This window comes from Muscardinus avellanarius (assembly GCF_963383645.1).
Source record: "Muscardinus avellanarius genome assembly, chromosome: 1".
Classification (NCBI taxonomy): Eukaryota; Metazoa; Chordata; class Mammalia; order Rodentia; family Gliridae; genus Muscardinus; species Muscardinus avellanarius.
In genome coordinates this window covers 116645126-116789304 of record NC_137786.1, presented here as the reverse complement: position 1 = coordinate 116789304, position 144179 = coordinate 116645126, and the positions used below count along the sequence as shown (strand labels likewise).

General features: G+C 42.1%; 2 protein-coding genes and 1 pseudogene across 3 annotated transcripts in view; 2 read left to right on the top strand and 1 right to left on the bottom strand.

Annotated features, from left to right (window-relative positions):
• Positions 1-7739, top strand: part of MCM4 (minichromosome maintenance complex component 4) — a gene marked incomplete at both ends in the record, with an annotated part of 22860 nt that extends 15121 nt beyond the window's left edge. The window contains 5 exons of the mRNA XM_080703625.1: positions 1-93; positions 4215-4422; positions 5934-6162; positions 6916-7049; positions 7647-7739. The exon at positions 1-93 is cut by the window's left edge and continues 35 nt beyond it. Coding sequence (XP_080559751.1) covers positions 1-93; positions 4215-4422; positions 5934-6162; positions 6916-7049; positions 7647-7739 — 757 coding nt within the window. The remainder of the gene's footprint in view (positions 94-4214; positions 4423-5933; positions 6163-6915; positions 7050-7646) is intronic.
• A 30127-nt stretch (positions 7740-37866) lies between these two features.
• UBE2V2 (ubiquitin conjugating enzyme E2 V2) lies at positions 37867-55813 on the top strand (the record flags this gene model as incomplete). Its single annotated transcript, XM_080701091.1, has 3 exons — positions 37867-37911; positions 43356-43481; positions 55667-55813. The coding sequence occupies 3 exons, from the start codon at positions 37867-37869 to the stop codon at positions 55811-55813; spliced, it is 318 nt and encodes a 105-aa protein (XP_080557217.1).
• Positions 55814-71161: 15348 nt separating this feature from the next.
• LOC308276254 (BCL2/adenovirus E1B 19 kDa protein-interacting protein 3-like) lies at positions 71162-125665 on the bottom strand (annotated as a pseudogene). Its single transcript has 3 exons — positions 125066-125665; positions 77331-77451; positions 71162-71365 (listed from the first exon to the last, which is right to left on the bottom strand). The product of its transcript is annotated as a BCL2/adenovirus E1B 19 kDa protein-interacting protein 3-like (transcript).
• Positions 125666-144179: the final 18514 nt, after the last annotated feature.

Genomic DNA, 144179 nt, shown 5'->3' with positions numbered 1-144179 from the left:
TGTCCTGGCAGCAGCGAACCCCATCGAGTCTCAGTGGAATCCCAAGAAAACCACCATTGAAAATATCCAGCTGCCTCACACATTATTATCAAGGTACTAAAGCTTCTTTATAAAACATGCTTCTTTTTGCTCATTTGTAGGATTTACAGCATGAGAATAAGTGATTCAGCAATGACTGACAAAATCTTGTCAGTAATGAAGAACACTTCAAATGTAGTTGGTTAGGGCTGTTATGGCAACAACTGTATATGTGTTTTTTACCTACATAGGTAATGTCTAATATCCTTTTGTTTTGTGAACCCTTTGGGACACTTCATCTGGACATCATTTTCAGATGACCACTCGGTATTATTTCAGTCTGAAAGCTACTACTTACAAGACTTGCCAGGTGTTGTGGTGCACACTTGTAATCCCAGCATTCGGGAGGCTGAGATAGAAGGATTGTGGTTTGTGGGCACCCTCAGCTACTTACTGAGGCCCTCCACAACTTAGACCCTGTTTCAAAATAAAGAATAAAAACTAGGGCAGGGGGTATAGCTTTGAGGTTGAATGCCCCTGGGTTCCATTCCCAGACCCTCAAAAAAAAAAAAGACTAAAAACATAGCGCTGGAAGTATATCTTGGAGGTTGAATGCCCCTGGGTTCCTTCCCCAGTACTGCAAATAATATAAGAAGAGGAGGAGAAGAAGGAGGAGGAAATGATGAGATTTGGGTTGGTCGATTGGTTTTGGTACTAAAAATTGAACTCAAGCCATTCGAACTCCAAACTATACCCAGCCTCTTTTTTTTTTTTTTTTTTTTTTTTCTTAATAAACAGGGTTTGTTTTTTTGTTTTTTTGTTTTTTTGTTTTTTTGTTTTTTGTTTTTTTTTTTTTTTTTTTTAAACAACCCTAAGTGGCTGCGGCCGGCCTCAAACCTGCAATCCTCCTGTATCAGCCCCCCATGTACTGGGATACTGGGATTATGATATATACCACCAAACCCAGGAGAGACTTGTGAAAGTTCATCAGGTGGTTCATACCATATGATGATGATTGTTTTTTGCAGGTCTGGAGATGGAACCCAGGGGCATTTGACCTCTGAGCTATATCCCCTGCCCTATTTTTTATTTATTTTGAAACCGGGTCTCACTGAGTTGCAGAGGGCCTCACTAAGTAGCTGAGGCTGTCTGCAAACCGTGATCCTCCAGTCTCAGCCTTCTAAATGCTGGGATTACAAGCGTGCACCACCATGCCTGGCCCAGTTCATACTTTTTTTAACTTCACTACCTCAAGTGTTTGTTGATTGGTGTTTTATTGTTTTCTGTTTGTTTGTTTTTTCTTCGCGCCCCCCCCCCCCCAGTACTGGGGGATGGATCTCAGGAGCATTCTACCTTCTGAGCTATACCCTCAGCCATATTTTTTTATTCTTTGTTTTGAAACAAACAAATTCAGTGAGGATCTCACTGAATTCCAAAGAGCTTCTGTCTCAGCCTTCCAAATGCTGAGATTATCAACATGTGCCACCATGCCAAACTTGTTGATTGATTTATAATTGAGATTGTGTGTGTGTGTGTGTGTGTGTGTGTGTGTGTGTGTGTGCGTGCGTGCGTGTGCGTGTCACTAGGGATCGAGCCCAGGGGCATTCTACCTCTGTGCTACACCCCTAGCCCTGTTTTTTTGTTGTTAGGTTTCAGGTGTTTGTTTTTTGAAAACAGGGTCTCATTATGTTGCTGACAGCCTCACTAAATTGCTAAGGCTGGCTTTGAACCCTCAATCCTTGTCTCAGCCTCCCAAGTGCTGGAATTGCAGGTGTGGACCACCACACCCAATTTTTTTTCTTTTTTTTAATAGAATTTTTGGCTTAAACTACCTTTCTGTTTTTTGTTTTGTTTTTTTGTGGTACTGGGGTTTGAACCCAGGGATATTCTGCCTCTGAGCTACACCCCATTCCTGTTTACTTTTTTATTTTGAAACAGGGTTTCACAAAGTTGTGAAAGACCTAAATTGGTGAGACTGACCATGAACTTGTGATTCTCCTATCTCATCCTCCCAAGTACTAGGGCATGCCCCACCATACCTGGCTTTAATTATATGTTTTAAACATCTATTAATAGTTTTTTCTTAAAACAGTTGAAAAAGCATACCTATAATCTTAGTACTTGGGAGGCTGAGGCCAGAGGATCAGAGCTTTAAGGCCAGCCTCCTCAACTTCAAGAGACCATGTTAAAATAAATTTTAAAAAGACCTGGAGGCGCAGGACGTGGTGGCACATGCTTGTAATTCCAGCATTCTGGAGGCAGAGACCTGAGGATCGCAGTTTGCAGACAGCCTCAACTATTTAGTGAGGCCCTTTGCAACTCAGTGAGACCCTGTTTCAAAAGTAAAAAGACTAGCTGGGCATGGTGATGCATCCTTGTAATCCTAGCATTTGGGAGGCTGAGACAGGAGGACCACATTTCGAAGACAGCCTCAGCTACTTAGTGAGACCCTGTTTCAAGATAAAGAATAGCCGGGCATAGTTCCACACACTTGTAATCGCAGCGCTTGGGAGGATGAGACAGGAGGATCACACAGGTTTGAAGCCAGCCTCAGCTACTTAGTGAGGCTCTCAGCAACTTAGTGAGACCCTGTTTCCAAATAAAATATAAAATAGGTCTGGGAATATGGCCCAGAAGTAGAAAGTCCCTGGGTTCCACTCCCAGTACCACACACAAAAAATAAATGAGTAAATCAAAATAAAGAATTTTAAAAAATAGGGCTTGGGGTATAGCTCAGAGGTAGAATGCCCTTGGGTTCCATCCCCGGTACCACAAAAAGAAATAAAATAATTAAACTAAAAACCAGCCTGGGGGTATGACTTGGAGATACAATGTCCCTGGGTTCCATCCCTGGTACCGCCAAAAAATAAAAAGACCTGGGAGAGCTGGTCATGGTGGTGCACACTTATAATCCCAGTACTTGGGAAGCTGAGATAAGAGGATCACAGATTCAAGGACAGCCTCAGCAAGTAGTGAGATGCTGTTTCCAAACACGAGGGGGGGGGGTATAGCTTGAAGGTAGAATGCCTCTGGGTTTTAAAAAAGAGCTGAAGAGGCTAGACATAGTTTATACCTGTAACTCTAGTACTTGGGAATTCTGAGACAGAAGAATCACAGCCAACATCAACAACTTAGTGAGACCCTCTGCAACTTAGACCCTGTTTCAAAATAAATAAAATAGGAGCCCAGTATAGAAGTGCACGCCTATAATCCCAGTACTTGGGAGTCCTAGATACAAGGATTGTGAGTTCAAGGATAAACCTCAGCAAGTAATGAGACTCTTTATCAACCTTGTGAGACCTTGTCTCAAATTAGAAATAAAATAGGGCTGGGGGTGTAGCTTAAAGTAGAATACCTCTGGGTTTGTTTCCCAATACCACTGAGACAAGAAATAGTGCTGGGAATATAGCTCAGAGATAGAATGTCCCTGTGTTCAACTTCCAGGACCAACAACAAAAAAATGATCTGAGGGTGTAGCTTAGAGGTGGAGCTCCACTAGGTTCAATTCCAGTGCACTTGTGGTTCCAGCATTTGAGAGGCTGAAACAGGAGGATCACAGTTCACAGCCAGCTCCTTGGGCCCCTTAAGGTGTCCCTGATGGAAATCTTTTTTTTTTTTTTTTTTTTTTTTTTTTTTTTTTTTTTTTTTTTTTTTTTGGTGTGTGTGTGTGTGGTGGTGGTGGTACTGGGGGTGGAACCCAGAGGCTTTCTACCTCCAGGCTATACTCCCATATCTTTTTTTTATATTTTATTTGGAAACAGGGTCTCACTAGGTTGCTGAGAGCCTCACTAAGTAGCTGAGGCTGGCTTCGAACCTGCGCGATCCTCCTGTCTCATCCTCCCAAGCGCGGGGATTACAAGCGTGCGCCACCAAGCCCAGCTCAATCTTGTTCCTTTGACTCAGCTGTTAAGTTAGAGAACTAAGAAACCTTGGTGAATTGGACTGACCTCAAGGTTCTTTAAGGGATGAGAATCTGTTCTCTGGTGGCCCTTGCAGTCCCAAATTTCACAGCGTGCAGTATAGCATTCAGTCAACCCTTCAGTTCAGTTTGTGGGTTGGCTTGGGTCTCTCCTAGGAAGATGGTGGTCTGGTTTTTATACAGTATTGATATGTTGTAATAAACATCATAGTGAGACTGGAAGAGCTATAAATACACATGCTCACAACACTTGGTGTGTTTCCCTCTTATTCCTCAGATTTGATCTGATCTTCCTCATGCTGGATCCTCAGGATGAAGCATATGACAGGCGTTTGGCTCACCACCTGGTAGCCTTGTACTACCAGAGTGAGGAGCAGGTGGAGGAGGAGTTCCTGGACATGGCCGTGCTCAAGGACTACATCGCCTATGCCCACAGTACTGTCATGCCCCGGCTGAGCGAAGAGGCCAGCCAGGCACTCATCGAGGTAAGCAGGCCTGAAGAAAGGTTTGGCTGAGTCTGTTGTACCAGTCTTCCCCTTTACCTTTTTATTCTTTATTTTGAAACCAGGTCTCAGTAGCTGAGGCTGGCCACCAACCTATGATCCTCCTGTCCCGGCCTCACAAGTATTGGGATTACAAGTGTATACCACCTCACCTGGACTTTTTTTTTTCTTCTTCTTTTCTTTTAAGCAGGGTCCTCCTGGTCTCAGCTCACTTACTGAAATTACAAGACTATGCCACTATTCTTGGCCCTAATCATCCCCTTTAAGCCATTTATTATTTTATTAAGAATAATACACTGCAGAGCTGGGCGTGGTGTTGCAAGCTTGTAATTCTAGCGCTTGAGAGACAGGAGGATTGCACAGGTTCGAAGCCAGCCTCAGCTACTGAGTGAAGCTCTCAGCAACTTAGTGAGACTCTGTTTCCAAATAAAGTATAAAATAGGTCTGGGAGTATAGCCCGGAGGTAGAAAGCCTTGGGGTTCCACCCCTAGTACCACAAAATAATAATAATAATAATAATAATAATAATAATAATAATAATAATGAATAAATAAATAAAAGAACAGCCTTAAGCCAGGCATGGTGGCACACACTTATAATCCCAGCATTTGGGAGGCTGAGACCGGAGGATCATGGTTCGTGGACAGCCTCAGCTACTTACTGAGGCCCTCCACAACTCAGTGAGTTTTTTATTTCAAAGAATATTTTTTATTTCAAAGAATAAAAAATAGGGCAGGGGGTGTAGCTCGGAGGTTAAATGCCTCTGGGTTTCATCCAGACCCGGGAAAAAAAAGAACATCCTTAGCAAGTATTCAAATGAAGGTGAGACAAGGAATTTTCCATCTGTCTTTTCTTTTTTCTTCTTCTTTTTCTTTATTTTGAAACAAGGACTCACTACTGAGCAAGGGGCCTCACTAAGTATCTGAGGATATCCTCGAACTGTGATCCTCTGTCTCAGCTTCCCAAATGTGGGATTATAAGCGTGTGCCACCATGCTCAGCTCCTGTGTCAAATTCTTGAGACTTGTTCACAGAGAAATAAAACTGTTGTTACTTATCTTTCTAATGTTGTCCCAGTATCCTTTATGCACTTCATCAACAGACTTCTAGCCTGGCTATAGGGCACCGAGATTCATCATCCGCCCTAATCATACCTCCTTACCCTAGGATACATGTCTCCTTCTCTGCCACATGATGCCATTCTCTCTGTTCTTCAGCTTCATCAGATAGCATCTGCTTCAAAAAGTCTTCCCAGCATCTCCCACTCCTCATTGACCTTCACTGCACACAGGTGTTGCCCTCCTTCACCAGGCCTCCCGAGTCCTCTGTGTGTGCAGACGCTTGTGTCAGTCTGCTCCACTTGAGATTCCCCCAGGACCTCTGGGAGCAGCCACTCAAGGATTCCGTTTATTGAACTGGATCCTGACCATTCATGGTTCAGCCACAAATCTAAGGTTCTTGTTGCTAAGGGTCTTGTTTTTCTTCCTGTCCTAGGCATATGTAGACATGAGGAAGATAGGGAGTAGCCGAGGAATGGTCTCTGCATACCCTCGACAGCTGGAGTCCCTGATCCGCCTGGCAGAAGCTCATGCCAAAGTGAGGTTCTCCAGCAAAGTTGAAGCGATTGACGTGGAAGAGGCCAAACGTCTTCATCGGGAAGCTCTGAAGCAGTCTGCCACTGACCCCCGGACTGGCATTGTGGACATATCAATTCTGACAACAGGTGTGTTCCTTGGCTATGAAGAAAAAAACTTTCATCTAGTTAGTCGTTATCATACAACTTAATGAGACCATTTCCAAATAAATAAAAAGGGCTGAGGTATAGCTTAGAGGTAGAATGCCCCTAGATTCAATCTCCAGTATCATTTAAAAACTTTTTTACAAAAGATCATGTAAGCCAGGGCATGGTGGTACATGCTTGTAATCCCAGTACTTGGAGGCTGAAACAGGAAGATTCCAGGTTGGTGGCCAGCCCCAGCTACTTAGTGAGGCCTCCACAACTCAGTGAGACCCTGGTATGTGTGTGTGTGTGTGTTTGGTGGGTCTGAGGATGGAACCCAGCAGCATTTGACCTCCGAACTATACCCCCAGCCCTATTTTTTATTCTTTATTTTGAAGCAGGGTCTCACTAAGTTGCAGAGGGCTCACTAAGTAGCTGAGGCTGTCTGCAAACCACGATCCTCCGGTCTCAGCCTCCCAAGTACTGGGATTACAAGGATCATGGTTCATGGACAGCCTCGGCTACTTAGTGAGTCCCTCCACAAGTTTGTGAGACCCTGTTTCAAAACAAAGAATAAAAGTAAGGCTGGGGTTGAAGAAAGAACAGAGGGAGGGAGGAAGAAAATAGGGCTAGGGGTGTTGCTCAGAAGTACAATGCCCCTAAATTCAATCTCCAGTACTGAGGGGGGGGGAAATAAGAGAAATAGGAACATTTCATTTTCTTATAGAAATGTTCTTTGCTTTCTCTTCAAATCAGGAATGAGTGCTACTTCTCGTAAACGGAAAGAAGAATTAGCTGAAGCATTGAAAAAACTTATTTTATCTAAGGGCAAAACACCAGCTCTAAAATACCAGCAGCTTTTTGAAGATATTCGAGGACAATCTGACATAGTAAGTGTTTGTAGTGTTTATATGTATAATATAAAACTCTATAAATAATATGTGTTTTAATAGTTTTTTTCCTTAATACTTCTTTTGGAGTTTCTTTCCTTTTTCTTATTGTTGAGTAATAAATATAGATAAGAATAAAGAGGAAAAATACCAATCATTCATAAGTTTATCATCAAGAAAAATCCCAGTATTTGGAGAGGCTATTTCAAAATGAAAATTAAGCCAGGCATGGTGGTACATGCCTGTATTTCCAGTACTTGGGAGGCTGAGATGAGAGAATCACAGCTTGGAGGCCAGCCTCCTCAAATTAGCAAGATCCTCTGTTTCAAAATTTTAAAAATCAGAAGCCAGGTACACACCTATGATCCCAGTACTTGGGAGGCTGAGACAGGAGCATCACAGGTTTAAAGCTAGCCTCGGAAACTTAGGCTGTCATTAACCTGGTGAGACCCTATTTCTAAATAAAAAATAAAATAGGGCTGAGAGTATAGCTCAGAGGTTGAATGCCTCTAACATCAAAACAAATCAGTGTGACTCTTTAACAGTGAAGGGGAGACTTGGTGTGTGAATTCTTTCTTTTTCTCCTCTTTCCCAAAGGCAATTACCAAAGATATGTTTGAAGAAGCCCTCCGCGCCTTGGCTGATGACGACTTCCTGACTGTGACTGGGAAGACTGTCCGCCTGCTCTAGGCTCGGGGCTTGTTGCTTGCCACAGCTGCTCCTGCACACGTGCCACAGCCGCTGACATCAGCACCAGCACATTAAAAAGCTTTCTTTAGCTACCTAAAAATTTCTTAACTCGGATTCAGTTTTGTTAGTAAATGTGTATTTTCTAATGTTAAAGCAAAACTACTGACATTTTTTAAGCAGGTGCAGTACAGCTTCTCTCCTTGACGTGCCATGTCTAGCAGAGGCTTTTCATCTGTCGGTTCAGCCACTAGTCTCGTTGGAAGGTGACAGTTTGGTTTGGGGGTGTTTGTGCTAAAACTGCTGAGAGCAGTCACTAGGTGCTAAAGGTTTTGTTTTTCTTTTCTTTCTTTCTATTTCGTGCTAGGGGTTGAATCTGGGGCCTCCATGCATCTTCCTGCACTGTGTCCTGAGCTCTCCCCCAACCCCTTGAGGATGTCACCAGGGCGTATTGTTCAGTGTGAGGTGCAGTTAAGTAGAATTCTCATTAGAGACTTTATCTTATGGTTGCTATTATATCAGGAACATGTGGTTAGAAGTGATCAAATTCAAGCCAGATGTGGTTGTGCACATCTGTAATCCCAGTACTTAGTTGGCTGAGACAGGAAGATCATAAGTTCAAGGCCAGCCTTGGCAACATAGTGGAACTCTCAGCAACCTAGCTAGATCCTGTTTCAAAATTAAAAAATAGGTCCGGGGATATAGCTCAGAGGTAGAATGCTCCTGGATTCAATCCCAGTACCACAAAAAAGAAAGAAATTATCAGATTCTAGGTGGGTATCTGCTTTATCCTAATATGTAAACTTTTTTTCTAAATAAATGATAGAATAGAACTTGGTTATCTGGCATTGTTTTACATTAAGAAAAAAACTGAGCTGGGCATGGTGGCGCACAATTGTAATCCCAGCATTTGGGAGGCTGAGACAAGAAGGTCACAGTTTGCAGACAGCCAGGGCTACTTAGTGGGGCCCTTTGCAACTCAGTGAGAGCCTGTTTCAAAATAAAGAACAAAATAGGGCTTGGGGTATAGCTGGGAGGTAGAATGTCCCTGGGTTCCATCCCCAGTACTGCAAAAAAAGAAAACTTTACTAAATGCTACATTCATGGAAGTTCATAATGGTAAGTGTTTCATATAAAAGAAACTAAGATAAAAGCTTTACTTTATTTCAATTTAGTTAAATCCCAGCCATCAATGTTCTCATAAAACTCTTAGCCTGACTGTCATAGTAGTGCATGCCTGTAATCCTAGTACTTGGGAGGCTGAGACAGGAGGATCCTAAGTTTGAGACTAGGACAAGGTAACTTGGGCTGTTTAAAACCAGAAAATAAAGCCAGGCATGGTGGTACATGCTTGTAATCCCAGCATTTGGGAGGCTGAGACCAGAGGATCACAGTTTGCAGACAGCCTCGGCTACTTAGTGGTTCTTGGATAGCCTCAGCTACTTAGTGAGGTCCTTTGCAACTCAGTGATACCCTGTTTCAAAATAAAGAATAAAAAATAGGGCAGGGGTTTAGCTTAGAGGTCAAGTGCCTCTGGGTTCCATCCCCAGACAGGTTAAAAAAAGGAGCTGGGGATGTAGCTCAGAGATAGAATGCCCCTGGGTTCCATCCCCAGTGCTGGCGGGGGGCGGGGGGGGGTGTCCGGATGTAGCTAGGAATGGAATGGTGATACACACTTGTAATCTCAGTACTTGGGAGGCTGAGACTGAAGGACTGCAGATTTGCAGCTAGCCTCAGCAATTTAGTGAGACCTTCCACAACTTAACGAGACCTTGTTTCAGAAAAAGACTGGGGTATACACCATCAGAGGTAGACACCATCCCCCAATTTGATCCACAATACCACACACACAGATACTTGAATAGCATTGAGATGTGCAGTTCTGATATTTTGGAGGTGGCAGTGGTTAGGTCAGGGCATCCCCAAGGGCACAGCTACCTGCCTGGCAGTTTTGCTCCTGTGGTTCTATGAGCTCCTCTGTAGTAGTTGCTTCCACATATCACCCTCAGCTGGTGGAGGAGAAAGAAGTCTCATGTCTTATCAATTCAGCCTGTAGAGCTGAACCTTGCCTGTCCCTGTCAGGCTCTAGCTTGGGTTTTAACTGCCCAGTACTTTTGAGCACTGCTGAGGCTTTCCCGAAGACTGCAGAAAAGGCTCAAGCTGCGCCATTGGACCAAGAAACTGGAATCTGTTCTCACAAGCACACACTTTTCAGGCAAATATTTTTTTCACTGCCCAAGTGTACCAAGTTCTCAGACCATTCCTACTTATTGCTAACAAACTGAAGAGAACACACATGATCATCAGGGATTACACATGACACAGGCTTTCCTGAGCAAGGGCCCTGAAAGTTACAGGTGTGGCCACCATGAAAAGCTCTGGACATTTCCCACACACTGAAAAAGGTGACTGATCAAGCCTGTTGTTGCACACATCTAACTGGTGCTTGGGAGGCTGAAGCAGGCGGACTGCAAATTGAAGGTCAGCATGTGGTAACAAACCCCATTTAAAGATAATAAAAAGGCCTGGGGTATATCTCTGGTAGACTGCCCCTGTGCTCAATACCCAGTACCACAAAAAAGTCACTGAGCTGGGCATGGTGGAACATGTTTGTAATCCCAGTATTTCAGAGACTGAGACAAGAATTGTGGGTTCTCCAACAGCCTCAGCTACTTAGACTCTCAGCAACTTAGTAAAACTTTGTTTCAAAATAAAATAGGGCCAGGAGCTGGTCATGGTGGTGAACGGTTGTAATCCCAGCATTCGGGAGTAGATCAGAGGATAGAATTTCAGGGGCAGCCTCAGTGTGCCACCATGCCTGGCTTACTATCTCCCTTTTTTTTTTTTTTTTGCAGGCCTGGGAATGGAATCCAGGGGCATTCAACGTCCAAGATACACCCCTTAGCCGGGCGTGGTGGCACACGCTTGTAATCCCCGTGCTTGGGAGGCTGAGACAGGAGGATCGTGCAGCTTCGAAGCCAGCCTCATCTGGCTTAAGAGACCCTGTTAACAAATAAAATATAAAATAGGTCTGGGAGTGTAGCCTGGAGGTAGAAGGCCTCTGGGTTCCATCCTCAGTACCACCAAAAAAAAAATTAAATAAATACAAGATACACCCCATGCCTATTTTTTATTCTTTATTTTGAAACCGGGTCTCACTGAGTTGCAAAGGGCCTCACTAAGTAGCTGAGGCTGTCCACAAACCACAATCCTCCGGTCTCAGCCTCCTGAATGCCGGGATTACAAGCGTGGGCCACCACGCCTGGCTCCACTGTCTCCCTTCTTATCAAAATGTCTCACTGCCTTGCTTAAGACTTGCCTGACAAGCCCCTTGCATGGAATCTCCCCTTAGCATGACCCAATAGCTAATCATGGCTACCTTGACCTGCAGAATCTCCCCTTAAATAACCTACATAAACTTCTAGTCTGTACCTCTGAGCTACATGCCCAGCCCTATTTTTTAGTCTTCTTTGTGTGTGTGGTACTAGGGGTGGAACTCAGGGGCTTTCTACCTCCTGGTAGACCCAGACCTTTTTTATATTTTATTGGGAAACAAGGTCTCTTAGGCCAACAAGGCTGACTTCAGAACCTGCGCAATCCTCCTGTCTCTGCCTCCCAATCACGGGGACTACAACTGTGCGCCACCACACCTGGCTAGTCTTATTTTTGAAACAGGTTCTCACTGAGTTGCAAAGGCCCTTACTAAGTAGTTGAGGCTGTCCGCCAACTGGAATCCTCTGGTCCCTGCATCTCAAATGCTGGGATTACAAGCGTGCACCACCACATTCAGCCTTCTCCCTGAACCTCTTAATATGCTGTGGCAAAATCATGTTTTATATGAACATGCCATCCTGGCTCAATACTGTTTTGGTGCTGCAGGGCAACTCCACTGAGTGTGGCCTGGTGTCATTTTGGCTTACCAGGCAAACTGGAAGGAGAGCTCCTTCCCACCCCGATTCCATTCAATTTGGTTCATCTTCTCAGGGACATCAACTTTTTTTTTTTTTTTTTTTTTTTGTATTGTGGATGAAACCCACGAGCATTTTACCTCTGAACTATAACTCCAGCCCTATTTTTTATTTTTTGTTTTGTTTTGTTTTGCAGTATTGTGGATGAAATCCAGTGACATTCTACCTCTGAGCTATCTCCCAGTCCTATTTTTTTATCCTTTATTTGAAAACAGGGTCTCACTGAGTTGCAAAGGCCTCACTAAGTAGCTGCAGCTGTCTACAAAGCCTGATCCTCCTGTCTCAGCCTCCCAAATACTGGAATTACAAATGCACACCACCACACCTGGCTGCCACAAGCTCTTTAAATGTAAAGTAAGCCGGGCATGGTGGCGCATGCTTGTAATCCCAGCATTCAGGAGGCTGAGACCAGAAGATTGCGGTTTGTGGGCAGTCTCAGCTACTTAGTGGAAGCTATTCGCAATTTAGTGAGACCCAGTTTCAAAATAAAGAATGAGCCGGCTGTGGTGGCACACACTTGTAATCCCCGAGCTTGGGAGGCAGAGACAGGAGGATCACACAGGTTCGAAGCCAGCTGTGCTGGCTTAAGAGACCCTGTTTCCAAATAAAATTATAAAAATATGTCTGGGAGTGTAGCCCGGAGGTAGAAGGGTTTCCACGAACGCCAGTACCACTAATAATAATAATAATAATAATAATAATAATAATAATAATAATAAATAGGGTAGGGGGTGTAGCTCGGAGCTCAAATGCCCCTGGATTTCATCTTCAGACCCGCAAAAATAAAATATCTAATGCAAGTTTTTCTCCCTAGATACAAAGTCAATAAAAGTTACTTGCTGTTGTTGTTAGAAATATAAAAGATTCTGGGTGTGGTGGTTTGCACTTGTAATCCCAGTACTTCGGAGGCTGAGCCAGGAGGATCACAGGTTTGTGGCCAGTCTCAGCTACTTAGTGAGGCCCTCTGCAATTTAATGAGACCCTGTTTCAAAATAAAGAATAAAAAAATAGGAATGGGTGTATAGTTCAGAGGTATAATGCTCCTGGACTCAATCCCCAGCACCACACACACACACACACACACACACACACACACACACACACACACACACAAAGAGTACTGTGGTTGCAGTAGAGACTCCAGCTATACCGGTTCCCAGTGTGATGGTGATGCCTATGCCATTGCAGATGAGACTGAAGTGTTTTGGTAACAGAAGAGGATAGAAAGGTAGCCAAGGGAACCGAGATGGATTGGTTGTAGGGGAGCAGAGATATAAAGGATATAAGATGAGTTAGAATGAAGTGCTACAGGAAAAAAAGTCTGGGGGTATTGAGACAATTCAAATTCAATGGATGCTAACCTGGAGAAGGTCTCTTTTGGGGTATCTGCAATGGGCTTTTTATTTTCCCTTACTGAATAATTGCCTGATAGGATGGCTCCTGTAAAGGCTTGAAAGCAGATTTTGGGAGCATGTTTATGTTCCTCTGTGCAGTTGGACAAAGTTAGGTAAAAGTGGGAGACATCAATTCAAAGCCATGGTGGGGGATCATTTGGATTGATGGGAGACAAGTGGAACTCTATAATCTCCAGGTTGGAAACAATGGGTATATTGCTCTCCAGGGGCCCCCAAGATGGAGCTGCCATTATGTACCAGTTTGGAGCCTCTGAAAGGGGGGGTCTGAGAAGTGGAGGAAGTGGGAAAGAAGAAATTCCATTATGTTGGTGTAAGAGTGTAAAGAGGTGGGGTTTTGGGGGATAACGGGGTGAGGTAGGAGTGTGGCTGGATTTAGGGTACGCATTGATGAAAGGAAATTAAAAGGGCTGTTGATGAAAGAAAATTAAAGAGTTGCTGATGAATGGATCTCAAGCAAGCCAGGATAAAACCCAGTAACTTTCAATAACTTTCAGTAGCTGTCCCCCTCTTGGAAGAAGCTAGCTTGCGTTCGTTCTCTCTCTCTCTCTCTCTCTCTCTCTCTCTCTCTCTCTCTCTCCTCTGTATTGATGGCTTCAGCTATATACATTTTTTATTTTTTGAAACAGGGTCTTGCTCCATTGCTGAGGCTGGCCTTGAACCTGTGATCTTCATCTCAGCCTTCCAAATACTGGGATTGCAGGTGTGTACCCCCATGCCTGGCTTATGAAATTATTTTGCTCTTAAGGTCAGTCAGGGCTCTTTAGGATTACTCTTAGGACTTAGTGAGGCTTTCCCTTCACTGGTTTTGCCATCTGTCAGAATGGGGCATGGTGCTGCTGACCATTTGGCTTCCCTTGAAGCACTGGGAATATTCCCCTCTTCAATGACCCTCCCTCTTTTTCACAGAATATGCACTGGTCACCCTTAGTCCCTGGGGTCTTTGTAATCTCCCTGATTAGGAAGTCAGGTGACATATCAGAATTGCAGAGACCTTAAGATTCCTATCATTACCTGGGTTCCTTTTGAACTTGGAGAGCAAGGGCTAAAATATTGGCTGGTTTTCCTTAGTCCTTTATTTCCTGATTATTCTCTTTAAAAAAGGAAAATAATCAGGCCGGGCGTGGTGGCGCACACTTGTAATCCCCGCGCTTGGGAGGCTGAGACAGGAGGATCGCACGGGTTCAAAGCCAGCCTCAGCTACTTAGTAAGGCTTTCAGCAACATAGTGAGACCCTGTTTCCAAATAAAATATAAAAAAGGTTTGGGAGTATAGCCCGAACGTAGAAAGTCTCTGGGTTCCACCTCCAGTACCACCAAAAAAAAAAAAAAAAAAAGAAAAGAAAGGAAATAATCTTTATTTTATACTGAAGTTACAAGATCACATAGAAACTGACTGGTTTGTGTTTCTCCTTTTGTAAAATCTGCCCAATGGAGCTAGGCATGGTGGCACATGCTTGTAATCCCAGTACTTGGGAGGTTGAGACAGAGTATCACAGGTCAGCCAGGTGTGGTGGCGCATGCTTATAATCCCAGCATTTGGGAGGCTGAGACAGGAGGATCTTGGTTCACTGATAGCCTCAGCTACTACTTAGTGAGGCCCTTTCCAACTCAGTGAGACACTGTTTCAAAATAAAAATAGAGCTGGGGCGCAGCTTGGAGGTAGAATATCCCTGGATTCCAACCCCAGTACTGCCAAAAAAAAAAAAAAAAAAAGAGTATCACAGGTTAGAGGACAGCCTCAGCAAGTAGTGAGACTCTCATCAACTTAGTGAGACCTTGTTTCAAAATAAAAAATAAAACAAAAATAAAATAAAATGTGGCTTGGAGTTAGAATGCCCCTGGGTTCCATCCCCAGTGCCAAGAAAAATTAAAAAAAATAATCTGTCCGGGCATGGTGGTGCATGCTTGTAATATCTGGGTTTGGGAGGTGGAGACAGGAGGATCGCGTAGGTTCGAAGCCAGCCTCAGCTGGCTTAAGAGACCCTGTTTCAAAATAAAATACAAAATAGGTCTGGGAGTGTAGCCCGGAGGTAGAAGGGTTTCCAGGAACCCCAGTACCACAAAAAATAAATAAATAAATAAATAAGAAACTGGTGCTAAAGTGGCTCAGTCTTTACTCTCCAAACTAGATCTCTTTCTCAGGTCTGTCTCTCCCAAGTTTCAGAGAAATTTGTAGATCCTAGAGTTAACTGAAAAAAACTATAATTGCCCTGTGCATTGTTAACAAGACAGATATAATAGCTTGAAAAACCTATAATTTAGGACACTCTCCAGCTCATCTGTTAATCAGATAATAAAGACCTAAATCAGCTTGAGGACCCTAAGGTTGACTAGACCATCAGAAACTGCCTTGGGAACACCAGGCTGAAATTATGAGATTATTATTATCTTCTCAAAGACTAACCAAACCAGAAGACCATCATAAACCTCCTTGGGACTACTAGACTGAGGTCATCCTCCTCTACCTCCTCTAGTCCACCCCTCACAAAAAGTTCCCTGTAAGAAAGGAGCCCTGCACTCCTCACTGGTCTCTCTCCATCTTGACAAGGCCCACATTCTTCCTTGAACGTGGATTGATTGATTGATTGATTGATTGATTGTGGTACTGGGGATGGAACCCAAACCCTTCTACTTCTGGGCTACACTGCCAGACCTATTTTGTATTTTATTTGGAAATAGGGTCTCACTAAGTTGCTGAGAAACTAAGTAGCTGAGGCTGGCTTTGAACCTATGCAATCCTCCTGTCTTAGCTTCCCAAGTACTGGGATTATAAGCATGTACCACCACACCCAGCTCTTGAATGTGTATTTCTTACTTTCCTAAACAAACCTGTCTATGTCTCTGGCTGGCATGTCCTGAAATTCTTTGTCATCACATTAGCCAATGATCCCACTGACTCTGAGCTCCTGAGTTGAGGAATGGCCCCATCCCCCCAATAGTGGTGCACGCTTATAATCCAAGTATTTGGGAGGCGGAGACCTCTCAAAGTCTGGGAGTTTCCCAGTGTTAGAAACAGATTTTAGGAAAGTCACTCACACACACACACACACACACACACACACACACACACACACCAAAAACCTCACAAACATTACAGAAACCCAAAGTGTAACAGTGTCAAATGGAGTCCCACCATGTTGGGGCACCAAAACTGCAATGGTGTGAGATGAAGCCGCAGGTTCTTGTTCTTAGATAAGTTTAGAAAAAAACAGCCAGAACTATTTTGCTGTAAGCTTAAGCAATTTTTATTATTACAAAGGTAGAAAAAAGGGGCAGAAATCACTAAAGCACTACATCAGAAGAATGTCGTGGCGTGCCTTGATAATAAAACACTAAAGTTTTTGAATATAGAACAACTATTTTAATTTTTAAATTTTTTTTTTTGCAGTACTGGGGATGGAACCCAGGGGCCTTCTACCTTCATGATACACCTTCAGACCTATTATTTATTTATTTATTTATTTATTTATTTGGTACTAGGGGTGAACCCAGGGACTTTCTACCTCTGGGCTATACTCCCAGATGTATTTTATACTTTATCTGGAAACAGGGTCTCACTAAGTTGCTGAGAGCCTCACTCAGTAGCTGAGGCTGGCTTTGAAGCTGTGCGATCCTCCTGTCTAAGTCTCCTAAGCACTGGGATTACAAGCGTGTGCCACCACGCCTGGCTCCAGACCTATTTTATGTTATTTGGAAACAGCATCTCACTAAGTTGCTGAAAGCCTCACTAAGCTGCTAAGGCTGGCTTTGAACCTGCGATCATCCTGTCTCTGCCTCCCAAGTACTGAGACTACAAATGTGTGCCACCACCACACCTGGTATTCTAGCCCTTTTTTTTATTCTTTATTTTGAAACAGGGTTTCACTGAGTTGCAAAGGGCCTAACTAGCTGAGGCTGTCCTAGAGCCACAATCCTCCAGTCTCAGACTCCCAAATGCTGGGATTACAAGCATGTGCCACCATGCCAGGCTGGGCTACAACTTTTATGTACTTGCTAATCACTTTTGGTGTGTGGGTGGGGGGTAGGGAGAACTCTGCAGGGTAATAGCTGCTTTCCCCTCCCTTCCTGAGTGTCTGCACAGCACACAAGCTCTGACTACTTTTTTTTTTTTTTTTTTTGGTACTGATGCTGAGCTATATCATAGCCCTATTTTTTATTCTTTATTTTTGAAACAGAGTCTCACTGAGTTGCAAAAGGCCTTACTAAATAGCTGAGGCTGGCCATGTACTGTGATCCTCCTGTCTCAGCCTCCCAAATGCTGGGATTACAAGCGTGCACCACCAAGTCCAGCTTTTGACTACTTCTTACATTTGAGATTAATACCAAAGCAATTTATTTGGAAACAGGGTCTCACTAAGTTGTGGAGAGCCTCACTAAGTAGCTGATGCTGGATTTGAACCTGTGTGATCCTCCTGTCTCAGACTCCCAAGTGCAGGGATTACAAGTATGTGCCAACATGCCTGGCTATTTTTTTTTTTAAACAGAGTATTAGTAAATTGCTGAGGCTGCCTGCAAATCTCTAATCCTCCTGTCTATACCTCCCAAGTACTGAGATTACAATTGTATACTGTGCCAGTATTGGGAAACATCTTTGGTACTAATTTCAGAAAGTCTTTGGTACTAATTTCAATATGTATTGACTTCAAATGCTTTGGCATTAATTTTAAAATATAGAAAATAGTCAGAACTTGGATGTTGAGTAGGCACTCAGGCAGAGAAGGAACCCTGCAGAGTTCCTGGAACAGAGGTTGTCCAGAGCCTTTGCATTCTAAAGAAAAAGTTTTTTAATATATTTTTATTGATGCATTGTAGTCAAACTTCTCAATGGAATACAAGACTTGTGAGGATATTCAAGCACACATCATCCAATTAGGCTTTATCCAATCCCCATCCCATTCCCTCCCCCTCCCTTGATCCCATGCTTGATTTTGTGATTGACTTTGATATATTTGTTTAAGTACATCATGTGCTTTAAAGAGATTCCATCTTCCCCCCTCCCATCCCCTCTGATAGGTCACCTTAATTGCTCCTCCATAGGACCCTTTCTTCAACTAGATTTCCTCCTATTACCCATTTCTTCATAGTTTTTGCATATTAAGGAAAGCATCTGATTTTTTATTTTCTGTGATATTTCCCTGTGGATGCCGCATTGTAGGCTCCTATCCCACTCTCGAAGGCCCCAACACCAGCCTCGCTGAACAGCAGGCTTTGATCCCAGCCTGCTCTCGAAGGCCCCAACACCAGCCTCGCTGAACAGCAGGCTTTGATCCCAGCCTGCTGGCTCCAGCACCAGCCTCACCACAGCAGGCTCTGATCCTGGCCTTGGAGGCCCCAGCACTGGCCTTGCCTTACAGCAGACTCCTATCCTATCCTCGCCGGCCCCAGCACCAGCCTTGGCTCATGGCAGGCTCCTATCCCAGCCTCCCTGGCCCCAGCACCAGCATTGCCACATGGCAGGCTCTAATTCCGGCCTCGCTGGCCCCGGCACCAGCCTCACCACTTGACAGGCTACAATCATGGCCTAAAGAAGTTTTACATAATAAGTGGTGGCGCAGGCTTGTAATTCCCGCGCTCGGGAAGCAGAGACAGGAGGATCGCACAGGTTCGAAGTCAGCCGCGCTGGCGTTAAGAGACCCTGTTTCAAAAATATAAAATAGGTCTGGGAGTGTAGCCCAGAGGTAGAAGGGCTTCCAGGAACCCCAGTACCACCAAAAAAACAAACAAACAAATAACTTCTATGACAAGCTAAGATTTCCCAAGGATGTGGGAGGATGTCACAAGCCTTCAAGAGATCCCTGGCTTTGATAATCCATTAACACATTTTGGGGCATAACAAAAGTCTTGGGTCTACAGGGTGAGCCTACAGGAAAAAATCATCACATCAAAAGACTTATCCCAGAAGGATTGATGCCTATGTGAGGTCAGGAAGATGGTTGGTTAAGAGAAGATATGGGATAAAAATCTTTATAAAAACTGTTTGGCAGCCGGGCATGGTGGTGCACGTTTGTAATCCCAGCATTTGGGAGGATGAGACTGGAGGATTATGGATGGCAGACAGACTCAGCTACTTAGTGAGGGCCTCTGCAACTTAATGAGGCCCTGTTTCAAAATAAAGAATACAAAGTAGTGCAAGGGGTATAGCTTGGAGGTTGGATGCCCCTGGGTTCCATTCACAGACACCCCACACATACATACAAAAACAACAAAAAACAAAACAAAAACTGTTTGGTAAAGCCAGGCGTGGTGGCACACGCTTGCAATCTCAGCATTCGGGAGGATGAGACTGGAGGATCACAGTTTGTGGACAGCCTCAGCTACTTAGTGAAGCCCTTTGCAACTCAGTGAGACCCTGTTTCAAAATAAACAATAACAAATAGGGCAGGGGGTGTAGCTTGGAGGTCAAATGCCCCTGGGTTCCATTCTCCAGACTGAACAAAACAAACAAACAAACAAAAAAAACTGTTTGGTATTCAAAACCCCAGTAACTTATTTTCAAGTTACTCCACTACCTTCCAAATGGAGTGCTTTAATTTCTGTCCTATGTTTCTGCCTTTGTAATAATAAAATTGCTTAAGCTTACAGCAGAAGTTATTTTGGAAATTCTTTTTTACTAATAGCTAAAAACAAGAACCCATGGCTACATCTAACACCAGTACAGTTTTGCTGCTCCACTGTAACATGTATCATCATTGATTCAGATAGAAGAAATAAAATTTTAGCTGGGCGTGGTGGTGCACACTTGTAATCCCCGCGCTTGGGAGGCTGAGACAGGAGGATCGCGCAGGTTCAAAGCCAGCCTCAGCTACTTAGTAAGGCTTTCAGCAACATAGTGAGACCCTGTTTCCAAATAAAATATAAAAAAGGTCTGGGAGTATAGCCCGGAGGTAGAAAGCCTCTGGGTTCCACCCCTAGTACCACCAAAAAAAAAAAAATAATAATAATAATAATAAAATAAAATAAAGAATAAAGCCGGTGTGGGTGTGGGGATGGAACCCAGGTGCATTCGACCTCCAAGTTATACCTCCTGACCTATTTTTTATTCTTTATTTTGAAACAGGGTCTCACTTGCGAAGGGCCTAAGTAGCTGAGGCTGTCCGCCAACCAGGATCCTCCAGTCTCAGCCTCCCAAGCGGGTGCCACCATGGGGCTTGCACTGGGGATCAACCTGGTAGCCCTATCTTGTTTTCATTTTGAAACAGGTCTCAGTAGGTTGAGTTTCACTACTTGTTGAGGCTGGCTTCCAACCTGTGATCCTTTTGTCAGTCTCTCAAGTACTGGGATTAAGGGCATGTGACACTATGGCTTATTTATTTTGTTACTGGATATTGAACTCAGGGGCATTCTACCTCTGAACTATACCTCCAACCTATTTTTAAAAATTATTGCCGGTCGTGGTGGAGCAAGCTTGTAATCCCCGCGCTTGGGAGGCAGAGACAGGAGGATTGTGCAGGTTCGAAGCCAGCCGCGCTGGCTTAAGAGACCCTGTTTCCAAATAAAATATAAAATAGGTCTGGGAGTGGGGTCTGGAGGTAGGATTCCATCCCCAGTACCACACCAAAAAATAATAATTAAAAAAATTATTTATTTAGTGTTATTTTTTTGTGGTTCTGGGGGTAGAGCCCAGGGGCTTTACTACCTCCAGGCTATACTCCCAGACTATTTTATATTTTATTTGGAAACAAGGTCTCACTAAGTTGCTGACAGCCTCACTAAGTAGCTGAGGCTGGCTTTGAACATGCACCATCCTCTTGTCTCTGCCTCCCAAGAGCTGGGATTACAAGCGAGCGTCACCACGCCCAGCTTAATTTTAATTTTTAAATAGGGTCTAAGGTGAAGAGGGCTGGCAGGAAACCTCTGACCTCCTGTTTCCTTTCCCAAGCCCTGCAATAGGGACGCTGGCTGCACTCCCGCCCCCTCCTCGCCGGGTGGCCCTGGCCGGCGCGCCCCTCCCTCCCTCCCGAGAGCCCCCCCCCCCCTCATCGAGCGCCGACTGGGCAGCTTCCGCCTCGCGTCACAGGCTCCCTTCCGTGCGCGCTCTCGAACGCCAGCCGCAGTCGCCGGGGCCGCGCACAGTCGCGCATGCGCCGTGGCTTCGCGCACACGCGCCGGGCGCGCTTTCGGAAGACGTACGACGTCTGGCGTGCAGCGTGCGGCGGCGTCGGGCTGCAGGAGAAGATGGCGGTCTCCACAGGTCGGTACCCGTCCGCGGGGCTCTCATTCCACTTAGGCGGCGCGGCGCTCGGGGGTCGGAGAGGAGGCCCGGCGCTGAGGCCGGGCGGGGACGGGGTGGCCCCGGCGCGCGTCTGAGTCGGGGCAGGGGCGCTGGCGCGGTGGGGGCCGCGGCCGAAGGTGCGGCTCCGAGAGACGCGGCGGCTCGGGCTGGGGTCCCCGGGTCGCGGGCCCGAGGACGCCCTGGCCGCAGGGGCGGCGGCGGAGGGCACTGCGGAGGCGACGCGCTCGGGCGGAGGGAGGGAGAGGGCCTTCCTTCCCCGACCCAGTGCTCGCGATCATGTTGTCATTTAAGTGAAAAACTGCAGTGTAAACGAATGCAGGGGCACAGATCTAGAGGGAGCCGAGGAAGAGCGAGGGCTGCTTAGACGAGCCCTTAGGCTCCCTGCCGTCTGTACTGTGCTGGGTTTCCTTAGAGCGTACACTTGAGAATTAAGCATTTAGCGTCCAGGCTTTAGAAATTTGACCAGTTCAAAAAATACATTTTACTACTTAAGAATGGGAGTGTGTATGATCCGTATTTCAAGTGACATTTTTAGTGTTACAACCATAATTATGTATTTGCTATTTATTTAGCTAATTAACTTGCTTTTTGCGGTACTGGGGAATTGAACCCGGGGCATTCTACCTCCAAGATATATCTCCAACCCTATTACTTATTTTTGTGGTATTGGGGATGGAACCCAGGGGCATTCTACTTCCAGATTCCAGATTACACCCCCAGCCCCATTTTTAAATTTCTTATTCTGAAACAAGGTCTGAATAAGTTGCAAAGGGCCTCACTAAGTCGCTGAGGTTGTCTTCGAACGGCGATCCTCCTGTCTCAGCCTCCCAAATACTGGGATTATAAGTGTGTGCCACCACACCCGGCTATTTTTTATTTTGAAACAGGGTCTAACCAAGTTGCAGAGGGCTTAAGATGCTGAGACCTTCAGCCAGCCTGAGAACCTGTCTCAGCCTCCCAAGTACTGGTATTACAAGCATGTGCCACCATGCCTGGGTTCATTTTTACTTTCAAACAGGTTTTCATTAGGTTGATGAGAGTTTTACTACTTGCTGAGGTTGTCCTTGTCAGATAAATTAAGTTTTTACCTCAGGAGCCCCCCCCCCCCCCCCCGCCCCCATAAGTTGTTTCCCGGAAGTAGGCCCTGGGCTGGCCATCCCCCCTCCGATGCACCTGGTCACTTACCTGGGACCTGCCCCTTCTGGTGCCCATTGGCCAATCAGTAAAGGGGATATCCCCCACTGACCTCAGTCCAATTACCTGGCCGCACGACCCCCTCTTATGGGAACCTAGCCAATTAGGTCAAGGGCATTTCCCTAGCCTATTAGCCCCAAATATGTAACCCCCAAGCCCCTATATAACCGGACTCCAGCACGCGCTCTCTCTCTCTTTTCCTTCGCTCCCCTCATCCATACTAGCTCCCTAATAAATCTCTTGCTATAAGGCGGTCTCTGGTGTGGTCAAACTTTGTCCTTTCAGTCCTCTAACCTGTGATCCCTTGTCTCAGCCTCTCCAGTACTAGGATTACAAGAGTGGGCCACCATGCCCGACCAAATAATAGCATTTTAATACATTTTGATACTTTCTGTTTTATGATTGCCTTGTTTATGAAACCATATATATATATATATATATATATTTTTTTTTTTGGTGGTACTGGGGATGGAACCTTTCTACCTCTGGGCTACACTCCCAGACCCATTTTATATTTTTTTAACACTTTATGTATGTGTATGTGTGTGTGTATATATATAATATATATATAAAGTGATATATATATAAAGTGTTTTATATATAGTGTTTTATATATATATTTTTTTTTCGGGTCTGGGGATGGAACTCAGAGGCATTTGACCTCCGAGCTACACCTCCTGCCCAATTTTTATTCTTTATTTTGAAACGGTCTCACTGAGTTGCGAAGGGCCTCACTAAGTAGCTGAGGCTGTCCACGAACCGCGATCCTCCTGTCTCAGCCTCCCAAGTACTGGGATTACAAGCGTGCTCCACCACGCCCGGCTAACACTTTATATTTCTAATACTGTGCATATGCAAGAATGTTATTTGATAAGACCACAGGTTAGATGATGTTAGTGGCCCATACTTTTTATTAACCAGTTTTAGTTGCTTTTGGAACTTATATAAGCTTTATAAGCAAGTTGCTGAAGGACTGTTACTTTTATTGTAAGTTAGAAGCCTGAAATTTTTAGTTTATGGTTCAGCATTACTTGAAGCCTTGGCATAACTAAGAAAATATGTATTAGAACCAGGCATGGTGGCACATGCTTGTAATCTCAGTACTTGGGAGGCTGAGACAGGAGGATCCCGGTTTGTGGCCAGCCTCAGCTACTTACTGAGGCCCTCTGCAACTTAGTGAAATCCTGTTTTAAAATAAAGAAAAAAATAGGGGTGGGGGTATAGCTCAGGTAGATTGCCCCTTGATTCAGTTCTCAGTATATATCTCTCTCTCTCTCTCTCTCTCTCTCTCTCTCTCTCTCTCTCTCTCTCTGCTGTTAGGCTGTTTGGAGTTTTCTGTTTTTGGTGATACTGGGGATTGAACCCAGGGGCAGGGGCATTCTACCTCTGAGCTACACCCCAACCCTATTTTATTCTTTATTTTGAAACAGGGTCTCACTAAGTTGTGGAGGACTTCACTAGTTACTGAGGTTGGCCATTAACTTGTGATCCTCCTATCTTAGCCTTCCAAGTACTGGGTTTACAAGCGTGTGCTTGCCACCATGCCCAGCTTTGAGTTTTCTTAAACCATTGGAATTCAGTTTGAAACTGTTGTTAATGTGGATGTGGCTCAGTGGTAGAGCGTGCTGGAGGTACTTGGGTTCTATCCCCATAAAACCCCAAAATCACCATTGTCAATTTCTTTCTTTCTTTTTCTTTTTCTTTTTCTTTTTTTTTTTTTTTTTTTTTTTTTTTTTGCGGATCTGGGGATGGAACCCAGGGGCCCTCTACTTCTGAGCTACACCCCCTATCCTATTTTTTATTCTTTATTTTGAAACAGGGCCTCACTGAGTTGCAAAGGGTCTCTCTAAGTAGTAACTGAGGCTGTGCATAAACCACGATCCTCCTGTTTTGGCCCCCAAGTGCTGGGATTATGAGTGTGCAACACTACTCCTGGCCCCTATTTTAATTTTGAAACAAGGTCTTACTAGGTTCATGACAGTCACTATGCTGAGGCTATTCTCAAACCTGTAGTCCTCCTGGCTCAGACTCTAAATATTGTGATTACAGGCATGTACCACAGTTCCTGGCTGAAATGAATTACTTTTGATTTTTTTTTTTTTTTTTGGTGGTGGTACTGGGGTTCCTGGAAGCCCTTCTACCTCCGGGCTACACTCCCAGACCTATTTTTGCATTTTTATTTGGAAACAAGGTCTCCTAAGCCAGTGCATGCGGCTGGCTTCGAACCTGCATGATCCTCCTGTCTCTGCCTCCCAAGCGCGGGGATTACAAGCGTGCGCCACCAAGCCCAGCTGAATAATTTTATTAGCTATACTTTTGTATTGTTTGCTTTTGTAGCATGATAGGGAAACATTACTTGTGTAGTTCTGAAATTAATGTCATATACCTTGAAATTTAAAATTAGATGAGTTAAATAGATTTAATTATATTTTAAGACAAAATACTTTTTTGCATTTGGAGGTTACTGGGGATTGAACCCAGGGGCATTCTACTTCTGAGCTATTTACTTCTTAGCCCTATTTTATTTATTTTTATTTTGAAATAGGGTCTCACTAAGTTGTAGAAGGTGCTCAATAAATTGCTTAGGATGGCAGTAAACCTGCAATTCTCTTGTCAGCTTCCCAAGTACTGGGATTAAAGGCATATTTCACCATGTCTAGCTAGGGCAAGATGTCTCTTTTTTTTTTTTGGTATTAGGGATTCAACACAAGAGTGATAAATTGTTGTTTAGTGGCCTAAAAAGACCCCAGATGAAATTTTTTTTTTGTAGTTCTGGGGATTGAATTCAGGGGCATTCTATCTCTGAGCTACACCCCCAGCCCCATTTTTTATTCTTTATTTTGAAGCAGGGTCTCACTGAGTTGCAAAGGGCCTTACTTTAAGTAACTGAAGCTCTCTGCAAACCTTGATCCTCCTATCTCAGCTTTCCAAATGCTGGGATTACAAGTGTACCTCATCACACCTGACTCTATTTTTTCTTTCTTTCTTTATTTTTGTGGTACTGGGGATGGAACCCAGGGGTTTTCTACCTCTGAGCTACATCCCCAACCTTATTTTTTATTCTTTATTTTGAAACAGGGTCTCAGTGAGTTACAAAGGGCCTCACTAAGTACCTGAAGCTGTCTGCAAACTGTGATCCTCCTGTCTCACAGCCTTCCAAATGCTGGGATTACAAGTGTGTGCCACCATGCCTTGCTTTTTTATTCTTTATTTTAAAGTAGGATCTCACTAGTATTGTGAACCTGTGATACTCCTGTCTCTACCTCCCAAGTACTGAGCTTACAAGTGTACACCATCATGCCCGGTTTGTTTTATTCTATTTATTTATTTTTATTATTTTGTAGTACTGGTGTTGGAATATAGGGGCATTCTATCTCCAAACTACACCCCTAGGGATATTTTTTTATTCTTTATTTTATCTTATTTTTGGTGGTACTGGGGGTGGAACCCAGAGGCTTTCTACCTCCAGGCTATACTCCCAGACCTATTTTATATTTTATTTGGAAACAGGGTGTCACTAAGTTGCCGAGAGACTTACTAAGTAGCTGAGGGTGGCTTCAAACCTGTAGATCCTCCTGTCTCAGCCTCCCAAGCATGGGGATTACAAGCCTGCATCACCATGCCTGGCTTTTTATTCTTTATTTTGAAACAGGGTTTCACTTAAGTGTGGAGGACCTCACCAAGTAGCTGAGGCTGGCTGCAAACCTGTGATATTCTGGCTCAGCTTCCCAAATACTGGAATTACAAGCCTGAGCCACCACGCCTGGCTTTATTTAATTAATTAATTTATTTTTTCATGGTACTGAGGGTGGAACCCAGGGACATTCTACCTCCAAGCTATACCCTCATTTCTATTTTTTATTCTTAATTTTGAAACAGGGTCTCACTGAGTTGCAAAGGGCCTCACTAAGTAGCTGAGGCTGTTTGAGAACTGTGATCCTCTTTTCTTGGCCTCCCAAAAGCTTGGAATGCAAGCATGTGCCACCGGCCCGGCCTTCACGAATATTTTCTGATTCAAATTTTTAGGCCCCAGCATTAATCATAATTTGTGTTAGATAAAATATATGTGGAGTAATTAAAAATAATCACTTTATTTCACAAATTTCATTTTATAATAAAGTTGTAAAGATAGTACAATGAGTTTCTATATGCCTTATATTCAATTTCCCCTATTGATACATTACTATGTGGCATGTTTTTCACAGATAATGAACCAATATTGATATATTTATTATTAACTAAAGCCCATGCTGTGTTCAGATTTTCTTTTCTTTTTTTTCTTTCTTCTTCTTCTTTTTTTTTTTTTTTGGTGGTACTACACTCCCAGACCTATTTTTTATATTTTATTTGGAAACAGGGTCTCTTAAGGCAGCGAGGCTGGCCTTGATGAACCTGCGCAATCCTCCTGTCTTGGCTTACCGGTGGGTGGAACTCAGCGGCATTGTACTTCTGAGCTAAATCCCCAGCCCTATTTTTCATCCTTTTTTATGTTTGAAACATGGTCTCACTGAGTTGCAAAGGGCCTTATAGTTGAGGCTGGCCATGTACCCGGATCCTCCTGTCTCAGCCTCTCATGCTGCATGCTGGGATTTCAAGTGTGCACCACACATGCCCAGCTTTATTCTTTTTTTTTTTGGAAAGGGATTTCACTGAGTTGCAAAGGGCCTCTTAGGCTGTCTGGAACCGTGATCCTCCAGTCTCTGCCTCCTGAATGCTGGGATAACAAGTGTGCACCACCATGCCTGGAACCAGCCCTTTTTTTTATTCTTCCCTTTTTTTTTGTTTTTGGTGGTTACGGGGGATGGACAGGGACATTGTACCTCTGCTCTACACCCCCAGCCCTATTTTTTAGTCTTTTTAGTTTTTAAAACTGGGTCTCACTGAGTTGTGAAGGGCTTCGCTGAGTACCTGATGCTTAGGCTGTCCGTAACCAGTCTCGTCTCTGGAATGCTGGAATTACAAGCATGTGCCACCACGCCCGGCCTTTTATTCTTCATTTTTAAATATTTTTGTGGCACTAGGAATAGAACCTAGAGGCATTTTTCCTGAGCTACACTCCCAGCCCTATTTTTATTCTTTATTTTTATTTTTTAATTTTTTTTGCGGTACTAGAGATTGAACCCAGGGGCATTCTGTCCCTGAGGTATACCCCCAGCCCTACTTTTTATTCTTTTTTTTTGGGGGGGGGTTTGGGTTTGGGGATGGAACCCAGGAGCATTTGACCTCTGAGCTATACCCCCTGCCCTATTTTTTTATTCTTTATTTTGAAACAGGGTTTCACTAAGTTGTGGAAGGCCTCACTAAATAGCTGAGGATGTTCGCACATCATGATCCTCCAGACTCAGTCTCCCGAATAGCTGGGATTACCAGTGTGCACCACCAAGCCTGGTTTATATTTTCGAAACAAGGTCTCACTAAGTTGGCAGAAGGCCTCACTAAGTATCTGAGGCTGGCCACAAACCTACAATCACTCTTGTCTCAGCTTCCCCAAGTACTGGCTTGCATCACCACACTCTGTTCCAATGTTGTTTCGGTACTGGGGATGGAACCCAGGGACATTCTACCTCCGAGCTATACCCCCAGCCCTGTTTTTTATTCTTTATTTTGAAACAGGGTCTCACTGAGTTGCAGAAAGACTCAGTAGTAACTGAGGCTGTCCGTGAACTGGGATCCTCCTGTCTCAGGCTCCCAAATGCTGGGATTACAAGCACGTGCCACCACTCCCGGCTTCCAACATTTGTTTTTGAGTATTTTGTAAAATGTTAAATAGATTTACCACTGGTAGATAAGGAGGTGACACAAATTACATTTTTGTGTATGTGAACCAATAGCAGATAAAGGTGTGGTTTGTCATTAACAGACTGAAAAGCTGGATGGCAGTAGATGGCCTGTCATACTAGTACTTGGGAGGTTGAGACAGGAGGGTCACAGGTTGAAGTGCAGTGTCAGTAATCTAGCAAGATCCTTTTTACAGACAAAGAGCTAGAGGTGTAGCTTGGAGGTAGAGTTCTCCTGGGTTCAATCCCCACCACCACAGAAACAAACAGACTGAAGAAAGTGGTGTTGTTGGCTACTGATTCCTGTATGCATCTGTTATTAGTGAGTTGTGGAAAGAGATAGCATTAGTGGATTGTGGTGGAAGAGATGTGATTACTCATAGTGTAGGATGGTTAACTTAAGTTTGAACTGTGTTGGAGTTTGGTGGTTTTTTTTTTTTTTTGTGTGTGTGTGTGTGTGGTACTGGGATTGGAACTCAGAGGGAGTGTAGCCTGGGGGATAAAATATCCCTGGGTTCCATTCCCAGTAGTAACACACACACACACACACACACACACACACACACCCCAAAACAGTAGTTGGGTAGTTGGGGAGATTGGGGATCTCTTAGAATAATGAAATAGGAGAAATAGGAGTTTTCTAAAGTATAGAACTGTGATGGGGATTAATGACTCAGATTCCACCTTTTTTTTTTTTTTTGGTGGTACTGGGGGTGGAACCCAGAGGCTTTCTACCCCTGGGCTATACTCCCAGACTTTTTTTTTTTTTTTTTTTTTGGAAACAGGGTCTCACTAAGTTGCTGAAAAGCCTCACTAAGTAGCTGAGGCTGGCTTTGAACCTGTGTGATTCTCTTGTCTCAGTCTCCCAAGCACGGGGATTACAAGCGTGCACCACCACGCCCGGCAGATTCCACCTTTTACTCACCATGTTCAGATCTGATAGGATGGTAGGCCTCCCCAGGTAGGGATTCCCTGATGGTTCCTGGAAGGGAGCAAGTGTGTGCAGTTGAGAGTAGAAGAGCAAAGAGATGAGACTGAGCCAGGCCGGGTTATACATGCCTGGAGTTCCAGTACTTGGGAGGCTGAGATAGGATTGTAGGTTTGAGACTAGCCTTAGCAACTTGGCGAGGCCCTCAAGAACCTGGTGAGACCCTGTTTCAAAATAAAAAGTAAAATCGGGCCTAGTGGCCATGCTTGTAATCCCAGCATTTAGGAGACTGAGACAGGAGGATCGCAGTTCATGGCCAGTCTCAGGTACTTAGGCCCTTTTCAACTCAGTGAGGCCCTGTCTCAAAGTAAAGAATAAGTTGGGCATGGTGGTGCACGCTTGTAATCCCAGCATTCAGGAGGTTGAGACCAGAGGATTGTGGTTTGGGACAGCCTCAGCTACTTAGTGAGGCTCTCTGCAACTTAGTGAGACCCTGTTTCAAAGTAAAGAATAAAAAATAGGGCAAGAGGTGTAGCTTAGAGATCAAATGCCCCTGGGTTTCATCTCCAGACCCGCAAAAAAGCTGGGGGTGTAGTAGCTAGCTCAGAGGTGGAATTCCCTGGGGGATTCCATCTCCAGTACTGAAGAAAAAAAAAAAAGAAAGGACTGGGGGTGTAATTCAGAGGTGAACACACACACACACACACACACACGAGATAGGGATCATTAACTCTGGGGAAGATTTTGCTTTTAGTGTTTTAAGCTGTTCTAATAACTTCGTAGGGAAAAGGTCATTGAATTTATTTTTATCATTTTATTATGTATAAAGGTATGCACAGGAAGTTAGGGGTACTTGTATGTAGTAAAATGGTTGCTGTAGTAAAACAAATTAACGTATTTTAAGTACTGACATTTTTCCCCTAAAGCAAGAGTAGTTGTAATCTCATTAAGCAAGCATTCAGAACAGTACACTATTAAGTATTGTCCCATCACATTCATTTTTTTTTTTTTTTTTTTTTTTTTTTTTTGGTGGTACTGGGGATGGAACCCTTCTACCTCCAGGCTACACTCCCAGACCTATTTTATATTTTTTATTTGGAAACAGGGTCTCTTAAGCCAGCGCGGCTGGCTTCGAACCTGCATTATCCTCCTGTCTCTGCCTCCCAAGTGCGGGGATTACAAGCGTGCGCCTCCATGCCCAGCTCCATCACATTCAATCTGTAAACTTGTTCATTCTATGTATATGCTGCTTTGTATCCTTTGGACTAAGTCTCCCCATTCCCTCACCTCTTCTGTTTTATTTTTTGCATATTTGACATCTTTTTCTTTTTGTGCTACTGGGTTTGGAACCCAAAGGCTGTCTTCGAACCTGTTCAGTCCTCCTGTCTCAGCCTCCCAAGTACTGGGATTACAGGCGTGCGCCACCATGCTCGGCTGCTCGCGCTCTCTCTCTCACTCTTTCTCTTTCTCTTTTGCATGTGTGGTACTGGGAATTGAACCCAGGGACACTACTTCTGAGCTACACCCCCACTCCTAATTTATTTTATTTTTTGGGGGGGTACTGGGAATTGAACTCGGGCATTCTACCTCTGAGCTATACTCCAGCCTTTATTTTTTATTTGCAAAATAAATTTGCTGAGAGTCTCGATACATTGCTGAGGCTGTACTCAAACCTGTGATCCTCCTCCTGTTTCAGCATCCCAAGTACTAGGATTACAAGCATGAACCACCATGCCCAGTTTTTATTTTTTCTTTTGATACAGGGTCTTGCTAGATTGCAAACACTCTAAGTTGCTGAGGCTGGTTTTTAACCTGTGAACCCAGTACTTGGAAGTTGCAAACCCAGTACTTGAGAGGCTGAGACTGGAGGATCTAAGGTGTAAGCACATTAATTTAGAGAAAACCCCTCTCCACCCCCCCTTTTATTTTTTCAGTACTGGGACTTTAACCCAGGGGCATTCTACCTCCGAGCTATACCTCTAGCTCTATTTTCTATTCTTGATTTTGAAACAGGATGTCATTAAATTGTGGAGTGCCTCACAAGTTGCTGAGGCCAGCCACAAACTTTCAATCCTCCTGTTTGAGCCTCACAAGTACTTGAATTAAAAGCATGTGCCACCAGCCAGGTGTGGTGGCTCACCCTTGTAATCTCCTTGCTTGGGAGGCAGAGACAGGAGGATCGAGGGGGGAAACAATATAAAATAGGTCCAGGAGTGTAAGGAGTGGAGCCTGGAGAAGGGTTTCCAGGAACCCCAGTAACACTCAAAAAAAAAAAAAAAAAAAAAAAAAAGGCATGCACTACCATGCCTAGCTTGTTTTTTCTTTTCCTTCTTCTTCTTTTTTTTTTTTTTAAAGTTTTCTATTTTGTGTGTGGTAATAGGAATTGCGCTCAGCCATTCTACCTCTGAGCTATACACCCAGTCCTATTTTATATTTTTATTTTGATACACAGTCTAGGCAGGGTCTTGCTAAGATGCTGAGGCTGGCCACAAAAACTGAAGTACTGGGTTTACAGGCATGTATCACCACACCCAGCGAGACCCAGTTTCAAAATAAAAAATAGGGCTGGAGTGTGTATCAGTAGTAGAATCAGTTTAGTTCAGTGGGTTCAGTTCTCCAGTACTGCACACACACAAAAATTTGTTCAAGGTTCTATTTGTGCCCCCTTCCCATTTATTTTAAAAAGTTCCTGAACTAAAAATTAAAAATTCTTGTTCCATATGCACAGAGCATGGGGGGAGGCTCCTCAGTATTTTATAGTTATTATGTTTTTTTTTTAACTTGCAGGAGGGGTATTAAAGCAAGGAACAAGGTTAGATATGCTTAAGATGCAAAATTGGAAACATGTTTTAGGTTATTTGCATTTAGAATTTTGTTTCTGAGTATTATAATTTTTGGACCTTAATCTCTCATGAGTAGAGGTTCACTAGGTGACTAGGAGGTGGGAAGTCTGGAGACTTGAATTATCTTTTGGAGGAGGGTACTGCAGGAACCCTGAGGCATTCTATTTTTCAGTTACATCCCCAGCTCTATTTTATTTTTTATTTTTTATTTTTGCGTTACTGGGGATGGAACTCGGGGTGTTCTACCTCTGAGCTACACCCCCATCCCCATTTACTTTTTTATTTTTTATTTTGAAACAGGGTCTTACTGAGTTGCAAAGAACCTCACTAAGTAGCTTGAGGCTGTCTGCAAACTGTGATCCTCCTGTTTTGTAATCCCTCAACTGGGATTACAAGCATGCGCCACCATGCCCGGTTCACTTACTTTTTATTGTGAAACAGGTCTCACTAAATTGCAAGTGCAGGGATAATAGGCATGTGTCACCATGTTCAAACCCCCAACCCCAGTTTTTTTTTTTTTATGGTATTGGGGGTGGAACCCAGGGGCTTTCCCAGACCTATTTTATATTTTATTTTGAAACAGGGTCTCACTAAGTTACTGGGAGCCTCACTAAGTAGCTGAGGTCGTTCACAAACCCGGATCCTTCTGTTTCAGCCTCCCAAATGCTAGGATTACAAGAGTGTGCCACCTCGCCCGGCCCTAGTTTTTATTCTTTATTTTGAAACAGGGTCTGAGTTGCAAAGGGCCTTACTAAGTAGCTGAGCCTGTCCGCAAACCTTGATCCTCCTGTCTCAGCCTCCCAAATGCTGGGTATTCTTTTATTTTAAAAAAAAAAAATTATTCTTTATTTTGAAACAGGGTCTCACTGATTTGCAAAGTGCCTCACTTAAGTAGTAGCTGAGGCTGTCCTCGAACCACGATCCTCCTTTCTCAGCCTCCCAAATGCTGGGATTACAAGCGAGCACCACCATGCCTGGGTATGGGTATTCTTTTATTTTGAAACAGGGTCTCACTAAGTTGCAGAAGTCTTTACTTAAGCAGCTGAGGCTGACTACGAAACTGCGATCCTCCAGTCTCAGCCTCCCAAGTACTGGGATTACAAGTGTGCGCCATCACATCTGGCTCCCCACTTGAATTCTTGATAGTGATCAGTAGTTGTGTAACTTAAATTGTCACCTAACTTGAGGCCCACCGGCAACCCTTGTACAGGTCACTTCTGTAGAGCAATATCTCCATCTAGTGGCTGCTTTTTCTGCACAGGTCTCTGTAAATGAAATTAAAAAATCAAGCTGCCTTCTAGCCCTGACTTTGAAAGCACCACTTAGTGCTTGGTGTTGAGATTCCATACTTTTTTTTTTTTTTTTTTCCTTTTGTGGTACTGGAGGTCGAACCCAGAGAGAGATGTTCTTCTTTTGAACCATACCCCCAGCCATATTTTATTTTTTTATTTACTTAAATTTTTGTGTGTATGGTGTTAGGAATTGAACCCAGGGGCATTCTACTTTTGAGCTACATCTCAGTCCTGTTTTATTATTTATTTATTTATTTATTTATTTATTTTATTATTTTCTGGTACACGCTTGTAATCCCAGCATTTGGGAGGCTGAGACAGGAGGATCGTGGTTCACGGACAACTTCTGCTACTACTTACTGAGGCCTTTTGCAACTCAGTGTGACCCTGTTTCAAGATAAAGAATAAAAATTAGGGCTGGGGCTGTATCTTGGAGATAGAATATCCCTGGGTTCCATCCCTAGCACCACAAAAGATTAATTATGTATGTATATGTATGTATTTTTGTGTTACTGGAGTTTAAACCCAGGGGCATTCTGCCACTGAGCTATATCCCCAGCCCTATTTTTCATTCTTTATATATTTATTTATACATTTATTTTTGTGGTGCTGGGAATTGAGCCAAGGGGCATTCTACCTCCAAGCTACACCCCAGCCTCATTTTTTTATTCTACTACTTAGTGAGGCCCTTTGCAACTCAGTGAGACCCTGTTATTTATTTATTTATTTATTTATTTATTTAATTTTTTTTTTTTTGTGGTACTGGGGTTCCTGAAAACCCTTCTACCTTCGGGCTACACTCCCAGACATATTTTATACTTTTTATTTGGAAACAGGGTCTCTTAAGCCAGCGAGACTGGCTTCAAACCTGCGCGATCCTCCTGTCCCCACCTCCAAAGCATGTGGATTACAAGAGTGCACCACCATGCCCGGGAGACCCTGTTTTAAAATAAAGAATAGCCAGTCGTGGTCGCCCACGCTTGTAATCCCTGTACTTGGGAGGCGGAGACAGGAGGATCGTGCACGTTCTAAGCCAGCTGTGCTGGCTTAAGAGACCCTGTTTCCAAATTTAAAAAAAATATAAAATAGGTCTGGGAGTGTAGCCCGGAGGTAGAAGGGCTTCCAGGAACCCCAGTACCACCAAAAAAAAAAAAAAAAAAAAAGAAAGAAAGAATAAAAAACAGGGCTGGGAAACCAGGTGTGGTGTTGCTCGCTTGTAATCCCAGCATTTGGGAGGCTGAGACAGGAGGATCACTGTTTGTGGACAGCCTCAGCTACTTAGTGAATGAAGCCCTCCAATACTTAGTGAGACACTGTTTCAAAATAAAGATGAAAAAATAAAAATAGGGCTGGGGGTGTAGCTCAGAGGTAGAATGCCCCTGGGTTTCATCCCCAGTACTGCAAAAAAAAAAAAAAAAAAAGTTGGGTGTGGTATGGCATGCTTATAATCCTAGTACTTGGGAAGTGGAGACAGGAGGATCACAGGTTTACAGCCAGCCTCATTTACTTAATGAGGCCCTCGACAGCGTGGTGAGACCCTGTTTCAAAATAAATAATAAAAATAGGGTTGGGTTGTAGCTAAGAGGTAGAATGCCCCTGGGTTCAATCCCCACTATCGCGCCCCCCCCCCGCCCCAAATACTGTTGTCAACAATTACTTTGTTCAAGGTAGATTTTGATCTTATTTCCCACAGTGATGCACTGAACTAGAAACTATTGTTAACTGGCTTTTACAAAACTGGAGGAATGTTTGCCAGTGTCACAAGTTCAAAGTGGGTGGCAGAACTGGAGCAGGCCATGGTTCCTAGATCTGCATGCAGGTGTCACCTTCAGCATTGCTGTGGAGCGTGGTGCTGTGTAGCTCAGTGGTGTAAAGGGCAGCTGTGCTCTAGAAACTGGGTTCTTTGTACTAGATCTGTTACTAGGAGCTTCTTTATAACTCTCAGTTTCAAGTGCTTTTAGGATTAAATGGGATAATTTATTTAGAATAGACTTATTATATGCTAAATAAATGGTTATTAATAATTGTAATTATGACTATTAACATGATTTGTAACAGCTCCATATTTCTGTGACCTCTGATTTTCTTTTTTCTTTTGTGTTGCTGGGGATTGAACCCAGGGGCATTTATTTATTTATTTATTTCTGATGGTGGTACTGGGGGTGGAACCCAGGGACCTTCTACCTCCAGGCTATGCCCCCAGGCCTATTTTAATTTTTATTTGGAAACAAGGTCTTGCAAAATTGCTGAGAGCCTCAGTAATTTGCTGAGGCTGGCCTTAAACCTGTGTGATCCTCCCTTAAACCTGTGTGATCCTCCCGTCTGAGCCTCAAGGAATTACAGGCATGTGCCACCATGCTCAGTGAACCCAGGAGCATTCTACCCCTGAGCTACACCCCCAGGCTCCCTTTTTACTTTTATTTTGAGACAGGGTCTCACTACGTTGCTGAGAGTCTCACCACTTTGCTGAGGCTGTCCTTGAACCTGTGATCCTCCTGTCTCAGTCTCTGAAGAAGAACTGGGATTACAAGCACATGCTACCATGCCTTGCTGGCCTATGATTTTCAATCATTTTTACAAAGCACAGTGTACAGAATGGCTAGTGTTTTCTTATTGTTTTAAAGATATAGTACTTATTGGCTTTTTATTATGTCTAGAAGGATTATTAGGAAACAATAAGTGAAATTTGGTTTCAGGGGAAAGAAGTTACACAAAATGACAGTTGTTGTAAGGTGATAAATCGTTTTTTCTTTACTTGAAACTAGACAGAGAAAAAGAGAGTGCCAGAGACAGAATTCTGAGGCTGTTGACATACTTTTGGGTTTTTTTTTTTTTTTTTTTTGGTGGTACTGGGTTTCCTAGAAGCCCTTCTACCTCCAGGCTACACTCCCAGACCTATTCTTACAGTTTTATTTGGAAACAGGGTCTCCTAAGCCAGTGTGCACTGCTAGCTTCGAACCTGCGCCATCCTCCTGTCCCTGCCTCCCAAGCGCAGGGATTACAAGCGTGCGCCACCACGCCCGGCTCTGTTGACATACTTTGAACAGGACTGTGCTAGAGGGTTGGGGACTTTCATGTTAGATGCCCTTTAGAGCCTGGAGGACTTCTCCTTTGATACAGTCCTGACTAGCAATCCTAGCAGAGTTGTGGAAAATCAGAAGATTTGTGTTTATAATCTAAGGATTAGAGGTCAGAATGGTGGCAAAGACTAGGTTGATCATGAACGAAGTCGTGGAAACTGACCAGATAGGAAATTGTAGGTGGAAAGATTTTGGAATAATGAGGAATAAAGAATAGAAATGAGTGTGACATGGAGGTATAGGGAGAGTGGATAGATGGTGAAGAATTTTTAAGGTTGGGCCAGGAGGTGAAGGGAAACTGTTAGAAACATGAGATTTCTTCTTCAATCACCACCCACATGCTGATTGAGGTAGGCCTCCCGGGTTAGGGATGGAAGGCCCAACTAGTGGAAAGAGGGAGAGAGAGGACAGTTGTGGGCTGCTTCAGCCTTCTTGAAAACTACTTTTTAGTGCATTTTCTAAAATGGGACTATAATTCTCATTAAAAATAATCAGAGCTTATGTGTTTATGAACTTCATATATATATTTTTTGTAGTATTGAGGGTGGAATCTAGGGGCATTGTACCTCTGAGCTACACACCCAACCCTATATTTTATTCTTTATTTTGAAACAGGATCTCACTAAGTAGTTGAGGCTGTCCTCGAACGGTGATCCTCCTGTCTCAGCCGACCAAATGCTGAGATTACAAGCATGTGCCACCACACCGGCTTCATATAAATTTTTTTATTATACCTGTATATTTGATGCAGAGTCATTGGCTAGGAACAGAAACCTCAAGTAGGAAAAATGTTCATTTTATGATGATTTCTGTATGACTGACAAATAAGTATTAAATAGGAATTGATGTGCATGTTCTGTACTGATTTTAATGTTTGGTATAGTGCTTCCTGTAGCATTATTTTGAAGGGATTATTAAACTTAGCATTTTATGGGGCAGAATGCTTTTTAAAAGGAACTTTTTTTTTTCTTGCGGTACTGGGGATGGAACCCAAGGGTATTCTATCTCCGAGCTACACTCTCAGCCCTATTTTTTATTCTTTATTTGGAAACAGGGTCTCACACTGAGTTGCAAAGGGCTTCACTAAGTAGCTGAGGCTGTTCTCGAACTGATATCCTCCTCTCTCAGCCTCCCAGGTACTGAGATTACAAATGTGTGCCACCACGTCCAGCTGGGACCTTTATTTTTCAAGGGAATAATTTGTGAAGATTAATTTGGAAAAAGCCAAACTTAAATTTTATGTGTAGCTCTTATAATTACGAGCTTTGTACATTTACATTGACATTCTTTTGAATAGGAGTTAAAGTTCCTCGTAATTTTCGCTTGTTGGAAGAACTTGAAGAAGGACAAAAAGGAGTAGGTGATGGCACAGTTAGCTGGGGACTTGAAGACGACGAAGATATGACGCTTACAAGGTGGACAGGCATGATTATTGGGCCACCAAGGGTCAGTGCTATAACTTATACATTTTTCTGTTTGATATTATTACCTTAGAGTAAACATTGGATTTTATACTACCAAACAATTATGAAAACTTTAACTGGAATAATTATTCCTTCTGAGTTAATTTTGTGTACGCTGATCTGTGGCTCCTGTGTGGTTATTTGGGGGATGGAGGGGGAGGAAGATTGACATGGTTGTTGCTGTGAAGGGGCTTGTGATTAAGTAGAGGAGGAAAAGTCAGTGCCAGCGACACATCCTAAGTGCGCAGAGCAAGTTCACAGGACTTCAGAATGTCTTTTCTAGCTTGAATAATTGAGGAAGGCTGAACAGTGGAGGAAGTTGCCTTTGGAATGAGCCTTAAAGAACTCACTGATAGGATTTCTGAATGTGATGATGGGGATGGAGAACATTCCAGATAGAGAGGAAAAAAGGTGAGGAAATGGAAGGGATATTAGTTAAGAGCAAACGGTTGCTTTGACATGTTACTAACTCCCTCCTATGTAACTGAGGATTTTGACTGTATTGAGCACAAATTGTTATGTGCCCTCTGATGTTTTACATGCCATGGGAACCCTATAGGACTCAATTTCTTCATTTATAAAAAAAAAAAACATGAAGTATAGGATTCTGCTTGGGGTCTAACTTGATGGCTAAATAAGCGTGAGCTTATTTAGTATGTTCAAGGCCCTTTGTCTAATCCCCAGCACCAACTAGGATTCCTTTTCTTCCCCTCCCCCCTTTTTTTTTTTTTTTTGGTGGTGCTGGGATCTGAACCCAGGGGCATTCTACCTCTGAGCTATACTCCCAGCCTGATTCTTTTTTTTTTTTCTTTGTGGTACTGGGTTGCAACCTAGGGACATTGTACCTCTGAGCTACACCCCCAGCCCTATTTTTTAGTCTTTTAAAAATTTATTTTTTGTGGTACTGGAGATGGAACCCAGGGGCATTCTACCTCCAAGCAACACCCCAGCCCTATTTTTTTTTTTTTTTTTTTTTTTTGTGGTACTGGGGGTGGAAACCAGGGGCTTTCTACCTCCGGGCTACACTCCCAGACCTAGACCTGTTTTATATTTTATTTGGAAGCACGGTCTCAGTAAGTTGCCGAGAGCTTCACTAAGTAGCTGAGGCTGGCTTCAAGCCTGTGTGATCCTCCTGTCTCAGCCTCCCAAGCGCGGGGATTACAAGCATGCACCACCACGCCTGGCTCTGGCCACTACTTCTAATAACAGCATTCAAATTGTTATGGTATTGGGGAGAGTTAGCTTTCTTGATTTTTACAAAAGAAAAATGGATAAGATAATTATCAAATTGGGTTTGCAGACAGCCTCAGATATTCAAGTGAGGCTCTTTGCAACTCAGTGAGACCCTGTTTCAAAATAAAAGAATAAAAAATAGGGACGGGGGTGTCACTTGGAGGTAGAATGTCCCTGGGTTTCATCTCCAATACTGCAAAAAGAAAATTCAGGTATGATTTACATATAGTGAAAAGTATAGATCTTGCTGTGATTTTGACAGGTATAGATTGTTATTGTACACCTATTGAGATATCCAATGTTTAGTTCACCCTAGATCGCCTTTCTCATCCCCAGCCTGTGAGTAAGTTTTGCATGTTCTAAAACTTGATGACTGATAACTTATCAGTGTACACTTATGGTTCTGCCTCTATACTCAGCACAGTGTTAGAGTTACTCATCTATGCTGTCACAGAGAGTAGAAGTGTGCTTTTTGTTTTAGGTGTAGTATTTTATTTTTATTTACCTTTTGCTATTGGAAATTGAACCTAGGGGCATATTACCTCCCAGCAACACCCCCAGCCCTTTTAATTTTTAAATACACACACACACACACACACACACACACACACACACACACACACTGTTTTTTTTGTTTTTTTGCAGTCCTGGGCATGAACTCAGGGGCATCTGTCTCTGAGCTATACCCCCAGCCCTCTTATTCTTTATTTTGAAATAAAGATGTCTCACTGAGTTGCAGAGTCTCACTAAGAACCTGAAGCTGTTCTTGAACCACAATCTTCCTGTCTCAGCCTCCCAAATCCTGGGATTACAAGCATGCGCCACCATGCCCAGCTGATTATTTTATATTTTGAAACAGGTTTTGCTAAGTTGCAAAGGGCCTAAGTTGTTGAGGCTGTGAACCTGATCCCCCTCCCCCGTGTGCCTCAGCATTCCAAGTACTGGAATTGCAGATGTGTGCTACTATGCTCGGCTTTTGTTTTTAAACAGGGTCTCACTACATTATTGAGGGTCTTATTAAGCTGCTGAGTAACTTGTCTTGTTGAATTGCTGAGAGTCTCACTAATTTGCCAAGGCTGGTCTTGAACTTATAAACTTCCTGTTTCAGCATCCCATGTACTGGAATTCCAGGTGTTTGCCACTGTGCCTAGGTGCAGGGTAGTAAAGAAATGGCAGATTATTTCCAAAGTGGTTGTAACTATTCCTCACTCCAGCACATGGTATGCAGATATTGTGTGTGTGTGTGTGTGTGTGTGTGTGTGTGTGTGTGTGTGTGTGTGTGTTATTGGGGATGGAACTCAGTTTTATTTTGAAACACTGAGTTGAGGAGGGCTTGGCTAAATTGCTGAGGTCCTAAGCCATTAGGACCTGTCTCAGCCTCCCAAGTACTGGGACTACAGATGTGTGTCACTATGGCTATTCCAGGTATTATAGTATTATAATATTTTAGTATTATAATATTATAATATTTTCATGGTGGGAAGGTTAGAACTTTTTGTGACTTTGGTACTAAGTATTGAACCCAGGGGAGTTTTGTTGAGCTACACCCTCCTCCACCAGCCCTATTTATTTACACACACACACACACACACACACACACACACACACACACACACATTTAGTTATTTAGTGGTACTGAGGATGAAACCCAGGGGCTTTCTACCTCTGGGTTATACTCCCAGACCTATTTTCTTTATATTTTATTTGGAAACAGGGTCTCACTAAGTTGCTGAGAGCCTCACTAAGTAGCTGAGGCTGTCCACAAACAGCGATCCTCCTTTCTCAGACTCCCAGTTGCTGGGATTACAAGCATGGGCCACCACACCTGTCTTATATTTATGTAATGAGAATTGAACCCAGGTGTGCTCTGCCACGGAACTGTATCCCTAACCCTTATCATTTTAAATTTTGAGATAGGGTCTCACTAAGTTGTTGAGGCTGGTTTCAAACTCGCAATCCTCCTGTTTTGGCCTCCCCAAAACTGGAATTACAAGCATGTCACCATGCCCAGCTAATAAACTTTTTTGTTTTATTTCCTTTTCATGGTTCTGGGGATTGAACTCAGGAGCATTCTATCTCCAAGCCACACCCCCAGACCAATTTTATTTATTTTTTGTGGTACTGGGGTTTGAACCTAAGGACATTCTTACTTATGATTGATCCCAGGGCCATTCTACCTCTGAGCTACACTCCCAGTCCTATTTTATTTTTTATTTTGAAATAGGGTCTCACCAAGTTGTTGAGGCAATGCTCCAACCTGTGATTTTCCTGTTTCAGCCTCCTAAGTACTGGGATTACAGGTGTGTTCCACTGTGGCTGGCTTTAAGAAATCCTTTTTAAAATAATATGTAAATATAAAAGCTTGCAGTTGTGTCTCTAAATTCTGATAATGGGATTTGATAAATCACAAAATTAATGCAGTAATGTAAGTATAAGTAATAAGAGTCATGAAATAACTACATGTTATTGCTGCAAGATGGTATTATGTGTTTTTTGTTAGTTAAAAGTTTTGATTGCCATATAAGTAGGGTGACCATATTTGTTATTCAACAAGGTCCTTTTGAGTATGGAAAAAAGGCACTTTTTTGTGTGTGTGTGTGCGTGTGTGTGTTACTAGAGATTGACCCTGGGAACATTCTAATATTTCTCAGCCACCCGTCCCCAGTATATTTTATTTTTTATTTTGAAACAGGGTCTCACTAAATTGCTGAGGTTGGCCTCGAACCTTCTATCCTCCTCTTTTAGCCTTCCTAGTACTGAGATTACAGGTGTGCTCTACCATGCCCAGCTGAAAAAAAGCACTATTTTATTTTTGCAAAGGGCCTCACTAAGTAGCTGAGGCTGTCTGTGAACCGGGATTCCCTAGTCTCCACCTCCCAAATGCTAGGATTACAAGTGTGCACCACCATGCCCAGCTGAAAAGAAGCACTATTAATAATTAATACCAAGACACCAGAAACAAACAAGATTGCCCTAGAAAATGAGAATCTTCATATATTTGGGACACGTGTCGAGTAGTCCTTCCCCTTAAAATGTATCCTTTTTAGCAGAATTTAAGTCTAAGCGGTTTTCTTTTTCTAATTTGTTGTATGCATTTTTTGTACCACAGAAAGTAAGTAATTCTGATTACACTGGTGTGTGTACGGTGAGGGGGTACTGGGGATGGAGCCCAGGGTGTTCTACCTTTGAGCTACATACTCAGCTGTGTTTTATTTTTCATTTGAAAACAGGGTCTCACAAAGTTACTGAGATGAAAGAGCCTTGCTAAGTTGCCATGGGTGGCTTTGAATCTGTTATCCTCCTGTCACAGCCTCCTGAGTACTGGAATTACAAGCCTGCACTGCAATGCCTGGCTCATATTCATAATACTTTGTAGAATTAGCTTAATTTTATAAAATCTCTAATCGGGTTTTATTTTGGTTGGTGCTAGGGATTGAACTCTAGGGACATTCTTTTCTTTTTATTTCTGTGGTACTGGGGATGGAACCCAGGGGCATTCTACCTCCAAGCTACACCCCTTAGTTCTATTCTTTATTCTTTATTATATTATTATTAGTAGTAGTTATTTGCTGTGCTGGGGATGGAACACAGGTGTATTCTACCTCCAAGCTACACTCCCAGACCTATTTTATATTTTATTTAGAAACAGGGTCTCACTAAGGCTAGCTTCGAACCTGTGCAATCCTCCTGTCTCAACCTCCCAAGTACTGGGATTACAAGCATGTGCCACCATGCCTAGCTTTTTATTCTTTATTTTGAAACATGGTCTCACTGAGTTGCAGAGGGCCTAAGTAGTAGCTGATGCTATCCTTGAACTGCAATCCTCCTGTCTCAGCCTCTCAAATGCTGGGATTACAAGCAATTCTTTTCTGAGCTACATCCCCAGATTAATTTACTTTTGTTTGGAAACAGTGTCTTGCTAAGTTGCTGAGGCTGGCTTTGAACTTGTAATCCTCCTGTTTCAGCCTCTCAAATACTGGTATTACAGTGTGCGGATTTTAAACCTGGCTTAAAGTTTCTACTTTTAAGTATCTTTGCTACATCTTTTCTAACCATATAGATTGGTTAACATTGAATGTGGAAAGGTAAACTTTTAAATTCACTGTCATAGCTTGTACTTTCATATTGTATTTTCCTTCTTAATTATTTTAGGTATTGTAATGGTAACTCTTCTTTTTTTTCTTTGCCTTCCAGACAAATTATGAAAACAGAATATATAGTCTGAAAGTAGAATGTGGATCTAAATATCCAGAAGCTCCTCCATCAGTTAGATTTGTAACAAAAATTAACATGAATGGAATAAATAATTCAAGTGGGATGGTAAGTTAAAATAGTTATTTTATTTTCATATAACATATATAGTCAGGAGAAAGATTTTTTCCCCTGTGTGTGTGGTAGAGAAAATTGAATCCAGAGACATTCTACCTCCATGCTATACCCCCAGCCAACCATTTTTATTTTTTTATTTTGAAACAGGAAAACGGGCGTGGTGGCGCACGCTTGTAATCCCCGCGCTTGGAGGCTGAGGCAGGAGGATCACACAGGTTCGAAGCCAGCCTCAGCTACTTAGGCCCTCAGCAACTTAGTGAGACCCTGTTTCCAAATAAAATATAAAATAGATCTGGAAGTATAGCCCGGAGTAGAAAGCCTTTGGGTTCCACCTCCAGTACCACCACCCCCCCCCAAAAAAAAAAAAAAATATATATATATATATTTTTTTTTTAATGGGATTTAGGTTGTTGAGAGTCTCACTACATTGTTGAGGCTGTCCTCGAATCTGCAATATTCCTGTCTCAGCCTTCCAAGTACTGGAATTACAAACATGAGCCAACACAGTTGGCAAGAGAAAGCTTTAAAAAAAAAAACCTTTTTGTTCTGTTGAAAGACTAAAGATGTTTGTCTTCTGCTGTTTTTCTTCATAAGTCAGCCTGTCCTTAAAAACCTTACTGTACTTTCTTAGATAGATGTGATGATAACAATTTTTTGGTGTGTGGTACTGTGGTACTGAGGGTACCAGTGGCTTTTTTTTTTTTTTTTTTTTTTAACCTCTGAGCTATACTCCAGACCTATTTTATACTTTATATGGAAACAGGGTTGCACTAAGTTGCTGAGAGGCTTACTAAGTAGCTGAGGCTGGCTTCATACCTTTGGGATCTTCCTGTCTCAGCCGCCTAAGCACTGGGATTAGCCTCCTCAGCACTGGGTTTACAAGGGTGATGATAACACTTTTTTAGGGTTTTATAAATTGCATCACTAGCTGGGCATGGTGGCTCACTCTTGAAATCCCAGCGCTTGGGAGGCTGAGACAGGAGGATCACGCAGGTTCGAAGCCAGCTTCAGGTACTGAGTGAGGCTCTCAGCAACTTAGTGAGACCCTGTTACCAAATAAAATATAAAATAGGATAGGTCTGGGAGTACAGCTTGGAGGTAGAAAGCCTCTGGATTCCACCCCTAGTACTACCCAGAAATAAATAAATTGCATCACTTAGTCTTGCTTGAATTCTTTTTTTTTTCTCTTTTTTTTTTTTTTTTTCTCTTTCGGGTCTGGGGATGGAACCCAGGCGCATTATACCTCTGAGCTATACCCCCTGCCCTATTTTTTTTCCTTTATTTTGAAGCAGGGTTTCACTAAGTTGCAGAGGGCCTCACTAAGTAGCTGAGGCTGTCCACGAACCACGATCCTCCAGTCTCAGCCTCCCAAATGCTGGGATTACAAGCGTGCGCCACCATGTCTATCTTGAATTCTTATAATGAAAGATGACCATTTTTCCCCCTTGAATGTTACTTTCCTTTTAGGGTTAATGTGATATTATGAGGTTAATTATTCATGAAGAGTGTTTTTCTTTAAGAAACTAATGTGTCTGTTTGAACAGTTGGGGGTGATTATTTGGTTCTACGAACCCACTGTGTCTGTCTTCAAACTACCCCTCCCACCTTGGTATGCCAACGTCTGTCTTCCCTGAGAATGCTTCTAGCCGTCTGGTAGTTTTTGTGATTTACTGGATTTACTGGGAGTATAGTCTTTCAATGCCTAATATACAACACTGATAAATTCAGGTGTAAAGACTGTTTCTTTCTCTCAATTTTGGGAGGTGGTGGTGATACTAGACATTAAACTCAGATTCTTTCTATCTCTCTCTCTCTCTCTCTCTCTCTCTCTCTCTCTCTCTTTTTTTTTTTTTTTTTCAGTACTGGGGATGGAACCCTGGGGCATTCTACCTCTGAGCTATACTCCAGCCCTATTTTTTAGTCTTTATTTTGAAACAGATTCTCATTAAGTTGCAGAGAGCTTCAATAAGTAGCTGAAGCTGTTTGTGAACTGTGATCCTCAGATCTCAGCCTCCCAAGCATGGGATTACAAGCATGTGGCACCACGCCCACCTCCTTTGTTTTTGTTTTGAAACAGGTTCTTGCTAGTTTGCCGAAGCTGTTTCTGTGATCCTTCTGTTTCAGCCTCCCAAGTACTGGGATTACAGAAGTGTGCCACCATACCTTTCTAAATAGATTACCTTAATTGGTGGTTTTTATTTTCTTACACTTTTCTTTTTTTTGTGTATGTGAAACTAGGGATTGAACCCAGGGGCATTCTACCTCTGAGCCTAATCTCCAACCTTATTTATTTATTTATTTATTTATTTATTTATTTATTTATTTATTTATTTCAGTGTTAGGGATGGAACCCAGGGGCATTCTACCTCTGAGTTATACTCCCAGCCCTATTTTTTATTCTTTAATTTGAAACAGGGTCTCATTAGTTACAAAGGGCCTCACTAAGTAGCTGAGGCTATCTACGAACTGTGATTCTTCTTTCTCAGCCTCTCAAATACTGGGATTACAAGCATGGGCCACCACGCCTGGTCTTGTTATTCTTTTCTTATAGTCACCATATGTTTATTATTCTCTTTGTTGTTGGCCCATGCTTGTAATCCTATTGCTTGGGAAGATGAGACAGGAAGATTGCAGGCTTGTGGCCAGCCTCAGCTACTTAGGCTCTCTGTAACTTAGTGAGACCCTGCTTCAAAATAAAGAAGAAGAACTAGGGTTTGGGGTGTAACTCAGAGGTAGAATTGTGCCCCCGTTAACGCACACACATCCTCTTTGTTTAATTTTTGGTGTTTTGGGGGGGTGGGTCTGTGCTGGGATCACATATTTTTGATGTTTTTAAAAGGAACAAAGGAACAGAGCCAGGCGTGGTGGCACATGTTTGTAATTCCAGAGCTTGGGAGGCTGAGACAGGAGGGTTGCACAGGTTCGAAGCCAGCCTCAGTTACTAAGTGAGGCTCTCAGCAACTTACTGAGACCCTGTTTCCAAATAAAGTATAAAATAGGTCTGGGAGGAGAGCCTGGAGGTAGAAAGTCCCTGGGTTCTACCCCCATTACCACAAAAAAAATTAAAGAAAGAAACAGTTCTAGCTGGGCATTGTGGCACATGCTTATAATCCCAATATTTGGAAGATTGAGAAAGGAGGATAATGGTTTACAGACAGCCTCAGCTATTTAGGTCTTCTGCAACTTAGTGAGACCTTGTTTCAAAATAAAGAATAAAAAAAATAGGGCTGGGTGGGGCGTGGTGGTGTCCCCGCGCTTGGGAGGCAGAGACAGGAGGATCGCACAGATTTGAAGCCAGCCGCCGCGCGCACTGGCTTAGGAGACCCTATTTCCAAATAAAAAAATGTAAAAATAGGTCTGGAAGTGTAGCCCGGAGGTAGAAGGGCTTCCAGGAACCCCAGTACCACCACACACACACACACAAAATAGGGCTGGGAGTATAACTTGGAGGTAGAATGCCCCTGGGTTCCATCCCTAATACCACACACACACACACACACACACACACAAAAGAAAGAAAGAAAAGAAAAGAAAAAACAGTTCAGTTCTAACAGACAGGCCTTAGAGAATTATATAAGCAACATTTATATATCTTATACTTTAGTAAATCTTAACACTTGGCTTCATTGTAATAAATCTTTTCTTTTTTTAATGTAGATCTTTTAATGCAAAAAGCACATAAAGTTAACTCTGTGTGGCTTTCTCCTCTTTCCACAGCAAGAATGGTGTTTATAATTTCTTGTATAATTATTATATGTTCACTGTGCATACATGTGTCTACTTCTGGATCATATCACTTTATTGTGTCTGTGCTACTGGGCATTGATCCCAGGGGCATTCTACCTCTGAGCTACACCCCAGCCCTATTTTTTGTTTTTGTTTCTTGTGGGTCTGGGGATGGAACCCAGGGACATTTGACTTCCAAGGTACACCCTCTGCCCTATTTTTTATTCTTTTTTTTTTTTTTTTTTTTTTTGGTGGTGGTGGTACTGGGGTTCCTGGAAGCCCTTCTACCTCTGGGCTACACTCCCAGACCTATTTTATACTTTTTTTTATTTTTGGAAGCAGGGTCTCTTAAGCCAGCGCGGCTGGCTTTGAACCTGCGCAATCCTCCTGTCTCCGCCTCCCAAGCACGGAGATTACAAGTGTGCACCACCACGCCCGGCCTATTCTTTATTTTTGAAACAGGGTCTCACTAAGTTGTGGAGGGCCTCGCTAAGTAGCTGAAGCTGTCCGTGAACCGTGATCCTCTTGTCTCAGCCTCCCAAGTGCTGGGATTATAAGTGTGCGCCACCACGCCTGGCCACCCCAGGCTTTCACAAGTTACTGTGATCCTCCTGTCTTGGCCTCCCAAGTACTGGACCACATGGGTATTGTATCGTTTTTGGTACATGTTAGTGGTTTTTAAGGTCATCTTTGTTGAACCATGGGAATTATATTCCTTGTTTTTGCTGTTTAATCCTCCATTTTCCACTTGATGGGCACTTCATTTATTTTCATTTTCACTTAAAAGATGTTGCAGAGCTCTGCATGGTGTTGCATGCCTGTACCTTACTTGGGACAGGTTCAAAGCCAACCTCAGCAACTTAGCAAAACCTTGATTTAAAAGGACTACCAAAGCTGGACAAGGTGGCACATGCTGTAATTCTAGCATTTAGGAGGCTGAGACCAGAGGATCACGGTTTGTGTGGACAGCTTTAGCTACTTAGGCCCTCTGCAACTTAGACCCTGTTTCAAAATAAAGAATACAGGCTGGGTTTGGTGGCACACACTTCTAATACCCGCACTTGGGAGGTGGAGATAGGAGGATCACGAAGGTTTGAAGCCAGCCTCTGCTGGCTTAAGAGACCCTGTTTCCAAATAAAAATATAAAAATAGGTCTGGGAGTATAGCCCGGAGGTAGAAGGGTTTTCAGGAACCCCAGTACCAACAAAAAACAAACAAAACAAAACAAAAAACAAAATAAAGAATACAAAATAAGGCAAGGGGTGTAGCTTGGAGCTCAAATATCCCTGGGTTCCATCCCCAACCCCCCCCCAAAAAAAAAAAAAAAGACTACCAGAAATAAAACACACACAAAAAAAAGATAAAAGGGAAAAATTAGCCAGGCGTGGTGGTGCATGCTTGTAATCCCTGCACTTGGGAGGCGGAGACAGGAGGATTGCGCAGGTTCGAAGCCAGCCTCACTGGCTTAAGAGACCCTGTTTCCAAATAAAAAAGTATAAAAATAGGTCTGGAGTGTAGCCTGAAGGTAGAAGGGTTTCCAGGAACCCCATTACCACAAAAAAAAAAAAGGAAAAATTACTGTTGAATTTTCTAAACCCTTTTCCTGAATTTCTCTCTCTCCTGAAGACTCACGACGCTCAGTTCATGAATGTGCTTTGAGTAGCACTTATCTTGGGAGTCTACCTAACTGTAGAATGTGTGTGGAGCTGTGGTGCTTGTTTTCAGCTCCATGAAACACTGCCAGGCTGTTTTGTGCATGGTTGTGTTAAGGTCTATCACACTTTTGGCATAAATGTGTCTTGTGAATGTACAGCCCTTCTGGTTTCACCTGGATGGGGGTTCTGTTTTGTGGTACTGGAAATTGATTCTAGAGTCATTCTACCTCTGAGCTATACCCCCAGACTGATTTTTAAATTTCTTTGTCTCTTTTTGCAATACTGGGGATTGAATGTAGGGGCATTCTATCTCCAAGCTATACCCTCAGCCCTATTTTATTCTTTATCTGGAAACAGGGTCTCATCTCACTAAGTTGTGGAGAGCCTCACTAAGAAGCTAATGCTGTTCACGAATCTGTGATCCTACTGTCTCAGCCTCCCAAGTACTGGGATTATAACATGTACCACCAGGCCTAGCTGGTTTATTTCTTATTTGGAAACGGGGTCTCACTAGGTTGCTGAGAGCTTCACTAATTTGCCGAGGCTATCCTTGAACCTGTAATCTTGTCCCTGCTTTACAAGAACTAGGATTACAAGACTGTGCCACCATGCCTAGCTTTGGATGGGGGCTTTGAAACTAGAAAAATAAGGAGTGTAGGTATATGCTTAAAGGGGTGGGAAGGTAGGATGAATATATTAGATATTCCTTGCTTTGCAAGTAGTAGGATTACAAGAGTGTGCCACCATGCCCAGCTTTGGATGGAGAGTTTGAAAATAGAAAAATAAGGAGTGTAGGTATATGCTTAATGGAGTGGGAAGATAGGGTGAATGTAATATCAGTTTGATAGCTATAAATTTGAATTATCCTTTTTATAACTTAGTAAATAGAATTTACATTGACCACTGGTGATTGTTCTAGGATAGGTTTACACTTTGAGGCTACTGAAGTACCTAATTAATTATTGTTTGTAAGTAGTAATGGTGTGGCTTTGGTAATATGGTTTAATGAACTTGGCCACATTATTGCTTGTGGGTGGTTAGCACTGTAAGGCATAAATCATAGTACTTTATGCTGAGGTTTCATGTTTTGGAGGTTATTGTATATTATAGATTGATAAGATGCAGATTTTGTTCTGACGTGATATTTATTTTCTCATGGTCTTTCTCCCCACTTCATCTTTTTTTTTTTTTCTTCTTCCCTTTTTGCACTTTGCTGGCATTTCTCAGGGTTTGCAATCACTTATGTTTATTTAACTACCATTTACATCCAAGTATTTGTTTCTGCTTTGGAAGTAGCTTGATATTCTCTTCACTGATTTTATAAACTGTTATTCATTTACAGATTGTTTAAAATGAGCGAAAGGGGTGGCTACTTGTTAAAGCATTATATATGTGCATATATAGAGAGAGGGGGGAGGGAGGGAGGGAGGGAGGGGGGGGAGAGAGAGAGAGAGAGAGAGAGAGAGAGAGAGAGAGAGAGAGAGAGAGAGAGAAAGAATATGCGCGTGTGCGCGCAAGTGTGGTGGCAGAGACGGGATTGTGCAGGTTCGAAGCCAGCCGTGCTGGCTTAGGAGACCCTGTTTCCAAATAAAACCTATAAAATAGGTCTGGGAGTGTAGCCCGGAGGTAGAAGGGCTTCCAGGAACCCCAGTACCACCAAAAAAAAAAAAAAAAAAAAAGAGTAGAGCTGGAGGTGTAGCTTGGAGGTAGACTGTCCTGGATTCCATCCCCAGTACTGCAAAAAACAAACAAAAAAACCCAAACCAAAAACAAGTCATAGATCTGCTATATTCAAAGGGAGGGTTTACATAGGGCTCGAATATAGGAGTTGGAGATCTTTGGGAGCCTTTTAAAAAACCTGCCTTCACCTGGGCGTGGTGGTGCACATGCACTTGTAATCCCCACCCTTGGGAGGGTGAGACAGGAGGATCATACAGGTTCAAAGCCAGCCTCAGCCTACTTAGTGAGGTTCTCAGGATAAGAATAAGGCTGAATTGTTTGTGGCTACTGAGAAGTGATGAAGGCTGTCTGTCTATCTGTCTTATCTTTCTGTCTGTCTGCCTATCTACCTATCTAACTAATCTATCATTGTGGTACTGGGAATTAAACCCAGGGGCATTTTACCTTTGAACTGTGCCTCCTGCTTCTTTTTATTTTATATTTCGAAAGAGGGTCACTAAGTTGCACCACCCTTTTTTGAAATCAGTGCTTCTTATTCTTTTTTTTATTGTTTTGACTACTCTTGGTTTAATTCTCATAGAGATGTTAGGCTTAGCTATATATATATATATATATATATATATATATATATATGTATATGTATATGTATATGTATATGTATATGTATATGTATGTATATATATTTTTTTGGGGGGGTGGAACTGAATTGAACCCAGGGCATTCTAATTCTGAGCTAAAGCCCAGCCCTATTTTTTATTCTTTATTTTGAAACAGGGTTTCACTAAGTAGTCAAGGCTGGCCATGAATATGCAATCCTCCTGTCTCAACCTCCCAAGTACTGGAATTTTAAGTTTATACCACCATGCCCAGTTTCAGCCTTGTCATTTCTGGAGAAAGAGAAAAAGGAATTTGAAATTTTGATAAGAATTTTATTGCATTTATAGATCAAGTTGAGGGATTTTGTCATCTTAATAATATTAAATCTTCTGAACAATATACAGTTTTTCTTTTTTTTTTTTTCCGGTACTGGGGATGGAGCCCAGGGGGCATTTGACCTCCAAGCTACACCCCCAGCCCTATTTTTTATTCTTTATTTTGCAACAGGATCTCACTGAATTGCAAAGGGTCTCATTAAGTAGTAGCTGAGGCTGTCTGCGAAACTGGATCCTCCTGTCTCAGCCTCACAAGTGCTGGGATTACAAGCCTGCGCCATCACACCTGGATTTTTCCCAGCCCCATTTTTTATTCTTTATTTTGAAACAGGGTCTCATTATGTTGCGGAGGGCCAAGTAACTGAGGCTGGCCTTGAACCCATAATCCTCCTTTCTCAGTGTCCCAAGTACTAGGAGTACAAGTGTGTGCCACCACACCCGTCTTTCAGTGTATTTTATTCTTTTGGATCATATTGTAAAAGGCATTCTGTTCTCAAGTTTTGTTTTCAAATTATTTATTCCAAGTGTCAGAAATAAAAATGCTTAAGCCAGGCATGGTGGCGCACGCTTGTAATCCCAGCATTCAGGAGGCTGAGACCAGATGATCACGGTTCGCGGACAGCTTCAGCTATATAGTGAGGCCCTCCACAACTCAGTGGGACCTGGTTTCAAAATAAATACTAAAAAATAGGACAGGATGTTTGGCTCGGAGGTCGAATTCCCCCGGGTTCCATCCCCAGACCTGCAAAAAAAAAAAAGAAATACAAATGCTTTTTATTTTATATATGGATCCTATATCTTGTGGCCTGCTGAGTTAGTAACTCTAATAGGTTCCTTAGAATTGTCTCTATAGCTGGGCGTGGTGGCACATGCTTGTAATCCCAGAACTTGGGAGGCTGAGAAAGGATTGCATGGGTTCAAAGCTAGCCTCAGCTACTTAGTGAGGCTCTCAGGAACTTAGTGAGACCCTGTTTCCTATAAAATATAAAAATTGTTCTGGGAGTGTAGCCTGGAGGTAGAAGGCCTCCTGGTTTTCATCCCCAGTAACACACACACACACACACACACACACACACACACGGCCCCTTGGGATACATACGTGTGCGTGCACACCCACCCATCCACCCACCACCTCCAAAAAAGAAGGGGGTAACTACAGACATCTTTGTTTTTGTTCCTATTCTTAGGAAAAAAGCATTGGGGTGGTTGAGAAAGGAGGATCACAGTTTGTGGGCAGCCTCAGCTACTCAGTGAGGCCCTTTGCAACTCAGTGAGATCCTGTTTCAAAATAAAGAATAAAAAATAGAGCTAGGGGTGTAGCTCAGAGGTAGAGAACCCTTGGGTTCCATCCCCAATACTGCAAAAAATATTACTTTTGCATCTTTTGGAATTAAGAATTTTATTCTTTATTATGCTAATAGATGGTGTATTATATATATATATTTTTTTGTGGTACTGGGGTTCCTGGAAATCCTTCTACCTCCAGGCTACACTCCCAGACCTTTTTTTATACTGTTTTATTTGGAAAGAGGGTCTCTTAAGCCAGCACACCTGGCTTCGAACCTGCGCGATCCTCCTGTCTCCACCTCCAAAGCGCGGGGATTACAAATGTACGATACCACGCCTGGCTTTGATTAAAATACTGAACCTAAGCTAAATGTGGTGACACAGACTTATAATCCCAGTACTTTGGAGGCAGAGACAGGAGGATCGCAAGTTCAAGGACAGCCTTAGTAACTAAGTGAGGCTCTCAGCAACTTTGTGAAACCCTATCTTTATTTTATTTTTTTTTAATTTTTTTGCGGGTCTGGGGATGGAACCTATGGGTATTCGATCGCCAAGCTATACCCCCTGCCCTATTTCTTATTTATTTTGAAACAGGGTCTAAGTTGCGGAGGGCCTCACTAAGTAGCTGAGGCTGTCTGCAAATCACGATCCGCCAGTCTCAGCCTCGCGAATGCTGGGATTACAAAGGTGTGCCACCATGCCCGACTTGAGACCGTACCTTTAAATGAAAAATAAAATAGAGCTGGAAGAATGCCCCTGAGTTCAATCCCTAGTACTCTCTTTCCCCACACACATATACACAAAATTGAACCTATATTGCATTCTGGGATAAATCTCACTTGGTATATATTTTAAATGTTGCTCAAGTTTAGCCATAGGTGAAAGTTTATGGCCTCTGGGGTCTTTTTTTAATTTTTTAAATTAATTAATTGGATGCGTGCTGAAGGCTGTGCGAGAGGTGGCCAGGAACCTTAGCAGACAGGAGCTCCAGCCCCTTCTTCTGTCAGTGTTCACCATGGAAGATTAAGGGAATACATTGGCATGAAACCTAAAAAGAGATGGAGTTAGCAGCTCTAACCTAAACTTAAGTGTTTGATATTTGTCCAGATTTTGAGTCACCGCATTATAGAGAGGAACTTTCTAAGGTTATATGATTAAGAAGGAATTTATAAATATTTACAAAGTATTTAATGTTTCTTTCTTTTCTTTTTTCTTTTTTTTTGTGGTACTGGGGATGGAACCCTTCTACCTCTTGGCTATACTCCCAGACCTATTTTAAATTTTATTTGGAAGCAGGGTCTCTTAAGCCAGTGTGGCTGGCTTCTAACCTGTGCGATCCTCCTGTCTCCGCCTCCCAAGTGTGGGGATTACAAGCATGAGCCACCACACCTGGCTAATATGTTTACTTCTAATGGCCAAAGTGTATTATGTGTGTTTTATAAAATACAGAAAAGCTCATGTGTCTGCACATGTGTGCACATACACAGACACTTTTAGGAAGTTCCTGTTGAGGATTTTTCCTAAAAATTATACTGATTCTTTTTTTGTTTTTCTTTCTTTTTTTTTTTTTTTTGTGGTGCAGAGGATGGAACTCAGGGATGTTCTACCTCTGAATTACATCTATTTTATTTTTTCTTTTGAAACTGCCTAAGTTGCTGAGGATGACAGTGAATCTGTGTGCCACCACACCCAGCTGAATTATACTGGTTCTGAACATATAATTTTACATCATACTTGTTAATTCTGTAAATTCATAATAGATCATCCTTTTTTTTTTTTTTTTTTTTTTTTTTTTTGGTGGTACTGGAGGTGAAACCCAGGGGCCTTCTAACTCCAGGCTATACCCTCAGACTGATTTTGTATTTTATTTGGAAACAGGGCTCACTAAGTTTCTGAGAGCCTTACCAAACTGCTGAGGCTGGCTTCAAACCTGCAATCTTACTCTCTCAGGCTCCCCAGTACTGGGATTACAAACGTGTGCCACCATGCCCAACTCCATAATAGATCATTCTTATGTTAAAAAGTGCCAGCTGGCTGGGCATGGTGGTGCATGCTTGTAATCCCTGTGCTTGGGAGGCTGAGATAGGAGGATCGCACAGGTTTGAAGCTAGCCTCATCTGGCTTAAGAGACCCTGTTTCCAAATAAAATATAAAATAGGTTTGGGAGTGTAGCCTGGAGGTAGAAGGCCCCTGGGTTCCATCCTCAGTACCACTCAAAGGAAAAAAGTACCAGCTGGTTATGGTGGCACACGTCTGTAATCCTAGTACTTGGGAGGCTAAGACAGGAGGATCACAGGTTCAAGATCAGCCTCAGCATCTTAGCAAGAGTCTCAGGACTAGTGAAGATACTGTTTCAAAATTAGAAAAAAACAGAAATAGGGCCAGGGTGGTGGCACACACTTGTAATCCCAGCATTGGGGAGGCTGAGAAAGGAGGATCGCGGTTTGCGGACAGCCTCAGGTACTTAGGGAGGCCCTCTGCAACTCAGTGAGACCCTGTTTCAAAATAAAGAATAAAAATTGGGCGGGGGGGTGTAGCTTAGAGGTAGACTGCCCCTGGGTTCCACCCTAGTACTGCAAAATAAATAAATAAACTGAAATAGGTCTGAAGCTGGGAATGGTGGCTCACGTTTGTAATCCTAGCATTTGGGATGCTGTTTCAAAATAAAGAATAAAAAATAGGGCTGGGTGTGTAGCTTGGAGGTAGAATGCCCCTGGGTTTTATTTCTGGTACCATTAAAAAAAAAAAGGTAAAAGGTCTGGGGATTGTAGCTCAGGCAAAATGCCCCTCAGTTCAGTTCCCATACTGAGAATACAGGGATGCACCACCATGCATAGTTGGTGCCATAGTACTTTAATCTTAGAAGTTAATTGTACTTTTGTCCTTCCCCTTTCAGGTGGATGCACGAAGCATACCAGTGTTAGCAAAATGGCAAAATTCATATAGCATTAAAGTTGTACTTCAAGAGCTAAGACGTCTAATGATGTCCAAAGAAAATATGAAGCTTCCACAGCCACCAGAAGGACAGACATACAACAATTAATTTTAATGGATCTCACACTTGTCTTAAATCAACAACCTTCTACTCATATTAATGTCTTGATTAAATATCACAATGCAAAATACCCACACATTACATAAAGAATGCCAGCTGGTAAACATAACCTGGACATTTGTAAGAATATATTTAATATATGTACACCCATTATGTTTTCAGGTAACAGGAGGAAAAATGCAGCACAATTTTTCTTTCTCTTGTTAAGGCACTGTCATTTAAACGAACCTGGAGTCCTCAAAATAGAATTCAGGTTTACAAGAAGAAAACATGGCAAGAAATGTCAGTTGGCAGTGGAAACGTGAGTTTCTGGAAAGGAAAATCTCAGTAAGGAAAAAGAGAAAGGTCTTGCTTTACCCATCTTGCTTAGCGAATGCGCTGCAGTTGAAATTGTTTAACATAGCAGGTACAATAAATATTGTCACAAATTGTGGTAATTGTTGAAGCGGTGTGGGTGCTGACTACTAGTAGTATCAAAAATATGTCCAGGATTGTTTTGATACCTGTATTTATAATAAAATGTTGGGGGGTGGATGAATTTCTGTTAAAAGCTGTTCCTGTGTGTTATGTGTAACAGACATGGTAAATATTTGTTTACAGTCTTTGTTTAATAAACCATGCATTTAAGTTTAAGTCAACAAAAAAGAAATAGGTGTATGAATATGTGATTTTGAGGTTAAAGTTAGTCTTAAAATGTAAATAAAATGTGGAATGTGTCTTCAGAGACTGTGCCATTTCTATTTTGTTGATGTAGATGTATTTGTTCAGTACCTTGCCAAGGTAACAAAAAAATTGAATTATTTTAACTTCATCAATACACAACCTTTATTTTATTTATCCTATCTTGTATGCTTGTGAATTGAAATTTATAAAGTATATACTTAACACATTATATAATTAGATTAATTTCTTTTTTGGACTAGGAGGAATCCAGGTATTTTGAATTTGATTTCACTAGGATTGATAAATAAAAATATCTTCTGAATTCTAATAATGTCTGTAGAAAATAAAAATTGCAAATTATTCATGCCAGGCGTGGTTGTGCACACTTGTAATTCCAGCATTTGGGAGGCGGAGACTGGAGGATCATGGTTGGTGGACAGCCTCAGCTATATAGCAAGGCCATTCACAAGTCAGTGAGACTCTGTTTCAAAAATGCACCTAAGTTCCATCCCCAGTACCACAAAACACAAAACAAGACAAATTATTCAAACAGTTTTTTTTCATAAAAGCTTTTTTTATTAGTTTTCCACAATGCTTTTTTTTTTTTTTTTTTTTTGCAGAACCCAGGGACATTTCTACCTCGAGCTACACCCCAAGGCCCCCCCCCCTTTTAGTCTTTTTATTTTCTTTTATTTCATTTTATTTTTTGGTGGTACTGGGGTTCCTGGAAGCCCTTCTTATATCCGGGCTATACTCCCAGACCTATTTTTTTTATTTTTGGAAACAGGGTCTCTTAAGCCAGCGTGGCAGGCTACAAACCTGCGTGATCCTCCTTTCTCCTTCTCCCAAGCGCGGGGATTACAAGTGTGCGCCACCATGCCTGGCTAGTCTTTTTATATTTGAAACAGGGTTTCACTGAGTTGTGAAGGTCCTTGCTAAGTAGCTGAGGCTGTCCCTGAAGTGTGATCCTTTGTCTCCGCTTCCTGAATGCTGGGATTACAAGCATGCACCACTCTGCCTGGCCTCCTCGAAGCTTTTGATTTAGATTTAGCTAATTGGAGATGTTTTTTCCTTTAATTAATGCTTTTTTGTGCATGTGTATATGTGTGTGTGTGTGCTGGAGATGGAACCAGGGGCCTCATGCATGCTAAGTAGGCATTTACCACTGAGCCCCTAATTAATGTGTTTAACACTAATAAGGATTGACTTTATCCATCTATTCATCCAATTTTTTTTTTTTTTTTTTTTTTTTTTTGTGTGTGTGTGTGTGTTTTACTGGGAATTGAACTCAGGGGCATCCTATCTCCAGGTTACACCCGGGCTTTTTTTAATAGTCTATTTTGAGATAGGGTCTCACTAAGTTTCAGAGGGCCTAAATAGCTTAGGCTGGCTTTGAATCTGTGATCCTCCTGTCTCAGTCTCCCAGGTAGTAGGATTACAAAGTGTGCACCACCACACCTGGCTGAAAATGTTTTTTAATGAGTTCACTGAAGAATATTCAGAGGCAGTCATTTTGCCAATCTTAATACTTTGTCTCATTCTTTGTAGGCAAATCTAAATGGTAATTGTCAAGATATAAAAATAAACCGGGCGTGGTGGCGCACGCTTATAATCCCTGCGCTTGGGAGGCAGACAGGAGGATCATGCAGGTTCGAAGCCAGCCTCACTGGTTTAAGAGACCCTGTTTCCAAATAAAAATATAAAAAATAGGTGTCTCAGAGTGTAGCCCAGAGGTAGAAGGGTTTCCAGGAACCCCAGTACCACCAAAACAAAACAAAAAAAACCCTTGAGCAGCCTCTGTGTATGTGTGTGTGTGTGTGTGTGTGTGTGTGTGTGTGTGTGTGTGTGTGTGTGTCTGGGTATTGAACCTAGGGGTATTTTACCTCAGAGCTACATCCCAGCCCTATTTTATTTGTGAACAGGGTCTCACTAAGTTACTGACAGCCGAACTACCTTTATTTTTAGTCAGTAGTGTATTAAAGTCTATGATAGGTTGTCCATTATTTCAATATGGTTAATCTATTTTTTAAATTTTTGGTATTGGGAATTGAACCCAGGGACGGACATTATACATCCAAACTGCACCCCTAACCCTATTTTTTATTCTTTTGAAAGAGAATCTCACTAAATTGCAGAGCCTGCAATCATGTCCCAGCCTCCCAAGTACTGGTATTACAGGTATGTGCCACCACACCTGGCTGGCTAATCTATTTTAATGATCAAAGATGTCTTTAAGCCAGGCATGGTGGTACATGCTTGTAAACCCCCAGCCGAGACAGGAGGATTGCAGGTTCATGGCCAGCCTTAGCTACTTAGTGAGGCCCTCCGCAATTTAGTGAGACCTTGTTTCAAAATGCTTGGAGGCTCCTGGGTTCAGTCAATAGTACCAAAAAAAAATTGTCTTCAAAGATTTTTTTTTTTTTTTTTTTTTTTTTGGTGGTACTGGGGTTCCTGGAAGCCCTTCTACCTCGGGGTTACACTCCCAGACCTATTTTTACATTTTCATTTTGGAAACAGGGTCTCCTAAGCCAGCGCGCGGCTGGCTTCCAACCTGCGTGATCCTCCTGTCTCCGCCTCCCAAGCGCGGGGATTACAAGCGTGCGCCACCATGCCCGGCGTCTTCAAAGATTTTTAAAATGATATATAACATACACAAACTGGGCATGGTTCGACACTAGTCTCAGCAACTTAGTGAGATCCTGTTTCAAAATTTATAAAGGGGGGCATGCTGTGGGTGTGGCTTGGAGGCAGAACACCCTTGGGTTCAATCCCTAATGCCGCCCATACCATACATATATAGATTAGCACATATGTAATTTATTAAAAAATATATATATTTGGTACTGGGGATGGAACCCAAGGACATTTTACCTCCAAGCTACACCCCCAGCCCCATATAACAACAAGTTTAAGTTTTGAAACAGGGTCTCACTGAGTTGCAGAGGGCCTCACTAAGTAGCTGAGGCTGTCCATGAACCACGATCCTCTTGTCTTAGCCTTCCAAATCCTGGGATTACAAGCATGCATCACCACACCTGGCTTAGTCTTTAATTTTTTTTTTTTTTTTTTTTTTTTTTTGGTGGTACTGGGGTTCCTGGAAGCCCTTCTACCTCCGGGCTACACTCCCAGACCTATTTTTACATTTTTATTTGGAAACAGGGTCTCCTAAGCCAGTCCGAGCGGCTGACTTTGAACCTGCGCGATCCTCCTGTTTCTGCCTCCCAAGCGCGGGGATTACAAGCGTGCGCCACCACGCCTGGCTTTAATTTTTTTTAATAGTTAAAGGAGATTGAAGTGAATTGCATGGAAACTATGGAGACTGGTAACTGATGTTCTCACGGTCTCTGATAACTTTTTTTCCACTTTAAAAACTTGTCATACACAGAAGCTAGTAATTTCTTGATGCAGTTGGTGGCCAAAGTTCTGGTCTTTTGGTTGCTCTTGCATCCTCTTTCCTTGCTCCATGTCCATCCTTGTGAAAGTACTCGTCCTGGCTGTGTTGTGGAGTCACTTCTGATCATGCTTTTTCCCCTCCTTTGTTTTGGAGGGGTGAGTGCAGAAGCCTGCATGTCAGTTCACTAGTTCAGTCAAAGCCGAATCTACTTTGCATGTCACACTGAGCTGTAAGTGGTTCTCTTAAACACTGTTGGTACAGGAGTTAACACAGTTGTCCAAATGACAGTCATGTTTCCAAGATGACAGTTTTTTTTTTTTTTTCCCCCAGTACTGGGGATGGAGCCCAGGGGCATTCTACCTGAGCTATACCCACAGCCCTATTTTGTATATTTTATTTTGAAATAGGGTCTCACTGAGTTGCAAAGGGCCTTACTATGTAGCCGAGCCTGGCTATAAACCACGATTCCTCTTGTCTCAGCCTTCCCAATGCTGGAATTACAAATGTTGGCTACCATGCCCGGATGAGATGGTAGTATTTTTATTTTTTTATTTTTATTTTTCGTGGTACTGGAGATGGAACCAAGGGGCATTCTACCTTTCTTTTTTTTTTTTTTGCGGAACTGGGAATGGAAACCAGGGGCATTCGACCTCCGAGGTACACCCCGTGCCCTATTTTTTATTCTTTATTTTGAAACTGGGTCTCACTGAGTTGCAAAGGGCCTCACTAAGTAGGTGAGGCTGTCCGTGAACCGTAATCCAGTCTCAGCTCCCGAATGCTGAGATTACAAGTGTGTGCCACCACACCCAGATTTATAAAGAGCAATCTGTTGAACAGACAGCATGCAGTAGAAGGCATTCTATTTCTGAGCTACACTCCCAACCCTATTTTTAGTTTAGTTTTTTTTTTTTTTTCTTCTTTTGTTGTGCTTGGATGAAATCTAGGGGCCTTCTATCTCTGGGTTACATTTCTAGGCCCATTGTATATTTTATTTGGAAACAGGGTCTCACTAAGTAGCTGAGGCTGGATTTGAACCTGCGAGATACTCCTGGCTCAGCCTCCCAAGTACTGGTATTACAAGCTGCGTCACAACACCCAGCTTTTTCGTCTATTTTATTTTTCAAATGGTCTCACCAAGTTGCAAAGGCCTCACCAAGTAGTTGAGGCTGTCCGAAGACCACGATTCTCTGTTCTCGACCTCTCCAGTGCTGGGATTACAAACTTGCTCCACCACATCCAGCAAGATGGCAGTTTGACATAGTTTTCTTCTCTGCTTTTGCAAAGTGGCTAAGGTATGTGGGAGTGTGTGGTATCTATCACCTTTCAAATTAATTGTAAGGTTGCCTTAGAGCTTTGTTTAAAAGGCTAATGAGGGGCGAGCGTGGTGGCGTGCGCAATTCCCGGGCTTGGGAGGCGGAGACAGGAGGATCCCGTAGGTTTGAAGCCAGCCGCATGGGCTTAAGAGACCCTGGTTCCAAAAATGAAGTAGGTCTGGGAGTGTAGCCCGAAGGTAGAAGGGCTTCCAGGAACCCCAGTAAAACCACACACACACACACACACACACACACACACACACACACACAAAAGGCTAGTGAGACCCCCGATAATAATATGTTAATAAAGAATAAAAAATTAAATTTTTGTCCTGTTAGGTCAGTTTTGTATTTTAATGGTTTTAATTAATAGTTTTCAGAATTGATAATTAAAACTTTTTTTAGCAGATTAATGACATTTGTTTAGGCATTTCAAACAATGTTTTTGTGTATAGCTTTTAAAGATTTCAGAAACATTTGAAAGTATAGCCAGTGGTATTTTAATCTTTTGGCTATAAAAACAAAATTTTAGCTGGATGTGGTTGTGCACACCTACAATCCCAGTATTTGGGAGGCTGAGATAGGAGGATCACAGGTTCGTGGCCATTTTCAGCTACTTAGGTCCTCCACAACTTAGTGAGACAGTGTTTCAATATAATAAAAAAGAGGACTGGGGTATAGCTTAGAGGTAGAATGCCCCTGGATTAAATTCTCAGAACTGTAAACTAACAAACCCCCAAACAGCAAAGTTTATAATGCTTACAATTTTTGATGGGTGTTGAACCCAGGGGCATTCTACCTCTGAACTATTCCACAGTCTTTTATTTTTCTTTATTTTGAAATAGGGTCTTGTTGCGTGCTGAGGCTTTCACCAAGTTGTTGAGGCTGTCCTTTGAACCTGTTAAACTGTTTTAGCCTCGGAAGTACTGGGATTACATGTGTGTGCCACCATGTCCAGCCATAAAATTTACAATTTTGTTATCCTTTCAAAAGATTACACCTCTCTGAGCTCTGGTGCATACCTCTCTGAGCTCTGGTGCACACTTGTAATATCAGCAGTTTGGGAGTATTTTCAGTATTTTGGAGGCTGAGAGAGGAGGATTGTAGGTTCGTGACCAGCCTCGGCTACTTAGGCACTAAAGTACTTAGTGAGACCCAGTTTCAAAAATGAAGAAAAAATAGGGGTGTAGCTTGAAGGTAGAATGTCTCTGGGTTCTAACTTCAGTACCGCAAAAAAAAAAACAAAAAAAACAAAAAAAACAACAACAACAACAAAAAGATTACACCTAAGGTGGTCGTGGTAGGTCATGCCTGTAATTCAGTACTTGGAAGGCTGAGACAGGAGGATCACAGATTTGCAGCCAGCCTCAGCTACTTAGTGAGGCCTGCAATTTAGTGAGACTGTTTCAAACTAAAGAATAAAAAATAGGACTGGTGGTGTAACTTGGAGGTAGAATGCCCCTGGGTTCAGTCCCCAATCCCCAGTACCAAAAAAAAAAAAAAAAAAAAGATATTTTGAGGGCTTACAGAGAGCTAATGAATGATATCTTTTTTTTTTTAAATTTTATTTTATTGGTGCACTGTATTCATACATCATAGTGGGATACAAACTTTTGTAGACATACATGCACACATCGCCCAGTCAGCCCCCACCCGATCCCCACCCCATTCTCTCCCTATCCCTCCCTCCCATGCTTGGCTTAGTGGTTGACATCTAGTATTATAGCAATTTATCCAAAATTAAAAATGATAATCTCACATAACAGTTTCATTTGTCTGATACCAAGCTTTTGATGACTTAAAGATAACATTTCAATATTTCTTTTTGCTTTCTTTCTTACCAGAGAATATTTTTTTCTTTTTTTTAGGTGAAACTATCATATATTTATTTTTCAGAAAAAAATCTATCCTGATATGGAATATGGACTCTAGATACCCAAAACAATCTCGAAGCAAAAACAAAGCTAGAAGATGTATATTTTCTGATTTCAAACTATATAAAGCTACAATAATTGAAACAGTGTAGTACTGTTCTAAAGGCAGATATATAGACCATTGGAGTTAAATACAAGCCTAGAGCTAACTTCTTCCCTATATTGCCAAGTTATTTTTGACAAGGTTTCCACGAAGATTTGGTGGTGGAAATAATAATTTTTTAACTAAATATTGTTGAAAAATAATAATTACATGGAAAAGAATAAAATTGGACCCTTACCTAATCCCATATACAAATATTAACTCAAACTAGATAAAAGACCTAAATATAAATCTTAAGACTATAAACTTTTAGGAGAAAATCTGGGTCATAAAACCTCACAACATTGAAATTGGCAGTGATTTCTTGGATATGATTTCAATGGCACAGGCAACAGAAGAATATACAAACTCCCTAAAAAATAAAAGAAAATATTGTATATCCAAAGACAATGTAAACAGAGTTAAAAGTTACTAATAGAATTGGATAAAATATTTCCAAATGCTATATCTGAAGGTATATTAATATTCCAACTAGAAATCCTAAAAATTAACAACAATAAAGGCAAACAATACAATTTAGAGATAGGTAAAAGACTAACATAAATAATGAATCTCCACAGATAACCAATCTTAGTTGTCTGTTGGATGGAAACTCTTGATTCTCTGGTTCTGGTGAGTGTTACCTATTTCTTCTTTGTAGTTAATCTCTTTGAGTATTTTCTCTAGCGCTGGTTTTGAAGACATAAATTCCTTGAGTTTCTGTTTGTCATGGAAGCTTCTTATTTCTCCATCTAATTTGATAGAAAGTTTTGCTGGATAGGAAATTTTTGGCTGGAAGTTGTTTTCTTTCAGAGTTTGGAATATGTTACTCCAAGCCCTTCTGGCTCTCATGACTTGGTTTGGGAAGTCTGGAGTGATTCTAATTGGTTTGCCTCTGAATGTCACTTGGCCCTTTGTTTTTGTTGCCTTTAAGATTCTCTGCTTGGCTTCCACATTGGTCATTTTGACAATTATGTGGCGTGGGGATCCTCTTCTCTGATCCTGTCTAAAGGGAGTTCTATAAGTTTCCTGGACCTGTGTATTGACCTCTTGCTCTATATTTGGAAAATTTTCTGCTATTACTTCCTTGAAGAGATTGTTGATCCCTTTGGTATCACTTTCTTTTCCCTCCTCTATTCCAATTATTCTTAGGTTAGCTCTCTTAAGGTGGGCCCATATTTCTTCAATGTCAGATTCCTGCTGTTGGATATCTTTTTCTAGATTAGAAACTATGCATTCATTTTTGGATTGCTCATCTTCTAAGAGCGAGATTCTGTTCTCCATGTGGTCTAATCGTTTGTTTGTGCTTTGAATTGAGGCCTTTACTTCATTAATTGCATCCTTTATCTCTTTTTGGCTCTCTCTGAATTCTTTTCGAAGCACCTCTATTATTTCTACAGTTATTTTCCTGATTTGATCTTCTAGAAATCTCTGATTTTCTGTTTTATCAGGTTCTGATGTTGTGGGGTTGTGCACATTCATTACTTCAGTGTTATTCCTCTTTCCCATGATTTCGGAGGTTTGTGCCTTCTCTGGGTTCTTCCCTTGGGTCACTATGGCTTCACTTAAGGTGCTCTGGATCTCGAGTCTGTATTATCTCAGACCCTACAACTTCTTTACTGGGTTGTATCACAGAGTCTCCGACCCAGGGAGTCGATAGAGGCTGCTTTAAACTATGGGGGGGTGCCAGGTTGCACGCTCTCCTATGGTGTGATATCTCTGCCACCACCACTCCCTCACTGGGTCAAGTCCCAGGAGGCACAATACTGGGATTTCTCCTCTGTGGCCCGCAATTTGACTCACTGTTCTTGAGTATGTAGATGTAGCTGTACTGGACTCGGTGAATTCACTGCTGCTGCCGCCGCCGGTGGCAATATGGCGCCTCTGCCACGCCCTCGGCCATGATGCTGGCGTATTTTTTCTTCTCTGGTTTTGATTTCCACTCTGAATCCCTGCAGCGTGTGCTGAGCTCAGCCACTGGGAGCTTTAAATGCTGTCTGCGCCGAAAGATCCCGCCTGGCTGTTCCGCATCGGCTCACCTCGGCTTGCTGTAGCCGTCCGCTGAGTTCACCGCTGCCGCCGGCAGTATGGCGCTGCTGCCGCGTCCTTGGGCGCGTGTGTCTCCTCTCGAATGATATCTTAAAGTTAAGTCATAGCGGTGGTACATGCTTATAATCCAATTACTGGAGAGGCTGAGACAGGAGATTGCAGGTTCGAGGACAGCCTCAGCAAGTAGTGAAGAGTCTCATCTAGGGAGACACTGTTTCAAAGTAAAAGTAGAAGAGGGCTAGGGGTGCAGCTTAGAGGTAGAATGTTTTTAGGTTTAATACCCAGAACCACACCAAAAAATTAAAGCTAATTTATGTACTTTTCCAAGCACAGAGGGTGTTGAATACTTTTATTGTTTAGAAAACAAAACTGCAGTTTCAAGTGACCCCGCTCTTCGTGTGTGTGGCTGCCATGACATCATTGTCTTTGACCTCTCCCCTGAATTTGTAGTCTCTGTACCTCCCTCTTTTGTGTCCCTGTCCTTTAAACTTGGCTTTCAGATTCCTTTTCTGTGTCATCCTTGATATCAGTAGCAGCCATGAATCTGAAGGCTACTCTTAAAAGATAACTTTACCCATGAGCCAATTTTTTTGCAAAAGCCTAACTTGCTGCCTTTGCTCCTCTCTGCTATGTCCTGTACCTCCCCTGGCCTGGGCCGTCCTCTGGCTTCACCACACCCATCTGCAGACTTTCAGCCTTTCCCTAGTCCTCCTGGGTGTGCTTGATGGTTTTGGCTTCATTTGCTCTTGAGAGTTGGTGTTTAAGCAGCCCATAGTTATATAGCAGCCATCAGTAGTGAGGAAGTGTGTGTGTGTGTGTGTGTGTGTGTGTGTGTGTGTGTGTGTGTGGTACTGGGGACAACCCAGGGGCACTAAGCTACACTTCTAGCCCTATTTTATTTTTTATTTTGAAACATGGTCTCGTTAAGTTGTGGAGGGCCTCACTAAGTAACTGAGACTGGCCATGAACCTGCAATCCTCCTGTCTCAGCCTCCCAAGTACTGGGATTATAAGCACGCACCACCATGCCCAGCTCCTGATGAAGTTTTAGAAACAGTATATACGTTTAGTTTTAATGGTTTAACCATGTTCTTTGAGTCAGGACAAATTTCCAAAGTAAATGCCCCTGGGTTCCATTTCTGTGTGTGTGCATGCCTGTGTGTATGTGTTGCTGGGTATTGAACTGAAGGGGTATCCTACTTCTGAGTTACACACCCTCAGCCCTATTTTATTTTTCATTTGGAAGTAGGGTCTCACTAAGTTGTGGAGGGCCTCTCTAAATTGCTATGGTTGTGTGTGTGTGTGTGTGTGTGTGTGTGTGTGTGTGTGTGTGTGTTTTGCTTTTCTTTTTTGCTGTACTGAGAAAATGGAACCCAGGGGCATTTTACCTCCAAGCTACCCCCCCATTCTTATTTTTATTTTTCTATTTTGAAACAGGATCTCACTAAATGCAGAGGGCTTCGCTAAGTAGCTGAGGCTGGCTCGAACCTGCTATCCTGTCTCAGTCTCCCAAGTACTGGGGTCACAATCATGTGCCACCATACCCTGCTTGTATTTTTTTTTAAACTAAAAATGAACTGAAATTACATAATGATTTTTCATTTGAGGTTTCTTTTGAAATTCTACTTATTACTGTAGTAAAATAAACTTAACAGAAAACCCACTGTTTTAAGATTTATATCTTAAGATTTATATTTATCGTAAGATTTATATTTAAGATATATTTAGGATTTATATCTTAAGATTTATATTTATCTCTCCTAATTGCTTCAGAGTTTTGCCTCTTAATTTTGGGGATTTAGTCTGTTTTGAGACAATCATTTTTATTTTGTAATAGAGGTACCAACTCCATCCTCCCTCGCTTTTTCTTCCTTTTCTCTCCTTTTTTTTTCTTCATGGGAATTAGCCCAGGGACATTATATCTTTGAGCTATGCCCCCAGCCCTGTATTAGTTTTTTTTTTTTTTTTTTTTTTTTTTTTTTTTTTTTTTTTTTTTTTTTATACTGGGGATTGGAACCCAGGGCATTCTACCTCTGAGCTACATGTCTGGCCACTTTTTGAAACATCTAGGTTGCTGTGAGTATTGCTAAATTGCTGAGGCTGTCTTCAAACCTTCAATTCTGTCTCAGCTTCTTAAGCACTGGGATTAAAAATGTGTGCCACCACGTGGAACATTTGTTTTTGTGGCACTGGAGTTTTATCCCAGCATCTTGCCCACTAGGCACATGCTCCACCACTGACCTACATTCTCAGGCCTGAGCTCACTTTAATAGAATTGGAAGAAGAAACATGAAACCTAATTAAAGGCAAAAATCATAGTACTTGTATGTACTAAAATGAGACAGATTCTTATGGGAATATGGATGTCTTCAAGAGGAAAAAAAAAGAAGGTTGGGTGTAGTGCATGCCTGTGAGCCCAGTACTTGAGAGTCTGAGACAGGAGGATCTTAGGTTCAAGGTCAGCCTCAGCATCTTAGTGAGAACCTCAGCAACTTAGCTAGACTGTGTTTGAAAAAAAAAAAAAAGGCCGGGTATTGTGTGACTTGAAGGTAGAATACCCCTGGGTTCAATCCCCAGTAGCATGCACACACACACACACACACACACACACACACACACACCCTCAGCCCTATTTTATTTTTCATTTGGAAGTAGGGTCTCACTAAATTGTGGAGTTACACACCCTCAGATTTATATATTTTTTCTTTTTTTATTTTTATTGGTGCACTGTATTCATACATCATAGTAGGATACATACTTTTGTAGACATACATGCACACTTTTCCCAGTCAGCCCCCACCCAATCCCCACCCCATTCTCTCCCTATCCCTCCCTCCCATGCTTGGCTTAGTGATTGACATCTAGTATTATAGCAATTTATCAAAAATTAAAAATGATAATCTCACATAACAGTTTCATTTGTCTGATACCAAGCTTTTGATGACTTAAAGATAACATTTCAATATTTCTTTTTGCTTTCTTTCTTACCAGAGAATCTATTTTTTCTATTTTTTAGGTGAAACTATCATATATTTATGTATTTATTTTTCAGAAAAAAATCTATCCTAATATGGAATATGGAGTCTAGGTACCCAAAACGATCTTGAAAAAGAACAAAGCTAGAAGATATATATTTTCTGATTTCAAACCATATAAAGCTACAATAATTGAAACAGTGTAGTACTATTCTAAAGGCAGATATATAAACCATTGGAGTTAAATAAAAGCCTAGAGCTAAATTCTTCCCTATATTGTCAAGTTATTTTTGACAAGGTTTCCACGAACATTTGGTGGTGGAAATGATAATCTTTTAACTAAATATTGTAAAAAAATAATAATTACATGGAAAAGAATAAAATTGGACCCTTACCTAATCCCATATACAAATATTAACTCAAAATAGATAATAGACCTAAATATAAATCTTAAGACTATAAACTTTTAGGAGAAAATCTGGGTCATAAAACCTCACAACATTGAAATTGGCAGTGATTTCTTGGTTATGATTTCAATGGCACAGGCAACAGAGGAGTATACAGACTCCCTAAAAAATAAAAAAATTAAAAAATTGTATATCCAAAGACAATGTAAACAGAGTTAACAGTTACTAATAGAATGGGATAAAATATTTCCAATTGCTATATCTGAAGGTATATTAATATTCCAACTAGAAATCCTAAAAATTAACAACAATAAAGGCAAACAATACCATTTAGAGATAGGTAAAAGACTAACATAAATAATGAATCTCCACAGATAACCAATCTTAATTGTCTGTTGGATGGAAACTTGTTTCTCTGGTTCTGGTGTGTGTTACCTATTTCTTCTTTATAGTTAATCTCTTTGAGTATTTTCTCTAGTGCTGGTTTTGAAGACATAAATTCCTTGAGTTTCTGTTTGTCATGGAAGCTTCTTATTTTTCCATCTAATTTGATAGAAAGTTTTGCTGGGTAGGAAATTTTTGGCTGGAAGTTGTTTTCTTTCAGAGTTTGGAATATGTTACTCCAAGCCCTTCTGGCTCTCATGACTTGGTTTGGGAAGTCTGGAGTGATTCTAATTGGTTTGCCTCTGAATGTCACTTGGCCCTTTGTTTTTGTTGCCTTTAAGATTCTCTGCTTGGCTTCCACATTGGTCATTTTGACAATTATGTGGCGTGGGGATCCTCTTCTCTGATCCTGTCTAAAGGGAGTTCTATAAGTTTCCTGGACCTGTGTATCAACCTCTTGCTCTATGTTTGGAAAATTTTCTGCTATTACTTCTTTGAAGAGATTGTTGATCCCTTTGGTTTCACTTTCTTTTCCCTCCTCTATTCCAATTATTCTTAGGTTAGCTCTCTTAAAATGGGCCCATATTTCTTCAATATCAGATTCCTGCTGTCGGATATTTTTTTCTAGATTAGAAACTATGGGTTCATTTTTGGATTGCTCATCTTCTAAGAGCGAGATTCTGTTCTCCATGTGTTCTAATCGGTTGTTTGTGCTTTGAATTGAGGCCTTTACTTCATTAATTGCATCCTTTATCTCTTTTTGGCTCTCTCTGAGTTCTTTTCGAAGCACCTCTATTATTTCTACAGTTATTTTCCTGATTTGATCTTCTAGAAATCTCTGATTTTCTGTTTTATCGGGTTCTGATGTTGTGGGGTTGTGGGCATTAATTGCTCCAGTATTATTCCTCTTTCCCATGATTTCCAATGTTTGTGCCTTCTCTGGGTTCTTCCCTTGGGTCACTATGACTTCACTTAAGGTGTTCTGGATCTCGAGTCAGTAGTATCTCGGACCCCACTACTCCTTTACTGGGTTTTATCACAGAGTCTCCGACCCAGAGAGTCGATAGAGGCTGCTTTAGACTGTGGGGGGTGCCAGGTTGCACGTTCTCCTATGGTGTGATATCTCTGCCACCGCCCCTCCCCCACTGGGTCAAGTCCCAGGGAGTACAGTACTGGGATTTCTCCGCTGTGGCCCGCAATTTGACTCACTGTTCTTGAGTACGCAGATGTAGCTGTACTGGCCTCGCTGAATTCGCTGCTGTTGCCGCCGGTGGCAATATGGCGCCGCTGCTTAGCCCTCGGCTATGGGGCTGGCGTTTTTTTTCTTGATTTTGATTTCTACTCTGAATTCCCGCAGCGTGTGCTGAGCTCGGCCACTGGGAGCTTTAGATGCTCTCTGCGCGGAGAAATCCCGCCTAGCTGTTCCGCAGTGGCTCACCTCGGCTTGCTGTAGCCGTCCTGTGAATTCGCCGGTGCCGCCGGCAGTATGGCGCTGCTGCCGAGTCTGCCGCGTCCTCGGGTGCGAGGCCGGTGTATCTCCTCTGTGGCTCTGTTCTCAGTCCGCTTTCTCTCTGGAGCCTGGTGATTTTTTGTTTCACTGGTGATGGTGTTTTCTGGCTATGAAAGGCGCTGATTTTGTGGTAATGGAGATTTGTTGTTAGCAGGGCTCTTAAGCCCCGCTTTTCTCGGTCGCCATCTTCCCGGAAGTCTCAGATTTATATTTATCTGATAAATATAACCACAAACAAACTGCAGTTTTAAGAATTCCTTCAGATTTGAAGCTCCAGACAGGTTTTCTAGAATTGCAAATGCTTTTGGTGTGGACGCCACTGTAGAGGGGGAGCCTGGAAAAAGTAGAGGAGCGGTGATTCCCGGCTCAGACTGATTCTAAGTTCTGGGGCTGCGGGACCCCAGCAGGAACTTGGAGTTTTCTGTGCTCTAACCAAACCCCGCGTTACCACGTTGGCTGTAGTCAGTGCACGTGGACCAGTCTTGAGGATCAGTTAGATCTGTTTGGTGCCAGGACTCCAGCATGCTGTCAGGTTTGACATTAATGTGGGTGTTTGAGCAGCCTAATTGGTTTGTCAGAGGCACCTGGAATGAGAATGAGCAAGGAGACTGGGGAAAGCCCTGTGGTCAAGCCAGGATGCCAGGTCCTGTGCAGTAGCCTACTAAGCAGGCAGAGGCATGGAGGATCACCCCGAGAGGCCAAGAGGACAGCCCCATGTGCTTCAGGCCTGGATCCCTCTTGGTTGGTGTCAGGCAGGGACTGCTGATATTGTCCACACTTGACACACTTTGTGCTAATGTTGGTCTTGTGACCTCATCCTTGCTTTCAGACTTTCATAGTGGACCACAGGGCAGAGAGGCTGAACCTGGAGGAGCAGGTGGATGCCACCAGAGGATGCCCAGCACAGATCAAGGATGTCCTGGCGATGTTACATTAGAATGCCAAGGCCATCAGGGACAATCAGGGTAATAACACTGCATTTATATTTTGCAACTTTATTAAACCCAGGGGCGTTTTTATACTCTAAGATACACCCCCAGCCCCATTTTATTTTATTTTTTTATTTTGAAACAAGATCTTACTAAGTTGCTGAGGGTCTTGCTAAGTTGCCTTACGATCCTCCTGTCTCAGCCTTCCAGGTACTGAGATTACAGACATGGACTGCCATGCCCTATTTTTAATTTTCAGAGTAAGGGTAGGCTAAGGTCTTAACCAGAGGTTTTCAAATACAAATGCTTTTCAGCTTCTGATGGGTTTACATCCTGATATACTCATAGCAAGTGGCACATGTGTTTGATAGCACCTGAGCCCTGGACATCATGTTCTACTGTGTGATGTGTTGTGGTGGTGCTCCTACCTGACACTGGGCTACGGGAGTGGAGGCAGGATGCTGCTCCCCATCTTGAAAGAGAACTAGACCATATTTATAGCCCAGGAAAAGATAAAAATTCAAGGTAACATTTCTACCATATGTTATTGCTTTTATACTATTGTAAAGTAAAAAAAAATGGTTAAATCAATCAGGGTCATCTGTATATTGTAGACTGGGCATCCTAGTACATGGACCAGATAAAAATGGCTTATCTTTAAAGGAGGGTGGCTGGGTGGAAGAACTTAGACTCTTCCCTTGGTTTTTCTCTCCAACATCCCATTTCCATGAAGCATTGAGGAATTGATTTGAAAATGGATAATTTAGTTGGGCATGGTGACACATGCTTGTAATCCCAGTACTTGGGAGGCTAAAATAGGAGGATCACAGGTTTTCAGCCAGCTTCAGCTATCTAGGAGGCCCTCCACAACTTAGTGAGATTCTATTTCAAAGTAAAGAATAGAAAATAGAGCTGGGAGTGTAGTTTGTAGGTAGAATGCTCCTGGGTTCCATCCACCCTGTACCGTAAACTAAACAAACACATTAACAAACCAGATAGTTTAGCTGGGTGTGTGCCGCTTTCAAGCACGACACCGGAGACGATCTTCTTCGGACTCTTTATTATCCCAGGCTCTTACATACTCTTTTCTTCTCCGCTCCCCGCTCCCCGCTTATATATCCCAAGCAGCCAATCAGCACTCAGATCACTCGCTCCATGCAAAATTAGCTCATTTGTTACAAACAGTGGTATGTAGTGTTCCCGTGCGCCCCATGCTCCGGTTACCGGACTTCCTGAAAGTTGTTTACTGCTTAATGGGCCTCACAGAGCTTCCGCTCGGCGCTATTTTTAGGTCTTCGAGCTAGCAGGCAATGGGTGGGGCTCTTCACAGGTGTGGTGGCACATGCCTGTAACCCCAGTATTTGGGATGCTGAGATAGGATAATCACAGTTTCAAGACTAGCCTCAGCAACTTAGCAAGGTCTTGTTTCAAAATAAAAAGGGATGGGGTAGTAGCTCAGTGATGAAGCATTGAGTTCAATTCCCAGTACAACAAAAAGAAAAACAGAAAACTGATGTTCTAACAAACATTAAGTTAGATATCTTGGTATACCTTTTTTTGCTAAATGAATTTTTTTCTTTTTTTAAATATATTTTAATTTTTAATACTTTTATGGTGTATTATAGTCTTAATATCATAAGTGGGCTTTCCCCATAATGTGTTCCATGTCCATTTATTTTCCTGTGACATAGTTTTGTTCTTCTTTATTAATGAGTAGAATTTCATTGTGTGTATATTCCACAACTTTTTGTGTATGTGGTACTGGGGATTCTATCTCTGAGCTACACACCCCAGCCCTATTTCTTATTCTTTATTTTGAAACAGAGTCTCACTGAGTTGCAGAGGGCCTCACTAAGTAGCTGAGGCTGGCCGAGAACCATGGTCCTCCTGTCTCAGCCTCCCAAATGCTGGGATTATAACCGTGCATCACCATGCCCAGCTATCCCACAACTTTGTAATTGGACATCTAGGTTGGTTCCACAATTTGGCCATTGTAAATTGTGTTACTCTAAGCATGGATATACATAATTACTGTGATTTTCTGATTTCAGTCCCTTTGGAAAGATACCTAGGAGTGGTATAGCTGCATCACATGGTGGATTCATTCCCAATTTTCTGCAGAATCTCTAAACTGATCTCCATAATGGCCGTACTAATTTGCAGTCCCACCAACAGTGTAGAAGACTTTCCCCACATCCTTGCCAACATTTATTGTTGTTTGGCTTCTTGATCATTGCCATTCTGACTGGGATTAGATGGAGTCTCAGTGTAGTTTTGATTTGTATCTCCTTGATTACTAATGATGTTGAACATTTTCCATGTATTTATTAGCCATTTGTATTTTTCCTGTTATGAAGTGTTAGTTCAGTTGCTCATTTCTTGATTGGGTTATTTTTTTTAGTGTTGGGTGTTTTAAATATTTTGTATATTCTAGATATTAGTTATCTAACAGAGAGATATCTGGCAAAGATCTCCTACAGGCTCTCTCTTTAGACTCTTGATGGTATCCTTTGATAAACAGAAACCTTTTAGTTTGATGCCATTCCTTTTATTATTTAATGCCATACCATTTATTGAGAAAGTTTATACCTGTGCCTATATGTTGGAGTGTTGGACCTATGCCTTTTAGTAATGACAAATTCTCTGGTCTGATTTCTAGATCTTTGATTAATCTTGAGTTGACTCTTGTGCAGAGTGAGAGGTAAGGATTTAATTCCATTTTTCTACAAATGGATAACCAGTTTTTCCAACATCTTTTGTTGAAAAGACTGCCTTTTCCCCAAGATATGTATTTGACACCTTTGTCAAAAATAAGTTGTCGATAAGTGTGTGGATTTTGTTTCTGCATCTTTTATTCCATTCCATTGGTCTATGTGTTCATTTCTGTGTCAATACCATGCTGTTTTTTTTTTATTACTGTAGCTCTGTAGTATAATTTATTTATTTTATTTTATTTTATTTTATTTTTTTTTGCGGGTCAGGGGATGGAACCCAGGGGGATTTGACCTCCGAGCTACAGCCCCTGCCCTATTTTTTATTATTTATTTTGAAACCGGGTCTCACTGAGTTGCAGAGGGCCTCACTAAGTAGCTGAGGCTGTCCAAGAACCGCGATCCTCCAGGTCTCAGCCTCCCGATCTGTAGTATAATTTAAAGTCAGGAATTTTGATGCTCTGATTTTGCTCTGCTCTGATTTTGACAATTTCTTGTCTTCTACTGGCTTTGGGTTCAGATTGTTCCCTTTTTTCAAGGTATTTGAGGTGTGTCATTAAGTTGTTTATTTGATGATTTTCTGTTTTTCTTATGTGGGCACTCAGTGGTATAAGTTTTCCTCTTTTTTTTTTTTTTTTTTTTTTTTTTGCGGGTCTGGGGATGGAACCTAGGGGCATTCAACCTCCAAGCTACAGCCCCTGCCCTATTTTTTATTCTTTATTTTTAAATGGGTCTCACTGAGTTGTAGAGGGCCTCACTAAGTAGCTGAGGCTGTCCGCAAACCGTGATCCTCTGGTCTCAGCCTCCCAAATGCTGGGATTACAAGTGTGTGCCACCACACCCGGCTAAGTTTTCCTCTTAATACTGCCTTCAAAGTGTCTCAGAGGTTTTGATATGTTGTATCTCTATTTTTGTTTGCTTTTATGAGTTTCTTGATTTCACCTCTCATTTTTCTATGACCCATTTTTCATTTACAAGTATAGTGTTCAGTCTCCATATGCTTATGTGGTTTCTCTGAGTTTTCTTATAGTTGATTTCTAGTTTTATTCCATTATGGTCTGAAAAGAGACAGGGAATTATGTCACACTTTTTGAATTTGCTAGTGCTCATTTTGTGGCCCAGGATGTGATCTATCTTGGAGAAGGTTCCATGAGCTGCTGAGAAAAATGTGAACTCTGCTGTAGATGGGTGGAAAATTCTATATGTGCCTAACAGGTTCATTTGATTAATAGTGTTCTTTAGGTCCGAGGTGTCTTTACTGACCTTTTGTCTAGAAGATCAATCTAATGGTATAAAAGGAGTGTTGAAGTCTCCCAGTATTATTGTATTGGGATTTATATGTGACTTAAAACCACAAAGAGTTTGTTTTATGAAAGTAGCTGCACCTAAGTTTGGAGCATAAATGTTGATTATCATTATTTCCTCATGCTGGATTTTTCCTTTTACCAGTAAAAAATGACCATCTTTGTCTCTTCTAATAAGTTTGGACTTGAAGTCTAACTTATCTGAAATCATAGTTACTACTCCTGCCTGTCTTCGTGTTCTATTGGCATGGATTACCTTGCTCCAACCCTTTACCTTGAGTTTGTTTTTATCTTTACTTGTAAGGTGTGTTTCTTGCAAGCAGCATATAGATAGATTCTGGTTTTTAATCCATTTTGCCACTTTATGTCTTTTTATTTACATGCAGTGTGATTATTGAGAGATTATTATTATTTTTTTATTTTGTGGGTCTAGGGATGGAACCAAAGGGCATTCTACCTCCGGGCTGTACCCCCTGCCCTATTTTTTATTCTTTATTTTGAAACGGAGTCTCACTGAGTTGCGGAGGGCCTCACTAAGTAGCTGAGGCTGTCCTCAAACTGCAATCCTCCGGTGTCAATCTCCCGAAAGCTGGGATTACAAGTGCACCACCACACCCGGCTAGAGAGAGATAATTTTTAATTCCCAACATGTTGAGATTTTACTTCTGTATGAAATATTGTTTGTTCTTCTCTTAGTTGTCTGCTGGATGGAAATTTTTGTTTCTCTGGTTCTGGTGTGAATTTCTTTTTTTTTTCTTTTTTCTTTTTCTTCTCAAGAAGGAATGATTTATTTTGGTTCATAAACATTGCTGCACTGGAGACCTTGTGGGAATACTCCAGATCCTATCCAGAATGGATACTGAAGTATTTCAAATTTAAAAACAAAGAAGGCCAGGAGGATGTGACACATATGACTGGTTCAGAGAGTAGTGACGATGGCTTCAGAAACCACCATAAAATGGAAAAGAGAAAATGCTTGGACCCCTTCTAATGAAATAAACGGTTAAGAGAGAAGTACACTCTGAGAGGCCTGGCCCCATCTTCTTATAGCTGAATGTAGAAGGGCAGAACCATACAATTAGAAGGTTGGAGCTGAGGGGCAGCTGGTAAACGATTGGCACACAAGTTATATTTAGGTCAGTTTTCTTTTCTCCAGAATTCTAATTAAAGGCAGAGCAGTTCTTCATTCTATAATAACATAACAATATTGACTAAATTCACCTTTCCTCAGAGCATTAAAATATAAGGTCTAGTTGGTTAAATGTATTAGGACTGTTTAATAAATACTTGTGTATTTTGTCTTTTCTCATTAAATGCATTTTTTTTCCAATTTACTGACTTTCATTATACTTGTTTCTGACAACTTTGGTATTTTACTAACAAAGAAAATTATTTTTCAAAACAGTTTCTGAGACATGTTTAGGGCTTTTTCCAAATAAAAAAGTTAACAAATGGCTTTTCCTTTACTACTTAATAAACTACCATTTTTAAATTAAGACATAAAATTTTTTAAACATCCTTAGTACACTGAAATATTGGTGGTGTGAATTTTTTTATTCTCCTTTGTAGTTTTGCTGGGTAGGAAATTTTTGGCTGCAAGTTGTTTTCTTTCAGAGTTTGGAATATATTACTCTAAGCCCTTCTGGCTTTCCTGACCTGGTTTGGGAAGTCTGGAGTGATTCTAATTGGTTTCCCTCTGAATGTCATTTGGTTTCCCATTGAATGTCTTTTGTTTTTGTTGCCTTTAAGATTTTTCTCCTTTGCTTCTACATTGGTCATTTTGACTATTATGTGGCATGGAGAACCTTTTCTCTGATCTTGTCTAAAGGGGGTTCTATAAGCTTCCTGTACCTGTGTATCAATCTCATGCTCTATGGTTGGTAAGTTTTCTGCTATTACTTTGAAGAGATTGTTGAGCTTCTTGTTTTCGCCTTCTTTTCCCTCCTCTATACCTGTTATTCTCAAATTAGTTCTTTTAAAATGGGCCCATATTTCTTAAATGTCTTATTCCTGCTGTTGAATTGTTTTTCATATGTTATAAACTATATGTTCATTTTTGGAGTGATCATCTTCTAGGAGTGAAATCCTACTCGCCATATGGTCTAAGTGATTGTTTATAGTTTGAATAGATGACTTTAATTCAGTGATTGCATCCTCTATTTCTTTCAGATTCCAAATTCTTTTCAGAATTCCTGTATTAGCCTGGCGTGGTGGCACACACTTGTAATCCCTGCATTTGGGAGGCTGAAACAGGAGGATCGCACAGGTTTGAAGCCAGCCTCAGCTACTTAGTGAGGCTCTCAGCAACTTAGTGAGACCCTGTTTCCAAATAAAATATAAAATAGGCCTGGGAGTATAGCCCGGAGGTAGAAAGCCTCTGGGTTCCATCCCCAGTACCACCAAAAACAAAAACACAAAACCCCCCAGAATTTCTGTATTAATTCTACAGTTACATTTCTGATTTGAGCTTCTGGAGAACTCTGCAATTCTGTGTTATCAGATTCTGTAGTTGTGGAGTTGTGGGTACTCATTGCTCCTTTATTATTCCTCCTTTTCATGGCTTTAGACATTTGCCTCTGTTGCTTTTGATGAATTTCTCTCAGTTTCTAGGTGTCAGCTGGTAAATCTAAGGACAGTTTGTATTGTATTCAATAGTGAAGGTTGAGGAAGGAAGGAAGTGCAGGAGTAAATGGAAGAACAGGGTAAAGTATCAGGTAAAGAAGAATAGAGTGAAAGTATGAGTTTGGTATATATTAGTATATACTAGAAATTAGAGATAGTAAGGATAAAGTAGTATTCTAGTAAACAATGTAGAATTTGTGGTATAATTATATGAAGTAGGTTTGATACAAAAGGAGAGCTAAAAAGCAGAAGAAAGATAGTAAAAGCATAATGAGAAGAGAGTTGATATGTACAGAGGAAGAAGCTTGGGAGAGGCTTTGGGGACAGGTTAAAAAGAAAAATCAAAACAAAAAAATGACAACAATGAAAAAACCCAACCAGGTATACACACTCACACACACAAAAAGGAACAAATAAACCAAAACAACCTCAACTACGAATTAATGCAATTCTGCAACTAAATAACGATCTAGCATATAGGTCTGCAGCAGTCTCTCTTTGCTGATACTGAATACCACCGGGACCCTTTCTGCTGTGAGTTTAGTTCTCTGAGATTTTCTCAGTCTATGTAAGTGGCCACCGCCAGTCCAGCTGTATTAGGTATTAAGCACAGGTCACCCTCCCGCATTCTGCCCGTAAGAAGTCTAGGTCTCTCTCTGCCACCGTTAATGTGGGAGCCTCTGTTCTCCACAGTTAGGTTTGGTCAGGTCTGATTTCTCCGCGTTCTCCACAAACGAGAGGTAGTGTTATTGAAGGCAGCTCTGAGCTTCTAGGGAGTGTGGTATTCTCTGTCAGCACTCCACATTTACCGAGTTTGACCACTAGATGTCAGACCGAGGGAGTTTATCGTGGCTGCGCAAATCCCTAAGGGCACAACACTGGATAGTCCCCTTTAGGCTGCAGCTTTAGTGAGTAAAGCTCACTAAAACTTCTGATGCTCGCTGGCTGGAACTCTGGTGGGCATGGTGTGTTGGGCTGTCTCTGGGTTAATGGCGTCACAGAGGTGCCCATGAGTGTGGCGAGTTTCAGTTCTGGTGCTGAGCTCACCTATGGGTTCCTGGGTGGCGTGGTTAGCTCCTGTTTGCTATAGCAGGTCTTCTGGCCGGCTGACTTACACCCCATGGGTCTGCTGCTTCTCCCTTCAGATCCTTTGTTCTTTCATCACTGGTGTGTGGTACTGTGCGGGAAGCCTGCGCCCAAGTCAGCACCCGCCACTGCAGGCGGGGCTTTCTTTTTTTTTTCTCCCTCTCTGGACAGTCTTCTAGTCTTTTTCTCTGTCACTTGTGTTTAATGTTCTTATTCCTCTGCTGATTGTTTTATCTCGCTTGTAGCATTCAGTTTTTGAGACAATGGGGACTGAGTCAGCAGGATTCATACGTGCTGCTACTCTTGGCCACGATCTTCCCTCCCTGATTTTTCTCACAGAACATCTTAGTCGGCCCAGAAAAAGCATTTTTTTTTAAATTTTTTTATATTTTTTTTATGAAAGCCTGCAATGAACTAGGAACAGATGGGAACTCGGAACCTGGTAATGGCGTCCATGAAAACCCCACAGTAGCTACATTCTCAATGGTGAAAGACTGAAAGAAAGCCTTAATCCAAAGATTTGGATAAAGAAAATGTTTGTTTTTACTACTTATTTTCCTACATACTTTTATAGGTGCACTGTAATTATACATCATAGTGAGATAAAGTGATGTACCACTTGGTATATTTCCCTCTTACCCATTTCTATTCATTGTGGTCTTGGTGGTTTTAGACAGAGTAATTAGGGAAGAAAAAGGAAATAAAGGAATTGAAATTAAAAGGAAGAACTAAAACTATATTCATACATGTCATGACCGTGTATAGAGATAGAAAATTCTAGCTGGGCATGGTGATGCAAACCTATAATCCCAGTACTTGGGAGGCTGAGACAGGAGGCTTGCAGGTGTGAAGCCAGCCTCAGCAAGTAGTGAGACTCTCAGCAGCCTAATGAGATCCTGCTTCAAAATAAAAAATAGGTCTGGGAGTATATGGACTCTAGATACCCAAAATGGTCTCGAAAAAGAACAAAGCTAGAAGATGTATATTTTCTGATTTCAAACCTTATAAAGCTACAATAATTGAAACAGTGTAGTAGTGTTATAAAGGCAGGTGTATAAACTATTGGAGTTAAATAAAAGTCAGAGATAAATTCTTCCATATAGTGTCAAGTTATTTTTGACAAGATTTCCACAAACATTTGGTGGAAGAAATACTAATTTTTTAACTAAATATTGTTGAAAAATAATAATTATATGAAAAAGAATAAAATTGGACCCTTACCTAACACCATATACAAATAGTAACTCAAAATAGATAAAAGACCTAAATATAAATCTTAAGACTATAAACTTTTAGAAGAAAATCTGGGTCATAAAACCTCACAACATTGAAATTGGTAGTGATTTCTTGGATATGATTTCAATGGCACAGGCAACAGAAGGGTAAACAAACTCCCTAAAAAATAAAAAAAATTGTATATCCAAAGACAGTGTAAACAGAGTTAAAAATTACTGATAGAATGGGATAAAATATTTCCAAATTCTATAACTGAAGGTATATTAATATTCCAACTAGAAATCTTAAAAATTAGCAGCAATAAAAGCAAACAATACAATTTAGAAATAGGTAAAAGATTAACATAAATAATGAATCTCCAAAGATAACCAATCTTATTTGTCTGTTGGATGGAAAATCTTGTTTCTCACGGGGCATGGTGGCTCATGCTTGCATTCCCCGCGCTTGGGAGGCAGAGACAGGAGGATCGCACAGGTTCGAGGCCAGCCGTGCTGGCATAAGAGACCCTGTTTCAAAAATATAAAATAGGTCTAGGAGTGTAGCCCGGAGGTAGAAGGGCTTCCAGGAACCCCAGTACCACAAAAAAAAAAAAAAAAAAAAGAAAAGAAAAGAAAAGAAAAAGAAAATCTTGTTTCTCTGGTTCTGGTGTGTGTTACCTATTTCTTCTTTGTAGTTAATCTCTTTGAGTATTTTCTCTAGTGCTGGTTTTGAAGACATAAATTCCTTGAGTTTTTGTTTGTCGTGGAAGCTTCTTATTTCACCATCTAATTTGATAGAAAGTTTTGCTGGGTAGGAAATTTTTGGCTGGAAGTTGTTTTCTTTCAGAGTTTGGAATATGTTACTCCAAGCCCTTCTGGCTCTCATGACTTGGTTTGGGAAGTCTGGAGTGATTCTAATTGGCTTGCCTCTGAATGTCATTTGGCCCTTTGTTTTTGTTGCCTTTAAGATTCTCTGCTTGGCTTCCACATTGGTCATTTTGACAATTATGTGGCGTGGGGATCCTCTTCTCTGATCCTGTCTAAAGGGAGCTCCATACGTTTCCTGGACCTGTGTATCGACCTCTTGCTCTATGTTTGGAAAATTTCCTGCTATGATTTCCTTGAAGAGATTGTTGATCCCTTTGGTTTCACCTTCTTTTCCCTCCTCTATTCCAATTATTCTTAGGTTAGCTCTCTTAAAATGGGCCCATATTTCTTCAATGTCAGATTCCTGCTGTCGGATTTTTTTTCTAAATTAGAAACTATGCGTTCATTTTTGGAGTGATCTTCTAAGATCAAGATTCTATTCTCCATGTGGTCTAGTCGGTTGTTTGTACTTTGAATTGAAGCCTTTCCTTCATTAATTGCATCCTTTATCTCTCTTTGACTCTCTCTGAGTTCTTTTCGAAGCACCTCTATTATTTCTACAGTTATTTTCCTGATTTGATCTTCTAGAAATCTCTGAATTTCTGTTTTATTAGGTTCTGAAGTTGTGGGGATGTTGGCATTCATTGCTCCATTGTTATTCCTCTTTCCCATGATTTTGGAAGTTTGTGCCTTCTCTGGGTTCTTCTCTGGGTCACTACGACTTCATTTAAGGTGCTCTGGATCTCGAGTCTGTGGTATCTCAGTCACCACTACTCCTTTCCTGGGTTGTATTGCAGAATCTCAGACCCAGGGAGTCAATCGAAGCTGCTTTAGACCATGGGGGGTGCCAGGTTGGGCGTTCTCCTATGGTGTGATATCTCTGCCACCACCACTCCCCCACTGGGTCAAGTCCCTGGGAGTGCAGTACTGGGATTTCTCCTCTAGGGGCCGCAATTTGACTCACGGTTGTTGAGTGCGCTGATGGAGCTGTAGTGGACCTGGTGAATTTGTTGCTGCTGCTGCCGATGGCAATATGGCACCACTGCTATGCCCTTGGCCGTGAGGCTGGCGTATTTCTTCTTGGTTTTGAGCTCCGCTCTGAGTCCCTGCAGGGTTTGCTGAGCCAAGCCCCTGGGAGCTTTAGACGCTCCCTGTGCTGAAAAATCTGCCGAATTCCGCCTGGCTGATCCGCAGTGGCTCACCTCGGCTCGCTGTCCGCCACTCCTCTCTGGAGCCTGATGGGCTGTTGAGTGCATTTTTCTGGTGCCATCCGGTGAACTCGTTGCTGCCAGTGGCAATAAGACGCTGCTGCTGCGTCCTCGGGTATGAGTCTGGCGTATCTCCTCTGTGGCTCTGAGCTCCATTCTGAGTCCCCTCCTCTCTGGATCCTGGTGTTGCAATGGAAGATGGCATCTGCGCCGCTCCATTCCGCGGCTCCGGCCACAGCACTGCGGTCTGGTTTCTTTCTAGTGTCTTGTTTTTCTGGCCCTCTTTTTCTCTGTCCCTTGTATTTACACTTTTTTCTCTGCTGATGGTGTTTTCTGGCAATGAAAGGCGCTGATTTTGTGGTAATAGAGATTGGTTGTTAGCGGGGCTCGTAAGCCCTGCTCTTCTCCACCACCATCTCCCTGGAAGTCCCCCCTATTGATTTTGTAGAAACTATTTATTAATTTTGGATATTAATTCATTGGTTTAATGTACGTGGAAAGCAGTTTCTCCCAGACTGTCAATTCTTTTTTTTTTTTTTTTTTTTTGCAGTACGGGGTATGGAACCCAGGGGCATTCTACCTCTGAGCTACACCCCCAACCCTATTTTTATTTCTTTATTTTGAAACAGGGTCTCACTGAGTTGCAAAGGGCCTCACTAAGTAGTAGCTGAGGCTGTCCTTAAACTGTGATTCTCCTGTCTCAGCCTCCCAAATGCTGGGATTACAAGCATGTGCCACCATGCCCACCTGTCATTTTTTTTTAACTTTGGTTATATTCTACTCCATTGTTCAAAAGACACTTGTTTTTTACTCACAGACACTTGTTTTTCTCTCTCCAGTGTTCTTTCTTTTCCTTATCTAGGTTCATACAATGTTGTGTAGAAGTGATGGTCTCTTATTACTTATTATCAAGGTTCTATTGTTAGTTGGTCATGTTTGTTTACACCTCCATCAAGCTATTTCCTACTTAAGGAAGGTTCTTTGTTTGTTTGTTTGTTTTTTGGTACTGGGGATTGAACCCAGGGGAATTCTACTTCTAAGCTATATTCCAAGGAAGGTTCTTTGTTTATTTTTTGGTACTGGGGATTGAACCCAGGGGAATTCTACTTTTAAGCTATACCCCCAGCCCTTTTTAAAAAAATTTTGTGACAGGGCCTTGCTGAGTTGCTGAGGCTATCCTTGAACCAGTGATTTTTCTGTCTCAGCCTCCTAAGTACTTGGAGTACAGAGTACAGGTATGTTCCATTATGCCTGGCTCCACTTAAGGAAGTCTGTAGTCCCGTTTTGTCAGCTTGTCAGTAGTTTTGATTGGGACCAAGTGTGACTTTGTATTCATGTCCTGAAAGGAAGAACCTGCATTGGATGACTTCCATGCTTCACAAGCCACTGTAACATGAGTTGGTCACTCAGGAACTGGTTGAGCTGCGCATGTCTTCTGCTTTTTGACACATTTTTTTTTTCTTTTCTTTTCTTTTTTGGTGGTACTAGGGGTGGAACCCAGGGGCTTTCTACCTCCTGGCTATACTGCAAGACCTATTTTATATTTTATTTGGAAACAGGGTCTCACTAAGTTGCTGAGAGCCTCACTAAGTAGCTGAGGCTGGCTTCAAACCTCTGTGATCCTCCTGTCTCAGCCTCCCAAGCATGGGGATTACAAGCATGCATCACCTTGGGCATTCTACCTCCAAGCTACACCCCCAGCCCTATATTTTATTCTTTTTTTTCCCCTTTGGTGGTATTGGGGATGGAACCCAAGGGCCTTCTACCTCCGGGCTACACTCCCAGACCTATTGTATATTTTATTTGGAAACAGGGTCTCTTAAACCAGCTGAGGCTGGCTTTGAATCTGCGCAATCCTTCTGTCTCAGCCTCCCAAGCGTGGGGATTACAAGTATGTGCCACCATGACCAGCTTTATTTTATTCTTTATTTTGAAATAGGGTCTCACTGAGTTGCAAAGGGCCTCACTAAGTAGCTGAGGCTGGCCGCAAACCCTGATCCTTTTGTCTCAGCCTCCCAAATGTTGGGATTACAAGCATGCGTCACTACACCCAGCTCGGCACCACACTTTTATAACATCAACTCAACTCTTTGGGACAGTAGGTCTCAGATAGACCCTAATATAGTAATATTGGGAACACTAATACTCACACCACTAGATTGATCTTCCAGATGAAAAATCAGTAGATTCTTCAAACCTAAAGAATACTGTAACACCAAATGGAATACACAATACACATATACAGAATATTACAACTAACAACTACATACACATTCTTCTCAGCTGCCCATGGAAACTTTTCTAAAATAGACCATTATTTTTGGCCCTAAAGCAAGTACTATCATGTTAAAAAAAAAAGTAATATTCCTTGCATTTTTTCTTCAGGTCATCATAATGGAATGAAAGTAGAAATCTTTGTGTGTGTGTGTTTGTGTGTGTGTGTGTGTGTGTGTGTGTGTGTGTGTGTGTGTGGTACTGGAGGTCGAACTCTGGGGCTTTCCTACCTCTGGGCTATTCTCCCAGACCTATTTTATATTTTATTCAGAAATGTGGTTTCATTAAGTTGTTGAAAGCCTCACTAAGGCCGGGTGTGGTGGCGCACGCTTGTAATCCCCGCGCTTGGGAGGCGGAGACAGGAGGATCGCGCAGGTTCGAAGCCAGCCGTGCTGGCGTAAGAGACCCTGTTTCCAAAAAAAATAAAATAGGTCTGGGAGTGTAGCTCGGATATAGAAAGGCTTCCAGGAACCCCAGTACCACCAAAAAAAAAAAAAAAAAAAAAAAAAAAAGCCTCACTAAGTAGCTGAGGCTGGCTTTGAACCTGTGTGATCCTCCTGTCTCAGCCTCCCAAGCACTGGGATTACAAGTGTGCGCCACCATGCTGGGCAAAAGTAGAAATCTTAAAAGAAAGTTCAAAGTACTTAAATAAATACATGAAGATTGAATGATATGCTTTTGAATGTGGACTGGATCATAGACGAAATAAGGTGAGAAATTAAAAAATTTCTAGAATTAAATGAAAATAAAGATACAACATACCATAACCTATGGGACAATGTGGAGGCACTTTTTGTTTATTTGTTTTGTTTTCTGAGTTTTGCAATTTTATTAAAAAATTTAAACCTATACAAAAAGTAAGGAGCTTCATTCCTAGTGGTGGTGTGTAGGGCAGCTCTGAGTCTAAAGCAAGCCAGTTGCTGGGTACTGGGCGTCCCGCTTTTGGACTAAGGGGTCGGGATGGCTTACATGCCATTCTGCAGGCAGATGAGCACCACTGATGTGCCTCAGCACACCATGAAGGCCAGCTACTGGTGTCTTCTGTCAAATTGTACTGACCATTAGGAACTTCTCAGCTCCCTAGAACTTCACCCAATTAGTCTTACCAATGTATTTGGATAGGTCTAAAATGTCTCCTTCTTTTCTTTGTCTGCTATCTTGCTCTGTGCAAGCACTGTGCTATTCAATTTGATCCTAGCCTGCATGCCTGTGTGGGGTATGTTCAGTGCAGTGTCCCTTTGAAGGCTGTTTTAAGAGGAAAATTAATAGCACTCAGTGGACACATAAGAAAAACAAAAAGTCACAAAATAACCTAATAACACACCTCAAGGTCCTTAAAAACAGGAACAGATTATCTCAAAGCCAGAAGAAGGCTGGAGATAATTAAAGTCAGAGCAGAAATGAAGTAGAGAAAAACAACAACCAACAATACAAAAGATCAACAAAACAAAAAGCTGGTTCTTTGAAAAGATAAACAAGAGCCAGGCATGGTGGCCAAGTCTTGTAATCCCTGCGCTTGGGAAGCTGAGACAGGAGGATCCCGTAGGTTTGAAGCCAGCCTCAGCTGGCTTAAGAGATCCTGTTTCCAAATAAAATATAAAATAGGTCTGGGAGTATAGCCCGGAGGTAAAAGGCCCCTGGGTTCCATCCCCAGTACCACCAAAAAAAAAAAAAGATAAACAAGATCAATAAAACCTTAGCCAACTTAACTAAAGGAGAGAATCAATCCAAATTATTAAAAATAAGAAATGAAAAAAATGAGACATCACTACAGACAGTGGGTCAACTTAGAGCACCGTCAGAAACTACTTTGAAAATGTATATAAATTGGAAAACATAGGAAAAAGTGACAAATTTCTAGATACATACAACTTACCTAAATTGAACCAGGAGAATATAGAAAACCTAAACTGACCAATTGCAAGCAAAGAGAAACAGTAACAAAAAGCACTCCAAGAAATAAAAGTCCAGGTCCACATGTATTCCCAGTTGAATTCTACAAAACATTTGTAGAAAAAACTAAACCCAATACTTTACAAATTATTCCATAAGATTTAAAGAGATAGAATTATTTCAAACTCCTTCTATGAGGCCAGTATCATAATCCCAGCATTTGGGAGGCTGAGACAGGAGGATCACACAGGTTTGAAGCCAACCTCAGCTACTTAGTGAGACCCTGTTTCCAAATAAAATATAAAATAGGTCTGGGAGTATAGCATAGCCTGGAGGTAGAAAAGCCCCTGGCTTCCACCCCCAGTACCACACAAAAAGAGACCTCTACAATGAAAATTGTAAAACACTAAAGAAAGAAATTGAAGATCTTAGAAGATGGAAAGATTTCTTATGCTCTTGGACAGGCAGAAGATATATTATCAAAATGCCATTCTACCAAAAATGATCTATAGATTCAATGCAATTCCTATAAAAATACAAATGTCATTCTTTACAGAGCTCGAAAAACCAATGCTAAAGTTCATATGAAAAAAGAAAAGACCCAGAATAGCCAAAGCAATTTTCAGCAATAAAAACCATGCAGGAAGCATCACAATACCTGACTTCAAAGTACACTGCTATAATAAATATACTATAATAATAATAACAGCATAGTATTGACACAAACAGACACATAGACCAATGGAGCAGAATAGATAATACAGAAACATCTACATACTTATAACCAACTGATTTTTGACAAAGGTGCCAAAAACATTTGTTGGAGAAAAAACAGCTTTTTCAACAGAAGATGTTGGGAAAATTGGTTATTTGCAGAAAAATGGAATTAAATTTCTACATCTCTTCCTACACAGGAGTCAACTCAAAATAGACCAAAGACATGGAAATTAGATGAGAGATTTAAAAATTACTAGAGGAAGGCATAGGCCCAATACTACAACATATAGACCCTGGTATAAACTTCCTCAATAAGACCCCCAAAGCTGAGGATATTAAGACAAGAATACGTGGGATGACATTAAACTATAAAGTTTCTGTTCATCAAAGGAAACCATTAGAGTCTAAAGAGAGACCCTACAGAATGGGAGAAGATCTTTGCCAGCTACTCCTTTGACAGAGTATTAATATATATAATACAAAATACTTTAAAAACTAAAACTAAAAAAACTAATAACCCAATAAGGAAATGGGCAATTGAACTAAATAGACATCTCACAAAAGAAGAAATACAAATAGCCAATAATATATGAAAAAATGTTTATCATCATTAGCCATCAGGAAGATGCAAATTAAAACTATACCGAGAGTTTACCTAACTCCAAGAAGTCAAACAGCAATAAATGATGGTGAGGATGTGGGGAAATAAGAACTCTTCTACATTGTTGGAGGAGTAGTACAGCCACTATCAGATCAGTGTGAGGATTCCTCAGAAAACTGGGAATGGATCCACCAAATGCTTCAGTTGTACCACTCCTGGGTATCTTTCCAAAGGGACTGAAATCAGAATATTATAGCTGGGCGTGGTGGTGCACGTTTGTAATCCCAGTATTCGGGAGGCTGAGACTGGAGGATCACAGTTCGCAGACAGCCTCAGCTACTTAATGAGGCCCTCTGCAACTTAGTGAGACCCTGTTTCAAAATAAAGAATAAAAAATAGGGCAGGGGGTGTATCTTGGAGGTCAAATGCCCCTGGGTTCCATCCCCAGACCTGCAAACAACAACAACAAAATTAAAATAAAAAAATATAAAAAAAGACTAAAAAATAGGGCTGGGAGTATAGGTCAGAGATACAATGCCCCTGGGTTCCATCCCTGGTACTGGAAAAAAAAAAGAATATTATTCACAATTCACAGTAGCCAAATTATGCAACCAACCTGGGCATCCATTAGCAGATGAATGGTTTACAAAATTATGGTAAATACACACAAGAGAATTCTACTCAGCAATGAAGAAGAAAAAAATGTCATTTGCAAGAAAATGGATGGACTTGGAGAGTATTATATGAAGTGAGATCAGCCAGTCACAGAAAGTCTAGGATCATGTTTTCTCTCATATGTGGAAGCTGGGGAGTAATTGTGATACCAGAGAAACTTCAGATAATGGAGAAGAAACCCCATTGGAGCCAGGGGGTTGGCTTTGGGGAGGAAGGGCGAGGAGAATGCATGAGGGAGGTGCTTCCATTGACATTATGTTCATATGTAAAATCACCAAAGGCAATCTTAATATCATATATGGGGAAGGGGAGAGTGGAAAGAGAGCTGGGGGAAAGTTCACAAGTGCTGTGTTCATGAATGTTGTTTTCACTATGAACTGCATTATGATTGTAGACTATAATGTGCCAATAAAAGTATTTTATTCTATTTTATTTTTTGGTGGTATTGGAGTTCCTGGAAGCCCTTCTATCTCTGGGATACACTCCCACGGGCTACACTCCCAGACCTCTTTTTTAACTTTGTTATGTGGAAACAGGGTCTCTTAAGCCAGAGCGGCTGGCTCCGAACCAGCGCTATCCTTCTGTCTCTGCCTCCCAAGCGCAGGGATTCCAAGTGTGCCCCACCACGCCCAGCTATTTTAAAAACTACATTTTAAACTGGCTGTGGTGGCACACACCTGTAATCCCAGTAATTGGGAGACTCAGAAAAGAGGATCACAGGTTCAAGGCCAGCCTCAACAATTTTATGAGTTCCTGTTTCAAAATGAAAAGTGAAAAAGGGCTAAGAGTGTAGCTCAGAAGTAGGACCCCCCCTGGCTTTAATTTCCAGTATCAAAACAAATGACTTCCCCCAAACCACATATTAGTCTAGGTTTTCCAGAGAAACAGAACCAATAAGAAACCAATATGCAAATATTTATGGAGGCTGAAAAATCCCAAGATCTGCAGTGGGTAAGTTGGAGGAGACTTGATGGTACAGTTCTTATCTGGGTCTGAAGGCTGGAAAAGAGGCATGTCCCAGTCTGAGGGCAGGTGAGAGGGAGAATTCTCATCCTTTGCTCCTACTCAGGCTTTTGGGGATTAGATGAGGCCAGCCACACTGGGGAGGGCAATTCCCTTTACTTTGTTTATAGATTCTAATATTAATCTCATTTAGGAAGAAACATGATCATGGATACACCCAGAAGAAATACATTTAACTAAGAATCCTAGCACCCTGGGGTTTATCAGGTTGACACATGCATCACCCAACCATTGTGTGCACTATTCAGGATCTCTGTTCTCTATCTATCTCTCCTCTCCTCTCCTCTCCTCTCCTCTCCTCTCCTCTCCTCTCCTCTCCTCTCCTCTCCCCTCCTCCTCTTCCTCCTCTTCCTCCTCGTCCTTGTCCTTGTCCTCATCCTCGTCCTCCTCCTCGTCCTCCTCCTTCTTCCTCTTCTTCTTCCTTCTTCTTCTTCTTCTTCTTCTTCTTCTTCTTCTTCTTCTTCTTCTTCTTCTTCTTCTTCTTCTTCTTCTTCTTTTCTCTCTCTCTCTCTCTCTCTCTCTCTCTCTCTCTCTCTCTCTCTCTCTCTCTCATTCTCTCTCCTCTCTCCTGGGGGATTGAATCCAGGGGCATTCTACTTCTAAGCTTCACCCCCTGCCCCAGTTCTATTTTATTTTGAAATAGGGTCTTACTAGGTTGATGAGAATCTTACTAAGTTTCTGAGGCCGGCCTTGAATCTTCAGTCATCCCAGCCTCCCAAGTGCTGAGATTTCAGGTGTGTGCCACCATGTCCTAGTTCATGAACATATGTGAGAAGCAAGAGGGCCTCATTCAGCCTTTGTCTCTGGACACAGTGCCACCCCTTCTTTTTTTTTTTTTCAGAACTGGGGATTGAACCCAGGGGCATTCTACCTCTGAGCTACACTCCTAGCCCTATATTTTATTATTTTTTTTTATTTTGAAACAGGGTATCACTAAGTTGCAGAGGGCCTCAGGAAATAGCTGAGGCTGGCCTCAAAACTGTGATCTTTCTGTCTCAGCCTCCTAAGTACTGGGATTACAAGTGTGAGCCACCATGCTGGGTTCACTGCCACTCTTTCTTCTCTGCTCTTCCAGTTTTGGGCCACTTTGTGGAAATTATAGCAATTTATTTTTTTGTGGTACTGGAAATGGAACCAAAAGATATTCTACTTGTGAGCGACATCCCAGCCCTATTTTTAAATTTTTATTTGAAACAGGGTCTCACTGAGTTGCAAAGGGCCTCACTAAGTAGCTGAGGCTGTCCTTGAACCACAATCCTCCTGTCTCAGCCTCCCGAATGCTAGGATTACAAACAAGCATGTGCCACCACGCCCGGCTGAAATTATAGCAATTTATGCTAGGGCACCTATATCCCCAGAAATAAAGGGAACAAATGTGTGCAAAATATGTCTGGACAAGGGGACACAACCAACTGAAAGATGTCAATAAATAAGGAGGGGCTTTGTGCACACAAATGGGAAGAGTGGATAGGTAAAAGATGCCATTTTTCATTTATTAGGACAATGAATACCAAGGTATTGATGACAGGCTTTAATAAAAAGCTTGAGATGCTTATTCTAAAATTCTTATGGAAAATCTAACAGCTGAAAGCAGAAAAACACAATTCTACAGAGGAAGTATGAAGAGATTATCCTTACCAGAAATCAAGTTCTTTATAAATCTTATAATTAAGAAACAGGAGCCAGATGTGGTGGTGCACGCTTGTAATCCCAGTGCTTGGGAGGCTGAGACAGGAGGATTGCAGGTTCATGGCCAGCCTCAGCAACCTTGCAAAGCCTTCTGCAGCTTAGTGAGACCCTGTTTCCAAACAAAAAAATAAAACTGGGAATGTGGCTTGGAGGTAGAATGCTTCTGGGATCAATTCCCAGTACCATAAAAAGAAAAAAAAAAAAAAGAATAAACAAGGACAAGAAATGGTCAGTTAAACTGAAGAACAGACATCTTTGTATGTGTGAACTTGATCCAAGGTAGATCTGCATCTGTGCAGAGGATGGACTCTTCCCTACAAGTTGTGGGAGATGTGCTACAGATGGGAGATGAATGAGGTTCTTGCCACACTCTAAGACCTGCTCCAGCCCAGTGCAGGCCTACACCTAGAAACAAAAACTCTGGGTTGGTTCCCTAATTTGATTATAGTGAATTATGCTTCTATAAACATGGCTATGTGTGTATTGCTATAATATTCTAACTTTAATTCGTTTGGAAAAATACTCATTAGTGGTATAGTGGTTTTGAGGAACCTCCACATATATCTCCAAAGTGGTTATACTAATTTGCAATCCTACTAACAGTCTATGAAGGTTCATATTTTTGCATATCCTCACAAGTTTGTCCTTCCTTCTTTCCTTCCTTCCTTCCTTCCTTCCTCTCCTCTCCTCTCCTCTCCTCTCCTCTCCTCTCCTCTCCTCTCCTCTCCTCTCCTCTCCTCTCCTCTCTTCTCTTCTCTTCTCTTCTCTTCTCTTCTCCTTCCTCTTTATATCTTCTTGTGTGGTACTGGGGATTTAACCCAGGGGCAGTCTACCTCTGAGTTACACCCCAGCCCTATTTTATTTCTAATTTTGAAACAGAGTCTCATCAAGTCGCTGAGAGCCTCACTAAGTTGCTGAGGCTTGTTTCAAACCTGTGATTTTCCTGTCTCAGCCTCTGAAGTACTGGGATTATAGGTGTGCACCACTGTGCCCAGCTATTTGTATTCTTAATGATTGCCTTTCTAACTGGAGTTACATGAAATCTCACTATATATATATGTATATGTATATGTATATGTATATGTATATGTATATGTATATGTATATGTATATGTATATGTATATATATGGAGAGAGAGAGAGAGAGAGAGAGAGAGAGAGAGAGAGGGAGAGAGAGAGAGAGGGAGGAGAGAAATACCTCTTTAGGCTACACTCTCAGACCTATTTTATTTTTTATTTTGAAACAGTTTCATTATGTTGCAGAGGGGCTCACTTAAGATGCTGAGGCTGGCCATGAACCTGTGATTCTCCTGTCTCAGCCTCCCAAGCACCACGATTACAAGCATGTACCACCACACCTGGCTCTCAATGTAGTTTTGATTTGCATTTCTCTTATTACTAGTGATATTGAACAATTTTTCCTATTTTTTTGGCTTTATATTTCTTCTTTTGAGAAGTGTCTATTTAGTTCAGTTTTTGATTGGGTTATTTGTTTTCTTAGTGTTAAGTTTTTTGTTTTTTTTATATACTCTAGGTATTACTTCTCTAAGTTTTTTGAGTTCTTTATATATTCTAGGTATTACTACTCTATCAGAGGAGTAGTAGGCAAAGTTCTCCCATTTTATAGGTTCTCTCCTCTGATTCTTTTTTTTTGGGGGGGGGGGTCTGGGGATGGAACCCAGGGGCATTTGACCTCGGAGCTACAGCCCCTGCCCTACTTTATTCTTTATTTTGAAACAGGGTCTCACTAAGCTGCAGAAGGCCTCACTAAATAGCTGAGGGTGTCCTTGAACTGTGATCCTCCTGTCTCAGTCTCCCAAATGCTGGGATTACAAGCGTGCACCACCATGCATGGCATCTCTACAGACTCCTGATGGTTTCCTTTGCTGTGCAGAAACTTCTTAATTTAGTGCAATCCCATTTACTGGTTTTTTGTTTTACTGCCTGAGCTTTGGGGTCTTATTTAGGATGTCTTTACCAGTGTCTATCTGTTGGAGAGTTGGTCCTATGTTTTCTCTTAGAAATTACAGTGTTTCTTGTCTGAATTCCAAGTCTTTGATCCATCTTGAGTTGACTCTCATGCAGTGGGAGAGAGGGTCTAGTTGCATTCTTCTGCACATGAGTTTCCAGTTTTTTCAGCACCATTTGCTGAAAAGCCTGTCTTTTGGCTCCTTTGTCAAAAATCACCTGGCTATAAGTGTGAGGATTTGCCCTTGTATCTTCTATTCCTTTTTTTTATTGCTGGGTATTGAACCTAGGGACATTTTACCTCTGAGCTAGACCCCAGCCCTATTTATTATTATTATTATTATTATTTTTTTTTTGTGTGTGTGGTACTGGGGTTCCTGGAAGCCCTTCTACCTCCGGGCTACACTCCCAGACCTATTTTTATATTTTTGAAACAGGGTCTCTTACGCCAGCGCGGCTGGCTTCGAACCTGCGCGATCCTCCTGTCTCCGCCTCCCAAGCGCGGGGATTACAAGCGTGCGCCACCACGCCCGGCTTTTTTTTTTTTTATTATTTTGAAACAGTTGCAGAGGGCCTCACTAAGGAACTGAGGCTGGCTGAGAACCTGCAATCCTCCTGTCTCAGCCTCCCAAGTACTGGGATTACAAGTGTGCACCACCACGCCTAGCTTATTCTATTCTATTCTATTCTATTCTATTCTATTCTATTCTATCCTATTCTATTCTATTCTAATCTGTGCATCTTTTTGTATCATTGCCATGTTGTTTGGGAACTGATGAATGGATAAAGAAACTGTGGTATTTATACAATGGACTTCTACTTAGTCATAAAAGAGAACAAATTATGTTGTTTTTAGGAAAATGGATAGAACTAGAGAATTTGATGCTAAGTGAGATTAGTCCAATTTAGAAAGTCAAGGGTTGTATGTTTTCACTTACGTGTGGAAGCTACAGAGAAGAGAGGAAACATAAGGGACTTTGGGTAAATGTGGAGAGAGACCTGTAGAATGAGAAGGGGACTGGGGGAGGGAGAAGAAGAGAGGGGAAAGGAGGATTGAGGAAGGGAACAGTCTAAATTTTTGGCAATTACTAAAGGTATTGCAACCAGGTTCACCAGTATGTATGGGGCAGGAATGGTACTTGGAGAGAATCACACTAAGAGCTGTGTGCACATATGTTTGCATCACATTGAGCCTCACAATTATACATTGTGATGTATAATTGCAATACACTAATAAAGATATTTTTAAAAATGGAGCAGGAACCAGGGGATTGGTTAACTCCACCTTTTTTTTTTTTTTTTGGGTGGTACTGGGGTTTCTGGAAACCCTTCTACCTCCGGGCTACACTCCCAGACCTATTTTTATCTTTTTATGTGGAAACAGGGTCTCTTAAATCAGCGTGTCTGGCTTCGAACCTGTGCAATCCTGGGGATTACAAACATGCGCCACCATGCCTGGCCACCTTGTTTTTTTGTGTGTGGCACTAAGGATAGAACCCAGGGGCTTTTCTACCTCCGGGGTATACTCTCAGCTTGGTTTTATATTTTATTTGGAAACAGGGTCTCACTATAGGTTGCTGAGTGCCTCAGTAAGTAGCTGAGGCTGGCTTCGAACCTGTGAGATCCTCCTGTCTCAGCTTTCCAAGTACTGGGATTACAAGTGTGTGCCACCATGCCTGGCTGTGAGACCCTATTTTTAAAATAATAAAATAGGGTGGTGGCGCACACTTGTAATCCCAGCACTTGGGAGGCTGACACAGGAGGATTGTACAGGTCTGAAGCCAGCCTCAGCTACTTAGTGAGGCTCTCAGCAACTTAGTGAGACCCTGTTTGCAAATAAAATAGAAAATAGGTCTGGGAGTGTAGCCCAGAGGTAGAAGCCTTTGGGTTCCATCCCCAGTACCACAAAAATAAATAAATAAATAAATAAATAAACAAATAAATAAATAAATAGGGCTGGGAGTGTGGCTTAGAGGTATTGGAATGCCTATGGTTCAATCCCCTGTATCACCAAAAACAAAAACAAAATAAACAAAAAACTTAGTTTTACTTCTCCCTGTTCAGTCACTAGGAGGAGCATGTGCCTAGCAAATTCACGTTGTTTTATAAATCCTCATGAATTTCCAGAATTATACTTTTGAGGACTAAGTTGGGTGAGTTCTCAGTAGGAAGAAAATGAGGTTATAATGAAAACATGCTGAGATTCTAGAATGGGAAGTGATAGGATTTTTTTTTTTTTTTTTTTTTTTTTTTGGTGGTACTGAGGTTCCTGGAAGCCCTTCTACTTCCGGGCTACATTCCCAGACCTATTTTTACATTTTTATTTGGAAACAGGGTCTCCTAAGCCAGCGCCTGCGGCTGGCTTCAAACCTGCGCGATCCTCCTGTCTCTGCCTCCCAAGCGCGGGGATTACAAGCGTGCGCCACCACGCCCGGCCGGAAGTGATAGGATTTTGCTTTTCCTTCTGAGTAAAAGTCCCACGTTAGTGATGGAATGCACTTTGGGCCCTAGTTTCAGACATCTCCAGTGTACCTGTTTCCCATACCTGGGATAGTTCTGCATTACTTTTGGGCATGTTTGGAACTGGTAGAGAAAAGAAGGTGTGTTAGGGACCAGTTTCAAAATGCAGCATGGCTGAAACATACTTTGTTTCCTGCTATCACTTCTTCAGTTTTCGCAATTGTACTATAGGTTGGCAAGGGTGCCAAACGAGGGTGGAAGTAGGATGTCCTCTTCGAAGCAAACCCAAGATCCCACTGTGTTCTCAAAATATTCTGTGTGCATTTTTAGGGGAATTTAGGCATACGGATAGCCCTATCTTTTCCATATATAATATCAGAGGATAGGATTTTAGACACTTGATAACTTAATAACAATCAGTCAGAAGGGTATGATTACCTGATAATAAACCAGACAGCTGGAAGCTGCAGCGTGTATAGAAATAAGGTTATTTTCAGCCGGGCGTGGTGGCACACGCCTGTAATCCCCACGCTTAGGAGGCTGAGACAGGAGGATCGCACAGGTTCGAAGCCAGCCTCAGCTACTTAGTGAGGCTCTCAGCAACTTAGTGAGACCCTGTTTCCAAATAAAGTATAAAATAGGTCTGGGAGTATAGCCCGGAGGTAGAAAGCCTCTGGGTTCCACCCCCAGTAACACCACCAAAAAAAAAAAAAAAAAAAAAAAAAAAGAAAAAGAAAAAGAAATAAGGTTATTTTCTGGGGTGTTCCAATTCATGGTAGGTTGTACTTTATATTTTTTTTTTGAAACAGGGTTTCATTAAAAATCCTATCCTCAGCCGGGCTTGGTGGCGCACACTTGTAATCCTCGTGCTTGGGAGGCTGAGACAGGAGGATCACGCAGGTTCGAAGCCAGCCTGAGATGGCTTAAGAGACCCTGTTTCCGAATAAAATATAAAATAGGTCTGGGAGGGTAGCCCGGACGTAGAAGGCCCCTGGGTTCCATCCCCAGTACCACATACACACTAAAAAATCCTATTCTCTGATATTATATATGGAAAAGAAGCCGGGCGTGGTGGCACGCTTGTAATCCCCGCGCTTGGAGGCGGAGACAGGAGGATCGCGCAGGTTCGAAGCCAGCCGCGCGCTGGCTTAGGAGACCCTGTTTCCAAAATGAAAATGTAAAAATAGGTCTGGGAGTATAGCCCAGAGGTAGGAGGGCTTCCAGGAACCCCAGTACCACCAAAAAAAAAAAAAAAAAGAAGAAGATAGGACACCCTTGCCAACCTATAGCCCTTTTCAAATTTTATGTCCAAATAATAAATTAATACATTAATTGAAAAAATAAGGAAAGAATAAAAAATAGGGCTGGAGCTGTAACTCAGAGGTAGAATACCCTGGGTTCCATCCCCAGTACTGCAAAAAAAAATTATACATCCTCTATAAATTATAATGGCAGCATGATACAACCTCATACAAAAAACAAACCAAAATTACCATGCATTAATAAAAATTACTAAATAAAAGACTCATGCAATGAAGGTGACATCCCCGAATTTGGATATATCTTTGCTAGGTGTTAAATAAAAAGTGGCAAATGATATAGAAAATTGACAGCTAAGGAGAATGTGGAGAAATGATTTATATCCCTACACGCACCACCAAGAACAAGCAGTGGGGGGCTGGTACTGGGTATTGAACCCAGAGGTGTTCTAACTCCAAGCTACATCCCTAGCCCCTTTTTAGTTTTTGTTTTGAAATAGGATCTCATTAGATTGCTGAAAGTCTCACTAAATTGCTGAGGCTGTCCTGGAACCTATAATTCTCCTGGGATTACAAGTGCTGGGATTACAAGTGTGTGCTGCCACTCCTGGCTTCTCATGATATGCTTTTAAAGTAATTTAATATGGTGTCACATGCCTGTAATCCCAGTACTTGGGAGGCTGAGATAGGATCACACAGGTTCGAAGCCAGCCTCAGCTACTTAGTGAGACTCTCGGCAACTTAGTGAGACCCTGTTTACAAATAAAATATAAAATAGGTCTGGAAGAATAGCCTGAAAGTCCCTGAGTTCTATCCCCAGTAATACACACACACACACACACACACACACACACACACACACACACACACTACCTTATTCCTGAAAGTAATAGATTGATTTTCTTCACAACAACTGACCTCACAATAGGATATTTAATATCACAGGAGAGTCCCTGATGACCATGACAGGTCTCCAGCTCAGCTGGCTTTGTTCTGCCCTCACTGACTAGAGAAGGAGACAGGATGTGTAAAATGTCACTTCCCAGCAAATGGGGGTAGGATCTTCTCTGGCCAGGAGGAAATCAAAGATTACTTACAGTCCCTAGCACAACCCCACAGACTCAACTGGGCGTGTGTTTCTGCAGTGAGTCTGGGCTGTGACTTGGTAGTTGCTTCTAGGTCAAAACAACCTGTAGTTCTGCAGCGAGCCCTGAGGGAACCTTTGTCCTGCCATGCCATTGGCAGGGAAAGTGGCTGTCCTAGCCATGACATAACCAGAATGGAATAAAATTGAACCTTAATCTGCCAGAAGATTCTAAAGTTGAGTGTTAAATTCCTGGTGGAGATTATGACTATTGAGCATGAAAGCCCCAATAATATATGTTATGATTTGGATCTGAAATGTCCCCTAAAAGCTCCAGTGTTGAAGGCTTGACCCTCAATGCAGCAGGGTCCAGAGCTGTTCTGTGGGGAGTGACTGAATTGTGAGGGCTGTAACCACATCTGTGGACCAATTCGCCTGATAGATTAATAATTTGAATGAGTCAGGTGTGGTAGTTCACTCCTGTAATCCTAGTACTTGAGAGGCTGAGACAGGAGATCACACGTTTGCAGCTAGCCTCAGCAATTTAGTGAGGCTCTTAGTAATTTAGCAAGACCCTGTTTCAAAAATAAAAAAATAGGAAAAAAAAATAGGTCTGGGAAGTGTAGCTTGAAGGTAGAATGCCCCTAGGTTCAATTCCCAGTATCAAAAAAAAAAAAAATGATTACTGGGAGGATGTGGAAACTGTAGGTGGGTAGAACATGGTTGGAGGAAGAATGTCATTGGACCATATCTTGTTCTGGGTCTGTCTGTCTGTCTCTCTTTTATTTTCTTTCTCTCTCTGTGTCCTGGCTGTTATGAGCTGAGCAGCTCTCCTCCACCATTCCACCATGCCCTTCTTTTTTTTTTTGTGGTACTAGGGATGAAACCTAGGGTCATTCTACCTCAGAGCTACACCCCAGTCCTATATTTTATTCATTATTTTGAAACAGGGTCTCACTAAGTTACAGAGGGCCTCACTAAGTAGCTGAGGCTGGCCACAAACCGCGCTCCGCCTATCTCAGCCTCCCAAGTACTGGGATTACAAGCACCTGACTTCAACCACGCCCTTCTGCCATGATGTTCTGTCTTGCCACAGGCCTATAGCAATGGAGTCATAACAATAAACGGGACCTCTAAAACTTCAGGCCAAAAACGAGCCTTTCCTCCTTCAGTTGTGTCAGGTATTTTGGCTACAGCAATGAAAAGCCGGCTAACACAATATTTCAAGGGCAGGTGGCAGTTAAAGGACATGACATTTGGATCTTGTCTGGTCATTGCTGGGCTGTTTTGACTGATCAGTGGCATCTTAGAGGTCACTAACAGTAGTTTGTGTGCTTCCAGTGAGGAAAGGACATTTCTGTGACTGGAAGATGGAATGTTTTAAATTACTTATTCCAAAATGTTGTTGAGGATACAAAGGTAATTTTTTTCCTTAAGGGGTCTCTTCTGCTATTCAATGAAGCCATGTGCCTCTGTTCTGACCTCTGCTTCCAGGCCTCCTATCTTGTTTCTTATCAGAATCTTTGCTCCATAAATATTACCTCAATTCCATCACCTCTCATTTCAGTGACCTCTGCATTTTATATTCTGATGTTCTTTCCACTGGCCCATGACAATCACACTGAATATTCACCGTGTGCCCCAGGAGTCTAGAAGACTGACAGCTGTGTTAAAGAGTAAGATAATCTAACACTGAATTCTCAGAAAAATGGAAATTTCCAAAGAGAGACTGACCCCAGACACTTGGTGTCCCATAACAGTTCATCTGAATGTGCCTGATTCTCTGAACTGTTGGGCAATCATCCAGCATGGTAGAGGGACTGATTTATGTGTAAATCCCAAATTTCCTTCCCTGGAAAGTAGAGTCTGAGGGTCTGGACCCTTCTTAGACCAAATCTTGTCCAAATAGGGGGTTTGAAAGATGGCTTGGTGTTACTTAAATCCTGAGGTATCTGTGTTTGTGTTGATCTTTTCTCCTGTGTCTGCCATACACTTCTCTCTGGTCTGTTGATTCCTGGCAGGCTGGTGGCCTGCTATGGCTTCTGCTTAGACATGGTAGCTGGGGGCTGTAGCTGTGTCCATATTCTGCTGGGATGGGGCTTCTTGGTGCCATGAAATTTAAGGGTGATGATCCCAGAAGAACATGGAGTTGAGCCAACCCAACCCCAGTGCTCTTTGCCTGAGTGACTTGGGCATTTGTTGAGGCGTGGTGACTTGCTCTGAAGTACAGACTGATAGACACACTCCATCCTGTCCTCTTGGGATTATGTGCTGTCTGCCCTCCTCAGCTGACCACACTGCACAAGAGGACGAGCGGTGCAGGTTTGCAGAGGACACTTACAAGCAGAAGACACCTCGGCAGCATGAAGACTACCTGGGGGTTCCTTGCTGCCACTTGATGGCCTCAGGGCTGAGCCAGGCAGAACTACTGCAACTAAGCCAGAGCCCAAGAGCCAGCTGTGGCCTCCACAGAGACAGAGGGTCTTTTGTGTTTGGGGCATTCACTGAACACTTCTATATTAAATGCACACAGATTGGAGGCTCTCAGGTGGCACTTCACAGGAGAACTCTTAGCTCTTCCCACCTTGCTCTGTTGAGGCAGCCATGACTGGAACAGTTCCCTGACTGCCTGTGGGGTGCCTTCGCATTCCTGGAGGAGTGAGTGAAAATGAAACCTGCAGGTTAAAGATGGACGGAAATTGTCCTTTTGCTAATGCAATAGGCTAATTTTAGTGCTCAGATTATCCATTTTTTTTAAATAGAATTGAACATTTAATTTCCCCTCACAATAATAAAATATTTTGTCGTTATCACACCTCATAAATCAAACTGAATTTCAGGAATGTAAGAAAGTCTGAGTTGGAAATGTTACATAAAAAAGACTGAATTAACAAACACATTGTATTTTTAAATTTTTTTCTTTAAGTATACATTGACATCTACTTACCTGATAGCAGCACTGCTGGTTTTGAGTGATTTTTTTTCTCCTTCTTGTAGAGAGAGTGCAGAATGGCAGTAGTATATTTGGAACAAATTCAGAAGAATAATTCTACACATATATTCTTCAAGGGCAATAAACTGATAATTATGGAAAATATGCCTCAAATATCCATTTTCAATTAGTCAAGGTTTATTTATTTTTAATTAAAATATAATGCACTGTATTACTACTATCTGTTCTGGGGAAAACAAATTTTGAGGCTTGAGTTTTTTCAACTTCAACACATAAAGTGTTATCAAGAGTAAACTCAGAGTGAGGCCAACTTGGTTCAAGCCAACAAGTTCTATAGAATACCTGACTACCAATGTACACATATTCTGAGTTATCCAGACTCATCAAATATTTCATATCCAAGTTTTATACCTCAAAGTGGTTCTCTGAGGATTTATTATGCTAGCATAGGAAATTTAAAGAAATAACAAATTATGTAACATAAATATTTATGCAAAATAGAAGGATATAAAAGATACAGCTTGGCCCTCATTTTCTTTTTTTTTCTTCTTCTTTTTCTTTAAATGCTTTTTTTGGTGCTCTGTGAGAGCCTAAGTGATACAAACATACATGCGTGCAGGGCTTGGTGTGTTTCTGCTTCCTCTTCTCCCTTTGCATGTCAGTGAGGTTGGTCGTGATACCTTCGCACAGGATGTAACACTATTTGAACATTCCTCTTTCTAAGTCCTCCTCTTTCCCCGCCCTCCCTCACCTCCCTTCCACTATTCTACTGGCCTCTCTCCTTCTTTATCATTTATCTGAAGTCCTTTTTGTTCCCTATTTTCGCTAGCTTCCATCTATGAGAGAAAGCACGAGTCCCCTGACTTTCTGAGACTGGCTGATCTCACTCAGTATAATGTTCTCTGGTTCTTCCACTTCCCTGCAGGTGGCACAGTTTTGTTCTTCTCTGTGACCCAGTAGAGTTCCACATCACATTTTATTGTCTGTTGCTGGTCGCAAAAGGGTACCTAGCACAAGTCACAATGGCCAACCCATGCTGCCAGATTTACCCATTTTAAACTGTTTTATTTATTTATTTATTTTTATTTTTTATTTTTTATTTTGGTGGTACTGGGGTTCCTGGAAACCCTTCTACCTCTGGGCTACACTCCCAGACACCTATTTTTTATATTTTTATTTGGAAACAGGGTCTCTTATGCCAGCGGGGCTGGCTTTGAACCTGCGCGATCCTGTCTCCGCCTCCCAAGCACGGGGATTACAAGCGTGCGCCACCACGCCCAGCTTAAACTGTTTTAGAAAGTGTAGAGTTTCTCCCTGAAAGGGAAAATTTCGAAAAATACCCTCTCTGTTCTGTTGTGCTGTTGTGGAAGTCAGTGTGGATCAGAGACAGGAGGATCAGAGGTTTAAGGCCAACCTCAGCAACTTAGTGAGACCCACAGCGACTCAGCAAAGTAAAAAAAATAGGAATGCTCCTAGCTTCAATCCCTAGTACCATTAAAAATTCCAAACAAAACAATATTAACACCACCAACACACACACACACACACACACCACACACCTGCGCGTGCATACACACATTAAAAACGTTAATAAAATGCAGAGGAAGCATGCTAATGTGTTTCTGCAGCTAGCTTGGAAGAAAAACAGTGTTTGAGAAACTCTGTTAAGTGAAGATTCTCATCTCTTGGATTAGAAACAATACTGTGCTAGCTTTCCATTAATTCAATACAATACCTGATGTAATCAACATGTAAGAGGAAGGCTGCACGGGGCGTGGTGTGGACCACGCTTGCAATTCCAGCATTTGGGAGGCTGAGACAGGAGGATTGCGGTTCGCAGACTGCCTCAGCTACTTAGTGAGGCCCTTTGCAACTCAGTGAGACCTTGTTTCAAAATAAAGAATAAAAAATAGGGCTGGGCTGGGGTGTAGCTTGGAGGTAGGAGGTACGATGTCCCTGGGTTCCATACCCAGTACTGGAGAGAGAGAGAGAGGGAGAGGGAGAGGGAGAGGGAGAGGGAGAGGGAGAGGGAGAGGGAGAGGGAGAGGGAGAGGGAGAGGGAGAGGGAGGTTGTTTTGGCTCACAGATTTGGAGTTTCCTGTCAGTGACCAGGCCAGTGTCTTTATGCCTCTGGTGCTCATGCAGATATGCAGATGATGGTGGTGCCAAGTGTGTGTACGAGAGTGAACCGGTTGGCCATGGCCAGGGAGTGGAGGGGAAGAGGTGGAGACCAGCCCCATAGTCCCTCCAGGGGCCCATGTCCAGTGGCCCTCCTCCTGAAGGCCGACTGCCTCCCAGTGCACTACCCTGGGGACACGATTGTGGGGACCTTCAAGACCTAGAGTATAGTGAGAGTGTAATCAGGAGAGATGGGTCAGGTGTGCAGGCTTACTTGGCTCTAACTAGGAGTCGAGGGTTTGTTGTAAAGTCAAGTGGGAAAATATATTTTATATAAAAATATATATTTAGCTTTCCATCACTGTGACAAAATATCTGATAAACTCAATTTAAAGAGCCAGGCCTGGTGGTGCACACCTGTAATCCCAGTACTTGGGAGGCTGAGAGAGGAGGATGACAGGTTCATAACCAGCCTCCACAACTTAGTGAGACCCTGTTTCAAAAATAATAAAAAACGTAAATAGGGCTGGAGGTATAGTTCGGAGGTAGAATGCCCTTGGATTCAATCCTCATACCACACAAACACACAAAAGTCAGTTTAGAGGAGGAAAGATGGACTTGAGCCCTGTCTTGGGATCTCAGTCCATGAGGGCCAAGCTCTCTGCTTTGGGCCTGAGGTGAGGCAGAAGGTGGAGGGAGTGGCTGGGGAGATGCTCACTTCTAACAGGAAGAAGGGATGAGAAGGACTAGGGCCTGCAGCTCAGCCCCGCCTCCTGGTCCTCACCACCTCACAACAGTTCATTCGGTTATGAAGCCATCAGTCGATTGATCCACTGATGGATCAGACCCCAAGAGCCAATCACTTCCCTCAGCCCACCTCGAACACTGCTGCTTTGGGGAGAAAGCCTTTGACGGCTGAGCCTTTGGGGTGAGTGCTCCAGAACCAAGCTATAGCAGAGGGCATTCATCTTCTACCAGAAATCCAAATGTGTTATCTTCTTTAATTACCAATTTTAATTAATTAATAAATTTTTGTTGTACTCAGAATTGAACCCAGGGACAGTCTACCTTTGAGCTACATTCCCAGAACTATTTATTTTATTTTATTTTATTTATTTTTTATTGGTGCAATGTATTAATACATCATAATGGTATAAAGAAAATACTTTTGTAGACATACATGCACACATCGCCCAGTTAGCCCCTACCCGATCCCCACCCCATTCCCTCCCCATCCCTCCTTCCCATGCTTGGCTTCGTGGTTGACATCTAGTATTATAGCAATTTATCCAATATTAACGATGCTAATCTCACATAACAGTTTCATTTGTCTGATACCAAGCTTTTGATGACTTAAAGATAACATTTCAATATTTCTTTTTGCTTTCTTTCTTACCAGAGAATATTTTTTCTTTTTTTTTTAGGTGAAACTATCATACATTTATTTATTTATTTTTCAGAAAAAATCTATCCTGATATGGAATATGGACTCTAGATACCCAAAACAATCTCGAAGAAGAACAAAGCTAGAAGATGTATATTTTCTGATTTCAAACCATATAAAGCTACAATAATTGAAACAGTGTAGTACTGTTCTAAAGGCAGATATATAAACCATTGGAGTTAAATAAAAGCCTAGAGCTAAATTCTTCCATATATTGTCAAGTTATTTTTGACAAGGTTTCCATGAACATTTGGTGGAGGAAATAATAATCTTTTAACTAAATATTGTTGAAAATAATAATTACATGTAACAGAATAAAACTGGACCCTTACCTAACACCATATACAAATATTAACTCAAAATAGATAAAAGACCTAAATATATATCTTAATACTATAAACTTTTAGAAGAAAATCTGGGTCATAAAACCTCACAACATTGAAATTGGCAGTGATTTCTTGGATATGATTTCAATGGCACAGGCAACAAAAGGGTAAACAAACTCCCTAAAAAATAAAAAAATATTGTATATCCAAAGACAATGTAAACAGAGTTAAAAGTTACTGATAGAATGGGATAAAATATTTCCAAATGCTATATCTGAAAGTATATTAATATTCCAACTAGAAATCCTAAAAATTAGCAACAATAAAAGCAAACAATAAATACAATTTAGAGATAGGTAAAAGACTAACATAAATAATGAATCTCCACAGATAACCAATCTTAGTTGTCTGTTGGATGGAAAATCTTGTTTCTCTGGTTCTGGTGTGTTTATCTTTTATTTTGAAAAAAGGTCTTACTAAGTTGTGGAGGGCCTCACTAAGTAGATGAGGCTGGCTGCAAACCTGTAATTCTCCTGTTTCAGCCTCCCAAGTACTGGGATTACAAGCATGTGCCACCATACTTGGCTTAATTAACATTTTTAAATAACTGTTTTTCACTGTCGTGTCTCCTAACAATACCTTCCTAGCTCTCTTTTTTTGGGGGGGGGGTGGTGGTACTGGGGTTCCTGGAAGCCTTCTAGCTCCGGGCTACACTCCCAGACCTATTTTATACTTTTTAAAATTTGTAAACAGGGTCTCTTAAGCAGCTGGCTTCGAACCTGCGCGATCCTCCTGTCTCCGCCTCCCAAGCATGGGGTTTATAAGCATGCGCCAACCACGCCCAACCTTAGCTCTCTTTTGTATTAATTTAACCTTTACCTGCTTGGGCTGCTTGTACTTAGACACAACAGTAACTTACATGGATGTTTTAATGTGCTGGTATTTCTTTTGGAACACATACACTACTTGCTGGCCCAGGTAACCCAGCTGCAGGTCACTTCCTCTGGAGTCTCTGCCCCCACCCCAGCTCCATCTTAGACTTCTGCATGTGTGAACCATCTGCACACATTATGTTTATTCTTGTGAATATTTGAGCCATTTCCATCTTTCAGCTATTGTGAATAATACTGCTGTGAACATGTTGATTTCTGAGTTACTATTTTCAATTATTTTGACTATTATCAGAATTGCGACTTTTTTTTTGTAGTATTGGGGATTGAACCAGAGACATTCTATCTCCAACCCACACTCCCAGCCCTTTTTTATGTTTTATTTTGTAGTACTGGGGATGGAACCCAGGGGCATTCTACCTCCGAGCTATACCCCGAGCCCTTTTTTTTATTCTTTATTTTGAAATAGGGTCTCACTAAGTTGTGGAGTGCCTCACTAAGTAGCTGGGAATGTTGGCGAACTGGGATCCTCCTGTTTCAGCCTCCAGAATGCTGGGGTTACAAGTGTGCACCACCACGCCTGGCTATTTTTTATTTTAAAACAAGATCTCACCAGGCATGGTGATGCACGCTTGTAATCCCAGTACTTGGGAGGCTGAGATGAGAGGATCACAGGTTTACAGCCAGTCTCAGCTACTTAGCAAGGCCCTCCACAACTTAGTGAGACCCTGTTTCACAATAAAAAATAAAAATTAGGTTTGGGGTATAGTTCAAAGGTAGAATTCTCCTGGATTCAATTCTCAGTACTACCAAAAAGTGAATAAATAAAAGCAACAACACCAGGGTCTCACTAAGTTGCTAACGGCTGGCTTCAAACCTGCAATCCTCCTGTCTCAGCCTCCCAAGTACTGGGATTACAGGTGTGTGCCATCACACCCGGCTAAAGTAAGTTTCTTTGTCTTGTTCTTTCTTTCTTTCTCTTGTTCTTTCTTTCTTTCTCTCTCTCTTTCTTTCTTTCTTTCTTTCTTTCTTTCTTTCTCTCTCTCTCTCTTTCTTCTTTTTTTTAAGGACTGGAGATTGAACAGAGAGACATTGTACTTCTGAATTATGCTCCCAGCCCTATTTTTTTTTATTTTACAACAGGTCTCACTAAGTTGTGAAAGGCCTCATTAAGTTGCTGAGGCTGGCTAGAACCTACAATCTTCCTGTTTCAGCTTCCCAAGTACTGGGGTTATAGGTGTGTGCCACCATTCCTGGCTAAAGCAAGTTTCTTAAAGGAGGGCATGGTGAATTATGACCATTTGGATCACCTATAGAATTCAACTCCAATGCATTATACCTGTTCAGCTACTTGCCTGGCATAACCTGTTTCCCTCTTATCCACATCTACTTCAGTCTCAGCACTTCACTGGCTCCTTCTTGGAAGCATGTTTTTGTATTTCTGGTTCCTAAGATTTCCTTCCTCCCTCCCTTTCTTGTTACCTATGAGCTACACTCCCAGGCATTTTTATTTTGAAATAGGATCTCACCAAGTTGCTAAGGGTTTCTCCAAAATGCTGAGGTTAGTCCTGAACCTGTGATTCTCTTGTCTTAGGCTCCCCAATACTGATGATTACAGGCATATGCCACTATAATTGGTTCCAAAAATTTACTTTCTTAAAGAAGTGATACTGTGGCCGGGTGTAGTGGCGCACGCTTGTAATCCCCGCGCTTGGGAGGCGGAGACAGGAGGATCGCGCAGGTTTGAAGCCAGCTGCGCTGGTTTAAGAGACCCTGTTTCCAAATAAAAATATAAAAACATAGGTCTGGGAGTGTAGCCCAGAAGTAGAAGGGTTCCATCCCCAGTTCCACCAAGAAAAAAAAAAAGAAGTGATACTGTTTATTGACATGTTTTCCCCAAATGCGACACACGTCTATTCTGTTTTGAAGACTGTTTATTTTATATTTTATTTTATTTTATTTTATTTATTTTATTCTCTGGTACTGGGGATGGAACCCAGGCGCATTCTACCTCCTAATTTCATTCCCAGTCCTACTTTTTATTTTTTATTTTGAAACAGGGTTTCACTGAGTTGCAAAAGGCCTCAGTAAGTAGCTGAGGCTGTCCGTGAACTACGATCTTCCTGTCTCAGCCTCCCAAATGCTGAGATTACAAGCGTGCGCCAACATGCCTGGCCCTCGAAGACTGTTTAATCACTATAACTTCTCCTAAGTTTAGTTGGCTCTGGCCACAGTGTTAGAAATACACATAGATAGTAATCTCATTCCAGTGTTTCTCATTCCAGTCTTGGATTCAGCAACGTTACCTTGGAGCCTTGGTTCCTTACATGGAAGAAGGGTATTAAAATCAACATGTTGGCTCAGTGTTATTGAGGTATCATTCCTTCTAGTCTCTATCAACTGACAGAACATTCAAATTTGTATGCATACACACACATTGTGGGCCTTGCTGTAGGTGCATATGTTCCTATATTAGCTAATGTGAGTTTACACGGTTTACTCAACTTTACCATAAGTATCTCTCCAGCCCTGCTTTGCTATAACCTCTTGTTCTGGCAGTGAGAAAGTGACTTCCCTCCATCGGCCATCCCTGGACCTAACTGTTCAATGTTTTAGAATTCATACTCCATATGACCATAGGAAACAACCCTATCAACTAGAGCACAGTGTCTACATACAGCTCATTTTACCTTTAGTCTCACATATTTAGCTCATTTGCAGAAGTATTTAGGTGAGCTTCTTCTCTGCCTTGTCTTCACTTAGTGTGGTAGGATTATTTTATACACTTGCAGCCCAGTTAGATCCCCTTTAGAGGGAAAGAGAGAGCTCAGTGTATATATCTCCTGGTGTTTTCTTTACCAAGCTGTGGGTTACAGATAGCTGTGCTCCTCTGCCTTTAAAGACCTCAGCAATCTGGTAACTACTCCTTTCCCTTGCCCTTCATACTCAGAAGCAATGCTGCTTCAAATCAGGCCAAATATTGCCATTTTCCCTTCATATTACCATTGTATTTAATTCTTTAATTACCTTCTGCATTACTTAGCGTTTTGTTACTGTAACAAAACACCTGAGATAACTCACTTACATAGAAGAAACATTAGTATCAGCTCACAGTTTTGGAGGTTTTAATCTACTGTTGCTTGGCCTTGTAGGGCTTGTGGTGGTGCAGAACATCATTGCAGGAACAAATAGTAGAAGAGGATTGTTTACCTCTTGGCAGCTGGGGAACTGAAAGGGAAGAAGAGGGTGAGAGGAAGAGAGACAAAGAGAGAGGGGCTGGGGTCCCAACATTACCTTCAAGGGCACACCCCTAGTGATCTAACTTCCTCCTCTTAGGCTCTTAAAGGTTATTCCACCACATGATACCACCTCAGGCTGGGGATTGAGGCTTTAACACATAGGCCTTTGGAGACATACAAAATGCAAGACCCTTTGAACTCTGTCTGGTACACAGGACATTGTTTCATGGTGGATGAAGAGAGAGTAGCTGGAGCCATCCCCATGTCTGGAAAAGATATCCAGAACATGGCCCTTTTTGGTGAGAAAGGCAGGGGGCATCAGCAGCATTGCTTGTGAGCGGGGGCCAGCTCAATGTGTCATACCTATCTAGGGTACTATAGTAATCATGTCTGTGCAAACAAACATTTGACCTGAGTTTACAGTCATTCTTGCGATGTGCTGAGTCCTGAAAAAGGGTTGTTATCCCAAATTCCCAGGAAAGCAAACTGCCAATTTGGAAGCTTAATGACACACTCTAGGCCACCTACAATGAAGCCCTGCAGGTGGTATTTAGAGCTGTGGTAATGGCCCCCAAAGATGCCCCACAGTGTGCCCCACAACCTGTGGGTGTGAGGAGAGACCCTTCTTGCTTATTTTGTATTCTGCAGCACAGCTGACCTCCAACAAGGACATCTCTTAGGTTATGGAGGAGGCCAGCACAGTACCCTCTCTTGCTGCCTACAGAAGTGGGAGAGTTTTGAAGCACGAGGGGTCACAGTGCAGCACTGCTGTTATCAGTATAGTTTGTCATCTCATCCTGTGCTCTCGATAGACTTGGGATCCACAAATCTACACAAACAAGTCTAGGGAAAATCCAGGGAGGTTATTCCCTTGGCTGGAAGCAGCTTGAAGGAACCAGGCTGTTGTCCATTTGATTTAGGGAATCTCTGCCATGACACACAGACATGCTTGTGCTGCCTGTGGTCACATACTCTCATTCAGGGCTGTGCCATGGAGCCGAGTCACAGGATAGCAATGCTTACTGCCATCTCTGTAGGCTCTCATTCTCTCAGGACTTACAGGGTTTTTTTTTTTTTTTTTTTTTGGTATTGGGGATTGAACCCAGGAGCAATCTACCTCCAATTGCCATACCTAGTCCTGTTTATTTTATTTAATTTATTTTTTTGTGGTACTGGGAATTGAACCCAGAGGTATTCTACCTCTAAGCTATACCCCTAGACCAATTTTATTTCTGATTTGGAAACAGGATCTCACTAGGTTGCTTAAAGCCTCACTAAATTGCTGAGGCTGCCCTCAAACTCTTGTCTCAGCCTCCCAAGTACTGGAATTACAAGTGTGCAGCACCATGCCTGGCTATCCCTGTTTATTTTGAAACACAGTCTTGCTAAGTTACAGAGGCTGGCCTTGAACCTGCAATCCTCTTCTCAGCCTCCCAAGTACTGGGATCATGGTGTGCACCACCATCTGCAGTTTTCGTCTCAATTGATGGCACCAGTGTTTGTCAGAGCATGGCATACAGACCACTGGCTGAAGGACCCCGGGGCCAGAGAAGTAGACCTGGTCCGAGTCTGGATCTACATTTTTATGAATTTCCTCTAGTGAGGGTTAGTACCATGTGTTTTGAAAGGAACTAGCCTAGAAATATTTCCTTCTAGAAATTTTCCTGAGAAATATTCTATTAGTGTAATTTATAGCACTCCACTTTTATTAACAAGTAGAATAAAGTATGACTCATACTCTTAGAAATAGAAGCTTTTAGGATCTGGGCATGGTGGCACACATCTTTAATCCCAGTAAGTGGGAGGCTGAGACAAAAGGATTTCAGGTCCGGAGGCCATCTCAGCAACTTAGACCCTATTTCAAAATAAGAAAAATTCCTGGAACAAAGAAGCAAATAAAGAAAAAGAAAAGAAAAGAAACAGGAGCTTTTCTTGAATTCTGAATTGGACAAGCATGAGTCCTCTTGAGCTCCAAGTGTCACACAAGTTCTGAGCTACTTTTCTCAGCTGATTAGAGTTCCTTCATTTAGTAAAGATGAACCAAGCCATCACCATATTGGAAGAGTTCTAAATATAATTTCAATCAGTTGCCTCACATTGGAGAATGAAGATCCACATTAGGAGTGCAAACTGCTTCAGAAGTGCCTGGTCCACAGATGGTGGGTGATTGTATTGGGGTCTGGAACATGACGTTTCTAATGTCTTTGGCTCAATAGAAGTTTAAGATATTTGGGCATGTGGCCTGTAGCCTGTTTTGGCAATCTGAGCTTAAAATGAAGTTGCTCATTTTGAATCATTTATTCAAATTTTTGTGTGTTGGCAGTGGATCGCAAGTCTTTTAAGATAATATAATTAAAAGTTGCTCATGCACGCATGGAGGCCTTGGATGGCATGGATCATGCATTTGAGAAATTAAGAAATCACCATAAAGATAAACAAGTACAACTCTGGACCCCACCAATGAGACCTGAAGCAGATTCACTCGCACACTCGCACACTCAGTGAGACAGCACTTGATCTCTTTTCTGTCAGAGGAATCTTTGCCAGGTGGTGGGCAAGCACAGAGAATGATTTGCCATGCAGAAATGAGATGCAGCATTGCTCGAGCTGCTCAAAGCAGTTTGTGGTAATAAAGTATTTTTCTTCTTTTTGAAAAAAGGTTGAAAGCCATGTTACCTCTGGAATACTGTCATTTCACTAATTTCTCCCAATTTTCTTCCTACTTTCTTTCAAGATTGAACTCAGGAGAATTATATCTCTGAGCCACACATCCAGCCCTTTTTATTTTTATTTATTTTATTTTATTTTGTTTCTTTTGTGGTACTGGGGGTGGAACCCAGGGGCCTTTCAACCTTTGGGCTTTACTCCCAGACCTATTTTATACTTTATTTGGAAACAGGGTCTCACTAAGTTGCTGAGAACTTCACTAAGTAGCTGAGGCTGGCTTCGAACCTGTGCGATCCTCCTGTCTTGGCCTCCCAAGCGCTGGCTTAAGAGACCCTGTTTCCAAAAATAAAATAGGTCTGGGAGTGTAATCCGGAGGTAGAAGGGCTTCCAGGAACCCCAGTACCACACACACAAAAAAAAATGGTGACTGTGGGCCGGGCATGCTTGTAATCCCCGTGCTTGGGAGGCGGAGACAGGAGGATCGCGCAGGTTTGAAGCCAGCTGTGCTGGCTTAGGAGACCCTGTTTCCAAAAAAAAAAAAAAAAAATGTGTAAAATAGGTCTGGGAGAGTAGCCTGGAAAATAGAAGGGTTTCCAGGAACCCCAGTACCACACACACACACACACACACACACACACACACACACACACACACACACAAATGGTGACTGCGGGATGCAGCACATCTCAGTAGCTGAAACAAATAAAGTTCAACTACTGAGAAGGCAGCGTCTTAATAAAGAAAATAAATAAATCTCACGACCCCAAACAGATCCAAGAACCATGGTGGAAGGAATCCAGTAACTCTCAACAGCGAGATCCACTGCAAAAAGGCCCGAGCATGCAACAGACCTGCTGTGGATACAGCCGGCCACCAGCATCATCATGGGCTGCAGGCCCAAACCGTGAGTCCCAGCGTAGCAGCCCCAAGAAATTCAGAAAAAAACCCAAGAGTTTGAAAGTGGCCATAGAGCTCCAACATCTTAAGTGGCAAGCTGAACCTGAGCACCTGAGTGGCACCGTTTGCTTACCAGAGGTGGCACCCAGAATGGCACAGAGAGACCTCCAGAGACCTGGAAGGGGACCAGGTAACCATGTGCACCCAGAAAAGCCGCAGGACACAGCAGCACAGTGAGCTTTCCAGAGCCCCACACCAGGGCAGCCAGGTAACAGTGTGTGCCCAGATGAGCCATGGGACCTGGTGTGCACCCAGTGTGTGCCACAGGACATAGCAGTAACCGTGTGCACCCATTGTGCACTGTGGGACCCAGCAGACTAGTCCAGTTAGAACCTCCAGAGACACAGGAAAGATGCTCAAGGCACAATACCTGCACAAGGCCACAGGGGTTGCTCCAAGACTACATTGGATGCCCTCTGCTCCTGCAGGTAGGGAAGCACAGGCCTGAGCTTAGGGTAGAGACTGCAGAGGCATGGACTATAGGTTGGAAATACACAGAACCTGGGACTTGTACAGAACTCATTAACAGTGACTCCTGATGCCCTGAAACCTAAATGCAAAGCTGTCAGAGGTGAGAAAGGGGCCCAAACACTCAGAGTGTGGGTTCAGAAGCTGACAATAGAGTACAAAGCAAATTAGAGACATTGGAAAATACTCCAGAACTTACCGCAGCAATCAGACATTCAGATATTATATGGACCCACCCCATATTTGTAAATTAGTAGAACTGTTTTTTTTTGTTATTTTTCCTTTTTATTTGGATTTTTTGTTTGTTTGACTTTTTTTTTTTACTTGTCTCACATGGTTGTTAGTTCTTTTTATTTTATTTTATAGTTGTCCTTTTTTCTCTTATTTTTTTTCTCTTTTGGTTTTTTGTCTTTGATGTATAATAGATAGCTTTTATATCTTGCTTTGTTACTTTATTCCTGTTTCTTTGCTCCTCCCCTGAACTCCTTTTACAAACTACTTCACTCTAGCCTATCTACTCTCTTCTCTCAAAACTTTTTTTCCTTTACTGTATCTTCTTGTTTAATACTCAAGATATTTCATATCTCCATATTTAAATATTCTACTAACTACAAGAGTCCTACTACCTAACCTTCTCCTATTCTCAACCAGATACTACCTTATTATACTTAAACTGTTCCTAAACCTAATCATATCCTCCACCTTTCCTGACTCCTGTACCCATCACCCCAACTCCTCCACCATTACCCAACCCTCACCATTGGAAAAAGTACAGTGTACCTGCTGACACTTCTAAATTCCTACTATTAAAACTGGATTAGACATAATAACCACAAAAAATGCCAAAATATAAAAAACAAGCATGAGAACATTAAAAATATGAGAATTAGAAATAGTGAAAAAACAATGGGTATCATGAATACTGACCTACAAGAAATGCAGAAGGAGAATTCCGAATCCTGTTCTACAATATGATGAAAGGCCTCAAAGAAGGTGTACAGGAAATAAAGAGGAAATGGAAACACTAAGAAAGAAGCAGAAAGATGTCTGGAATGAAAGGAAAGAGTCAATAAATGAAATAAAGACAGCAATAGAAAGAAAATCTGGAAGATTAGGTGAAATGGAAAATAGAATATCATTGTTAGAAGACAGCTCATTCAAAACGGAAAGCACGGCCAGACCACTGGAGAAACTGGGCCAAGTAAGACACTGGGTCCCGGGAAGGGGTCACGTGGGGCACACAGGAACCCTGGAACAGTCGGGGCCTGGGTCGCGGGACTCTGGGCCCCGGGCCGGACCGCGTGTAGCACGCCAGACCCCTGGAGAAACCAGGCCCAGTAAGACCCTGGGTCCCGGGCAGGGATCAGGTGAGGCACACCAGACCCCGGAACAGCTGGGACCCGGGTCGCAGGACTCTGGGCCTCAGGCGGAGTAGTGTGGAGCACGCTGGACCCATGGGGAAACCGGGCTGGGTCATAGTGCTACTGAGTGCCTGATTCCACTACCTCCTCAAACCACACATACTGTCTTCTCTTATTGAAAAAAAAAAGGAAAAGAAAAAGAAAAAAGGAAAATATCGGAGAGGGGTCAAGAAGGCCGAGGCGGATGCCAGGATACTGGAGATGCAGACAAAACTTATCCAAATGAACTGGAACTTTTGGAAAAATTCCCCGTGAAGGAGGACTGCTTCTTCTCTACATTGTTAAGAATCTTGGACATCACCTGTAAGGAGAGAGGTTAGCGGAGACCAAGGAGAAAGGTTGTGTTGAAAGCGGTCTCCGAGATGGTGGTGGAGACTTGTATTCAAGAGAAGCAGAAATCGGATCCTACCAACCTCATTTTTTTGGAGAAATTACACCAAATGTTGAATGCTACCATCGCGCATGCTTAGGAAAACTGGACAACATTCAGAGTGGAAAAAGAGCTTGGGAAGATTTGAAATGGTGGAGGCAGTGGCAGTGGCAGTGGCCAGTACTCAGGGGAGGCAGAGATCTGATGCATTACATCTGGAACCTTTGAAGTAGCAACCCCAGAGACAGAATGTTACCACCACGCACCCTTGAGAACGGGGGACAAATGGCTGGGCAAAGAGGGTGCTCGGATTGGAGCCTGTGGAGGGGTGAGGCCGGTGCTGGGGTCAGCAAGGCTGGGATCAGAGCCTGCCATAAGGCAAGGCTGGTGCTGGAGCCTCTGAGGCCGGGATTGGAGCCTGCTGAGGGGTTAGGCTGGTGCCGGGGCCAATGGCCAACATCGGAGCCAGCCGTGAGGCAAGGCTGGTGCTGGGGCTTCCAAGGCCGGGATTGGACCCTGCCGAGGGGTTAGGTCGGTGCTGGGGCCAATGGCCGGCATCAGAGCCTGCCGTGAGGCAAGGCCACTACTGGGGCCTCCGAGGCTGGGATCAGAGCCAGCTGAGGGGATAGGCTGGTGTCGGGGCCAGCAAGACCAGAATCGGGGCCTCCCATGAGGTAAGGCCGCTGCTTGAGCCAATGAGGTCTGGATCAGTCCACCGGGTAGCCAGGCCACTACTGGGGCCATCAAGAGTAGGATCGGTACTTGCAACGCGGCATGCACAGAGAAATATCGCAGAAAATAAAAATCAGATGCTTCCCCTAATCAGCAAAAACTAGGAGGAAAGGGGCAACAGGAAGAGGTCAAGCTATAGAAAGGGCCCTATAATGACGTAACTAAGGTGACCAATCAGAGGGTATGGAATAGGGGAAGATGGAGCCTCTTTAAAAGCAGGAGGTACATAAATAAATGTATCAAAGTTAATCACCAAAGAAGCATGGGATCAAGGGAGGTGGAGGGAATGGGATGGGGATTAGATGAGGGCTAATTGGATGATGTGTGCTTGTATATCCTCTCAAGTCTTGTATTCCAATGTGATATATGATTACAATGCACCAAAAAATAAAAAATAAAAAATAAAAAACAAAACAAAACTGAAAGCACAGTCAACAGCATACAGAAGTCATTACAGCAACAAAACCCAAACATCTAACAAAGTGGGACAATATGAAATGTTCTAATTTATGAATAAAAGGCATTGAAGAAGGGATAGAGATACAGACCAAGGGCCGTTGTAATCTCTTCAGAGAAATAATTTCAGAGAATTTTCCAAACATAGAAAGAAACTTGGACTTACATGTTCAGGAGACATATAGAACACCATTAAGACAAGATCAAAGAAGGGCCTCCCCACGCATGTAGTAATCAAAATCATCAACATAGAAGCTAAGGAAAGAATCTTAAAAGCAGTGAGAACAACAACAACAAAAACAACAGGTGACATTTAGTAGCAAAACAATATTAATTATCCCAGACTAAACAACCCAAGTCATGAATTCCAGGAGAGACTGGTATGATATGATCCATATCCTGGAAGAAAACGAATTCCAACCAAACTTGCTATATCCAGCAAAATTATTATTCAAAATTGATAGAGAAACAAGTGTTTCAAGATAAGCAGAATCTCAAAAATTTCATGAATTCAAAGCCAACACTAGGAAAAATACTTAAAGAAATAAAACATACAGAAGAAAAAAGAAGCAAGTTACAGAATCAGAGAAAAGATGAAGTTGATCAGTAGGGTATCTACATAAAGAAATTATATTATACCAAACAGAAGATAGAACACAAAATGACAGGAAACAAAAATCATATTTCAATAATAACTCTGAGCATCAAAAGACTTAACTCACCAACCAAAAGACATAGACTGGCAATGTGTATTAAAAAACATAATTGAAATATATGCTGTTTGCAAAAAACTCACCTTACAGCCAAAGATATTCATAGATTGAAAGTGAAAGGATGAAAAAGGCTATATCATGCTAATGGAGACCAAAAATGGGCAGGGCTAGAAACACTAATAACCAACAAAACAGACTTTAAGCTAAAACATATCAGAAGAGAAAAGCAGAGTACTTTCTTTTATTGAAAGGAACAATCTGCCAAGAAGATATAATGATAGTAAATGCTTATGCCCCAAATGTGGGTGTAGCCACATTTGTAAAACAAACCCTGCTTGACATCAGATCTCAAATAAACCCAACTACAATAATATTGGGAGACTTCAACACATCTCTCACGCCACTAGATCAATCTTCAAGGCAAAAGATGACTAAAAACTCTTCATAACTAAAGAAAATTATAAACCAAATGGACCTAATAGACATATACAGAATATTTCAACCAGGACAACAGAATATACATTCTTCTCAGCAGCCCATGGAACCTTCTCCAAAATAGATTACATCCTGGGCCACAAAGCACAAACCAGCAAATTCTAAAGATATAATTCCCAGCATCTTTTCATACCATAATGGAATGAAAATAGAAATCAACAACAGGAAGACCAAAAGAAAGTATTTAAATACATGGAGATTGAATGATACACTATTGAATGCCAAGTGGGTAAGATTGGAAAATAGGGGAGAAATAAAGAAATTTTTGGAATTAAATGAAAATAGAGACACAATTTACCAAAATCTATGGGATACTTTGAAGGCGGTGTTAAGAGGAAAGTTTATAGCACTGAGTGCCCACATAAGAAGAAGAGAGAGTCATCAAGTAAACAACCTAATGACACATCTCAAGGACCTAGAAAGTCTGCCAAAGTCTAATCCCAAAGCCAGAATAAGGCAGAAAATTATTGAAATCAGAGAAGAAGTAAGTGAAATAGAGAACAGGAAAATTCAAAGAATCAACAAAACAAAATCTGGTTCTTTGAAAAGATGATAAGATTGACAAACCCCTGACCAACCCAACCAAAAGAAAGAGAGAATCAGTTCAAATTATTAAAATCAGAAATGAAAAAGGAGACATCACCACATAAAGTGGGGAAATTTAAAGGATTATCAGGACTATTTTGAAAATTTATGATCCAATAGGCTGGAAAACATGGACTAAATTGATAGATTTCTAAGCACAATATAACCTACCTAAACAGAATCAAGAGGACATAGCAAGCCTAAACCAATGAATAGCAAGGAAAGAAATAAAAATAGTAATAAAAATTCTGCCATCAAAGAAAAGCCCAGACCCTGATGAGTTTCCAGCTGAATTCTAAAAAACTTTCAGTGAAGAACTCATACCAATACTTCACAAATTGTTCCAGAAAATTGAAAGAGATGGAATTCTTCTAAATTCCTTCTATGAGGCCAGTATTACATTAATCCCCAAACCAAATAAAGATACCTCAAGAAAGGAAAATTACAGACCAATATCCTTGATGAACACAGATGCAAAAATTCTAAACAAAGCCAGGTGTGGTGGCACATGATTGTAATCCCAGCACTTGGGAGGCTGAGACAGGAGGATTACACAGGTTAAAAGCCAGCCTCAGCTACTTAGAGAGACTCTCAGCAAGTTTTAAAATCCTGTTTTAAAATAAAGTATAAAATAGGCCTGGGAGTATAGCCCAGAGGTAGAAAAGCCCCTGGGTTTCACCCCCAGTATCATACAAAAAAATTTCTAAACAAAATATTAGCTGTATGCATTCAAAACCATGTCAAGAGAATTGTATACCATGACCATGCTAATTTCATCCCAGAAAAGCAAGGCTGATTTAGCATACACAAATCAATACACATTATTCACCACATAAATAGAACTGAGAACAAAAACCATATGATAATATCAATAGATGCTGAAAAGAATTTGACAAAATCCAACACCCATTATGTTAAAAACACTGAAGAAAATTGGAATAGAAGGAACGTATTCAGCATCATTAAGGCAATATACAATAAACCCAAAGGCAATATCATATTGAATGGGAAAAAACTGCAAGAATTTCCTCTAAAATCAGGAACAAGACAAGGATGCCCACTATCACCACTCCTTTTCAATATAGTCCTTGAGACTCTTGCCACAGCAATAAGACAAGAGAAGGAAATAAAATAAATTCAAAAAGGAAAAGAGGGATTAAAACTATGCTTATTTGCAGATGACATGATTCTTTATCTAGAAGGCCCAAAGAACTCAACCAAAAGACTTCTGGAGCTGATTAACCAATTCAGAAAAGTTGCAGGATGCAAAATCAACCTAAACAAATCAATTGCTATTCTTTATGCCAACAATGAATACACAATGAAAGAAATAAAGAAAACAATTTCATTCAGTATAACCTCAAAGCCAATAAAATACCTAGGAATAAATCTAACCACTACAAAGAAAACTATAAAACATTAAAGAAAGAAATTGAAGAAGACCTTGGAAGATGAAAAGATCTCCTTTGTTCATGGATAGGCAGAATAAATATCATCAAAATGGTCATTCTGCTAAAAGTGATCTATAAATTCAATGCAATTTCCATTAAAATACCAATGACATTCTTCATAGATCTAGAAAAATCAGTCATGAATTTTATATGGAAAGAAAAGACCCAGAATAGTTAAAGCAATCCTCAGCCATAAGAACCATGCAGGAGGCATTGTAATCCCAGACTTCAAATTATACTATACAGCAATAGTAGTAAAAACAGCATGGTATTGGCACAACAACAGGCATACTGACCAGTGGAACAGAATAGAAGATACAGAAACAAACCCACACACCTATAGTCAATTAATCTTTGACAAAGGGGCCAAACTCATATGCTGGAGAAAAGACATTTTCAACAAATGGTGCTGGGAGAACTGGCTATCCATTTATAGAAAGATGGATCTAAATCCTTACCTCTCACCATGCACAGGAATCAACTCAAGATGCATCAAAGACTTAGAAATTAGATCAGAGACTGTGAAGTTGTTAGAGGAGGGTATAGGCTCAACACTCCAACATATAGGCACAGGCAATAACTTTCTCAACAAGACCTCCAACACAGGAAATTAAAGCAAGAATTAACAAGTGGCTGACATCAAACTAAAAAGTTTCTTCTCATCAAAGGAAACTACCAAGAACCTAATAAGGAAGCCTACAGAATGGGAGATCTTTACCAGCCACCACTCTGATAGAGGGCTAATATCCAGAATATACAAAGAGCTCAAAAGACTCTACTTTAGCAAAGCAAATAACTCAATTAAGAAATGGGCCACTGAACTGAATAGACACTTCACAAAAGAAGAGACACAAATGGTCAATAGATACATGAAAAGATGTTCTACATCATTAGTCATCAGGAAGATGCAAATCAAAACTACTCTGTGATTCCATCTAACCCCAATCAGAGTGGCAAGCAAAAAGAAATCAAATAACAACAAATGCTGTTGAGGATGTGGGGAAACAGGAATTCTTTTACACTGTTGGTGGGAGTACAAACTAGTTCAGCTGCTATGGAGATCAGTGTGGAGGTTTCTTAGAAAACTGGGAATAGAGCCACCATATGATCTAGCTCTACCACTCCTGGGTATTTTTCCAAAGTGGTTGAAATCAGAGAACTATAGTAACATATGTATATCTATGTTCATAGCAGCACAATTTGTAATAGTCAAAATATGGAACCAACCCAGGTCCCCATCAAAAGATGAATGGATTTCAAAATTATGGGAAATATACACAATGGAATTCTACTCAGTGATAAAGAAGAACAAAATCATGTCATTCGCAAGAAGATGGAAAGACCTGGAGAATATTATGTTAAGTGAGATCAGCCAACCATAGAAAGAGAAGGGTCATATGTTTTCTCTAATATGTCCAAAGTAGGGAGCACTGGGGATTCCAGAGGAACTCCAGATAATGGACAGGAAATCTCAGCAAAGCTAGAATGGAAATATAGGAAAGGAAGAAGGATGAGGTTGATTAATGAAGGAGCTACATCCAAATATGTGTAAAAGTATGAATATAGCATGGTTAATCTGGACACTCATTGGTGGGGGTTTAGGGGAACTGTGCATGGAGAGGGCACCAAGCACAGTCTAAATATATACCATTTTCTATATGTTCCACTTATAAATAAAATAAAAAAATAAAACAACAAAATGTATCCCTCCAAAAAAAAAATAAAAATAAAAAATGTCAGAGCAATAGGAGGAACAAAGTCAAGTCTCAGAAGGGAAAAGCCCCCAGAGGCTCATGACAGTAAGGACTGCAAATGTACCAACCCAGCTTGCAGACGTGAGGGCATAAGTTAACATCAATGAGATGCACATTGCCCTGGTTTGAGGGGCTGGGCCAGAGACTGTATACTCATACTTTCTAGGGCAATCAGTACAGCTTTTTTAATAGCCTCTGGGCAGTGGCTGTCAAAATCTTTCAGAACCTGGAGAATTTTTATTTTATTTTAAAAATTTTTTATTGGTGCACTGTAGTCATACAGCTTAATGGGATACAAGATGGTAGTGATATACATGCATACATCACCAATAAGCCCTTATCCAGTTCTTACCTCATCCCCTCCCCCTTCCTCCTCATGCTTGGCTTAGTGATTGACTTTGATGTGTTTGTTAAAGTACATCATGTGCATTAGAGAATTTCCCTCTTCCCCCTCTCATCCCCTCAGGTTGCCTTATTTGCTGATCTATAGCATCACCTTCTTCATCTAGTTCCTCCTATGACCCATTTCTCCTTAGCTTCCACATATTAGGAAGAGCATCCAATTTCTTATTTTTTGTGGCTGACTAATCTCACTTAGCATAATGTCTTCCAGTTCTGTCCATTTCCCTCTAAATGATGTAATTGTGTTTATCTTTATGGCTGAGTAAAATTCCATTGTGTACACATCCCACAGTTTTGTAATCCATTCATCTGTTGATGGACACCTTGGCTAGTTCCATAGTTTGGCTATGGTGAATTGTGCAGCTATAAACATAGATATGCATGCATTAGTTTGGTAGTTTGGTTTCCTTTCTTTTGGGTAGATACCCAGAAGTGGTATTGCTGGATCATATGGTAAGTTTGTTCCCATTTTTCTGAGGATTCTCCATACTGTTTTTCAAAGTGGTTGCACTAATTTGCAATCCCACCAACAATGTATAGAGTTTCCATTTCTTGACGTGCTCATCAGCATTTGTTGTTGTTTGTGTTTTGAATGATTGCCATTCTAGTTGAAGTTAGGTGAAATTTCAGGGTAGTTTTGATTTGCATCTCTCTGATTGCTAATGATTTTGAGCATTTTTTCATGTATTTATTGGCAATTTGAAATTCTTCCTTCGTGAAGTGTCTGTTTAGTTCACTCACCCATTTTTTTATTGGGTTGTTTGTTTTCTTAGTGTTGAGTTTCTTGAGTTCTTTGTATATTCTAGATATTAGTCCTCTATCAGAGGAGTAGTTGGCAAAAATCTTCTCCCATTCTGTTAGCTCTCAGTTGAAGTTCTTGATAGTTTCCTTTGCTGTACAGAAGCTCTTCAGTTTCATTCAATCCCTTGTATTGATTCACCTTTTAATTTGTTGTGCCTTTGGGGTCTTGTTGAGAAAGTGTCTGTGCCTATGTGTTGCAGTGTTGGACCTATGCCCTCTTTGAGGAGCCTCAAGGTCTCTGGTCTAATTTCCATGTGTTTAATCCATCTTGAATTGACTCTTGTGCACATTGAGAAAGTGGGGTTTATTTCCATTTTCTGCACATGGTTAACCACTTTGCCAACACCAAAGTCTTTGTCTTTGGCCCCTTTGTAAAAAAATCAATTGGCTGTAAGTGTGTGGACTTATTTCTGAATCTTTTATTCTGCTCCATTGGTCTATGTATCTGTTTTTGTGTCAGTATCATACTGTTTTTATTACTATGGCTTTGTAGTATAGTTTAAAATCAGGTATTGTGATTCCTCCTGCATGGTTTTTATTGCTGAGAACTACTTTGACTATTCTAGGTTTTTTGTTGTTTGAAATGAATTTAAGGTGGAAAAAATTTAAATGAATTTTATTTGGTGTTACTGGGGTTCCTGGAAGCCCTTCTACCTCTGGGCTACACTCCCAGACCTATTTTTACATTTTTATTTGGAAACAGGGTCTCCTAAGCCAGCACGTGCAGCTGGCTTCGAACCTGCGTGATCCTCCTGTCTCTGCCTCCCAAGCGTGGGGATTACAAGTGTGCGTCACCACGCCTGGCTAAATGAATATTTTTTGAACCAAAATTTTCATTTTTGAATCCCAGCTTATAGGAATACTTACATATGAACACAAGATAAATAAACAATAAAATATACCTTGCATTATAACATAGCACAAATTGGAAGTGACTTTAATGTCATTACCTAATTTTTGGTACATACATACATCTTGTGAGCTATGATGACACATTGCAGAGCCTGAGTCCTCCCTCCTTATTCTTGGGGGTTTGGTCCCAACATCCCAAGTGGACACTTGAAACCATGAGAAATACCAGATCCTGGATTCACTGTTTTTTCCTATATGTCCCACAATGTTAACACACTATACTAGAATAAACATCACCATTTTGGGGCTTTGGGGCTTTAATTAGGTAAATGAAAGGCTACTTGAAGGTGGCAGTGAGACCTTGACAGTCAATCTGATAAATGAGATGGCTACTATGTGACTAAGGGGTGGGTAGAATACATCTCGTGTGAATACACTGGGCAAAGGGGTGTTCACATTCCAGGCAGGTTTAAGTAGGTTGATGAAATCTCTATTTCATCATGTTACTCAGAACGGTATAAACTCAAAACGTAATCATTATTTACTTCTGGAATTTTCTATTAAATTTTTTTTCTCATGGATTTGGCAAAGTTTTATTTTTTAATATTTCCAGTATTTTAAAGTAGACAGATTTGCTTATAATAAAGATATTTTTTTAAGAGCACACAAAAGTTGAACACAAACAGTAAGATTAAATCCAGCAATCCAAGGTGATAGAGTAAAAGATACCATGTAGGTTCCTTCAGAGGCAGCTGGAGGCTGGAGTCCTTGCATTGCAGAAGCAGGAATGGTAGGGTGGGGTTCACAGCTGTACTTTGGTTTCTATTGATTACTTAAAAATTCACATAGTTAAATGGTCTTTATAATGAACTGCATCCATTTAAATTAAACACATTTTTTGAGGTCCTTTGTAACTCAGTTGAGACCCTGTTTCAAAATAAAGAATAAAAAGTAGGGCTGGGGGTGTAGCTTGAAGGTAGAATGCCTCTGAGTTCCCTCCCCAGCACCCCCCCCAAAGTATTTTAAATGAATTAAGGTTGTAGATAATTTTAAATACTACATACATCATGGCTATTAAAATTATTTATACTAGCCGGGTGTGGTGGCCCACACTTGTAATCTCAGCATTTGGGCTGAGACAGGAGGATCGCGGTTTGAGGACAGCCTCAGCTACTTAGGCGCTTTGCAACTCAGTGAGACCCTGTTTCAAAATAAAGAATAAAAAATAGGGCTGAAGTTGTAACTCAGAGGTATAATGCACCTGGGTTCCATCTCCAGTACTGAAAAATGAATTATTTACTATTTACATCTAAATATCCAGAGGAAATTCACTACTGAATTCTTACAGTAGATACTAATCAGTCTGACATGCCTTAACTGATCACTGAGGTATGAGAGGTCAGTGTGATTTAGTGTCTATTCTTTCATATCTCTAAATTAGGATGCAGCATTTACAAAACATACGCAGTGGTGCAGCCGGCCCAGTGTCAGCACAGCACTTGTGAGCTCTCACAGCCACCAGGTGAGCCTGCAGGCTGACTCCTCAGCAAGAGGTGCTGGTGCACCAGGTGTGGTGGCCGCACTTTAATCCCAGTGTTTGGGAGGCAGAGACCAGGGGATTGTGGTTCCTGGACAGCCTCAGCTACTTAGGGAGGCCCTTTGCAACTCAGTGAGACCCTGTTTCAAAATAAAGAATAAAAAATAGGGCTGGAGGTGTAGCTTAGAGGTGTAATGCCCCTGGGTTCCATCCCCAGTACTGCAAAAAAAAAAAAAAGAAAAAAGAGAGAGAGAGAGAGAGAGAGAGAGAGAGAGAGAGAGAGAGAGAGAAAGAAAAAGAAGAAGAAAAAGGTGCCTTCTGGTGTAGATCCCCAACCCAGTGGCCTGCAGAAAAGAGCAGCAGAGATGGCAGGAACACCTTCAGGAACTCTGCTGAGAAGATGCCCCCTTTCTTAATAACTCTGGTTTTCCTCATGCTGAGTGAAGCCGTGTGCTTTGGGTGTTTGAAGAGGAAATCCTTGGGGGAGATATTTTCTGGCCGACTTGACCAATCCCATATTCAATCCGAGTTTTTTTTAAAAGAGGCTTTCAACTTCTTTCCTTCTCTCAATAGAATCTTCCTTAGACTGAGAGCTGTTCTCTTCGATGCTCTGAGTATTGGTTTCAGAAGCTCTGGTACTATCCTGTGCTTCTGTGAGTGAGGTGGTTGTTACAGTGAGAACTCTTGGAGCTATGCCAATGCTGGGCATCCAGCAGCATTATCACCATTATAAACAGAAGCTGAGGCTGGGACGCTGCTCCCATGTCCATTATTGCTAAAATGCAACTCTCTCCAGAAGTGCTGCAGGTTTTCCTCCTGCAACCCTGAGGCCTGGCTCTGCAACCTGGTTGCAGAGGGCAGCTCAGCTGAGGGCTCCACGCTAGGCTGCGAAGGCCACCTGCTTGGTTCAGCCATTTAATGTGTGTGTGTGTGTGTGTGTGTGTGTGTGTGTGTGTGTGTGTGTGTTACTGTGGATGGAAACCAGGGCATTGTACCTCCGAGGTTTTAGTCCTAGATTTTAGTCATTATTATTATTATTATTATTATTATTATTATTATTTTGTGGTACTGGGGATGGAACCCTTCCCTGGGCTACACTCCCAGACCTATTTTATATATTTTTAAAAATTTGGAAACAGGGTCTCTTAAGCCAGCAAGGCTGGCTTTGAACCTGCGTGATCCTCCTGTTTCCGCCTCCCAAGCACGGGGATTACAAGCGTGCACCACCACGCTCAGCCTAGTCTTTTTATTTTTGAAACAGGGTCTCACTAAATTGTGAAGGGCCTTGCTAAGTAGCTGAAGTTGTCCACTGAGATCCTCTGGTCTCAGCCTCTGAATGTTGGGATTACAACCGTGCACAACCAAATATTTTCAGGTAGCAGTTGACTGTGGGTAACAAGCTATAGCGAACAAAACTGTAGATAAAGGTGTCTACTTTCTATAAATACACTTATAGGGCTGGGAGCAGTGGTTCATGCTGGTAATCCAGTACTTAGGAGGATGAAACAGGATTTTGCAGATTTGAGTTCAACCTCAGCAATTTAGTGATAACTTCAGCAACGAAGTGAGACCCTATTAAAAAAGAGGGGGGATGAGAATAGCTCAGAGGCAGAACACCTCTGGGTTAAATCCCCAGCACCAAACAACACCAAGCAACAATAATAAAAATAGAAAAATTTCCAATATATATTTGGTGAATTTCACACTTAGCTCAAAATAGCAAGAAAAACTATATGCACACAGGGTATTTGTTGAATAAAATACCTGTAAATGCATGAAAAAAAATTTCTGAAAGGATATGCAGCACAACACAGTCAGAACCTGGTGTTAGGCTTCCTCCTCGCCCAAATGTTGCTGTTATATGAAAAGTATATTTTATATGAAATATGAATATGTTTTCGTCTATTGTGTGAAAAGCACCATGCTCCCACATGGTGCTGCCTTTGTTCTGCTTTGGTGTGTAAACCGGACAGGGACTGTCTGCTGTGCGGGCGCGTGGATGCACGAGACCCCTTGCGGAGCTCTGTAGTACTCAGCGACTGCCACTGGGGACCAGAGGCCTCGGCCTCCTATTTCAGCACACTGCAGCTGGAATAAAGCACGTCTCAGCCCTCTCAATGCTGTGCCTCTTTTGCAGTGGATCAGGTTGAACCCAGAGACTCCAGCCCAGAGGAAGGAGAGCAAAGGCAATTGTCCATCATGTTAACCTGAATGTCTCAGTCAAATTTTTTATTTTGTAGTAGTTTCACAGAAGTTGAGACTTCCAAGCGTGGTGTGGTGGCGCACACTTGTAATCCCAGAATTTGGGAGGCTTAGAGACAGGAGGATCACAGTTTGCAGACAGCCTCAGCTACCTCAGCCACTCAGTGAGACCCTGTTTTAAAATAAAGAATAAAAAATAAGGCTGGGAGTGTAGCTCAGAAGTAGAATGCCTCTGGGTTTCATCCCCAGTAAAACACACACACACACACACACACACACACACACACACACACACACACGTTGAGCCTTCCTAAAGGAAATGATGTCACTACCACTTACACAGTAAAGATGACTGCTTAAGACAGAGATGATAGTAGCAAGCTATCTTTCTTTTCTTTATTTTTCCTGTCTCCCTCCCTTCCTCCTTCTCCTTCCTTCCTCCCTCCCTCCCTCCCTCTCTCTCTTTTGTTGTTGTGGTGCTGGGGATTGAACCAAGAGACATTCTACCTCTAAGTTACACTCCCAGCCCTGTTTATTTTTTATTTTAAAACAGAGTCTTGCTAAGTTACCAGCACTGGCCTAGAACCTGTGCTCCTCCTGTCTCAGCCTTCCAAGCACCAGGATTCCAGGAGTGTGCCACTGTGCCTGGTGCAGCGAGTTGACTTTCTAGAGACTCTTGAGCACATGAGATTTTCCACTCTGTGTTTGGGAAGGGAACGTCAGTGATGGTGGGTTGGGCTGCTGGCTCAGCTCTTCCGGGATGCTTGGTCTTCCTTAGTCATCTCTTCCGTCCTCAGCCCACTGAAACCTGGCTTCTGCTCCCATCACACTTTAAATGGCTTTGCTGAGATTTCCAGAAGCTTCCTGGTTACTGAGCTGAGTGGGAGCTCTCTGGTCCTCAGGTCCCTGGACACTGCTTGTCACTCTCCTACTGAAGGCTCCTTCTCTTTCATGAAATACTCGCATCTGGTGTTCCCCTCTCCTCTCTCCATGTTCTCAGCCTCTTTGCAGTTCTCTTTCTTCCTGCTCCTTGGGTGCCTGTTTGGGGTTTGTCTTCAGATGTCTGCCTCGGGTCCTCCTGCAGGGCATCACTTGAGTCCAACCCATGTGCCTCATTTCTGGATGGATCTGCCTCTCTCTGCTCCCGGCCTATAGCCAGTCTCTCACTGGGCTTCTCCGTGGGACGTGTATCCAGCACCTCTATTTCAGCACATTCATATTCATATTCATTTTCTCCAAGTGCACATTAGTCCCCCTCCCTCAGCGCCACATCTTCATGATTGGTGTCCTCCTGGGACATGTCTGCTCAGAATCTTGGTCACTGTCCCGATTCTCCCCTTTTATTTGCATCCACACTCAGTTGGAGAAGTCCTGCCCCTCCACATGAGTCTTTTTTTGTGTTCTCTATCCAAAGCCATCATCTTGGTTGGAATCTCATTTCTTGGCCTGGACCAGTGGAATGTTTTTCTTTTGGTACTGGAGATTGAACTCAGGGACATTCTACCACTGAGCTACACCCTTGGTCTTTTTATTTTTTTTTACTTTGAAACAGGGTCTTTATAAATTGTTGGGGATTTTGCCAAGTTGCTGAGTTTGGCCTTGAACCTGTGATCCTTCTGTCAGCCTCTCAAGTACTGGGATTACAGGCATGCACTACTACACCTGGCTGGAATTGTGTGTGTGTGTGTGTGTGTGTGTGTGTGTGTGTGTGTGTGTTACTGGGGATTCAACCCAGAGGCATTCTACTTCTAAGCTGTACCCCCAGCTTTTTTTTTTTTTTTTCATTTCTTGCTTTGAAATGAAGCCTAAGTTGCTGAGGCTGGTCTTAAATCTATGATCCCTCTGTCTCAGCCTCTCACGTATGGGGATTACGGGCATGTGCCACCACACCCAGCAGGAATGTTTTTTTATTTTTAATTATTATTATTATTATTTTTGTGGTACTAGAGATGGAACCCAGGGGCTTTTCTACCTCCAGGCTGTACTCCCAGACCTATTTTATACTTTATTTGGAAACAGGGTCTCACTAAGTTGCTGAGAGCCTCACTAAGTAGCTGAGGCTGCCTTCGAACCTGTGTGATCCTCCTGTCTCAGCCTCTCAAGTGCTGGGATTACAAGCGTGCGCCACCAGTTTCTCTGCCTCCTCCTTTGAGCTACACTGCTAGCCCTTTTCTTTTTCTCCTTCTTCTTCTTCTTCTTCTTCTTCTTCTTCTTCTTCTTCTTCTTCCTTTCCTCCTCCTCCTCCCCTCCCCCCCTCCTCCTCCTCCTCCCCTCCCCCCCCCTCCTCCTCCTCCTTTTGGTGGTACTGGGGTTCCTGGAAGCCGTTCTACCTCCGGGCTACACTCCCAGACCTATTTTATATTTTTTTATTTTTGGAAACAGGGTCTCTTACGCCAGCACGGCTGGCTTCGAACCTGCGCGATCCTCCTGTCTCCGCCTCCCAAGCGCGGGGATCACAAGCGTGTGCCTCCACGCCCGGCGAACTGCTAGCCCCTTTCTGCATTGCATAATGTTCTGTCTTACAATCCATTAGTGACTTTTCATTAATTTTAAGACAAATTACAAGGCTCTTTCTTGTTTGGATTTAATCTTTCACTCCATCCTTTTCTCTCTGTGCTCTATCCTTGCAAGCTGAAATATTTGTGTTTCTTCTAACAGGCATGGTGGTAGACACCTGTAGTCCCAGTACTTGGGAGGCTGAGACAGGAGGATCACAGGTTTGAGGCCAGCCTCAGTAATTTAGTGAGACCTTCAGCAACTTATCAAGACCTTATTTCAAAACCAAAGACAAAAAGGGGTAGGGGTATATCTCGGGGGTAGAATGTAGAATGTTCTGAATTCAATCTCCAGTACAAAAGAAAAGTTTATTAACTGGACGTGGTGGTAACACACCTATAAACCCAGTACTTGGGGGGTTGAGATAAGAGGATTGTGGGTTCAAGGCTAGCTTGAACAACTTAGTGAAATCCCATTTCAAAAAAATAAAAAGGGTTGGGCATGTAGCTCAGAGGTAAAATGCCCCTGGGTTCAATCCTTGGTAGAGAGAGAGAGAGGGAAATTGACAAAACCAAAAGCTAGGTGTGGTGACGCACACCTCTAGTCCCAGTACTTGGGAGGCTGAGGAAGGAGGATCGCAGGTTCCAGGCCAGCCTCAGCACTGGAGGCAGAAAGTCAGCATGCAGACGTAAAGGGGAGCATGTAATGTAGTGATAGATGTTATTGAGAAAATAAAAGCGGGCAATAACACAGCAAAATCTAGAACAAGGACCGGATGCTACTAGCTACCAAGTCCTGTGACCAGGCCGTGCTTACCCAAGGCCAGCCGGTGTGAAGATTCAGAGCAGAGGACTTCAAGCAGGAGTGAGCAGCACAAACGCCTTGTGGTGGGAGCCAGCTTGGTGCGTTCTAGAGACAGACGAAGTCAGTGCTGCTCAGTGATGAAGAGAAGTGCAGCCTCATGATGTGATGGGCGCATGGGAAAGAAATCACAACGCAGGTTGACTTATACAATAAGGAAACTGACGATCTAGTTTAGGCAGCCTAGAAATGCTACATCATCAAGGACCAGAGCCATCTGTCTTTCTGCCTTGTTCTGTTTTCTTTGGTGATTGCTTTATTATGGGACCAGAAATAAGATGAATACCATAGTTCCCAGGGTCCAAGTCCAGCCAAGACAAGTATCCAGAGGCTAAACTCTAACTTCTCTTCTCAGGCCCTGTATTACTTAGCTTTTCATCACCGTGACTGATATACATGATAAAAATAACTTAGAGGAAGAAAGGTTTATTTGGCCCATGGTTTTAGAGGTTTGGTCCATGGTCAGCTGACTCCAAGGCAGAACATCATAGCAGCAGGGCATGAGGGAGAACTGCTCAGCTCTAGGCATCTGGAAAGCAGGGGGTGGGGAAGGGACCAGGCCAGATACAGTCCCTAAGGCCACACTCCCACAGACCTACCTCCTCCAGCTATCTGCATAGTTACCTCTCAATAAATCTACTCAAATTATTAATTCATCAATGCATTATCAGTGGACAGGTGAGAATACTGATTCAATTATTTTCACTCTGAACACTTTTTTTGGGGGTACTGGAGATTAATACCAGGACATTCTACCTCTGAACTATACATCCAGCTCATTTTAGTTTTTGTTTTGAAACTAAATTCCTGAAGCTGATCTTGGACCTGCGATCCTTTTGTATGTGCCACCGTGCTGGCTAATGGGGGGCTTTGGGTATTTGATTAGGCAGCTCAGTGCTGTCATGTCTATGTAATGGCTGTAGTATGTTCTGCCATAGACTGGGCAAAAGTGTGTTAGATGCTGGGAGGATGGTGCAGGGTTCTAGAGAGGAAAGAGGAAGCCGGTTGAGATGTGAACAGTAGCTTCAGGCAGCTTCAACTGGGGATATCTTTGAGGTGGGTTATAGGACTTGCCAATGTAGGACTAGCAAGATGAGGAAAGGGAAGAAACAAAGAAAACTGAATCTTTTCCTGACAACTGAGGATTCATGAGATGTGAGGTCTTGGAGGGAAGTGTTTTTTTTTTTTTTTGGCACTGGGATTGAACCCAGAGACATTCTACTTCTGAGCTATACCCCCACCCCTTTTTATTTTTATTTTGGAAGAGGGTCTCACTAAATTGCTCAGGCTGGACTCAAACCTGTGATCCTCCTGTCTCTAGTCTCTATACTGGGACAGAGTGTGTGCTACTGATCCTGGCTGGGAAGTGACTCCTGAAGAACAGAAAGGTAGTTAAGATTTTACCTGGTTGCTTCAAAATATCCATTATACACTAGTCAGTAGATATCAGAAGACAGTTCCAGATCTGACTAGAGTTTAGGGGAAGGAGAGGCACTGAAAATCCTGCATGCATGCAGCCCAGTGATGGCATCTGCAGCCCCACTCTGGACAAAGTCAGCTCAAGATGAGAGAGGGAGAGAGAGAAGAAGGAGGAGGAGGAGGAGGAAGAAGAGAGAGGGAGGAGGAGGAGGAGGAGAGGCATAAATCAAGTCCTAGAACACTAAACATTTTGGAGGCTAGGAAGAGGAAGGGGGGAATAGCTAAGTATATACAAGAGAAGGCACCAGGGGGAGTTAGGAAAAAGAAAAACAGTCCTCCAAGAAGGGAGCAGTCATCAATGGTTTCAAATGCTGCTGAGAAACAAACAAACAAACAAACAAAGAATAGTCCACTGGTTGGGGATTCTGAGGTTACAGTGACATTCTAAAGCATTTTCAGAGAGATGGAGACAGTCTTCTGGAAAGAGTGCGGGAGCTCAAGGTTCTCTGCAGAACCTCAGTGTCTGTGTACGGAGCAGTGCTGGCCGTGGAGGGCTAGAGGCTCATCTCAAGGAGTTCCAGGAACACTTGTAATGGAAGCTCCGGAAGCAAAGGTCTGCAAAGGGGTGGTTGACAGGTGGGAGAGGTCACTAACATGGGCCATGGGGACTGTGGAGAGTTCTGGACCATGGCTGCCCCTTGTTTAGTCATGGGCCAGCAGTCAGGAAGTGTGCCACTTGTCAAAACTTTCACCTCCCTTGCTCCTTCGCTTGACTCTTTCAGAGCCCCTTCTGGAGACTTCTGCTGGCTCTTTCTGACTGAGGTGACTGGCTCTATGTGTTTTTGTGGTCCCTGTGATTTCTGCCTCCCTTTCCTTTGACCGTTTTATAATCATATTTTCAAATTTCACTAGGGTGACATGTCCCTAGACTGGCTGGAGATGAGTAGATCTCTCCAAATGTTTGTAGGGTTGAATTGAAGGCTGTTTCTCCTGACACAATGAACTCTTGGAGGTGCAAGCTGGGCTTGCTCCAGAAAAATTTGCTGACTGGATATTAAGATGGATACTTGAGGGGGTGAGGAAAGCTGGGACTTTGAATGACAGCCTGAGAGTTTCCACAATTTTGTGTGGTAGATATTTATTATTTATCGCTCCTTTTACTTGGGCTAAAACAACCCCTTGATGGCCAAGTTCCCCTCTTCCTGGGAATTCTGGAACTCAGTGAAGATATTGTGTGTGGTTTCTGTGTACTGTTGGTGTCTTAGTCTTTTTTATGTTGCTATAACAAAATATATGAGGCTGATGGCTTATGAAGTAAAGAGGGTCCACACAGCATGGCCCTGGAATTTTCCTGGTGAGGAGCAGCTGTCAGCATAGAGGCAATGTAGAGACCTGGGGAGGGAAGCAGCCCCATGTGGAAGGAGCCACAGCATGAGGTGGTCCTCCTTGCTCAATAACAACCTGTTCTCAGAAAAGCCAGTCAGATCACAGCAGACCTGATCCGCCCCTGGAAGATGGATTAACCCATAAGAACGGAGCCTCTTCGCTTAGCTGCCTCCCACTAGACCTGCCTCTTAAGAGGCTCATCACCTCAGCTCTGCCAGTGCAGGCCACACTGTCACCTCAATGTAAATATATACATTGGGAGATGTTTTTGGCCATTTGTGTTTGGTCATTGTCTTCTCAAATTACTTTTGTGAAAATCCCTTTCAACACTTTAATTTGCCTCTTTATTTAAGGCCTTCTTTCCTTCCTTCCTCCCTCCCTCCCTTCTTCTCATTGTTGTTATTCTTCTTCTTCTTTTTCTTCCTCCTCCTCTTCCTCTTCTTTTTGTGAAGCTGGGGATTGAACTCAGGCACTTGACCTCTGAGCTGTATTCCCCCATAAGCCCTTCTTATTTATTTATTTATTTATTTATTTATTTTTTGAAATAGTGTGTCACTAAGTTGTTGAGGGTCTTGCTAAATTGCTGAGGCTGGCCTTGAACCTGTGATCCTCCTGTCTCAGCCATAGGTCTACAGGTATGTGCCACCATGCCCAGATGGACTATACCTTCCTTAATTACCTTCCTTAACAGCCATACTGTTAGATGCCATGGCATTATAGCTGCAAGCATATAATCATGGTAAGAGTGTTTGAAGCTTGTGCATTCAGGAAATTATGGAGAGATTAATGAGAGGAGTAACTTGTAAATAAATCATGCTTAGTGCATTTTATTTATTTATTTATTTATTTTTGTTGTATATGGCAAGATGCACATGGTGGTACACACATGCCTGTCATTCCAGTACTTGGGAGGCTGAGACAGGGATTTCAGTTTCCAGGCTAGCCTCAGCCACTTAGGGAGACTTCCAGAAATTTAATGAGACCCTGTTTTAAAATAAAAAATAAGAAGTGCTAGAGGCATAGCTAGGAGGTAGAACATCCCTGTGTTAAAAATATATATAGGTAAGCCGGGTGTGGTGGTGCATGCTTGTGATCTCTGCACTTGGGAGGCTGAGACAGGAAGATTGTACAGGTTCGAAGCCAGCCTCAGCTACTTAGTGAGGCTCTTGGCCACTTAGTGAGACCCTATTTCCAAATAAAAATATAAAATAAATCTGGAAGTATAGCCCAGAGGTAGAAAGCCTGAGTTCTACTCCTAGTATTACACACACACACACACACACACACACACACACACACAACATATGTGTGTGTGTGTGTGTGTGTGTGTGTGTAAATAATGCAAATCAACACACAGCCCCAAACCTCTGTGCCCTCGAATAGGAACTGCTCTGCCTGCCTGAGACCCTCTGAAGGCTGTTGTTTGTACCCACCAATTCCTGATGTCATGGAGAAACAAAGGCCTCTTTTGTGATCCTGAGGTACTGGTGTGGCCAGGCAAGACAAAGGGACATTTAATAAAGTCTCCAGACATTTCCTTCACCTCAAAATTACTTCTCCAAATTTGCACATTGTGCAACATTTCAGATCTTTAAATGTCTTTCTGTAACTGGGACCTGGCTCCAATATGCCCTGATGTTGTAACTTTTCTCTTTGTCATGGGAAGGAGAAGGGAAAGATTAGTTGTCTTTTTTTTTTTCCTTCCAGAGAACTGCCAAAATAATTTTGACTCTCCTAAATGAAGTCAGTTTGAAAATTGTGGTTCTCCTGAGGTTCCTTTGGAAGAAGATGAGGAATTCTGAGAAACCAGTGGTGGGGTTGCCAAGACACTCCATGTCCCTGGCCATCACTTCGGTTTCTGTGCATTAGGGTCAACTTGGGAATAAAACTGCCGTCTGCTGGGTAGAGAGAGCCTGGTTCCCACACTTATCCTTATTCACCTGAAAGCCCAGGACCTTGGCTTTCTCTGCCTTCTGAGCTTCCCAAGCGTATGGCTGTGGGAACCTGGGGAAGGCCCAGGCTGTTTCTGTTGGGACGCAGGAACTGGAAATGCCACACCTTTGGGTCTGCCCTCTCCATCCTAAAATTTAAAGACAAACAGAAAAGGGGTATAGCAAGGTATGGAATCACAGAGTTTCAGAACCTACGATGCTGTCTGGCAGCTGCTGGGTAGAAGGAGAAGAGGGAATGGAATCAGGTTGACCCCCAGGGCGCCAGCAGGGCAGCCCAGGACACCTTCCCCATTGGCATCCTCGCACCCCCAGGGCCACTGGTGGAGTGACGATTCTGAAATGGAATTTCAGTTCCTAACTGTTTGAGCACTACCAGAGGGTTGGAACAGTTAGCCACTGTGCTTCAGTCGTTTGTGAAAGGAGGTTATTGTGAGGAATAATGCGAACGTCTGTGGAGCGACACCTAGTGGTGGCAGATGGCTATCGCTTGTGCATGGAGATGTCACCATCACCTAACACCGTCCACTTGGTTGAAACAAAACACACCAGAGCCCAGAGCAGCTGGGCCATCTGCCCAGTAGCACACAGCATTCCATGGCAGAACTTGGGGACAGACCATCTCTCCTGCCTTCTTCTCCTATCACCTGCTGTGAATAAAATCTTTTGGTTAAGTCCTCATGAAATAGTAAAACATTTTAGTTAAAATTGTTCCAAGCTGGGTGTGGTGGCACACACTTGTAATCCCAGAATTCGGGAGGCTGAGACTGGTAGATACCCAGAGGTGGTATTTCTGGATCATATGGTAAGTTCATTTTCTTCTTCTGAGGATCTTCTATACTGTTCTCCAAAGTGGTTGCACCAACTTGCAATCCCGCCAACAGTGTATTAGAGCTTCTATTTCTCTACCCTTATTCCCACTTACTGAAAACCTGAAATCCAGAAGGTAACTTTGACAGGATGATCCACTCACAATCAAAAAAAATTTTTTTAAGTAGAGGTCACTTGGATCTGGAAATCTGCTAAGAGATTAGGTGAGGCAGTGGCAGCTTCTAGTGCTTCCTGGCCACACAGTTGAAGGAACCTGCTGGCCCTTTGCTGTGAAGCAGGCCCCAGTTCCAGGCCTGCTGCGCAACAGGCTCCAGGCCCAGCCTCACTGGCTCCAGACCCGGCCTCGCTGTGTGGCAGGCTCTGGGCCTGGCCGGCTAGTTCCCCGTTTCTTGATTGGGTTATTTGTTTCGCTTGTGTAGAGTCTTTTGAGCTCTTTGTATATTCTGGATATTAGCCCTCTATCAGAGTGGTGGCTGGTAAAGATTATCTCTCATTCTGCAGGCTTTCTCTTTAGATTCTTGATAGTTTCCTTTGATGAGAAGAAACTTCCCACTTGTTAATTCTTGTTTTAATTTCTTGAGCTTTAGAGGTCTTGTTGAGAAAGTTACTACCTGTGCCTATATATTGGAGTGTTGAACCTATGCCCTCCTTTAATAGCCTCATAGTCTCTGGTCTTATTTCCAAGTCTTTGATCCATCTTGAGTTGATTCCTGTGCATGGTGAGAGGTAAGGATTTAGTTCTATCTTTCTACAAATGGATAGCCAGTTCTCCCAGCACCATTTGTTGAAAAGGCTGTCTTTTCTCCAGCGTATGCATTTGGCCCTTTGTCAAAGATCAATTGACTCTATGTGTGTGTGTTTGTTTCTGAATCTTCTATTCTGTTCCATTGTTTGTGTGCCTATTGTTGTGCCAATACCATGCTGTCTTAACTACTATTGCTCTGTAGGGATACCAGAGGGACTCCATATAATGGAAACCTCAGCAAAGCCAGAAAGGAGGGGTAGGGGAGAAAGAAGGATCAGGTTAATCAATGAAAAAGCTACATTCCATGTGTATATATGTGAATATAACATTGTTACCCTGGACACTCAGTATTGGGAGGGAGGGAAAAGGGGAAGCAGGAAGGCACCAAGTACTGTGTGAATATATGCCATTGTTAACATGATCCACATTATAATGTGAGACTATAGTGCACCAATATAATAAAATAAAAAAAAATAAAGTCCCTTTTGTAGCCAGGCATGGTGGTACAGGCCTATAACTCAGTACTTGGGAGGCTAAATCAGGATGGTCACAGGTTTGAGGCCAGCTTCAGCAACTTATTAAGACCCTCAGCAACTTAGAAAGACCATATTTCAAAATAAAAAATAGAAAAGGGTTGGAGGTGTAGCTCAGAGGTAGAATTATCTTGGGTTTGATTCTCAGGATCCCCTCTTCCTGCAAAAAATACCTTATTGACTCCATCAACATTCTCACTGATATAATACAAAGGGACTGACCACAAAACTTAGAGGAAGGAAGATTTATTTATTTGTTCACATTTTTTTTTTTTGAGATTCAGGTTCAGTCCATATGAGGCCAGGGTCTGGAGCTCAGCACATGGTGTGGGAAACAGAAATGGGGAGAGAGAGAGAGAGAGCACGGACACTCATGCGCAGGGGGAGGAGGGGACCTCATGTAATCCCCAAAGAAACATCCCTGGGACCCCTCCTTGGCAACCAAGCCCTGCCTCCAACATTGCTACCTTGTTTCCATGAGGGCCAGGGGGACATTCTAAATCTAAATCATTATGCTTATGTTTCCCATTTTCTCTCTAGCTTCTTGTGGGAGCCATTCTTAAACATTTCTTTGTACATTTCTCCTCAGCTTAGTACTGGGAAAAGTCACCTTCCCTATTCCCAAGATGTTCATGGCCCCTGGAGGAAGTCAGATTAGGAAGTAAGTCACTCAGGTATAACTTAATAAACCATCCCAGATCTGGTGCAGACTTGATGTTGCCTGAGTCAATGGCTGTTGTTATTTGAGTGAGTGGCAGGTGATCACACAGCTGTTGGTACAAGTCAGACCTGTCAGGCATGCAGCATCTACTCCATACAGCACCAACTTCCCAGCCCACTACAGCTGTGGGGAAATGAGACTCAGAATTTTTTTTGTATGGTACTGGGAATTGAACCCAGGGGCATTCTACCTTTGAACTATATCCCTAAACTCTATTTTTAAAAGTTATTTCTTTTGAAACAGGGTCGCACTAAGTTGCAGAGGATCTCACTAAGTAGCTGAATCTGGCTTTTAACCTGCGATCTTCCAGTCTCAGGCTCCCAAGTACTGGGATTACAAGCATGTATCACCATGCCTATCAAGGCTCAGAAATTTTTATAAGTAATACCTTAACTACACACATGAGAGACTGCCAAGTACTATCTTACTGAACATAGAGGACAAGAGCCCAGACTTTAGAATCAGATCTTCTGGGTTTATATCCTGATTACTATGGCTTCCTGCCTATGTGGTATTGGGGAAATTACCAAACCATTTGTGGCTTGATTGGATCACTTATTTTTTTTCTGTGGTACTGGGGGGTGGAATACAGGGGCTTTTCTACCTCCAGGCTATACTCCCCGACCTATTTTATACATTATTTGGAAACAGGGTCTCACTTAGTAGCTGAGAGCCTCACTTAGTAGCTGAGACTGCCTTCGAATCTGTGCGATCATCCTGTCTCAGCCTCCCAAGCACTGAGATTACAAGTGTGTGCCACCATGCCTGAAGATTGGATCACTTATAAAGTGAAGATAATAATAGCATCCGATTTAAGGGATGTGATGAGATAATGCTAACGATATGACAGAGAAAAGAAATAATGAACACCAAACATTGCAGTTCATAATTACTATTCCTCCTCCTCCTCCTCCTCCTCCTCCTCCTCCTCCTCCTCCTTCTTCTTCCTTCTCCTCCTCCTCTTCCTCCTTCATATTGAGAATTGAACCCAAGGGCATTCTACCTCTGAGTTATACCCCAGCCTGATTTTTTAATTCTTTATTTTGAAACAGGGTCTCATTAAGTTGCAGAGGGCCTCACTAAGGCTGGCCATGAACCTGGATCTTCCTGTCTCAGCCTCCCAAGTACTGGGATTACAGTATGTATCATCCTGCCTGGCTATCATTCCTTCTGATCTGTACCCTATCCAGTGAGGTGGGCAGTGCTGGTACTACTACATGCATTCTGGTCACATAACTTGCTCAGGGTTATAAAGCCAAAAAGGAAGAGCATAATTTTCTGAGTCCTATTTTAGAACCTCAAATATTTTGCTGTTTTGGCCCTCTAGAGACAGGAAATAGAGTGTAACCTCACTAAGGCGAAATTAAACCCAATGTGTGAGTTTCATGAATCTTCCTTTTCTGGGAATACTGGGGCATGCCACCCTTGGGCTGTGACTACTGCAGCGAGCTCCAGTATAGCGAGCTATACTATACATACTTCCTGCTCATCAGTTTTTTTTCCCCCCAGACATGCAAGTTATTCCATAAATAAATGGCACTGTAGTTAAATACATTTGGAAAACTGAGCTACAAAGTTTTCTGTCAGAAATTTGCAATGCAATCCTGAATGATGAGAAATAAATTTTTCTTTTATTTCTCATTTTTTAATTTCAATTTCAATTTTAAATTGAAAAAAAAAGAAAAGAAATAAAAGAAATCTACAATGCAAGCCAGGCATAGTAGTGTAATGCCTGTAATCCCAGTACTTGGGAGGTGGAGATAGGAGGATCACAGGTTCTATGCCAACAGTAATTTAGCAAAACCCCATTTAAAAAAAATAGGGCTGGGAGCATATCTTAAAGGTAGAACACCCCTGGGTTTGACCCCCGTTCCCTCCCAGACTGTAGTTAACAACAGGGTGGTGTATTCAGGGCTTTTTCTACAGGGGTAGAGTGGAGCTGTCTTGCTGTGTGATGAGGGACCATATGCCGTGCATGATGAATGTGTTGCTTTGTTCCATTACAGTGACCATTTTACTATCTATGCATTTCTTAGAACATCAGCTGCATGTATATTGGTCTGCACATTTTCTTTTTGCCCCAGGCTCCAGTGTTTTTTCCTTTTGATTTTTTTTTTTTTGTTTGGTGGCACTGGGTGTGGAACCCAGAGGCTTTCTACATTCCAATATTTTATTTGGAAACAGGGTCTCACTAAGTAGTTGAGGCTGGCTTCGAACCTGTGCGATCCTCCTGTCTCAGCCTCCCAAGCGCAGGGATTACAAGCATGTGCCACCACACCCGGCTAATTTTTTAAAAAAATATTTACTTTTTATTTTTGGTGGTACTGGGGTTCCTGGAAGCCCTTCTACCTTCGGGCTACACTCCCAGACCTATTTTTTAATATTTTTATTTGGAAACAGGGTCTCTTAAGTCAGCATGGCTGGCTTCGAACCTGCGCTATCCTCCTGTCTCTGCCTCCTAAGCGCAGGGATTACAAGTGTGCACCACCATGCCCGGCCCTCCTTTTGGGCTTTTAAGATATATATTTTTCTTGGTGCATTGTAATGACACATTGTAATGAGATTCAAAGTGACACATAGAGAAGATGGCGACCGAGGAAAGCGGCACTTACAAGTCCCGCTAACAATTGAACTCTATTACCACAAAACCAGCGCCTTTCAGAGCCAGAAAACACCACCAGCAAAGAAATAAAAATGGTAAATACAAGGGACAGAGAAAAAGGGCTGGAAAAACAAGACACCAGAAAAAAAACCAGCCTGAAGGGAGGAGCCGGAGTGGCCAGAGCCGCAGCGCAGAGAAGTCAGAGCCACGGCGCGAAGCAGGGCGGCCAGAGCAGCCGAGCGGAGCGGCCAGACCAGCCAGAGAGGAGCGGCCAGAACAGCCGGAGCAGCCAGAACCGCTTCCCGGAACCGCCGGAGCGGCCGGAGTGGCCAGACTCGCAGTGCGGAGCAGCCGGATCCACGGTGCAGAGCAGCCAGAGAGGCCAGAGCGGCCAGATCCGTGGTGTGGAGCAGCCTGAGCCACAGCGCAGAGCAGCCGGAGTGGCGCAGCTTACATCTCCCCTAGCAGCACCAGGCTCCAGAGAGGAGGGAGACTCAAAACAGAGCTCAAATCCAGAGAGGAGGTACTCTGGCCTTGCGGCCTAGGATGCAGAAGCAGCGTCTTACTGCTGGCGGCAGCGGCGAATTCACCAGATGGCCCTAGACCAACCCACACAACCAGCCACCAGACGCCTGAGAGGAGGGGTGGACAGCGAGCCAAGGTAAGCCGCTGCTGAACAGCTGGGCGGCAGTCAGCAGTTTCTCCGGTGCAAGAAGCGTCTAAAGCTCCCAAGGGCCGGGCACAGCACACCTGGCAGGGACTCAGCAGAGCTCAAAACCAGAGAAGAAATAGGCCACATCACGGCCGAGGGCGTGGCAGTGGTGGCATATTGCCAGTGGCGGCAGCAGCGAATCCACCGAGTTCACTACAGCTCCATCAGCGTACTCAACAAACGTGAGTCAAATTGTGGCCCCAAGGGGAGAAATCCCAGTACTGCACTCCCAGGGACTTGTGTAGATAGTCTCCCTGGGTCGGAGATTTTAGCAGTGCAGCCCAGTGGGGGAGTGGCAGTGGCAGAGATATCATACCATAGCCACAACTCCCCGCTAGAGAACACCCAACTTGGCACCCCCCACGGTCTAAGCAGCCTCAATTGACTCCCTGGGTCTGAGACTTTGTGATACAACTCAGTAAAGGAGTAGTGGTGACTGAGATACCACAGACTCGAGATCAAGAACATCTTAAGTGAACTCGTAGTGACTCAGGGAAGAACCCAGAGAAGGCACAAACTTCCAAAATCATGGGAAAGAGAAATAACAATGGAGCAGTGAATGCCCACAACCCCACAACATCAGAATCTGATAACACAGAAATCCAAAGATCTCTAGAAGATCAAATTAGGAAAATAACTCTAGAAATAATAGAGGACTTTTGAAAAGAATTTAGAGAGAGTCAAAAAGAGATAAAGGATGCAATTAATGAAGTGAAGGCTTCAATTCAAAGTATAAACAACAAATTAGACCACATGGAGAATAGAATCTCGCTTCTTGAAGATGACCATTCCAAAAATGAACGCATAGTTTCTAATTTAGAAAAAAAAACCCGACAGCAGGAATCTGACATTGAAGAAATATGGGCCCATTTCAAGAGAGCTAACCTAAGAATAATTGGAATAGAGGAGGGAAAAGAAGGTGAAACCAAAGGGATCAACAATCTCTTCAAGGAAGTAATAGCAGAAAATTTTCCAAACATAGAGCAAGAGGTTGATACACAGGTCCAGGAAACTTATAGAACTCCCTTTAGACAGGATCAAAGAAGAGGATCCCCACGCCACATAATTGTCAAAATGACTAATGTGGAAGCCAAGGAGAGAATCTTAAAGGCAACAAAAACAAAAGGCCACGTGAAATACAGAGGCAAACCAATTAGAATCACTCCAGACTTCCCAAACCAAGTTATTAAAGCCAGAAGGGCATGGAGTAACATATTCCAAACTCTGAAAGAAAACAACTTCCAGCCAAAAATTTCCTACCCAGCAAAACTATCCATCAAATTAGATGGGGAAATAAGAAGCTTCCATGACAAACAGCAACTGAAGGAATTTATGTCTTCAAAACCAGCGCTAGAGAAAGTACTCAAGGAGATTAACTGCAAAGAGGAAATGGGTAACACACGCCAGAACCAAAGAAACAAGAATTCCCATCCAGCAGACAACTAAGCAAAGAAGAATAAACAGTATCTCAAACAGAAATAAGATCTTAACATGTTGGGAATTAAAAATTATCTCTCTATAATCACACTGAATGTAAACAGCCTCAACTCCCCAATAAAAAGACATAAAGTGGCAAAATGGATTAAAAGCCAGAATCCATCCATCTGCTGCTTACAAGAAACACACCTTACAAGTAAAGATAGGAACAAACTCAAGGTAAAGGGCTGGAGCAAGGTTATCCATGCTAATGGTACTCGAAGACAAGCAGGAGTAGCAACTATGATATCAGACAAGTTAGACTTCAAACCCAAACTTATTAGAAGAGACAAAGAAGGTCACATTTTACTGGTAAAAGGAATAGTCCAGCAAGAGGAAATAACAATAATCAACATCTATGCCCCAAACATAGGGGCAGCTACTTTCATAAATCAAACTCTTTGTGACATGAAGTCACACATAAATCCCAACACAATAATAGTGGGAGACTTCAACACACCTCTCACAATACTAGACCAATCTTCCAGACAAAGGGTCAGTAAAGATGTCTCAGAACTAAAGAACACCATTAACCAAATGGACCTGTTGGACACATATAGAATATTTTACCCAACTACAGCAGAGTTCACATTTTTCTCAGCTGCTCACGGAACCTTCTCCAAAATAGATCACATCCTGGGACACAAAATGAGCACTAGCAAATTAAAAAAATGTTACATACTTCCCTGTGTCATTTCAGACCATAATGGAATGAAACTAGAAATCAACTATAAGAAGACCCAAAGAAACAACATAAACATGTGGAGGCTGAACACCACACTTCTGAATGAAGAATGGGTCATAGAAGATGTAAGAGGTGAAATCAAGAAATTTCTAGAAACAAATGAAAATAAAGAAACAACATATCAAAACCTCTGGGAAATATATAGCACTGAGTGCTCACATAAGAAAAACAGAAAATCTTCAAATAAATAGCCTTATGACACACCTCAAAGCCCTTGAAAAGCAGGAACAATTGAACCCCAAAGCCAGCAGAAGATGGGAAATTATTAAAATTAGAGCAGAAATTAATGAAATAGAGAATAAAAAAACAATACAGAAAATCAACAAAACCAAAAGCTGGTTTCTTGAAAAGATTAACAAGATTGATAAACCACTGGCCAACCTAACTAAAAAAAAGAGAGAATCAACCCAAATTATGAGGATAAGGGATGAAAAAGGAGACATTACTACTGACAGTGTAGAATTCCAGAGGATTATCAGAAACTACTTTGAAAAACTATACTCCAACAAAATGGAAAATCTGGAGGAAATCAACAACTTCCTAGATAAATACAACCTCCCTAAACTGAGTCAAGAAGATATAGAACACTTAAACCAACCAATAACATTCAAAGAGATTGAAACAGCAATAAAGAGCTTACCATCAAAGAAAAGCCCAGGACCAGATGGTTTTTCAAGTGAATTCTATAAAACCTTTACAGAAGAGCTAATCCCAATACTACTCAAACTATTTCGGGAAATAGAAAAAACCG